At 44.2% G+C, this 144,179-nt stretch overlaps 2 protein-coding genes across 3 annotated transcripts; one reads left to right on the forward strand and one right to left on the reverse strand.

Annotated features, from left to right (window-relative positions):
- Positions 1-43,300: 43,300 nt before the first annotated feature.
- Positions 43,301-92,950, reverse strand: LOC147891986 (uncharacterized). 2 transcript variants are annotated; one of them, XR_015542412.1, is made up of 5 exons: positions 91,742-92,950; positions 90,420-91,533; positions 88,187-90,317; positions 44,226-44,441; positions 43,301-44,142 (listed from the first exon to the last, which is right to left on the reverse strand). XR_015542412.1 is itself a non-coding variant. In XM_087387926.1 (5 exons), exons 2-5 carry the CDS (start codon positions 92,418-92,420, stop codon positions 44,412-44,414), a joined length of 3,954 nt encoding a protein of 1,317 aa, XP_087244052.1. In that variant the 5' UTR covers positions 92,421-92,606; positions 92,825-92,950; the 3' UTR covers positions 43,301-44,411. The 2 variants fall into 2 exon arrangements, 1 of the variants encoding a protein (XP_087244052.1); XM_087387926.1 differs by having other exon boundaries at positions 43,301-44,441; positions 91,742-92,606; positions 92,825-92,950.
- A 44,165-nt stretch (positions 92,951-137,115) lies between these two features.
- On the forward strand, positions 137,116-141,716 carry LOC147891987 (pentatricopeptide repeat-containing protein At5g27110-like). Its single transcript, XM_087388952.1, has 2 exons — positions 137,116-141,390; positions 141,422-141,716. The coding sequence occupies exon 1, from the start codon at positions 137,650-137,652 to the stop codon at positions 141,181-141,183; it is 3,534 nt and encodes a 1,177-aa protein (XP_087245078.1). The 5' UTR covers positions 137,116-137,649; the 3' UTR covers positions 141,184-141,390; positions 141,422-141,716.
- Positions 141,717-144,179: the final 2,463 nt, after the last annotated feature.

Here is a 144,179-nt window from a genome sequence, read left to right on the forward strand (position 1 = left end):
AACTCTAGGAGGAACTCTAGGCTCTCAACCACCAGTCTAATCCTCAGGACCCTGTCGTCTACTACGACTAATGCTTCCGAATCTGACAGGGACTCCAACACAGTGCCAAACGCTCGACCAATGGAGGGGAGGATGGCTCTGTATTCCTGTGGAAGCCCCGAAAAGCGGAGCGTAACTGAGAATCGGGGAACATGGTGTGTCATGTCCATGTCCTCCACTGTAAAGCCGTGGCACCAAGGGAAGAGATACACCAAATGCACGCCAAGGAGGATGGGGCTCTGCCCCACAAGTGTCAAGGCGGCGGTAGCGGGGGAGCTCAACTGGATGTGGAAGACGCCTCTTCCGTAGATGGTGACCTCCTGAATGTGGTCGCCCTCTAGTGCCAAGCTTGCCTAGACCATTCCCTCACATGTCTCCTTTTGGGTGTGAGGCCCACAATTCTACCCACGATCGCCTTGTCCTAGAGGGACTTAACTGCCTGCTGCACCTATTGTTTGCCAAAGAAATACCTTAACGGCTATGGGGGTTGCCATAGAGCCCCTCTGGCTAGACCAAGGGTCACCACCAAGATTTTATTTCTTCGAACAACCACAAAAACTCCCGCTGCAAAGAAGGGAAAGGAAAAAAGGAGCCACCTAGAAGGTTGGCAGGGAATGAGGCGAAGAGGGCGCGAGGTGAGGTGGAGAGAGGCGGAGGAGGAGGCCGAGATGAGGCAGGGAGGGAGGCGGGAGAGGGCAGGCTGAAGGAAGGAGAGAAAAGGCGGCGGGGAGGGGAGGCGGGGGAGATGGTGGGGGAGGAGGCGGAGAAGAAGGAGATGGCTGGGGAGAAGAAAGAGATGGCAAGGGAGGAGATGGTGGGGGGGAAGGAGGAGATGGTGGGGGAGGAGCAGAGTAGGGCTGAAGAAAGGAGGAGATGGCGGGGGACAGCAGCAGGAGCAGCAGCTCTTTTGTTAAATGATCTCAACAATTGCTACTGTATTTCTAGAAATAGATTTCAGCATGTGTTTATGGCTACTCAAGGAAACATAATAACACATCCCGAAATTGCCGACTCCCACGTCTCATCCTGCCTGAGGGGTTCTATCAAAAGTGTTTGAGAGTAATGTGGAAATGAATGTCCATCGCACCTACCAAGTACATATGGCATCCCATTCCAATAAGCCACCTCCAAGGAACAGCCTTTTAGCAAGACCAAAATAGATGACCAGTCATGAAAGGCAAGATAATATCATATTTTTTGTCGAAGCCCTAGATCATAACCTTAATAGGGCATGATGAACTATAGTCCAATATCCCTAACCAACTCCTATCCAGAGTCTACTAGCAAATCTATCAAAATCCCAGACTCAAGTTCTAGCCTGAGCGCTAGCAAAAAACATAACAAACTCTCATTGGAATGAAATCAGGGAAATTCTCCCTTGAGGCACCCATGAGTCATCCCTCACCTGCCAATGTGCTTTCAAGTTAATTGCTACTCCAAGCAGGAGTGATTCTAATTCCTCATCACCTAACATGATTTCTGGTTCTAAAGTTTAGTAATTAACCAAAAAATAACTTGATCCTGTTTTATGTACACTTCTTTTAATGGTATAATTTACAATGCCTTCCATTTCACGTTCATCAAAAGCTTGCCTTCATTATTAAATGTGAATGAAAGTTGTAAGCAAACCCTAAGAGAGTTTCCATCAAGATCGCTTACAGAATGATATCCATCTCGTTTTGGAAAATCTGATAACCATGAACAGCGCTACAAAATGTCCAGTGAGCTGCACATCATAATTACTGATGGTCTTTCGTTGATGGGAGGCTTGAAGACCCTAGACAACTTCAAAAATACAGGCAGACAGTCACACTTTTGGAACTAGGAGAGGAGGAAGTTCTTGTACATGATGTTGATCCACATGGTGGTTCTCTACAAATGCCAAGTCTCGTCACCTGGACTCTCTAGAGGCAATGCTGCAAATTAGGGATGATCACTATGGAAGGGGAGTTTAAGAACATTCACTACCTTAAAACAATGGCTAAGATGAATGCAAATAGACTCTCACACAGGCTCTCACAAGACCTACGGATCCAATAAAAGAAAATGGCTGGCACAAAAATGGAATTAATTGGCTAGAGTCTTGGGGAAGGAGGGAGAAATTAAAGAATTGCTAACAAAAAATGTTCAAATCTAAATCCCTAAAGAAGGCGGGGGCCATTGAGCAGGTGTAGTAGAGCCAACCGAAGCAGGGAGGGCGGGGGCGGTGCTGACCAAGAACCTTAACACTGCCCCAACTTGAACAAGATCCAGCGAGGGCGAGGAGCAGGGTGCAACGGGGGTGAGGACCTTGATGCAGGGGACGAGGCATTACAAAGACCTGACTCGACAAACTCAACCTCAGGTGGACTGTCGCATAACATCTCCTCTCTCTATTTCGCTTAGGGAGAAAGACCACTAGAGTGATGCTAGCGCTTGTCAGACAACGAGATACCTCTCGGAGATCATAGAGGAGAGAGTACACACACACACACCAAATCCAGAGCCACTGACAGCTGAGATCATCTCGTCTATCCTCAGCAGACCAGTAGAGTTGGTCCCACAGATGGTAACTTTGTCTCATAGGCCCGTGAGGCCTCCTGATACGTTAATACAGCTTTCAACTCTCTCTCTCTCCCCCCCCCCCTCCTCTCTCTCTCTCTCTTTCTCTCTCTCTCTCTCTCTCTCTCTCTCTCTCTCTCACACTTTTTTTTTTGGGGGGGGGGGAGGGGGGGGGGGGGGGGGGGGGGGGGGGGGCGGGGGGGCGGTAATCCAGTAGCATTATATTACATGAAAAGAAGATACATCTCTCTCTCTCTCTCTCTCTCACACACACACACACACAAACACACAATCACAAATGGAATACATACGTGGAAAGAAGAATTCTCGACGGCTTGAAAGCTTAAAATGAGAAAGTCTCTATACACTATGCTTCAGCAAAGAGTGATCCTTTAGGGGTGCCCAGCCTAGGCAACCCGGCTCTCTAGACCTACTGGAAAAGAATAGAGACTTTACATAAACGTTTTCTCATAGGCGAGCTTGGGGTTAAGGCAACTGGCTCAGACAAGTATGCTACCTCTCGAACGGGAGGCATTATGTCAGTTCATGGTCTACCTCAGCCAAGTTGAGAAGATGGATGCCAGTCAGATACCACATAAGGAAATAGAAGGCACACAAATTACTGGATGGCACGGAGAGGGGATGAAATGGATGGAATAATGGGGTATAACAGCTACTGGAATACCAGAAGATGCATTTGAAATCAGGGAATTTGGAATTAGCGACCCAAGGGCGAAAATGCAGTTCTACAATGCAATGGAAATCCATGGAATGCAAAAATACCTCGGGGAAGACATATCAATGTTTAAAAGGCTTGTAATCTGCAAAATGAGAATCAGCTCACATGATCTAGAGTTGGAGACAAGCAGGTGGGTAAGATCCAGGCTCCCAAGAGAGGAAAAATCTGCAAAAATCTGCCCCACACTAGAGGTCAAAAATTAGCCGCATGTACTCCTCCCCCCTCTCGAAAAAATGCAGAAGGCTTTCTTACGCCGCCACTTAGGTGTAAAGGCAACTACTCCATACTCGGTGCTACTATTAGAAACAGGCAGGAGACCTATCGAGTTCCATGCTTTGGTTAGAGTACTGCAATACTTAGTGGAGGTACAACAAATGCAAACAGATAGATTACCTCACAGGGCATGGATGGCCAGCATGAAACTTCAAAAGAACCATAAGAGCAAGATCATTTGCACAGGATGGGGGACAGATATAAGGAAGTGGTTCAGCAGATGGAATGTAGACTCATACCTGACTATGCCACCCGCAAGAATTGATATCCAAGAGTTTCAGATGTCCCTACTGAGCACTCTACAGACTCAATGGCTAACAACAAAGAAGAGGGTGAAGCTGGAGTATTACCAAGATCACATCAACCCCACATGTTGGTCCACATATATGACAAAAGAGGCCCCTGCTCAGGCATACATCAGCACTTCCATCCCCTTGCTCTATCGCAGAAATATTGCTAGATTCCGGACTAGATCTCACATGCTTGCAATTGAGAAGGGAGCGTGGTTGAATCTTCCGCGATATGCCAGAATATGCAGATTTTGTGACTCTCAAACAGTGGAGACAGAGGCACATATAGCTCTGCAGTGTCCCAGTTATGCACACATTAGGGAGGACTACCAGAAGTTACTGGGAGACTCCACACAGTTAACATCAGTCCTTTCCACTGCCTCGCTGGCAGCATTAGGATCTTTTGTTACCCGCCTCTTTTTGTACCGTCAAGAACTTGAAAATTCTTGACCCCTCCATACCGGAGGAGACTTTTCTTGTACACCGTTAGGGTCCCATGGGTCGTTTTTCGGCCCCCTGTGGACGATAATAATTTCTACTTCTACTTCTACTTCTCTCCCGTCCTCTCTCCCAGCCCCCTCCCTCCCTCTCGCCAGCCCCTTGGCGCTGCTTCTTGGCAGTGTGGGACTCTCCCCCCGCCACTGCTGGGAGGCATCTTGCACCTCACACAGCTCCTAGGAGCTGGCGCGACTGAGGCACCTGCCCCCCTAATGAGCTGCTGCTGCCTGGCGACCCCCTCCCACTACCTCTGCTACCCCCCCCGCTACCTCTGCTAACCCCCCCTGCTACCCCCCGCTACCCCCTCCGCCAACCCCTCCGCTACCTACCCCCCCGGTACCTCGCTACCCCCCCCCCCCCCCGCGGGCTACCCCTCTCCCTACCCCCTGCTACCCCTCTCACTACCCCCTTCGCTACCCCTCTCTACCCCCCGCTACCCCCACCCCCTCCGCTACCCCTCTCTACCCCCCGCTACCCCCCCCCTTTTTTTTTTCAACAAAAAAAAAACCCACTCTTAGCTCCGACTTTTTTATTTAAATAAACAGCAGCTTCGACCTCCTGCAGTCTCTTCTTTGCCCACTGCTGCCTCCCCCATAATGAAGGGAACAGGGGGATGAGGACAGGAGACTAGGCGGGAGACCCCTCGATCCAAATCTGCATACGCGTGGAGATGGGGAAGGGGAACGGTGACAAGGTGAAAACACAAAAGCAACTCAATCTGGAGGACTTCAACAAACGCAGCAATCGGAGCGGTTTGACAGTGGACAGCACCGCAGCCCAGAAGAAAGGGGCCCACCCAAAGCCCATGCCGCTCACCACATCCTCGACCTCTATGGTTACCACCACTATTTCACCACCATCATCCGCCTCATCATCTATGCCACCTCTCTCCTCCCCCTCTCCTGCATCATCATCACAAGTCTCCTCTCCAGTAGCCTCACCACTGGCCCCACCAGCCTCGGCCCCACAGTACTTTCCCCTCGTATCACCTCTACCTCTCAGTCAGCCACCCTTCATCACCTCGTCCGGCCTCGCTACTCTACATATCACTCCCCCGCCCACATCATGCTGTCCCCACCCTCAGTACAACCTCAGCAGCCTACCTTCATTCCAACCCCTCTCGAGATCCAGTTCCCACCTGGACCAGGACATCTTAGGCCCCCGCCAGATGCTTGGAACTCCTCATTGGCTGAGATACACAGCATCCGGGCCCATCAGGCAGAGCTGACACATTACACCCAGGAGCAGGCCCGATACACCCATGAGCAGGCCCGCATTATACACGAGCAGGGCACCCTTATCCAGGGACTCAAACATGACATCACACAGCTTCAAGAGGAGCTCGGGACCCTCAGAGCAGCGCCTGGAGGGACCCCAGTCACAGAGATGGAGGCACAAGTAGCCACGATACAGTCGGCTATAGCAGAGACGACTAGATGGGTGGACGTGGCGAAACGGGAGCCCGCAAAGGCAACCGTTTCAGCCGCCATACAGGAGCAACAGCAGAGGGCTTCGAAGGCCCTCAACATCCGGATACGAGGGATCACGCGAGACACCACCTGCACCACTACGACGCCCATGGAGGAGGCGATCACCTTTGTGACCACCACCATGGGGGTCCCCGACCATGGCATAGAGGGAGCATGGCGTGTTGGGAGAGATCCCAACCGAGAGCAGCCCCTAGTCATTCGCTTCAAAGATTCACATGCTCGACTAGCGACACTCCGACGCCGAGCCTCTCTACGAGAGCATCCCACCCTGTCCATGGACAAGGATTTGACACCACTACAAATTGAGGAGCGACGAGTTCTTCCGCAACAGCGGGATGTTGCCCGCAATGAGGGAAAATGGGCCATGGTCCGAGATGGTAGGTTGTTGACCAGCACCCGTCGGGCTCCCACCCGTACCTCCTAGGGGGACGGGGCCTATGAGACTCAGGTTTCCGAGACCCTAGACTGCACCATTTGGAACTGTAATGGTACCTTATGGTCAGACCCAGGGAACTTCTCGGAGTCTTATACAGGACGAGACATAGTCTTTTACACGGAGACACACTAGAGCCCAGAGCGTCCACTACCGATAGTCAATGGCTACACATGGGAGTCAGCCTTTAGGGATGAGACGAGGGATACAGGAGGAGTCCGAGGATCAGGCGGGGTCGCAGTATTGTACAGGTCTTCCCTCGCTGGAGCGATCTCCATTGAGAGGAAGGACGCACACTCCCGATTCATGTGGATCCGGATCCGACGTACAGACACCCGTGACCTTTTCATAGCAATATGCTACTTCCCGGCGCCCACCAAACACATCCCACTTTGCCAGAGTGGCACGAGAGGAGGGTGAGACATCGCCATATGCACCCTTACATCAGGATATCCCAGACCTTTCATCCTGCGGGGAAGTTCTCCTTGTTGGGGACTTCAATGCCAGGACGAGTACGTGACAGGCACCACTCCTGGACTTCCGAGACGACTCTATCATGCTACCAGACATGGACCTAGACGGAGCAGGTATGACCAAGACCTCATCGGACCGACACGGGCCTGCTACACCATATGGACATGCGCTCCTTGATTTGGGTAGTATGCATGATCTCATCATGTACAACGGGCTCGACCTATGGCCCTCCTCAGGTGGTTTTACTTGCTTCCCACACGGGGGGTCACTAGTGTAGTGGATTACATCATGGGATCCCCTACCTTCACTTCATGTATCACCGACTTCACCGTAGCACCACTCCCTCCAGGAGCTGATCACACATACCTATTCTTCACTATCGCCACCCCACGCTTAGCCACACCACACACACCACATAGAAAGCATGACACCTACCATGACATACACTTTGATCACAGCCTCTCACCGGCCTACTCTGGACGCCTAAACAGACTCCTAACCTACATCGATCACATACCACTCATAGAGGACCGTGCTGCCCTGATTAGTCGCACACTCCACGAGGCTGCCCTCCAAATCTTTCCCCACACCACACGGTCCACTAGACCACCACCTCTTGGTTCTGTACCTTGCAACAATTGGTACGATGCGGAGTGCAAGGCTTATCGCCGACAGCTCCGACTTGAAACCAGATGTCACCTCCCGAACACACCAGACACGGTACGCAAGTACCAACGTCTCATACGTCGGAAGTAGCAGGCATTTCTTCGTCAAAATGAGGAGCTGCTGCACATCTTGTACAGCAGCAACTCTAAGGATTTTTTGCGGAGATTCCTTGAGCGTAGGTCCCCATCACCCCTCACGGACACGAGAGTCTGGCACACGTATGCACACCATCTTTATGATGTCCCACACCAGCCCACTCCAGATCTCATACACACACCTCGCCCCACCACTTGCACCTTGCTCACTAGAGGGGGAGTCAAGGACGCGACATTGAAACTGCACAATGACCGAGCTAAGGATCACAAGGGGCTATGCACTGAGTTTATCGCATATGGGATCGACACATTAGCCCCGATCCTAGCAAAGCTATTCAATGACGCTGTTTGCCTTGGCTTCACCTGCACTTGGACACTCAACACCATCACCCCCATCCACAAGGTAGGGGATCCCATGGACCCGAGTAGCTACAAGACTATCATGATTGGACATGTGATGTCCAAGATCTATGCAGTTGTATTGGATGCATCGGTCAGCCTGTTTGCAGAGGGTCAGGCCAGTTTCAGGCGAGACCATGAGACTATGGATCACATACTCACACTCAAGAGTGAGGAGGCCAGATCACAGAATGAGAGGGTATATTGTTGCTTTGTGGATTTCCGCAAAGCCTTTGACACAGTACCTCGAGCTCGTCTTATCACACGCCTACAGACACTGGGATTTGATCAGGAGATCATCTGGGTAGTCATGGCACTGTATGAGAGAGTCTCAGGCCGAGTTCGTACAGGCGCAGATTGGATAGATGAGATCCTGAGTACCATAGGGGTCAAACAGGGTTGTCCCTTATCACCGACCATGTTTGGCCTCTACATCGATGAGCTTGAGACTTTCATGGGGACGTTCGGAGCGACCGGTTGCTCACTTGCCGGGATCATCATCAAGATTCTTCTTTATGCAGATGACGTGGCACTCTTGTCGTCCACACCCGAGGGGCTTCAGCGACACCTCGATGCACTGCCGGCTTTTTGTTTATCCCATGATTTGGAGGTCAACCTTGGCAAGACCAAGGTCATGATCTTTAACATCTCTCGAGCAAACATGCAACGGAAGCAATTTACTTTTACTTTCGGTGGGTCACCAGTTGAGATCGTATCCTCATACACTTACTTGGGGGTCATCTTCTCCGGCCCGATCTTCACGATGAGACCAGCGATGCAGGCCAGACTGAGCAGGGGATACGCCTCACTGGCTCGGCTAGACAGACAGTGTTTTCACTCCCACTTCCAGGACCCTCGAACCAAGGCTCTTCTCTTCGACTCCTTGGTCCGACCAGCCGATATGTATGGCAGCCCTTGTTGGGGGCCTGACATGTCAGAGATCGAGTGGACACCGGTGGAGCGCTTGCAGATCCTCATGCCCTCACGGATGATCCGGGGGAAACCATCTGTACCACATCACATCATTCGGGCTGAGTTTGGTGCTTCTCCACTCCATTTAGATGCAGCCTTTCAGACCATCACATATCTACACCGGGACTGCACATCAAGGAGACAGAGGTTGCCATGGTTGGCTCTCGATTCCTCCATGAGGTTGGCAGCAGATGGAGACGAGCGATGCTGGTATGCACGGACTCACAGATGATTTGTGAGACTAGGGTTCCACATCGATAGGATACCTCCTTTTCAGTACAGTTTAGATGCCCCTCCGGCACTCCCACCCACCATCCCGATTGGGCCACATACCAACCAGGTCATTCGAGAGGATCTCCTGCAGCTACACACCTTTAGGACCTGGTTGGAGCCGAGGGAGCTTCCAGTGAAGCTGAGTTTCTACAGAGATTATTGTCTTCGCATTTCAAAGGAGGGATTCATCACACCACCGGGGTACAATGAGCTTCATATGCCTCACTCACTACGGATCTCCATCGGACAGTTTTGGGTATCATCACACCGCCTCCGCATAGAGAGCGGCAAAGCAGAGGGAATTCCTAGGGAGCATCGCTTATGCATATTGTGCGACTGTCAAGAGGTTGAGTCGGAGGAGCATTTTATTTTCAGGTGCCCAGTGTACTACGAGATCCGAGGTCACTACCACTGCCTCTTCAGAGACAGCTCCGAGCTCCTTTCCAGATTCCTCGCCTACCCAGATCAGAGATGCCTCGCGGCCTTCATTCACGAGGGAGTCCAACACAAAGAGTACTTACTCAGGCGATGGGGCTTGGCTACATCATCACACACTCTCAGAGTAGGATCACGGAGTTCTTCCCATCGAGTGACATTGATCGTCCAGTCTCTAGCCGCAAACGTGATAGAGACCCCGACCTGACGATCGCAGCACGACACACAATACATCGAGGGGACACACAGATCACTCTGGGGGACCTCCCCTTATTGTTTAGACCCGGGATACGTCCCACAAGAGTCACGGTGGCTCTGGTCTTGCGTCGAGCCTCGTCTAGGAGACCGAGACGCACGGCACCCCTTGACGGGCACCAACGTCCCATCACCGGCTATGCACCAGCCAGGGCGACATGACATACGGAGAATTCCACTCCGCTCCAGTCCTTTTCTTTTCATTGTTACATCCAGATGTATTTGATTATGTATGATCAGACTTAGGATTCAGCACGGGTGATGATGCTCGTTTCAGTAGCTCCACCCTTACTGTGATTTGTATCAGGTTTTCTTTCCGTCTCATAGACCCATCGGTCTTCCGAAGACTCTAATAAAATTTCCTTTCCAAAGAGCCATCATGGCACCTCGCTATGTGTTTTGACTTTGAGATTGAGTACTAGTTTTGAGTTTCAAATTTTGAGTCACTATCTACTGATAGTGATCGACAGTCCCATACATCTTGAAGGGTCTCATGTGGACTTTAATACAATCATCATCATCTCCCTCCCTCCCTCCCCCATCTTGAGTTTGTTGCCTACGGCATCAAAACTCTAGCCCCCATCCTGGCAACGCTGTTCAATGAAGCTGTCTGTCACGGGTTCCCCAGAGCCTGGACCCTGAACAGTATCACACCCATCCACAAAGCAGGAGATCCCATGGATCCAGGGAATTACAGGACCATCATGGTTGGACATGTTATGTCCAAGATCTATGCATCAGTGTTAGATGGCGATGTCAGTGCTCGCGCAGAGATACAGGGGCTCAGGGCATCCGGACAGGCCGGCTTCAGGATGGATCACTCGACTTACGATCACATTTTTACACTTAGAGGGATCATTGAGGAGGCCAGACACAGGAGACAGAGAGTATATTGTTGCTTTGTGGATTTCCGCAAGGCATTCGACACCGTTCCCCGCGCCCGACTCATCAGACGTCTGCAGGAGTTAGGCTACGACTCGGCGATTATCTGGGCAGTAGTAGCTCTCTATGAGCGGGTGACGAGGCAGGTCAGGATTGGCACCAGATGGACCCCAGAGATCACGAGCACTATCGGAGTCAAACAAGGATGTCCCTTGTCACCGACTCTATTTGGCCTCTACATCGACGAGCTCGAGATCACCATCAGGACACTCGGAGGTGCAGGTTGCTCTCTTGCGGGGACTGCCATCCAGATTCTCCTATACGCAGACGATGTAGTACTACTATCCTCTTCTACTACTGGTCTTCAGCGACACTTGGATGGACTTCAGGCCTTCTGTGATACACATGACTTGAAGGTCAACCTTGGGAAAACCAAGGTGATGATCTTCAACACTTCCAGACCCGCTATGCACCGAGAGCAGTTCCTCTTCGCCGACGACCCTGTTGAGATAGTTGACTCCTACACATACTTGGGCGTTGTCTTCTCAGGCCTGATATTCACGATGCGCCCAGCCATGCAGGCCAGGATCAGCCGGGGATACGCCGCTCTTGCCAGGCTGGAGCAACAGTGCTACCACTCCCACTTCCAGGACCCGCGGACCAAGTCTCTCCTTTTTTATTCTTTGGTCCGCCCAGCAGGCATGTATGGTAGCCCTTGGTGGGGAGTCGCCCTTTCAGACACAGAGTGGGCTCGAGTTGAGCGCCTGCAGATACTGATGTTTGCTCGGATGATCCGTAGCAAACCATCGGTACCACACCAGATCATTCTAGCAGAGTTCGGCGCCTCACCCCTACAGCTTGATGCAGCTTTTCAGGCTATCACCTACCTCCACAGAGTCAGGGATTTTGGCTCCTCCGCTGACGGTCGCCTCCGCCTACCTTGGTTAGCCCTATCCTCCTCTATGGCCTTATCCGTTGATGGGGACCAGCGATGCTGGTATAGTCGTCTTTCCAGTTGGTTCACCCGACTGGGCCTCGACTTAGACCGGTTGCCTCCTTTTCAGCACAGCCTCGATGCTCCACCATCTCCTCTCTCCCCCACTGACCAGGAGGTCAACCGACTCATTCGGGCGGATCTGCTCCAGCTCCACACCTGGCGGACATGGTTTCTTCACTCCGAGCTTCCTGTGAAGCTCGACTTCTACCGCCGACACTGCCTCCAGATCTCACAGGAGGGCTTCATCACACCTCCGAGTTACACACAACTTCATCTACCACATGCGCTCCGGATCTCCCTCGGTCAGTTTAGGGTCTCGTCACACCAATTACGGATCGAGAGTGGACGCGCAGAGGGTATCCCACGAGAGGACCGCCTTTGCCCACTTTGCGACTTACAGGAGATCGAGTCGGAGGAGCATTTTGCTTTCAGATGTCCTATCTATTATGCCATTCGAGGCCGATACCACTGCCTCTTCCGCAACGGATTCGGCTCCCTCTCATACATGCTACAATTCTCGGATCAGCGGTGCCTTGCCGCTTTCTTACATGAGATGACCCGCCACCGAGATACTTCTCTCCGAGCATGGCGACACGAGCAGCACACACAGCGTGAGGATATCCAACGGCCTATCACTGACTTCTTTCAGCCACAGGATACCTCTTCTCAGTCTAGCCGACGACGCGGACGTGAGCGAGAGCCAGAGTCACGACAGCTGTGTCAGCGGACAGATTCACACATCCAGGTCCATGACATCTCGTCTCTGCTCTCGGCCCGCCCCACTGGGGTTACAGTTGCCCTCATCCACAGGGCCACCCGCCGCCCCCGACGACCGAGCTCGACTAGGCCGCGTGACGTCAGAGGCCAATCATCTATCGCAGGGTTTTTTCCGACTTCCCATTTGACGGCCCCTCTATGATTGGTCTCTGACGATCACCACCTGCACATGTATACTGTATCTCCCCCCTCTGCCCCACTTTTTTTTGCCCCCCCCTTCTTCTTCTTTGTATCACCTGGAGGTAGACACATATTTTTTGTATCAGGACTAGACACATAGTCCTTCATAACCTCTTTTTTTGTAGAAACGGTTGGTTGGCCCGTTTTGAGACCACCACCGTTATGCTCATTGTATCAGTTATCTTTAGTCTCATAGACCTTCACGGTCTCCCGAAGACTTTAATAAACTTTCTTTCTCTCTCTCTCTCTCTCTCTCTCTCTCTCTCTCTCTCTCTCTCTCTATATATATATATATATACATATATATATATATATATATATATATATATATCAAACCGTATGGATCACACAGTCCCGGACGGAGTCTGAGACTTGCCATACTCAATAGCAAACGGACATGCAGATTACACTTAGCGACCTCCCATCCCTGTTCAGACCTCTGGAGCAAGGCCCACAGGAGTTACAATAGCTCTGGTTAGGAGCAGGGTCATCGCCATGAGATCGAGATGGACTGCGCTCATGGACAGCCGCCAGTGCTCCATCACTGGCTATACATCCGCAGACCTTGCCCTCCCCCCGAGCTCCCCTTGACACCCACACCATTATGAGTCTGCATTGTACTAATGAGCATGATGATGATGCCACTATATGACTATGTATCTTTTTAGGACTTAGCACTCAGCATGGGTGACGATGCTCGCTTAGTAGCTCCACCCTTCTACTTGTTGTATTAGGTTTTATACCAGTCTCATAGACCCATCGGTCTTTCGTAGACTTTAATAAACTTTCTCACTTTCTTTCTTTCTTTCTTTCTTTTTGTCTCTCTCTCTCTCCTTTTTCAGTTCAGTTCATGTGTGGTTCTCTCCGTCGTCCATACCACAGCGCCGCACCACAACCCGTCGTCCGTACCACCACATGTCACCTGTCACCCGTGCCACAACACGCCACATGTTGCTTGTCATCCGTACATCGTACCGTACCACAGCTTGTCACCTGTCACCCGTACCACAGCACGTCACTTGTCGCCTGTCATCCGTACATCGTACGTCTCTCTCTCTCTCTCTCTCTCTCTCTCTCTCTCTCTCTCTTGTGATATTGTATTGCTCAGGTCCCATAGGCCGGTTTTGGTCTTCAGAGGACGATAATATATTCTTCTTCTTCTTCTTCTTCTCTCTCTCTCTCCCCCCCCCCTCCCGCCATACAACTCCGTACAGCACCCATCCGCACAGTCCGTCGTACATTCTCCATACAGCCCGCCATACAGCTCCATACAGTCCCCCGTACAGCCCATCCTTTCCCGCAGCAAGCTCCTAGGGTCGCTAACCCTGAGTGGCCTACCCTCTCCTCCAAATCCCCCTCAACTCCATCAACCTCAACTATTAGGACTCGGTACTCTACAGTTGCAGCCATGACACCCTCTCCGTATGCACACAATTACCAGCAAGAAGGGTCCAAATGACCTATGAACAGATTTATTATTTGCAGCAAGCATTAAGAGAGTTAAGGCTTGAGCTGGCAGAAGTAAAAGCAGGACTTCAAGTTCTAAAGGGACCTGGCAAGCAGGCAATAATTGCTGAGATTGTGAACTCGTATAAGAATTCTCCTCCTACTCGTCAACTAGTCTCTAAGGTCAAAGATATGGTTCATACTGAAGTACAATCAATCGAGAAAGAAGTGATTGAGTTCGACACAAAGGCAAACAAGATTGATATCCAGGAAGAGATAAAAGAACACGAAGCCAGACGTGATAATGCATTGAAGATTAGAGTGGGGGGGCTCCCTGAAGGAGGGTTCAAAGATGATGACTCTTTCAATGAGACTTTAGCACATGTCAAAGCAGCCATGCCTAATAGGTTGATGATGATGATGATGGGGCAACTAATATCCAGCACTCCAAAGGACATGCTATTCTTACACTTAAGTCGCGAGATTTACGAATCAAGCTTCTTCGACAATCTTAGAAGTTGAAAGGGACCAAGATATGGATAGCTGAGGAACTTTTTTTTCCAGAGAAAGCCATCGGGTATCTGTTAGGGATCGCAAGATAGTTCCACGGTCCTAGCTGCTAGAACTCTCTAGGCAGAGGCTATCCTGGATGACGCTTGGGACCTTGAAGCTGCGAAAACGGACCGCCTGAGCTTTGCTACATGGAGGAGGACGCACCAAAACTAGGCTACGCCTGGGAAGAGGGACCCGGGGCCTACTGCAAGGGAGAGAACTCTGGCACCCCCTTGCTTGAAGGCAAGGGTCTAGAAAGAGAAGGGGGACGAGTAACGGAAGGGGCGGAGGGGGCTGCATTCCTGAAGGCAGGGAGAAGGGGGGGGGGAGAGGGGGGAGGAGAAGGGGGTACGGGTGACTACAGGTTCAGAGGGAGGGAGCAGGGGGAGGGGGGATTGAGGGGGAGGGGGGGACAGAGGCAGGGAGGGGGATCAAGAGGGGACCGATGGAGGGTCCACCGAAACCTGCTCAGCAATGGCTCCAGGCTCTTGCTGCAAAGGGACCTGGGCACTCTGCTTTATTGGCACCTGCGGCTCAGTCGGGAGATCGAAGAAGGTCTCCTCCTGCTCCATAGGGGCAACCTCTGCTAGCTTCTCTTGAGGCTGGGGGATCGCCGATCGGGCTCTCTCACACTCTTTGACCCTAGACCGATACTTGCGACGCTTCAAGGCTGCCTTGCTAGGCTTCTTGTGTTCAACCTTGTCCAAGGCCACTTAGAGGGCTCAACCCAAGGTGTGTGCGAGTGCTGCTGACGATCTGACTGCTTGGCCCGATGTTGGGGAGCCCTCTTCCCCTGCCTGGGCTGAGGGGGAGCCCCCTGCTCTTGCCTAGGCTGAGGAGGATCCCTACCCTGGCCTCTCAAGCAAGTCTCGAGCTAAGTATCCCATCTGTCTGCATCGGAGACACTGGCCTGGAAGCCCAGAGACCTCAACTCTCTGACGTAGTTCGCCTCCATCCAAGGTCTCCAGAAGGATCTCCTCAGGAAGCGTCTCGAGGGTGTCCACAATCACTCTGAGCCTAGGGACCCCATCATCTAAGACCGCTGTGGCTGCCGAGGGAGGAGGAGACTCCAACACCGTACCAAAACATCCTCCCATAGACTAGAGAATCGATCGATACTCCTTCGGGAGCCCCAAGAAGCGAGGTACGTGGTGACTCGTGTCCATGTCCTCCACTGTGAAGCCATGGTACCAAGGGAAGAGGAAGACTAGATGAGGACCAAGAAAGATAGGGCTCTGCTCCACAAGTGACTAGGTGGTCTCTAGAGAGCTCAGCTGGAGAAGGAAGACCCCTCTCCCATACATGGTGACCTCCTGGATGTGGTCATCCCCTAGGGCTAAACTCGCCTGAAGCCAATCCCAAATCTGTCGCCTCGAGGGGGTAAGCCCAACAATCCGGCCTACCAAGGCCTTGTCCTAAAGAGCCTTCACTGGACTCTGAACCTGTTGCTTATCCTCCAGAGAGAGCAAAACCTTAACAGTATTGGGAGTCGAAGGTGCTGCCATTTGAGCCCCTCTTGCCAAACCAAGGGTCACTATAAAGGTTGATCTTCAGAAAAAAGCAATTAACCCGACTTCGAGCTGCCGTCGAAAGCGCTGAGCACTTGTACACAGGTTCTTGTGCAAGAAAAGTATCTCGGGAGGCGGGCTGGTCTGCGAACTGATGCGAGCGGCAGGGCTGCTGCTTGGTACCATACGGGCTGGAGAAAGGCACACAAAGAGATCCTTTGTCCTTCTACGAGCTGGAGCGAGCAGGGCGAGAGCTGTTCCTTGGAACCATATGAGCTGGAGGAGCTTGGTGAAGCACCCGGAAATGTGCGAACTGCAAAAACAAGGGCTGAAGGTCGGCCCTCAGCCCGCTAAGCTGCGACAGCTACAGATGCCCAACAGCAAGGATTATGGCGAGGCTTAAGACGGGGCAAGGAGAGCTTAGGACGGGGAGGGGACAGCAGCTCTCCCTCGCTCGACGCTGGCCGTCATTTAAGCTGAGAGAGAGCATCACCAGCTCTTCTCCCTCTCTGTCTTTGTGTTTGTGTCTGGCATTCACTCCTGACAGATCCTCTGTGGCGTCATCATCCTCTTTAGCAATTCAGGTTTGCATTTCCCGAATGAATTCAGCTCGAAAACATCCCACCTTCCTTGCAATTCCAGCCTTTTTTGTTATCAATCGCAATCTGGGTCGTTTTGCATCCTGGGTCGCTTCCTGTTAATCAGTCTCTTCCGCCATGGCAGCTCTCCAGCACCTCTCCTGCTCTTTAGCTGCGTCTTATGACTCCTCAGCTCAGCTGTCTCCTTGCGCTCCTGCTCAGCTGTCTCTCCGTAAGACCCAGCTTCTCAGACAGCCTCTTTCCGGCAAGCTGTCCCCTCGCTATGATTTTCATTCAAATGGACGACGACTTGGCAGTGTCGCCCGTTGCAGCGTCATTACAACAGAGGAGCTCACTCAAGTTTGATTTCACGAGATGGGATCGATTCCAATCTTGTGAAAGCTGTTTTCTATGGTTGGAACTGCAAGAGGCAGTGATACCTTGGCATGAAGATCAGTATGGTGGGTGCTGTCTCTGTGTTGCTGCTCGTCAGAGCTCGTGGGCCTGTAGAGTCAACTGACCCCGCAGAGGTCACCTTTCGTGGAGGTCACCTTTTTGGGGAGCTGACTCCTTGGGTGCAGTGGGGTGCAATCGTGCTGCTGCTGGAGCTGAAGCTACTGATCGAGTGAATGAGAGGAAAGGCCTCCTTTTATAGCTGAGGAGCTTACACGAGCTCAAGGATGGAAAATGGGCAGTTTATCGTGAAGGCATAGCACTAATTAAAGAGTTTAAATCCAAACCAAAAGACTCTCAGTCTTAAACTGATGTATGGCTGATTACTCTTTCAGACTATTATGTAGGTACTCTAAAGCTTTTGCACTCCCTGGGAGCTGCCATGTGCCCTCCCTAAAGCAATTGTACTAGATGGTTTCTTGCTGTCCCATAGACCTGTTGGTCTCTCGTGGACATTAATAGACTTTCTTTCTTTCTTTCTCTCTCCCAAAGGAGAGCCACCATGGCACCTGGCTATGTGTGTTGACATTGTGAGAGTACTAGTTTTGAGTTTAGGCTAGCATAGTACTTAGCAAAGGGTCTTAGAAAGCCCTCTGCTTCAGCCCACAGCGGCTTGTATGAGCTACGCTTGGATTGTACTTTGCCTCGTAACAAGTTCTGCATTCTCTGGGACACTGATACACCCACCCCTCCTTCTATTGCAGTGGAAGTTGAGGGAGTGCAATTGGGAAAAAAGTATTTTGAATTGAAGTGGGGCGTGTTTGCAGGAGCTTGTTTTGCCTGCCACAAGTTTGGGCATCTAGCCTCTAAATGCCCAATGCTTCTGCGTCAGTCCCCTCCCAATGCCTTGCCGCCCCAGACACGGGAAAAGAATGAGAATTTGCAAGCTAAGACAGCAAATAGAAATGGAGCAAAGAATGCCAAACCAATCAATCAGGTGCAGTCACTTGCTGGAAAAGGAAAAGATAAAGGAAAAGAGAAGATGAAGGAATCTTCGGGGATTGATCAGGATGGTTTTCAACAACCTAAGAAGGTGGTTGTATTGAAGCAACGCCCCCTTCAATCTCGTCAATGGGATGCTTCTTCTCCCTCACCAGGACAGGCTTCTACTTCAGCTCCTGTCCTTCAAAATTGGGTGGGGGTATTGAAGAAGGGAATCCCCATATGTGATTCAGAAGAAGGGGAGAATGCTATGTCTTTCATGGGTCATGAAGGAATGCAGCCCATGCAGGCAGAGGCTTTGCCTCTCTTATGTCTTGTTTTATTCTGAGACTTTGCTGTATATACCTCTTTCATGCCTCAAACACTTAAGTGCTTTACATACAATGTACAGAGCCTCTGCAATGTCTCAAAGTGGAGGCTTTTATGGAATTATGTACATAAAATGCAGCCAGATATTGTTTGTTTGCAAGAGCATAATCAACACTCCATGGTTGGTCATCATGGTTATTTTGGCGGTTATGATATATATTATGCTGGTACCACTACCTACTCAGGTGTATGCATACTGGTTAGACATGAGCTGGAGCCTCAGTTAGCCTTCAATGACAACAGTGGCAGATGGATGGTCATACAATGTAATGTCAATGGTGATTTTCTTGAGTTTGCATCAGTCTATGCTTTCTAGACCTCTACCATGAGGGCTTCATTATGGGATTCTTTATGCAGATATCCATGGAGATCCAATGCATTCATCTGTGAAGATTTTAATAATTCCCCTCTGCCAAGAGATAACACCACTTCAAGATCTCATATGCTATCATTGGAAAGGCAGAAATGGGATAGCATGCTTCTTTCTGTGCAAGCTGAAGATTTATGGCTGCTTCTCCAAGGGTCAGTGCCTGGATATACTTTTCATCATAATGCACTTACTACATACTGGGCAAGGCTTGACAGATGGTATTTGTTTTACCCACAACAATTTGCAGACTTTAGCCCTCATCTGCTTTCTCATTGGGCTTGTCAAATCATGCCCCATTGTGGATGAATTTGCAGCTTGGCATGCCTCTGGATGATTTGCCACCCCTTTCCAGTAGATTATTGCATGTTAATCAGGCTTATTTCCGACATCACTATTTCCAGCAAATGATCAGACTTGCAATTCATCCCTTGCCTTTGCATGCCTAGGAGGACATGAATTATGCTTGGGACAGTTTTGTATCTCGTATGCAAAATGTCATTAGGGAGTATGGCAACTGGCATATGACTGAATGGAGGAATGAGGTTAAATGGGCAAAAAGGACAGCACAACAATTGACTGAATTTTCTCAGTTAAGGCCTCTCTCTGATTTAGAAAAGGATTCCCTTTCACATGCTCAGTTTAAATTGACTGTTAATGATCAGAGGAAATTGCACAAATGGCAGATTAGGGCAAGAATGAAGCCCCTCATGGATAAGGGCTGCTCATCAAAAGCCTTTTTCCAAGGCTTGCATGCTACTTGAAAGAAAAACTCATGTCTAAGGGTAAGGAAGCTAGATGGCTCTTGGACGCACTCTTTCTCTGATCTCCAAGATGAATGCCAAAATTATTTCCAGAAATTGTTCTCCGCTCCTGGTTCCCCACCAAATCAAATGACTGATGCTAGGACTGAATTTCTCCAATATGTTTCTGGAATAGTGGAAATGGATGATGCTCTTACCTTGGAGAGACCTTTTACTGACACAGAACTTGATAATGCATTGTTCCACCTCAGCAAATACAAGTCCCCTGGCTGGGATGGCCTTACGGTGGAATTTTATATTTCTTTTTGGGATAATTGGAAAGAAGTCCTCTTGCAAATGATCAATGTTGCCTGGCAAGAAAATCAGTTGCCGCACTCTTGGAAGCATGGCATAGTCAAACTTATGCCCAAAAACCATCTGTGTGACCATATGTCAGATTGGAGGCCTATTACTTTGATGCCTGTAGTTTACAAACTCATTGCCAAAATGATTGTGCATAGGCTTCACAGGATACTGGATGCGGGACTTCATCCTCATCATTATGGGTTTGTGCCGCGAAGACAAATCCATGACAATATATCCAATGCCTTGACTGCAATTGAATATGCTAAGTATTCGCATCAAGATGTGCTTATATTGCAGGTGGATATTGCTAAGGCATTTGACACTGATCAATGGGATTTTATCTCTCAAATCATGACAAAGGTGGGCTTTGGTCCCAAGATGGCAAATGCAGTTTACTAGCTTTATTCTGGCTCTACTTCTCAGTGCATTCTTGGGGGTCATCTGTCTCGGTCATGGACATTGGGTCGATCAGTTAGACAGGGCTGCCCTCTTAGTGCTCTCTTCTATGCCATTGCGACCCATCCCCTTTTAATGTATCTTGATCATCTTACAAACACAGGACAGATGATTGGTCTTAAAATCCCTGGGGCTGCATCTTTTTTGGCACAAGCATATGCTGATGATTCCTTCTTTATGCCACAGAATTCTCCCCGGGAAGTTCACATGCTTATGACCACTCTTTCATTGTATGGTTTGGCAGCGGGATTGCATGTCAATTTCGACAAATCTAAATTACTTCCCCTGAAACAATGTGACTGGCATTCTATTCTTTGGCCAGGTCAGGTGGTGCATTCCAAAGATGTAGTCAGGCATTTCGGATATCCCATAGGATGGCATATCACCAAGAAGCAGCAGCTAAAATGGATCTTCCAAAGACTTCAACATAAACTGGAATACTGGAAGATTTCTACTTGGCCTCTTCATGTCAGGCTCAGAATAGTACAGTCCATTGTAATGTCCTATGTCCAGTTCTATTTGCCTTTGCTGCATTGGTCCTCCAGGGATATTTCAGCCTTTATGTCTCAAGCTATGGAGATGTTATGGAGGACAAAAACTGCTGTGAAAGCATTGAGACTGATGAAGATGGAAATGGTGTGCTCTCCTAGGATGCATGGTGGACTTAATGTCCTCAATATAAGATATCATGTACTTGCAAGGAAGGCGACTACGCTGCATACTTTTTTCCGCCAACAACAGCCATGGACTTGTATGCTAGCATCCATGTGTGTCAACATGAGGACTTGTGCTTATGGTCATTGGATTACTGATCATTGGGAGGTTGTCATTGGGAGATTTGTAGGGAAGATACCTGGCTGTCCTTTCTCTACTGCTCTGATACTTGACTGGAAACAAGTACTTTCTAAGGTCAAATGGGCTCCTGATAATTGCTCAGGGACAAACTCAATGAGGAAAGAAAGTATTCATTGGAGTGCCATCTTTGACATTCCACTCGCTTTACAGGAACTTGTTCGGGCATACAATCTCATGAAATTGGGAATTAGATACATACATGATGTGGTAGATGATCAGGGCTATGTCTTATCTTTTCCTCAGGCCACTGCTTCCTATGCATTGGGAATGCATCATAGGTCTATATGGAAGAAAACTGCTGATTTATTACATCCTTTTCTACCTATTCCTCCTGTGGCTGACACAGACAGGCTTACGGATTGGCAATTGCAACCCTCTGCTACATGCACTCATCCTGTTCCTCTTCCTGCCTTAATCTCCATCAAAGCCTACAGGCTTCTTCAGCCTGCTCCATGGATTCAGCAATATGCTAATTCTCTGTGGCATATAAGGAAGCCCCTCTCATGGTGGCGGAAGAATCTCGAGATGTTATGGAAGTGTAAAACGCCATTAAAACAAAGACTTTTTCTTTGGAGATGTATGACAAGCACATTGTCAGTGGGGGTCACACTTGCTAAACGTCGCATTGCACCATCCACATGTTTAAGATGTCAGGCTCCTTCAAAGACTGTTCTTCATTTGCTTTGGCACTGCCCGTGTTCTACGATCCTCCTCAGGAGAATTTTCGATTATCTTCAGCTCTGTTTCCCAAGTCACAGATTTGGGAAACATTTCTGGCTCTTTGGCAGATTTATGAGGTCTTTGTCTCAATACTCACTATTTCTCTCTTGGGTGAGATATTGGGCTCTTTGGACGACCTGGAGTGAGCATAATTTGGCATACTTGGGTCGGCAGATTCACAAGTCATATGAATCTTTCCGAGCCTCATTGCGGCAATCCTTATATGATGCCTGCCATGAGGGTGATATGGATGCTTCTTGCATAGAGCTTTTCTTTTTATGTTTCTGATCTTTGGGATACTCTCCATTTCGGAGACCTCCCATCATGTAAATTTATGAGCATATAAATATACTGCACTGGATATTCCCAAAAAAAAAAAAAAAGTATATGTGTGTGCGCGCGCGTGCACATATCTTGGTCTCCCCCTCAGCCCACCCGCCGCCTCTCCCTCAGCCCTCCCCTGCCTTCCCCTTAGCCCACTGTAGGCCATCCTCTGGTGGTTCTAGTGATGCCCTATAGGCCATGGTATGTGCCTTGTAGGCATAAATAAAGACACTTATAGTGTTAGTGTCTTTTAGGCCACATAGACACTTAGTCCTAGGTCTAGGTACTTGTACCTTGTACTCCTTTGTTTTTTATTATCCTAGTTTGACGTGACGGCGTTTCTCATCGACCTTTGTACCTTGTACATGCTCCTTTCAGTCTCACTAACCCTTCAATGGTATCAGAGCCCAGCTTTGCTTCATGTGCCTCTCGTCCGTACTGTCCGTACAACAGTACGAACGTCCGTACAGTCTGTACCTACGTTGTCGTAACTGAGTCTGTACAGTCTGTAACTGCATCGTCCGTACATCTGTCGTAACTGAGTCTGTACTTGCATCGTCGTATAAATCTGTACCTGCATGGTATGTCCATATTTGCACTCCCTACAAATCTGTACCTGCACTACGTCCGTACCTACACTCAATACTGCGCCGTACTGTACTTCATTGCAATGTATTCCGTACATGTCCCGTACCTACCTCCGTACAGGTATCGTACAGCTCCCATACCTACACTCTGTACAAGCATCGTACATGTTTCCGTACTGTGTATCCGTATAGTTGTACTTGATCTGAAATTTGGTCAACAAAAATTTGGGGCTTTTGCGTTGGAAGCTTAATTTCAACTGAGCAGTAACTCATACTTTTGAAATGGACGGTAACTCATACTTTTGCATTTTCAATGCCTTGAGGCTATACATTTGGGTCAATATTGCAGGACATTGAGTCAAATCTTCATACATTGGGTCACATTAGCAAAAATTTCAGCAAAATTTGCGGCTTTTCTGTATCACTCTTTTTGGCCTATTTGCCCTCAATAAATTTGGGGCTTTTGCCAGATTTGCTGTTTTTGCAGTCAACATTGTCTGCCACAGTCACATTTGGGTCATATCTGCATTTGCCCTTTGATTTGGGTCAGAAATTTGCAGATATTTGCTGTCATTTTTGGACAGCCAGCTTTTTGCAGTGATAGCCTTGAGGCTTTTGGGTTTTCAGGTCTTTTTCAGGGTATCACATTTGCTATGGCTGGGAACAATCAAGATTTATTTGGAGTTCTACGTGAAGATGATAAGTTGGATGGCACTAACTATCCGATGTGGTCTTATCTCATGAAACATATTCTTGTTGCAAAGCATTTGTGGAATATTGTTTCTGGGGCTGATCTGAGGCCAGCCAATGCTACAGTGGTTGCCTCTACTGCTGGTCCCTCTGCAGGGGGTACTACTCCTGATGCCTCTTCCTCTAGCACTCATGTTGCTGCTCTTCCAACTCAAGAACAGTCAACATGGAATGCAAGAGATGCAAATGCACATTCATGCATTGCTTTATCATGCAAGAGAATTATTATTCCACACATCCGGTCTTGCAGGACAGCAAAGGATGCTTGGGATAAATTGGCTTCTCTCTATCAGATTTGCAATGAAGCTCATGTTGCATATTTGAGAAGGCAATTACAGGAAGTTAGTATGAATGAAGGTGACTCTATGGATGCATACCTGACAAAGGTCTAGGACCTCATGGAATAGCTTGCCAACATTGATGAGGTGGTGCCAAATTCACAGCTTGTCAGTACCACATTGAATGGATTGCCAGATACATATCAAGGGTTTGCTACAACCCTTCGATTAGTGGCCATGGGTAATCCATACCACTATTCTTTTGATCAGCTAGTTACTTTGCTTTTGCAGGAAGAGCAAAGTAGAGCTAATAGACAAGCCATTATTCCTGAGCCGACAGTTGTTTCATTCTTTAGCTGATGCACCTCGAGGGGGGACTATCACATGTGCTAATAATGCTTCATATGCTGTAAAAGGAATTGGAGATGTGCAACTCACATCCATTTCAAGCCATCCTGTCACTCTAACAAATGTTCTTTTTGTGCCTGGAATTGAAGTCAACTTGATTTCAATTTCAGCAATTGCCACTTCAGGTTTCAGAGTGATTTTTGACGGCTACATATGCCTAGTTTATGATCTTCGTGATGACAATGTCATAGTTCTCACTGGCACTTTGCAAAAGGGGCTTTATCACCTTGATCATCACTCGGCTGCACTTTCTCTTGAAGCATTTGCTATTTCAGATTCACAGCTTGTTGAAACTCATCTTTGGCATGAGAGAATGGGCCATCTCAATTATAGAGCTCTTGCAAAGCTACATTCAAAGCAGATGGCAAACGATGTACCTCAAACTCACACAGTTTCCAAACATGTGTGAGGGTTGTCTTTTGGGTAAGATGCATCGATTTCCTTTTCAAAAGAATTGTCCAAAACTCTCACAAAGGAAATGGCAGCTAGTGCACAGTGATGTCTGTGGCCCAATGAGGACAAATGCCATTGGGGAGTACAAATATTTCATGACTCTCATTGATGATTTCACAAGATATTGCTGGATATATCCTTTAAAAGCCAAATCTGAAGTTTTCTTATGCTTTCAGACGTGGCTGAATATGGTTGAGAATGAATCAGGAAGCAAGCTTGTCACCCTCAACACAGATAGGGGGGGAGAGTATATGGCAAAGGAGTTTGATGCATTTCTGTCTTCACGGGGCATTATTCACTCATGCACTACTCCTTACACTCCTCACCAAAACCCTGTTTCTGAAAGGAAAAACAGGTCCACAATGGAGATGGCCAGATGCATGCTTAAGGCCAAGTCTTTGCCCAATAAATTTTGGCTTGATGCAGTTATGTGTGCCATCTATGTGCTGAATAGATCACCTACACGGGCATTGAAGACTGTTACACCCTATGAAGCATGGAAAGGCAGGAAGCCTTCACTTTCACACATGAGAGTTTTTGGGTCTCTTGCATATGTTCATGTACCATCTCAGCTGAGACATAAGCTTGATGACAAGGCAATCAAATGCATATTTATTGGTTACAGCCAGGAGAGCAGAGGGTATCGGTTATATCAACCAAATACTGGGAAGATTATTGTCAGTACAGATGTAATCTTTGCTCAACATTCAGCTTCTCCTCTTGTGGACTGCAAAGCTAAGCCAGATGTTGACATGTTTGATGCCTTTGAATCTTGGTTACCTCTGCCATCCTCAGAAGAGGACTTTGACCAGCAACATGAGCCTCCTGCAGGTCCTCCACCAAGCAATAATCAGCCACTACCTCATGCTGATTTGCAGGTTTCTCTTCCGGCACAAAATGATCCCACTATTCATGATGCAGTTATTGAAGAAAGAACTGTCAATAGACAGCAAAGGCAAGTTCCCAGATGGCTTCTTGATACATTGAGGGACAGCAAACAAGATCAGCCTTTTGCTGCCTGGACAAGATCAGGGAATAGACAGCATGGTCACTTTCCTGAGTTTGCACTCCTTGCTATAGCTTGCAATGAAGAGCCTCTATGCCATAAAGATGCTTTTGACACCAAAGAGTGGATGGATGCAATGAGAGCTGAGTTTACATTCCATTGCTAAAAATGACACATGGGAATTAGTAGATCTCCCTCCAGGCAGGTATGCCATTGGAACCCCGTGGGTCTACAAATTAAAAAGGAAATCTGATGGCAGCATAGATCGATACAGAGCCCGTCTTGTTGCAAAAGGTTATGCCCAACAACAAGGCATTGACTTTGAGGAGACATTTGCTCCCACATCCAGGATTACTACCATTAGATGTGTCCTTGCCATTGCAGCCCATCATCATTGGCAAGTGCACCAGCTTGACATCAGAACTGCTTTTCTTCATGGGGATCTGCAGGAAGAAGTCTATGTCACACAACCTCCTTGCTTTGAGGTTGTTAATTCTGAAAATAAGGTATGCCGGCTTAGAAAAGCCCTTTATGGTTTGAAGCAGGCACCCAGGGCATGGTATGCCAAAATTCATGCACACTTACTATCCCTTGGTTTTCAGAATAGTCCCACAGAACCCACTCTTTATGTCCGTGGGAGTGGATCTGATTTTTTAGTGCTGATTTTATATGTGGATGATATGCTCATCACGGGCCCAAATACTCAGCAAATTGCAGCTTTCAAGGCTGATTTGCAGCTGATTTTTGACATGTCAGACATGGGATAGCTTCATTATTATTTAGGCATTCAGTTTGCTCATGTTGAGGGGGGTATCATGATGTCTCGGGTCCAAGTATATTGGACAGCTCCTTGAAGCCAATCTCTACTCCAATGGACCCTGACTTCAAATTCTCAGCTCATGATGGGAGCCCACCATGTGATATCACTCTCTATCAGCAGGCTGTTGGATGCCTTATTTATCTATGTCACACCAGACCTGACTTGCAGTATGCAGTATCTCAGCTCAGCAGATTCATGCACATGCCCAGTTCACAGCATTGGCAGGCAGTGAAAAGAGTCTTCAGATATCTCAGAGGCACTCAGGATTTAGCCCTCTTCTATGGTGATCAGGGTTCACTTACCATGCATGCTTACACGGATAGTGACTGGGCAGGATGTTCCGACACCAGAGTGTCACATAATGGCAATTGTTTTTTGCTTGGCAATTCATGTATCTCTTGGCTCAGGAAGAAGCAACCAACAATTGTCACGTCTAGCTGTGAGGCTGAGTACAGGGCAGCTTTAACCGCTACAGTAGAGTGTGTTTAGATTCGACAATTACTTACAGATCTTGGTATACGCCAGACATCCTCCACTATTGTCTACACTAACAGCCAGAGTGCTTTGGCCATTGCGCGTAACCTAGTGTTTCAGGCGCGTACCAAGCATATTGAAGTTCACTATCATTATGTTCGGGAGCGGTTGTCAGCAGGAGACATAGAGTTGTCCTATCTTCCCACAGAGGACAACATAGCAGATATGTTTACAAAGGCACTTCCTCGTCCCAAGTTCGAAGTCTTTCGATAGGCTTTACACTTGGTTCCCTTTGTTACATGATCTGACATCCCTTGTACATTCATAGGTGGCTATATCCTTTTGGATGAACATGTGCCACCATGACTAGAAAATACCAGGTATTCTGAGACGTTTCCAAAGTACTTCAGCCCATCCCATGGAGGGGGGTTTGTAGGCCATCCTCTAGCGGTTCTAGTGATGCCCTATAGGCCATGGTATGTGCCTTGTAGGCATAAATAAAGACACTTATAGTGTTAGTGTCTTTTAGGCCACCTAGGACACTTAGTCCTATGTGACACCTAGGACACTTAGTCCTAGGTCTAGGTACTTGTACCTTGTACTCCTTTGTTTTTTATTATCCTAGTTTGACGTGACAGCGTTTCTCATCGACCTTTGTACCTTGTACGTGCTCCTTTCAGTCTCACTGACCCTTCACCCACCCCCCGACTACTCTCAACCCACCATTCCCGCGTCTGCCCCTGCTTCGATCACGCCATTGAAAGCTTCAAATCTCACTCTAGAACCCCGTCCCTTGTATGCACCACATTCCTGCTCCAGACCTTGATCAAGATCAAGACCAAGAACCTGCTACAGCACCATTTCCAGCTTAGGGACCTGCTCCAGTATTTTGCCTGCTTCACAGATACCAACATCTGCTCCAAGCTTGCAATGGCGACAGGTCCAAATCAAGCCAGTACTCGTACCATTATCTGATTCAACATTGCATTCAGGCTATCTTTGGACCGTTTGGACTGTTTGGTTGCTTCTTTGGTTGTCCTTGGACCAGTTCTTCGCTACTGTTGGCAGGAGCCCCCTTAAGTCCACCACATTTAGTGGTCACAGCCCACCATTGCCAGCGCCCTACCTGCCACTTGCCCCTCTCTTTATTTCTTTCTTGAATACAGCAGCTGCTCCACAGCCCTGCACTGCGGGCCACTTCTATGAATAAATGCAGCAACCACTGGTCTGAAGACTATAGCACTGCTGTACAGAAAGCAGCCATCACAGCCTCTGCCCAGCAAGACCCTACACGATTATCATCACCAACATCACTACACCATCTTTGGATGTGACAGCACCATCATCAGCAATAGCAGCATCACCATCATTGTTTTGGCATATCCTTCTAGACCGTAACACACAATGCCTCCCCAAAGTACACCTCTTTCATGTCACCTTTACCCTCAGTCAGCTACCTTCCCCCTCTACCTCTAGACTTGCCCCATCTACTTTCCAAATGCCTCCTCACTACTCTCGGCCTCATGACACTATCCCCCCCCACCCCCTTTTCCTTATCACTCAGCCCCCGTTCATGCCCTACCCATGGCCCATCACTCCAGGCACACACAATCCCACCCGAGGCCTAGGAGCATCTCATCATGGAGGTCCACCGCCTCCGTGCACAAGAGCTGGACCATGATCACCTCATCCATCAGGAGATAATATAAGGAGATGGCAGCCTGGCGACAGCCCCAAGCAGTGGGCCAGGGGTAGAAGCACAGAAGGCCACCATGCAGTCGGCTATTGCAAAGACTTCCAGATGGGTGCATGTTCTGAAATGGGAGCCACCATCCTGAAGCAGCAGCAGAGAGCCAATAAGGCTCTCCACATGAAATCCAGGAGATCCCCGCACAGCCTTGAGATGCGACTAGCTTGGTGGTCTCCGCCCTTGGAGTCCCAAGCACGGGATTGAGGGAGCTTGGTGTGCACAATTAGAACCAAGCAAGATCCCTCATCATCCACTTTAGGGATACGCAGACAATCAGTATTACGGGATCACAGTGAGATCTACCTGGATGAGAACCTCACACCTCTGCAGGTAGAAGGGAGGCGCATCCTACTACAGCAGCAGGACATTGCCCACAAGGAGGCAAAGTGGGCAGTGGTTCAAGATGGGTGGCTCCTGATAGGCCTCAACAGGCATCTGGTGGCTCTCCTATATTGTGGAGCACAGTCTATCAGATTTAGAGCCCTGAGACCCAAACCTTCACTGTTTGGAACTGTAATGGTATGGTCAAATCCAAGAAATTTCTCGGAGTCTTACACAGGACGAGATATAGCCTTTTATACAAACACATCAGAGCCAAAAAATCCCTTTGCCCGTTGTCAGTGGGTACACATCGGAGACAATGTCAGTGGGTACACATGGGAGACACTCATGCAACAAATGGATCAAGAGGAGTGGCAATACTGCAATGCAATGGGAGAGGTTTTCTGAAAGGGCATCGGATCCGAATCCACAAAAATCTAGCATGTATATCGCGCCTCTCGACGAAGATCATCCCAAATGATCTATAAAGGTTACTTCCCTCCCGAGACCTCACACTATGCTCGAGACTTTCACCAAACACAACCTTCCATGAATTTCTCAATCCGCGGGGAGGTTCTCCTCGTTGAGGACTTCAACACATGGACAAGCACACGTCAAACATCGCTTTTGGATTTTCATGATGACCCATCTTATTACTACTATCTAGATGTTGATCTCGATAATGAGGCTAGGATGTCAAGTCTCTGCAGACAAACGAGCCCCAATCACATCCTATATTACTTGCACATTGTATATGTATGGAACATGAAACCGGACAAGAAAGCAGCATCATGTATAGCAAGGGTCAAAGCTCTTCTCTAAGAGCATGGGTCTACAAGGAGGAAAATGTAAAGCTATCCAAACGCACACAACTCTTAGGAAAAGTAGGAAATCTTCCAAATAAAGTGTCCATGGGGGGCTCAAAGACAAGAAGGTTTTCATCCAATCATGGAAAAAATCGATTAAATATGCATTGCAATTATTGGAAAAATTTATGTGACTACACCACTAATTTGGAAGCTAATCATCATGTGAGAACCCTTAGAGTACGTGTTTGTCAAGAGCTCACCTCATCTGATGTTTGCAAGAGCTAGGCTATGATTGGGAGATCATCTGGGCAGTCATGGCAGAGTCTCATGCAAGGGTTCAAATAGATGCAAGGTGAACAAGGGAGATTATGAGCACTAGTGGGTCAAAAAAGGTTGTCCATTATCATTGACCTTGTTTCGCCTCTATGTACATGAGCTCGAGACTTTCATTGGACCCTAGGGGGGACTGATTGCTCTCTCGCCGGATCCTTGATCCAAATCCTCCCATACGCAAATGATCTAGTCTTACTCTCATCGTCAGCAAAAGGGCCTTGAGCGACACTTGGATGCACTTCATACTTTCTGTGAGACACGACTTGAAGGTCAACCTTGGTAAAATCAAGGTCATGATCTTCAATACATCCTGGGCAGCCGTGCACAAAAAGTAATTCACACTGGCGGAGGTTGTCACATCCTATACATACTTATGTATTCATTTCTCTGGCTCGATTTCCATGATGCGACCGACGATGCAGGCCCGGCTGAGCAAAAGTTGCTAGACTTCAGCGGCAGTGCTTTCATTCTCATTTCCACAAACCCCGAGCCAAGTCTCTTCTCTTTGACTCTCCGATCTGCCCAACAGGTATGTATGACAGCTCTTATTGGAGGCCATACCTATCAGAAAAAAATTGATGATATACAGCCATAAGCCTTCAATCCTATATCAGATAGTCCTGGCTGAGTTCGGAGCATCCCCACTACAGCTTGACCCAACATTCCAAGTTCTCACTTATATTTATTGAGTCAAACTCTTGCACTATAGGCCAATGTAGGTTACCATGGCTTTGGCAACTAGGGACAATCAGATGTGTTGGTTTGAGAGTTTGGCGCTCCACATAGACAAATCACCCCCTTTTCAATATGGCATTGAGGCCCCTTACAGTTATCCGGGAGGATCTCTTATAACTACATACATTCAGGACCTCGTTGGCACCCCATGAGCTTATGTGAAGCTCATCTTTACGAGGACCATTGCTTGCAAGAGGGCTTCATTGATCCACCAGGATATATACACGGATCTACCTTCCCCTCTCATTGAGTGTAACTTGTCACTTATAAACTACTGCAAAAACACTCTCATAAGCGCTCTCTCTCCCTCTCTCTACAGACACACTAGGGCCCAAGACAATCGTCGGGCTGGACCCCCCCGAAGGTATTTTATTACTTGAGAGAAAACTGAATACACAGTTCAACGTAGAGCTGTTCCTACAAAAATCCAAATGTGAATAAATATTACATGAGCTCTCAGACTCCCCTTCTTGGCAACAAGCCACTTGTCAATTTCTACATTACTTTCCTAATTACATGCCACTAAGGACAACTCTGGAGTCTTCGAAGCACTTGGTCACGCGAACCGCCTCCTAGACTCTTGTTAGGCTCCCGTAGCGCTTAGGAAAATAACTCTTCCTGGTACATGCAACAATTAATTAAAGCGCACCACCATGGTACCCATTAATTGTTAGCGCTTTACATGCAAATAACACACTGTGGACTAATTCTAGTCACGGTGGGCGTCCCCACTGAACACATGTGCACACATAACAAATATAAATATATATATTTATTCTTTGGTTGACCGAAGTCAACACTCTTGATTATAATTAAGGGGCTTTGACCAAGGGTCGAGGCACCTTAATTATAGTCAAGTCTCTCCAACCGAAGTTGGTACATCTTGGTTAACCGTAGTTAACCCTCTTGGCGCATGCCAAGTCTCGTTAACCGAAGTCAACACTCTCTGACCGTAGTCAGCTCTGTGATTCTCTAATTAACCGTAGTTAACCCTCTTGGTAATAAACCAAGTCTCCCCGACCAAAGTCAAGTTTACTTGACCAGAGTCAAGTATCTTTGACCGTAGTCAACTCTTTGACCATAATTAACACAGATGGAAAACTCTTTAATTATGATCTAATAAATGGTCAACTGTACTTTGACTTAGGATATTTACATTGTGGTGACATCCCCTCGGCTTCTATTCAGTTGACCTCAACTGAAAAGCTTCCTTGTAAACATCCAAAAGCTGTGGATGATCAGACAACATGTCTGCATCCATCCACTTGGCATCTAATGCCATATAATTCTTGAATTTTACAAGATACCTGTAAAACTCCTTGCCTTGAGGGCCTTTACGTACAGTATGATACACAATCTGCTCTGCTGAAGGACCTCCTCCAGCTCATCCACTTCTGGTAGATCCTCTGATACTAGCTCTGTATTATTATCAAATAAAGCTCTCCAGAATAGACTGGTCATTCTCGGATCTCGATCACTGACAATGGACTTAGGCATACCATGATGCTTAAAGATCTGTGCCATGAAAAGCTTAGCCATATGATCTGCCTTTATGGTTTTGCAAACCGAAATGAAATGAGCTTGCTTGCTGAATCTATCAATGATAGTCCAAATCCCATCATTCCTTGACTTTGATCTTGGCAAATCAAAAATAAAGTCCATTGTAATACTTTCCCACAGTGCCTGAGGCACAGGAAGAGGCATAAGTAGGCCAGGTGCCTTCCGTCTATCATACTTCACTTTCTGACACGTAAGGCATTCAGTAACAAACTGATGTATATCTTTCCGCATTCCTGGCCAAAAGAAATACCTCTCTAGTGCTAGAGTTGTTGCTGTAATTCCTCTATGTCCAGCATAGGGAGGTGCATGGCATTCCTCCAAAATCTTTTTCCTCATCTCCTGGGTGATGCATAGGCAATCATCTTTCATTAGATACCCATCTTTCAGGGAATAGTGACTGGTGGACTGCCCCTCTTGCATTTGCTGTAAAATCTCGCCAAAGTCTGCATCATTAGCATATTGCTCCCTCATGCCTTCCAAGTCCTGATGATAAGCAATAGTCACATTGTTGACCTGGGGTCTTCGGGACAAGGCATATGCCACTCTGTTCCGAATTCCTGGGGTATGGACAATCTGAAAATGATACATTGACAACATATTTGCCCATTTCATATGCTTTTCGGAAAGTTTTGTCTGAGTTAGAAAATATCTCAGACTTTGGTGATCTGTTTTAACAATAAAATCTGCACCCAAAAGATAGTGCTTCCATGTGTTCACAGCATGAACTACAGCCAACAATTCTTTTTCATAGATTCCCAGATATCTTTCAGCATCACGCAATCTTCAGCTCTCGTATGCTACTACATGTCCATTCTGATGTAATGCAGCCCCGACACACTCTCCACAAGCATCGCAATCAACATCAAAAGGTTGATAAAGATCCGGGACTACAAGAATAGGCTCTGTAGTCAACTTCTCCTTGAGTGTATTGAATGCTTTCGTCTGTGATATTCCCCATGCGAAGGCTGCATTTCTCTTAGTAAGGTCATGTAATGGAGCTGCAATATCAACAAAATACCTGATGAATCTCCTATAGTAGGAGCAAAGTCCCAAAAAACTACGGACTTCATGCACAGTTTTCAACTCGGGCCATTCTTCGATGGCTCAAATCTTGACAGGATCCATCTGTATCCCATTCTTGGATATTATATGCCCCAGATAATGGATCGGGACTACAAGAATAGGCTCTGTAGTCAACTTCTCCTTGAGTGTATTGAATGCTTTCTTCTGTGATATTCCCCATGTGAAAAATACATTTTTCTTAGTAAGGTCATGTAATGGAGCTGCAATATCAGCAAAATGCCTGATGAATCTCCTATAGTAGGAGCAAAGTCCCAAAAAACTACGGACTTCATGCACAGTTTTCAACTCAGGCCATTCTTGGATGGCTCGGCAGGATCCATATGTATCCCATTCTTGGATATTATATGCCCCAGTTAATGGATCTCTTCCAAAAAGAATTCACTTTTCTTGCTATTAGCAAAAAGCTGATGATTTCGAAGTTCTTGAAATACCAATGCAAGATGTTTCATGTGCTCTTCTTCTGTCTTTGAAAAGACTAGGATATCATTAAAGAAGGTACCCATGAAATGCCTGTACTTTCGAAAGATGCGATCCATCATTCTATTGAATGTGGCTGGAGCATTTGTCAATCCAAAAGGCATCACTAAATATTCATACAACCCGAATGTAGTGCAAAAAGCTGTCTTATGCACATCTTGTGGTTGTTTCCTGACTTGATGATAGCCACTCTTCAAGTCTATCCTGCTGAAAACTGTTGCTCCTTTGAGCTGGTCAAGCACATCATCTATGCGTGGTATTCGAAATCTATTTTTGATGGTCATCTTATTCAATGCACGATAATCAATGCACATTCGAAAAGAGCCATCTTTCTTCTGTACTAGAAGTACTAGTGAGCAAAAAGGAGACGAGCTGGGCTGAATCAACCCTTTGGATAGTAAGTCCTGCACCTAAGCCATAATCTCCTCTCTCTGAGTCGCACTGACTCTACAAGGTGGTCTATCTAGTGGCTCACTACCATGCATTAACTCTGTCTGATGATCCTCTGGTCTCTCTGGGGGTAACTCCCTTGGCAAAGCATCGGAAAAGCAATCTTTAAAGTTTGCAAGAAACTGAAATTTATCTTTGTCTGCATCATTCATTTCAGCATGCATATCATGATGGGATATCTCAAGGTGTATGCCCCAGGCACACCTTGATTTCTATGTGTGTGTGCTAGAGGCACAGTTAGGTGCCCATAAGCACTGTTAGGTGGTGGTAGAAGCCACATAGGATGATTGAGTCAATCTAGGAGCACATTGAGGAGATGATTGTGGAGCTCAAAGGTCATCAGTGATGTCAGTGATCATGTAAGAGGTGCCTACTTAAGGACCTCACCTTTCTTCATTCTATAAGCAAGAATTCTCAGTTTGTGTTCACTCCATGCTTTTCTTTCAGTTCACCAACATGGTATCAGAGCCCTTTGATCCTCCTTGAGCCCATTTGTGCCACATCATCTTCTTCTTCTCCATCTTCTTCTTCTTCATCTTCACCATTTCTTCCCTTTCTTCCCAAATCTTGCTAGAGCTTGTTCTCCCTCGTTTCTCCGCCATTCTCCAAGCCCTTCCTGCTGGAGATACCCCTCGAATGGGCGAGCCTTCACCTGCAAGGAATTGAAGAATCAACGTCGTTGCTGGTCACCATTCCACGAAAATCGTCAAATCTCTGTTCTGCGTTTTCTCTGTGTCTGCTCCACCCTTCTCTAATTCCTTTCAGGGGAAGCTTCTCCATACCTTGGGCTATCTTGTGTTGAAATCTGAGCAGCAATGGCTGCATATTCAAGGAGAAAACAAGCAAAAACCAGTCAATTTTGACGACGCTCCAGCCAGCAACATCGCGCAAAATTCTGTCTAACCTCTGCACCAGAAATTCGCCTATATGTGAGCTTTCTTTTGCTTCAGAAAGCCCCTTTTTCTTTGCTTTGGAGAGTGAGATACAAGCCCTCCAAGTTCAGGCCTCTGTTTTGGACAGTTTTGACAAGGTTGTGAGTGTGATGCTACATTAGATGCTACTTTAGCATTTCTAATGTTTTAAAGTGTTAAATAGCATCAGTACAACTGTGGCTACAGCTTTGCTTTAAGCTGCTACACTTGGATTTTCTTGGAAAGCTTTCATTTAGCCACCTCTGTGAAGCATGCTAGTGAAAGCATCATTGATTTATAGTATGAAATTTGGTCACAAGTCTTTGCTACATTAAATGCTTATACTTTGAAGCTTTTCAGTTGTTTTTCTAGCCTTATAAGAGAGAAGACACTGCCCAATTCTTGGGTTAGACCCTATCATGGCTACCATCTTGAATATGGATAAGTTCAATGGTAAGGGCTTTCACACATGGCAGATGAAGGTTAAGTTTGCATTGATGAGGGAAAACCTCTGGGGGCTTGTCAAACCGGCTTCAACTTCTTCTTCAACAGCCTCCAATGCTGGAGAATCCTCAGCTCCGACACGCCCGGCAAGAGATCCTGCTAGAGAGGAGAAAGCATATGGCATCATTGCTCTTGCCTTAAGAGATGACTATATTCATCACATCTCTGATTTGGAGTCTCCTTCTGAAGCTTGGCAGAAGCTTGATATTATTTTTGGTGCTAGCTCTCACATCTCAAAATTGTCACTTAAGATTGCTTTCTTTGAATTAAAGATGGCTAGTGGCACTCCTTTGGCTGCCCATGTCAATCATATGCGGAGTCTCATGACTCAACTTGCTTCTATCAACTCTCCAATCACTACAGATGATGCAATGGCAGTGTTGCTCAAGAGTATGCCTGAAGATTATGATCATGTTGTTACCACTTTGAAAAATCTTCCTAATCCTAATCTTGAAGGTCTTATTTCTGCTCTTCAAGAAGAAGAAAGGCACATGGAACTCCGAAGAGGCAATGACAAAGCCTATGCCATAAAAATCCAGAAGGGCAAGTTTTCACCTTGCAAACATTGTGGGAAGACTAATCACCTCTCAAAAGACTGCTTCAATATCAATCCATGCGGACACTGTGGCAAAAACAATCACCATGAAAAGCTTTGTAGAGCCAAAAAGAAAGCAACTACAAAGTCAGAAACTGCCAATCTACTTTCAGTTGATGTGCCTCCACAAGATGAGGCATCCTATGAAGATTATGCCTTTTGAATCATCTCCATATATGCTCCAGATCTCTCTTTTTTATGTTGAGTCAAGGTACTCCGCCTAGATAGTCCTCCAAAATGAATGAAATAAACTATTGTGTTTTGTAAACACCTCTGGTAACCAGATCTCTCTTTTTTATGTTGAGTCAAGGTACTCCGCCTAGATAGTCCTCCAAAATGAATGAAATAAACTATTGTGTTTTGTAAACACCTCTGGTAACCATATGATGTAGGCCATGTGTATGTGTTTTGCTCCATGGTACCTCCTACAGACATTGTGTGCATGTACATGCAGGGGAGTTAACCATTGGAACGTCTTTTGTATCCCTTTTGTTTACTTCACACCCTTGGGAACCCCTTGCTAGTATGAGAACCTAGCCATAGATTTATCCTTGACCACCATGAGATGGATGAGAAACTATGAGACTAGATGTATCCTTGACATAGCTTGAAGCATTCCCTTGAGGGGGGGTATGATGGGATATCTCAAGGTGTATGCCCCAGGCACACCTTGATTTCTATGTGTGTGTGCTAGAGGCACAGTTAGGTGCCCATAAGCACTGTTAGGTGGTGGTAGAAGCCACATAGGATGATTGAGAGAATCTAGGAGCAGATTGAGGAGATGATTGTGGAGCTCAGAGGTCATCAGTGATGTCAGTGATCATGTAAGGGGTGCCTACTTAAGGACCTCACCTTTCTTCATTCTATAAGCAAGAATTCTCAGTTTGTGTTCACTCCATGCTTTCCTTTCAGTTCACCAACATATCATTCTCTTTTTCTTTTACAAAAACCATGTACGCGGAAATTGCAGACTTTATTGCTTTACCACATGTAACATCAAATACAATGGGGATAGTCTCCCCTTTATTCCTGGCAACTAAACGCTGGTTTTTTCTCCTATGGATAAAACTCAGCACCCTCTCAAGGTATTCTATTGTTACTTCCTTTCGATGGAACCATGGTGTACCAAGTACAACATCATGCTACTTGAGAAAAAAAGAAACCTCCCATCAGCGCTCAACATAGTCGGCCCAACTAATCTCTGTGATGAACCTTCCGTCGAGCCACGGACTTGCACCATGTATGCCCGCATGAAAGCCTCACCAATCATTGCGCAGATGTATGACGGGACCACCCACACAATCCAGAAAAAGGGTGCCCCGTTTGCTCTTACGCCGCTTGAGAACCCCCTGTTTGACGCACGATTCAGTCGAGCTATCCTCCAACGCTCCGTCCACATCACCGGGCCAACAGATCACCATCACGCCTACTCACGCCCATTGCACGAGAAAGCCTTCCCAATCTTACAAGTCCTATGCTATGCTACAATACGAGCATACCCCCGTTGGCTCTCCGTCTTGCCTGTCAGCCCGCTTCACGGACAATTGAAGACAACTCAAGCCTTCCGATTAGTAGACTTTGTCTTGGATCGTCAGCCTCTTGAAAAAGGGTCTGATCCTGAGCTCTGATACCAATGTAACTTGTCGCTTATAAACTACTGCAAAAACACTCTCATAAGCACTCTCTCTCTCCCTCTCTCTACAGACACACTAGGGCCCAAGACAATCGTCGGGCTGGACCCCCCCCCAAGGTATTTTATTACTTGAGAGAAAACTGAATACACAGTTCAGTGTAGAGCTATTCCTACAAAAATCCAAACGTGAATAAATATTACATGAGCTCTCAGACTCCCCTTCTTGGCAACAAGCCACTTGTCAATTTCTACATTACTTTCCTAATTACATGACTAAGGGCAACTCTGGAGTCTTCGAAGCACTTGGTCACACGAACCGCCTCCTAGAGTCTTGTTAGGCTCCCGTAGCGCTTAGGAAAATGACTCTTCCTAGTACCTGCAACAATTAATTAAAGCGTACCACCATGGTACCCATTAATTGTTAGCGTTTTGCATTCAAATAACACACTGTGGACTAATTCTAGTCACGGTGGGCGTCCCCACTGAACACATGCACACACAACAAATATAAATATATATATTTATTCTCTGGTTGACCGAAGTCAACGCTCTTGATCATAATTAAGGGGCTTTGACCAAGGGTCGAGGCGCCTTAATTATAGTCAAGTCTCTCCAATCGAAGTTGGCACATCTTGGTTAACCGTAGTTAATCCTCTTGGCGCATGCCAAGTCTCGTTGACCGAAGTCAACACTCTCTGACCGTAGTCAGCTCTGTGATTCTCTGGTTAACTGTAGTTAACCCTCTTGGTAATAAACCAAGTCTCCTCGACCGAAGTCAGGTTTACTTGACCAGAGTCAAGTATCTTTGACCGTAGTCAATTCTTTGACCATTAAAAGAACTCTTTGACCATAATTAACACAGATGGAAAACTCTTTAATTACGATCAAATAAATGGTCAACTGTACTTTGACTTAGGATATTTACATTGTGGTGACATTGAGGATATCGATTGGGCAATTCCATGTCTCATCACACTAATCTCGTTTTGAGGGGACAAGCTAACAGCATACCTAGACAAGGTCACATATGTATTTTATGTAATCAGCAGAAGATCAAGTCAAAGCAGCACTTCGCTTTTAGATGCCTAGTATACTGTGAGATCCAAGGTTGCTATCATTGTCTCTTCAAGAATGGTTTCGGACTCCTATCTAATTTCTTGTCCTACCCATATCAGAGATGCCTAGTGACTTTCATTCATGAGGCCGTCCGACACAAGGAGCATTTGCCTAGGACACGTACACCACTCAAAGCATGGTCACTGAGGTTTTCCACTCAGACAGCACAAACCAACAAGCCCTAAGGAGACAGCGGATCCGAGCACTAGAGCGAGAGGCACGGCAGACTCCCTAGCGGGTTAAGCACAGATCAAACTTGGCGGATTCCCCCCGTGCTCACCAAATCGGAGGCACGGCTGACAGGAGTGACAGTGACACTTTTTCAACACAAGTCCATAGCTGCGAGACCACAATGGACCACACATACCAAGCGTCACCAACGCTCTATCACAAGCTTCATGCCGCCAAAGCCTCATATACAACCGGGATCCCTCTTGCGCTTGACCCGTCCACCAGTTTCCAAATGATCACAGTGTTGCCACATCACAGCCTTCATCCTCTTCATGGGCTCAAAGATTTCTTTTTACGTATTGATGTTTCTATGACTATGGCTGTGTTGTATCATCTTGGGTGTTGATGCTCGCTTGCAGGCTCCACCCTTTCAGTTCATTGTATCTAGAGGACAGACAGCTCTCACACGCACTCAGGATTGCCATCAGACAAATGCAGGTCTCCCCCATCAGCTGAGGATCGAGGCAGGAAGAGCCACAGGCACACCTAGAGAGCAGCGGATATGCAGGTTACGCACATTGACAGAGTTGGAGACAGAGCACTTCCTATATACTTACCCCGCCTACTATGACATACAAGGACAATAACATTGTCTCCTTCAGAAAGGACACGGGTCCGGCCAATGTTCTCGACTGATCCACTTCCATGACCAAGTCCGTGTTGGCCTCTATTTGATGGTGCTACAAAGACATAGAGAGACCTTACTGTAGCAAATCAGACAACAAGAGGTGACAATGACACGAGACAAATCGAGCGCAACGACACGTCACCGATTTCTATGCCTTTGAGTCAGCCCCAAGACACAGTGGGGAGGAGGAGGAGATAGGGCTATCATTGAGGAGGCGAGGTCTAGACACCAGAAAGTCTACACATGCTTTGTAGACTTTCAGAAGACCTTTGACACTGTCCCACGATCCCGCATGATCAAGAGACTACAGGAGCTACAGATTCCAAAGACATTGATATGGGGTGTGATGAGCTTATATGAGTCAGTCAGAGGTAGAATTCATGCCCCAAGTGGTTTATCAAACTGGGTCGAGAGCACGATCGGGGTGAAGCAGGGCTGCCCACTTTCACCGACCCTCTTCGGACTCTACATCAATGAGATCACATCCTTCATAGACCGCCTATGGGGGAAGGGATCACTACTGGCCGACCTCATGATACAAATACTGCTCTACACTAATGACATACTCCTCATATCATCTTCAGCTAAGAGGCTGCAGAGACATCTGGAGGCCCCAGATGTGTTCTGCAGAGACAGAGACTTAACAGTCAACCTTGGAAAGAACAAGGTTATGGTCTTCAACACGTCGCGCAATGCTCCGCCGACTCAGCTTCACTTACTGTGGTGAGCTAGTGGAGATAGTGCAGTCCTACACATATTTGGGAGCAACCTTCGCAGGACCCCCTTTTCACCTCACGCACAGTGCTCCACTGACTCAGCTTCATTACCGTGATGAGCCAGTGGAGATAGTGCAGTCCTACACCTATTTGGAAGCAACCTTCGCAGGACCCCTTTTCAATGACCCATGCGGAGCAACCTTTGCAAGACCCCTTTTCACAATGACCCATGCAGCCCAAGCACGACTCATGGGGGCGCAATGCATTGACTCGGCTAGAGAGACAGTGATTCCCAGCACACTTCCAAGACCCACCAACGAAGGGCTGGCTTTTCAATACACTAGTGCGACCAACAGCCATGTATGCAGCGCTCTTCTAGGGGAGTGATCTTCCGATGACAGAGTGGGGGCAATTTGAGTGGCTACAAGGCACTATGGGGTCCTAGATGATTCTAAGGAAGCCGTGAATTCCACATGAGATAGTACAGGCAGAGTTCGCCATGACACCTCTACAAGTTGTTGCCATCTTTCAAACAATGACATTTATCCATAGGGTCTGGGACTTATCTCGATGGAGACTACCGAGGCTCAACAAGGGCCCTGGCGTGCCTTTTACCAAAGCCCATTGAGGCTTGTATGAGTTTTTCCCTTTTGGTGTACTTTGTTATTTGTCCCATAGGCCCACAAGGCCTCCCGCGGATTCTCCACGATCAAAGGAAAAATTGCAAAAGTTTCCTGCTCATGTTCCTGCTCCAAACCTGAGGGTTTTTGCTGCTACATGGAGCCCTGGATAAAGCACCAGTTGATACTAGTTTTTGTGCCACTTATTGCTACTGGAGTCTGCGCCAATTACTGCTGCTAATGCACACTGTTGCTACGCTATTCCTGTCTTCTTGGACCTGCAACAAGAAAGCACCACAATCTCTATACAATGGACAGCTCACCAGACCAGAAAACAAGAGGGGAAAAGGATCGGAAATATAGTGTCATTTGGACACAAATGCCAAAGCATGCATATCAACAGTCAAGAAGGTATGTAAAATGCAAGATGTTGAGATTGAATGCGTACAAAAGAAGCTATGAAGAAACTAGAAAAGATGAGCTCTCAAACCTACGTGCCCAAGTGCAAGACGATATGAAGAAATGGCAAGGGGAGATGCAAAAAAAATAAACAATTGAAGGCCTTCCGGGAGTCTACAAAGCAAGCATAGACTTTCTGGTGTCTCCTCAATGATAGCCCTTAGGGTGAAGATGTGGTCTAGGGTGGAGTGCTGTCTCCGAATACATGTCTGTCCTAAAGCCCTCTGTCCATGGGCCTCTCTCTGTGTGACCGTTGATCTCTCTCTCTAGTACCGAACCATAAATCTTGGCCAAAGTGTGGCCAATCATAAGAGTACGGTAGTTCCAAATGTCCATGGGATCACCTACTTTGTGTATCGGTACAATGGTGGTAGTGCTCCAAGCACCCGCATGATCAGGAAGCTACAGGAGATGCAGATTCAAGATATCTTGATTTGGGGCGTATGGCATTTTTAAAGACAGCCAAGATCATAAAAGATCCACATAAGCAATATATATATATATATATATATATATCCAGGAACATTCCCAAGCTCATCCTCTAAAAACACAACATAGTGCAGTTTCAAATCTCACAATAGTCACTCATAAATTGAAAACCATAAACTCCATCACGCACAGCAGGGACTAGCTACTATGACATACTCACTGACGTCATCAACGCCCAACAATGGGTGTAGAACATAGTATAAAAATATGCTCTCACACATACAGAGCCGGTATATGCATAGCCCAAACAGACAGCATTGGTGTGTTGGTAAATGTGTTTTCAGATACTTGCAGGGTACTCTGTCGTTTGGTATGTCCTATGCGAGGGAGGCTGACTCTGCCTTGCATGCTTTCAATGATTCAGATTGGGATGGGGATTATGATCTCAGACTTTCCACAAGTGTAAATTGTTTGTTTATTGGCAATTTATGCATTTCTTGGTTGAGCAAGAAAAAATCCACTGTGGCAACATCATCTTATGAAGCTAAGTACACGGCAACCTTCACAACTATACTTGGATGTGTGTGGTTGATGGCAGATATTCCTAATGGTTTGCAATCAATCTACTCCCATACTCAATGACCTTCAGAGTGCCATTACAGTGGCACGGAATCTTGTGTTTCATGCACACACAAAATGTTATGCCAGTTTGAACTTTATCCTACTGTCCTGCACATCAAAATGTTGCACATAATTTCAACAATTGAGAAAAGTTTGAAGCTTTCCACAAAGCTCTGGGCTTACTTTCATTTGGTGATTGTGATCAATTCTTGTACACCAGGACATTGTCATTGCAGGGGGTGTTTATGGCAGTGGCCAATGTATCAATTAGTTAGGAGGGTTAGAGCACCTTTTCCTTCTAAGGTTTTTCTCCCTAACCACAGTTAGTGGTTCAGTTTCGGTTTGTCTGAATTTTAACCCTAGTGTGGGTCAACCTAGGGCTTTATTTCCTGGAAAAAAAACTAGGGCTTTAGGGTTTTCTCATGTTGACAGCCCTTGCAGTCTATTTTTTGTGACTTCTCTTCAACAGAGCTCCACGTTTTTGCTCCGTCCAGCATCTGCATCTCTCACACAAAATTATATGCTACAACCCACATTATAGACAAGTTCTTAGAGCTGCAAAAGAGCACAACCAATTTTTATGATACAGGTTTGACCATATCTTCAAGAAGTAAACCTCTACTGTCAAAACCACACACCAATGAAATGCAAGCAAATATGCCGAGTGTTGAGCTTCCCCCTTCCCCCACCAGAAGTCCCAGCAAGTCAGCCAATGGATCTCATAAATTGAAAGACCACATACAATTAAACCTGAGCACAGACCTTAATCAAGCAAAATTATTAACACCACCAGCCATTTGTCAGAAGAGGTATAAGTAGAAATGTCCAATGTGGTTTCAGGCCAAAACTTATGCAAATACTGGCACAAAATTTTATCGCAGCACTTTTTCCTCAATACATACCACACATTCTTCTAAAATAGACACAGGTTGATGGTAGAAGCAACAAAATTCCTGCAGCTCACTACTCCTCTTTGGACGAAGCACAAGACCACCTAGCTTGGAATGTCAGAACCGTAAAAATAGATATTTATATTCACTATTAATATGAAGAAAGGCAGCACAAACTATACAGAGACAACCCCAGTTTTTCTTACCTCATATGCAGTTCTATGGCTCCATAGAACGCATACGCTTGCCTTACTGCAAAACAGAGGCTAATTTTCCAAGTCCTAAGATGATACGCCATTCCAGTATCCCAATCGTTCATGCAATTGCAGATATAAACTACAAAGGACATGATATGAAAGCACACATTGTCCTTCCAATTATGCCTTCAGATACTTATCAACATAGCCCTGTAAGCAAGTACGAAAACATCAAAATGATTGAGGAATTCAAACACAATGGCACCTTTCATCTAAGATAAGGCTAAATGCACTCTTGATGTTACAAAGAAGTTGAATTATCAAGTCATCACAGAAATATAAAGCATCAAGCAGCTGGAACCTTTTTTAAAGGCTAAAATTTAAGCCAATGCTCTTCTATGTGCTTGGCCACATATATATTTCAACATTTTAATTTTCACAGCTTGGTTGTGACGTCATGTAGCGTCAAATACAAAGCATGTCTATGCAAGGTCCTCCCATTCCCTCAAATCAAAATGTTATTACTTCAAGTGAATCAATTGCATAGACGACCTGTTCTGGCCTCAATTGAGCATGATTCCTAACATTCTTTAACATCCACGGTGTCTAATGCAGCCTGTTTCCATGGATGCCTTCTCCTTCAAACATATATTCTGATTTATAATGCATCAACCACCCCACTGTATGCAAAAGTCATGACCTACACTCCTAATCTGGCCATTGGCTGCAATTTTCTTGAATTGCAAGAAACTTTCCCCTCTCTCAGGCATCAATCCCATCCAATATTCTCTCAGCATATGCCGTGAATTTCTACTGATGCCACAAGAATGCATTCCAATATTTGGGTGAATGAACAATCCAATGCGAGGCCAGCACAAAAAAAACAGATTTAGGACTGGTAGTGAAACCAGCCTTCAATAAATCAAAGGGCAGCAGAACTAACAAAATAACCAGCCAACACTGTTACAATAACAATTCAGCAAATATACAACTAGCAGACTCGGAGCTAGAGTGCCGCTGCTCAAAAACAAAGACACAGATTGGCCCCAAACCTTGGCACCCCTTTCGGTATTTCTTTAATTAAGTGAGAGGCCCTGAATTCCAGGCTACATAAAGGACAAAATCTTTCTTACATCCGGGGCCAATTGTCAATATCCTAAGTCAGAGTGCAGTTGACCATTTATTTGATCATAATTAAAGAGTTTTCCATCTAGGTTAATTATGGTCAAAAGAGTTCTTTTAATGGTCAAAGAATTGACTACGGTCAAAGATACTTGACTCTGGTCAAGTAAGCCTGATTTCGGTCGGGGAGACTTGGTTTATTACCAAGAGGGTTAACTACAGTTAACGAGAGAACCATAGAGCTGACTACGGTCAGAGAGTGTTGACTTCGATCACCGAGACTTGGCTCACGCCAAGAGGGTTAACCTCGTTAACCAAGGTGCGCCGACTTCGGTTGGAGAGACTTGGCCATAATTAAGGCGCTCGGACTGATGGTCAAGCCCCTTAATTACGACCAAGAGGGTTGACTTTGGTTGACCAAGAATTGTGTTCTATGTTTTGTTCACATGTTTGTTCAGTGGGGACGCCCACCCTGACTAGGATTAGTTCACAGTTTATTATTTGCATGCAAAGCGCTAACAATTAATTAATTGTTGCAGGTACTAAGAAGGGTTGATTTCCCAAGCGCTAAGGAGCTTAGCAAGCGACCAGAAGATGTTCGTGTGACCAAGGAACATCGAAGACCCTAGAGATTGCCCTTTGTGGCATGTACTAAATTTTGGTTAGTTATTTTGACACTTGGCATGTTGCCAAAGTAATGAGCTTGAAGCTCTTGTAAAATGGATTCACGTTTGAAAATTTGTGAAACAGCTTCCACACTGAACTATTGTACTGAGATTCTCTCTTCATGAATAAAGCCTTCGGGGGGGTCCAGCCCAACGATTGTCTTGGGCCCTAGTATGTTTGTAGAGAGAGAGAGAGAGAGAGCAAAGGAAAAAGTGTTTGCAGTAGATTGTAGATTTATCATGGAGATTGCACCAATCCACATCCCATTGGGCATCCACATACCTTGCGTAGCCTTTATTGTTCACTGCTCTCCCCACTCCTGGCAGTAGGTCTTCATAATACAGGAAGCTTGCACACAGCCCGGAACTGTCACTAGTAACCACACTCGGCCACATAGTTCCCAATAGTTGTTGCTAGTGCCCAATTAGCCACCTATCTGCTCAAAGCAGAGAAAGAAAGCATACAGAGCTGGCAAACCAGTGTTCCATTGGTTTTTGTGGGTTAGAGCATTAATGAGGGGCCACGTGGCAGCCCCTCATGCACACCTACCCCCTTCCTCTCCTTTCAAGGCTACATGATGTTTTCTCTTGGCTGGCTTCCTTCACGCATTTCGAGATCACCTTTCCCCCCCACGTTACTTGCTGTTGCACGATTTTTTAAGGCTGCTCCCTTGCACGCATCCCAAGGTGCTTTGATCATTGGCTGTACGGACCCCTATGCACGCTGTACGGACGTTATTTCGCTGCTGTACAGACGCTAATTTGCTGCTGTGAGGGATTCCACTGCTGGCTGTACGGACGCCATTAATGCTGCTGCTGTACGGGCGTCTATTCACTGTTGTACTGCCCTTTTCCCCTGCTGTACGGCCTGCTCACCTTCTCTCTCCTGCCCGTGATCCTCTTGCGCTCTTCTATCTCTGATTCCAGCCCGTTATCCCTCTCTTCCTTTCCCTCTCCTAGCTGCCAGTTCTTCCTACTAGTCTCCATACTAGATCTGTTGCTTTTGGAGGTGTTTTGGAGCTGGATTGAGTTCTCTTGTCGCTATCCCTTTCATGTTGATTGCATTTGGTGATTTTGGAAGCTTGTTGTTGCTTCATTTGTTGTTGGAAGCTCCTCTTGGCCATTCAGGCAGTGATTGGGCACCCGGTCACAGAGGGTGTAACCAAAGGGGCACTTCCTGTATTGTGGTCACTTGTTCAGTCTGAGATCTGTGTTGAAGCTTGGTCACCCTAAGAGGCTGGTCAGTGGATTGTGGGATTGCCAGTCTTGGTTGAGCAAGTTGGATGCTTTGTGGAATGCTTGGACACCTTTACAGTTGGTCATGAACAATGGTGAATGCCTTAGCCTTGCCTTGGCACTTGGGTACAAGTGTGTGCACTAGGATAGAATGCAGGTTGTAGCCAAAGTTTGTCTTGGACAGTGGAAATAGCCCGTGGGGCAGAGCTCAAGGGTGAGCCCTTGTTGTATGTACCAATTTCATTCCTAAAGAAATAAATAAATACCAGAGGGGCGCCAAGTGTTTGGGGCCAGTGTGGTGTCTTGTACTTGGTTTCATTGAGCAGGGGCACTCTAGCCTCCATCTAGTTATTTCTCAAATTGTTTCTAAGTGGTATTATTTAAAGTTAAGTGGTTGGAAATGATGCAATGTGGCTGTGAATAATGAATATGCAATGCAAGTTGTGGTCTACTGCACTTTAGGAAAATGAAGGCCGGTTACAGTGGTCAAGTCTTCAAGGTCATTCACTGTCTCACGGGTAGCTGTCCGGGAGCGGTGTGTTTGTAGGGCACGGGAACGAGGCCCACCTAAGCTCATCAAGAGCACGCAGGCCAAGTGTTTTGACAGTGCCACGGAGGTAGGAGAATAACTATCGGTTCACATCTAGGTAGCACTCTACTACTAGAGTGCCAAACACCTACCATACATTTTGTATTGTGTCCACTGGACAAAAATATGATTTTGTCAGTTCTACATCTCTCATGTGCATCTGCTCATTTACTCACTGCACGTATGTTTAGTACACATCAGTAAAGAAGTTTGGATTCCACATATTGCAAACACTTCTATGTGAATTCTTGGGCACTCTATCAGTCTTCAGCTGCGTATACCCTCTGTCTTCAGCTGCGTATGATAGGACTAAAACATAACTTAAATACAGACTGAGAGCTAAGGCTCAAAAATCAAAGCCCGGCACCGTGGTCACTGGTGGCTCTCCACCGAGCTGCGAGGTTGTCTCGGATCCGCGTCCATCGAGCTGTCTCGCGCTGTGGTGAAGGGCATGGCTCCTTGATCTCTGGATCCGATAGACTATGTCGAGAGTGCCACCTCGTCTCTCGTGGTCTCCTTTGAGGAGGGCTGAGATAGGCCAGACCTCGATCGTATGTGCTCTGGTCCCTCTCCATGTCAGGTGTGGTCTCTGTGCCCCTCGTTTGGGATTGTCGTGTCGGCTCTCTCTACTGATCCATGCTGCCCTCATATCAGCTAGCTCCTCCTCCTCTACCCCAGTGTGTCCTAGAGCTCACTCGAATGCATAGTAATCTGTGACATGTCTCTGCGCTCGGTCTGCCTCAGTGGCCTGTGGTGCTGTGCTCTCAAATCTGTCGCAATAGTGTCTCTGTGTCGTAGCATCTCAAGCAGATAGAGCCCAATGCGAATCTGTTCATGGAGGTGGATTAGACGTGAAAGTGGACGAAAGACATGCCCCTCCTGAAAGAAGCACTAGTATCGTCCCCGGATCTCATAGTAGGTTGGGAAAATACATAGAAAATGCTCATCTGTCTCGACCTCATCCAACGTGCATAATATGCAAATCCGCTGCTCTCTAGGTATATCTGCATCTCTCTATGTCTCAATCCTCAACTGATGGGACGAGATCCGCATCTGTCCAATGGCAATCCTCAAGGCATTGGACACTTCTCTGTCCTCGAGGTACTGGGGTCTGATGATGAGTCCATCCTCTGATACTCTCAAGACGTGGTCGCGATAGAATTGGATCTTAGTACCCCCCAAGTACAAGATGGGCGACTCTTCACAAGCCCTTGTCGGGCACAGGGTTCCTCTCTCGCATAGGGAGGCGGGGTCTATGGGACTCAGATATCCGAGACCCTATCCTGCATCATTTGGAACTGTAATGGTACCTTATGGTCGGAACTAGGGAACTTCTCGGAATCCTATATAGGTCGTGACGTAGTCTTCTATGCGGAGACACATCAGAGTCCAGAGCGTCCTCTACACGTGGTTAGTGGCTACACTTGGGAGACGGCTTACAAAGATGAGACGAGGGATACTAGAGGAGTATGAGGGTTTGGTGGAGTAGCAATTCTCTACAAGTTCTCTCTTGGGGGCCATTTCAGTAGAGAAGACAGACTCACACTCTAGGTTTGTTTAGATCCAGATTTGACACACAGACAGCCTAGATTTGTTCATAGCAGTATGCTATTTTCTCCCCGAGATCTCACGTTTTGCCAGAAATGCCCGAGAGGAGACTGAGACGCAAATCTTTATCAAGTTATCGTTGACTTCTCGGGTCATGGGGAAGTCCTCTTGGTTGGGGACTTCAATGCGAGGCCATGAGCACATCAGGTATCACTCCTTGACTTCAAAGATGACTCTATGATGTTATCAGATATTGACCTAGAGGATGCAGGTTTGCTACAAGTCTGAGCGGACAGGCGAGCTCCTATCACATTTTATGGTCATGCATTGCTTGATTGCAACAAGATGCATGATCTGAGTATTTATAATGGTCTTGACAGATGGCCATCCTCGAGTGATTTTACTTGCTTCCCTCATAGTCTTGACTACATCATGGGATCCCCTACCTTTGCCTCCCACATCACGGACTTTTTTGTCGCACCACTACCTCCTAGGACTGACCATACCTATGTCTTCTTCCGTATGTCCACACCCCACCTCGCTATATTCTTCACTCCCCTGATCACCCACAACACTTATCAAGACATACATTTCGTCGATCGTAGTCTTTCACCTAGGTACTCAGCACGCCTTTATACTCTCCTCACATATATTGACTTCATTCCCCTTCTGGAGGATCACATTGCCTTGATCACCGTTCACAACTTGAGGCTGCACTTCATGCCTTCCCTCACACTAACGATGATGAGTGTAAGGCTTGCGCCACCAACTCAAATTCGAGACTAAACATAATCTTCCGACCGAACTTGACACAATACGCAAGTACTGTCAATTGGTTTGCAGGGAGCAACATGAGTTTATCCGCTAAAACAAGGACGACTTACTGAACATTTTGTTTAGAAATAACTCCAAAGACTTTTGGCAAAGATTTCTAGAGAGACGATCCCCTTCCTCTCATCGCCACCATAGTTTGGTATGACTGTGCACCCACAGTATTTGACATCCCGGATCAGTCCGTCACCTATTCACAAGGCAGGGGATCCCATGAACCTGGGGAACTACAAGACCGTTATGATTGGGCATGTCATGTCCAAGATTTATGCATCAGTGCTTGATTCAGAGGTCAGTCGATTCGCAGAGATGCGTGGGCTTAGAGCATGTGCATAGACTCCACATTGAGAGTGGCCGCGGGCAGAGGGTCTACCCAAGGGGGAGGCGCAATATTACTCTGCAGCTTATAGGAGGTGGAGTCGAAGGAACGTTTCATCTTTCGATGCTCTGTTTACTATGAGATCAGAGGACGATTTTATCGTCAATTGAGAGATAGCTCTGGGCTGTTATCCCCATTTCTCTCTTTTCCAAATCAAAGATGTCTGGCTGCATTCATTCATGAGGCAATTAGGCATCGTGAGGGCCTACTCCGATCTCAGAGACAGGAGGAGCGTATCCAGGTGGACTCTTCTCAGATTGAGTTCTTCCAACCGGATCGCATGGACCTCCCTGGGAGCGAGATCGACAAATGTGATTGTCGCCCTCGTTAGGCATAGAGTCATGACCAGGAGACAGCATAGGATTGCATCCACAAGGGACCGGCAACAATCCCTCTTTGATTTCATGATGTCGCTCCCTCGCACTTGATGAGGGGAAGGGACCACATTGATCTTGGAGCACATTTCAATTTGTATTATGGCAGCAGTTGAGGATGGTGATGATGTAGATGACTACTGTTTTGATATTACTATGTAGGACACAATTTTTTTATGCTTTTGTATGGGTGTGGATGCTTGGTTAGTAGCTCCACCCCTCTAGCTGGATTTGTATCAGGTTTTTTCATAGTCTCATAGACCCATCAGTCTTCCGAAGACTTTAATAAACTTTCTTTCTCTCTCTCTCTCTCTCTCTCTCTCTCAAAAGATGCACCACACGTGATAAAGTATGGACGACATCTATTAGAGATGGTGCAGTCCATGATTTGATTATATATAATGGTCTCCAAAGATGTCCATCATCTGGTGGGCTCACTTGCTTTCCACATGGTGGGGAGAATAGTACAGTGGACTACCTACTAGGCCCCCTATCCTTTGCCTCATACACGACTTTACTGTGGCTTCTCACCCACTGGGCGCTGACCATTCATATCTTGCCTTTCGGTTTTCTTCTACTATCCCAGTCACAAGGAGGGCCCCTCCCATGCCCCCTCGGGTTCAGATCCACTCTGACTACTCCCTTGATCCAGTTTATGTGAGAGCCACCTCACACATCCTTGTCTTAAGGGTACATGACGTTACCACTAGATATTTCCCCACGACTCGATCCGCACATGTCTCAACTGGAAAAATGCCTCAAAACTCTTGGTTCGATGATGAGTGCAGAGAGATGAGAGCCCACCTCACACGTGAGTAAGCTTTAGGTCATCTCACGTTAGCTGAGGCATGGTGGATCTCACGACGACTAACAAACTGTAAAGTGAAACCGGCCTTTAATCACTCAAAGGGCAGTGGAACTAAACCTTTAATCACTTCAGCACTTATTTACAGCTCACAAAGCATATATCACAACCATTATAACCATTGCATGATCACCATTTGGCATTTACCCATTTGTTCACAAACAAAACCACTGAAAAAGGGATGGAGGCTAGAATGCCCCTGCTGAACAAACATAGACAAGTGCACCCGATTGGCCCCAAACACCGTGGCGTCCCTTTCGGTATCTCTTTATATTTCACAGTGAAATGATTACAAGTGCCTGCAACTAAGCACGCAGCCCCAATTCACTGAGCCTTTGCAAGGCTTTCAAGCATAGAGCACCATCACATAAGTGCACTTAACCCATAGGCTCAATCCAAAGGCATTCTCTTTTTCGAGTGCAATTCCATTGGCTGTCCACATGCAATCACACTACACCCCAGCTGCACTCTCTTTGAGTGGTTTCCAGATGGCATTCACAAAGCTTTTCAAAGCTCCAAAATAAAATCAGCAAAGTACCCAACCAAAGAATGACTCATGTAGCACACGAGGCCAACCAATAGCTTATGGCAAAAAGAAATTACAGCAGCAAAATCACAACTCACCAAGCCCTGAAAACTCGAACCAAGTCCTCAATCGCCAAGAGGACATAGTAGCCAATGTCCAATTGCATTCTCAGCCAAAGAGGAGTGCAAAGGCATGAAGAAAGAGCATTTACAAGGGCCAACCAGCAAGAATTCCACTGAAAAATGCGAAAAGAAGCACTTCTGTCGCGAAGAAGTGCGAGTTCTTGAGCTCAAAAGAAGCGTGCTTCAGAGAGGAATGCATTGAGAAGGTTTTGGAGAAGTCTCATCGTCGGAAATTCCTCCAAAACTGAGAAAAACCAGTCAACCAGCGCATGGGACCACTCGAAATTCAACAAAAAGCTGTAGCTTTGCAAGAGGAGAGGCCAAGGAGGCTGTAGAAGCAAAAAGGTCCATAAAAAAGCCACTTTTGCAAATTCGACCATCAAAAGAAGTGCTCAGCTTTGCCCATTCTACCAAACGCACGGAGGGAAAAGCATATCACTGCGAAGGGGAGGCAAAGGGGAAACCATCGGGCCAAACGGAACTCAAGGAATCCAAATAGGTGAGGAGTTATGAAGAAAAACGGAATTCAGCTGAAGGAGGATGAAAAACCAGTCCAAAATCTCAACAAAGGGAGAAGATGAGAGAGAAAACCACACATGTGAAGTTTAGAAGGCCTAGGAAGGTCCAGGAATGGCAAAGGAGCATGTAGAAGGCACTAGAGCCACCGGGAACTCTAGGAGGGGCCACTGAAGGTACATGGCCCTCTAGGGGGGCCATTAAAAATGCCACGTCATCATTTTCCAACAACCACTCTTTTAATTCCTTGGAATGCCTTTGGGCCTAGGGATTAATTACACTTATGTGCTAGGCACCATGCCGCGTTTAATTACACATTATTAAGCCCACGCTTGGACTTTTAAAACCAAAGTTGTCACAGTCTTGTAGTACATTAAAGTACTTAGAATTTCACGCCCCCGGGACATACCCCTCTCTTGAAACAGCAAACCACAGTTTGCTGCCCCAAAACACAGGAGCAAGCATGAAATATACCATGAAAGAGTATACAAGAAAGCCGCAGCTATAGTATACAGAGATAGTGAAAATATTGCTAGGAGAGGCATGCATCCATCCATATACACTGCTCAAAATCTATGTGATCCTAGGCGATCATAGTCAAGATGCATCAATATCATGAAGTCTCACAGCAGAAATACTGTCAGCTCAGTATCTCGGATGAAACATACAGTGTCATCAAGCGACCTTATGAAATCACGGTGAGCCTGTCTGTACTGAGGGAGTGGAGGTGCTACCCCCCTCTCAAATACCAAGTAATGCTCCGGACGCTCGCTCTGCTGAACTACCTGTAGGAGCCTAGACCGCAGTCGGCTCTAACTGGAAAGCATCAAAGTAAAGCTGTAATATCTCAGGTGAATCTGCCAGTTCACCTTCCTCTATTCATTTCGCATCGAGTGATGGGTAATTTTGAAATTTTACCAAGTAGCGACGGATAACTTTACGCTTGAGCTTTCTATCTCTGTGTACCAAAATCTGCTCTAGGACCAGAAGTTCATCTTGTTCTTCCACTTCAGGTTGTACCTCATCAGATAAACCCTCGGGAACATCTCCATGATATTGCTTTAACAAGCTCACATGAAAGGCATTATGTATCTTCCAATGCGGAGGCAACTTCAGCCTGTAAGTTACCTCGTTTATCTTTTCAGAAACCTGGAAAGGACCATAATAACGCATGTTCAACTTTGTGTACAACCTTTCCTTGCCTTTCTTATTTTTCAGTCTTGCCTTCTGAAAACGCAGCAAAACCCAATCACCTTCTGTGAATACCAATTCCCTGCGGTGCTTATCTGCTACTCTTTTCTGCTTCTCCTAACTTCTTTGCAAGGCATATTTGATCTTCTTGTAAGCCCCTTCAAGGCTTTCCACAAAACGATCAGCTTCGAAGATTCTCTTTTGTATGCAAAATGGGAGGTATCTTCCTGGCACCTTCCACTATTTCAAAAGGTGCTTTACCTGTGGATGTGTGCACCGTATTATTGTAAGCATATTCCAGCAAAGGCAAATAATGCTCCCATTTGCTTTTGTAGTCTGAGACATAGCATTTAAACATATCCAGGATGGTAGAGTTTTCCTACTCCGATTGTCCATCAGACTAAGGGTGGAAAGATGACGAAAAATTCAGCGTAGTGCCCATATTTTCAAACTCCCTCTCCAAAAGAGGCTGGTCATCCTCAGATCTCTATCACTGATTATGGATTCAGGCATCCCATGATACTTGAAGACATGCTGCAGAAACAATTTGGCCATTTGATCTACTGTAATTTTCTTTCTTACTGGCACAAAGTGGGCTTGTTTGCTAAACCTACAAATTATTGTCCACAATCCATCATGTCCAGTAGGAGTACATGGAAGATCAAACACAAAATCCATAGCTATGCTTTGCCATGGTCTATCCGGAATTGGCAAAGGGTGTAACAACCCAGGTGCCTTCTACCTGCCAAACTTTGCTTTCTGGCAAACCATGCATGTTCTTACATATTCTTCCACATCTTTCCTCAAAGATGGCTAATAAAAGTATTGCTCCACTGTTGTAATTGTTGCTGTAATTCACCTATGTCCTGCATATGGAGGAGCATGACTTTCCATTATGACTTTATGTCGTATGTAATCAGTGACACAGAGTTGTCCATGCATCAAAATGAAACCCTCTTTCAACATATAGTGATCATGCCTTTGACCATCTGAAAGCTGATCATAAATAGTTGAAAAATCAGCATCATTAACATACTGATCTTTCATCACATCTAACACATTGTTGTAAGCAATGCTCACTGCTGAAGCACTAGGTTTCTTGGAGACTGCTTCAGGCTGTGGTTTCCTGGAAAGTGCATCAGCCATGACATTTTTGTTACCCGGCACATGTACAATTTGAAAATGAAACATTGAGAGGAAGTTAGCCCATTTCAAGTGCTTTTCAGATAATTTTCTCTGCGTGAGAAAATATCTAAGTGACTGATGATCTGTCTGCACATAAAAATCAACTTCAAGAAGATAATGTTTCCATGTGGTCAAAGCATGTATCACTGCCAACATTTCCTTCTCGTATGTCTACAAGTACAATTCAGCATCTTTGAGAACTCTACTCTCATATACAACCACTCTGCCATCCTGCATCAAAGTGCCTCCTATGCTGTTCCCACATGCATCACAAGTTACAGCAAAGGGTTTTGCAAGATCTGGCAAGATAATAACGGGTTCATAACACAACTTTTGCTTCAGCTCTTCAAAAGCTGCATTTTCCTTTGGTCCCCACCGAAACGGTACAGCTTTCTTCTGTAAAGCATGCAAGGGAGAAGCAATTTCTGCAAAGTACTTTATAAACCTCCGATAGTATGAACACAACCCAAGAAAGCTTCTGACTTCATGCAGATTTTTCAGAATTGGCCAACTCCTTATGGCCTCAACTTTTGCAGGATCCATCTTGACTCCATCCTTTAACACTATATGACCGAGAAAATGAATCTCATGCATAAAGAACTCACTTTTCTTGGTGTTTATTAACAGCTTGTGTCTTTTCAACTCTTGAAACACAATAGTGAGGTGTTTCCTGTGCTCCTGCTCATTTTTAGAGAACACAATGATGTCATCGAAGAAAGTGCCCACAAACTTTCTGTGTGCTCTAAAAATTATGTCCATCATTCTATTGAAAGTGGCAGGTGCATAAGTCAAACCAAAAGGCATCACAAGGAACTCATATAAGCCAAATGAAGTGCGGAAGGTAGTCTTGTAGACATCTTCAGGCCGTATCCTTATCTGATGGTATCCACTTTAAGGTCAATACGACTGAACATTGAGGAACCTTCCAACCGATCCAATATATCATCAATGCGTGGAATTGGAAAATGGTTCTTAATTGTGACTTTATTCAAAGCCCTATAATCAATACACATTCTCCAACTGCCACCCTTCTTTTGCACAAGCAACACAGGGGAACAGTAAGGAGAATTACTTGGCTGTATTAATTCCTTTTCCAAGAGTTCCTTCACTTGTGACATTATCTCTTCCTGTTGTGCCTTACTAACACCATAGGGAGGTATATTAGGCAGTGAGCTTCCTGGAATTATATCAATTTGATGATCCTCGGGCCTCTTGGGAGGTAATTCTTGAGGAAGTGCATCTGAGAAACAATCCTGAAAATCTGAAATAAAAGCAGTCCTTTCTCTATCTAAAGCAGAAAGAGTAGAGCCTTCCTGAACTGGTTGGCTGTCCTCTTTGACAAAAATCAAGTACGCTGAAATATGACGCTTTATTACATTGGAAATACAAGAAGCTGAAACTACAGGGATGGACTCCCCTTTCAACTTTACATCAAGTACATGATTTTTGCCTCTATGAGTTAAAGAAATCTTCTTGTTTCTCATCTACACATCAGCCCCCACCCTGTACATCCAAGGCATCCCAAGCAAAGCATCACACTCTGGCAAAGGCATAATGTAAAAGTCCTCTGCATCCTGATATCCCTGGATATGCATCCTCAACTTGCCAATGATAGGAGTGACAGGTGTGTTGAGTTCAAGGTTGGCCATATCACACATGCCGGATGGCCCCATTTCTTCAGGCTTGATGCCAAGCCTTCTTGCCATATCAGGAGTTATGAAATTCGCCTTTGCCCCAGAATCAAAGAAAAACAAACAATTCTGATTTCTGAATTTTCCCCATGCTCTACACATCTCAGTCTTTTTCGTTTCCTCTTCATCATGTGCATGTGGAAAACTCCCAATCACATCTGGAAGAAGTCCTGCAGAAGGTTTAGGCCTTTTGCCCTTCCGATCAACCTGTTTATCATCATTCTTATCATCATCTCACCTGTCTCTTTTCTTGGATGGGCAATCATAAGAGCGGTGTCCCTCTCCTTTGCATATAAAACATTTCTTTTGCTACATGAGTGACTTTTTCTCTTCATCACATAACTTGGTACGAGGCTGTTTATTAGGCTGTCCGCGCCTTTGACCAGCTTTGAATTTGGCTTTTCCTCCCTTTTGAAACAGTCGTTTGCCATAATTTTTATTTTCAGATTTGATGTCCTTATCCTGGTGTTTGGCAGCCCGTTTGTTGTCTTCTTTCTTGCTGTCCATACAGACCAAATTCTTCTCCTACATCCATGCATATGCTGTCCTTGCATTCTCAATTAATTGAGTCATAGAACCCACCTTGGTTTTGATGCAATAATCACGTAGCTCACTAGGCAATCCACTACAGTACCTCTCTATTTGCTCTTTCAACGAAACATGCCTGTAAGAGCTCAATGTCAGCAAAACATCCCAAAACCTCTGGGTGTAATCATCAAGATTCTTGCAAAGTTTGTATGACAAGTCATGCCACTGTGAAAGTACTTCAACTTCAAAAGTTGGAGTAAGCCAAGTAGAAGAGAACACTTGCTTAAATTCCAGCCAAGTAGCAGGTGCATCTCCGTGAAGCATAAGGTTGGTGTACCACTTAAGTGCATTGCCTTTCAAAAGTGTGGCAACCTTCCTCATCTTGGATGCTTCTGTAAACAAACCCCCAAGAAATGCAGCATCAAACTGTTGAAGGAATGTGAGGGCTTTGTACATGTCCTATACTCCATTATGTCTCAAACTTGACATGAGAACCACCATCCTTAAATTCTTTATATACATTTGATGTTGGCTGTCCCAAAGATGGCTGTATTTTTGCAGCATTCCCTTCACTAGGGAGAGCCATGCTTAGCTGAACATTAGACATGGGAGCATGTGCTGTGGCTTGCATGCCTAGCTGCATTCCGACATTGTCATACATGGCTTGCTTTCTATGCCAGTTGGCGGTGAAATCAACATAGCATCAAAGATAGAATCTGTATCAAAATATTCAGGTTGCTGCCTCAAATATGGCTGAGGTGACTGAGCCACATTTATGGACTGCACATTATTATTTTGAGGAGTAGAAGTACCCAAACCAAGGCCTGGTGCTGGCTGCTCATACTGTTGCACTGGCTGTACTTGTTGTACCTCTTTCTCAAGTGCTCTTTTGGGGGATTCCTCTCCCTTGGAAGTCACTTTCTGAGTCATTTTTTATGGCTGTCCCTCATGGGAAACTGATGCATGAGTGTGCTGTCCGCCATGAGAAGCTGATGCATGTGTGTACTCACTCCTTCCGTGCTTGTGCTTTCTTGATTTCTTCTTCTTCTTGGCATTTGTTTGCATAATCTGAGCCAAGTTTTGAGTCAGCTGAGTCAAAGCAATCACTGCAATTGCAAGCTGTGCATTCAACATAGTAGCATCATCTGACTCACTGCTAGAACTGGTATCACTCTCAATGCATTCCTCTCTGAAGCACGCTTCTTTTGAGCCCAACAACTCCCACTTCTTCGCGACAGAAGTGCTTCTTTGCATGTTTTTAAGTGGAATTCTTGCTGGTCGGCGCTTGTAAATGCTCTTTCTTCATGCCTTTGCACTCCTCTTTGGCTGAGAATGCAATTGGGCATTGGCTACTATGTCCTCTTGGCAATTGAGGACTTGGTTTGAGTTTTTAGGACTTGGTGAGTTGTGATTTTGCTTTTGCAATTTCTTTTTGCCATAAGCTATTGGTTGGCCTCGTGTGCCGCCTCTTTCTTGGTTCACAGGTGCAGTCATTCTTTGGTTGGGTACTTTGCTGATTTTATTTTGGAGCTTTGAAAAGCTTTGTGAAGTCCGATGATCTGATAGACCGTTTGGCCGGAGCAAAGTATTTCATCAAGATTGATTTGCGTACGGGTTATCACCAAATCCGTATCTATGCTAAACACATAGATAGAACCGCATTCCGAACTAGGTATGGCCACTACGAGTTTCTTGTATTACCTTTTGGTTTGACCAATGCTCCTGCCATCTTCCAGCAAATGATGAACGATTTGTTCCGAGATTTTCTGGGCAAATTCGTTGTAGTGTTCTTAGATGACATCTTGGTATATAGCCGAACGCTTGAGGATCACATAGGACACCTCCGGATTGTCTTAGTTATTCTAAGACAGCATAAGCTCTATGCCAAGATGAGTAAATGTGCCTTCTCTATGAAGGAGATCATTTACTTAGGACACAAGATTTCTTCTGAAGGTATTAGCATTGATCTGGATCGTATCCAGAAGGTTTTAGAATGGCCTATCCCTCAGACTGTGAAACAACTTCGTTCTTTCCTAGGATTTACGGTATTTCTACGGAAGTCTGTGCGTGATTATTCACATATCACGGCACCCCTGACAAATATATTGAAAGGTCGTGGACGCAAGTCTAGGACTAATCCTAGTCACGGTGGGCGTCCCCACTGAACACATGTGCACATCTAAACAAATATATATATATATATAAATGAATATATATATATTTTCTTTGGTTGACCGGGGTCAACACTCTTGATTATAATTAAAGAGCTTTGACCAAGGGTCAAGGCGCTTTAAATATAGCCAAGTCTCTCCAACCGAAGTTGGCACATCTTGGTTAACCGGGGCTAACCCTCTTGGCGCCCGCCAAGTCTCGTTGACCGAAGTCAACACTCTCTGACCGCAGTCAGGTTTACTTGACTGGAGTCAAGTATCTTTGACCGTAGTCAATCCTTTAACCATTAAAATAACTCTTTGACCGTAATTAACACATATAAAACTCTTTAATTATGATCAAATAAATGGTCAACTGTACTTTGACTTAGGATATTTACATTGTGGTGACATCCCCTCGGCTTCTATTCAGTTGACCTCAACTGAAAAGCTTCCTTGTAAACATCCAAAAGCTGTGGATGATCGGATAACATGTCTTCGTCCATCCACTTGGCATCTAATGCCGTATAATTCTTGAATTTTACAAGATACCTGTAAAATTCCTTACCCTGAGGGCCTTTACGTACAATATGGTACACAATTTGCTCTGGCTGAAGGACTTCCTCCAGCTCATCCACTTCTGGTGGATCTTCTGATACTGGTTCTGTAGGCTCTGGTCCCTGGAATTTCTTTAGAAGACTCACATGGAATGCATTGTGAATCCTCCAATGCTCTGGCAATGCTAATCTGTATGCAACCTCATTTATTCTTTCTGTAACCCTGAAAGGGCCATAGTATCTGGGAGATAACTTTGCATACACTTTCTGTTTGCCTTTAAACTTACGGAGCCTAGCTTTTTCAAACCTCAGAAGTACCCAGTCCCCTTCCTTGAGATCTAACTGTCTCCTATGCTTATCTGCAGCTCTTTTATGTTTCTCTTGAGACCTTTCAATTGCTGTCCGGACTTGGCTGTAAGCTGTCTGGAGGTCTCTAACAAACTGATCAGCTGCAAATATTTCATCTTTAGTCCTTAATATAGGTGGCAAAATTACCTTCCCATATATGACTTCAAAAGGGGCTTTCCCTGTAGAGCTATGTACTGTATTATTGTAAGCAAACTCTACTAACGGTAGGTACTTTTCCCAGTCTGAACTTTGGTCACCCACGTAGCATTTCAGCATATCCAAAATGGTAGAATTTGCTACTTCACTTTGACCATCTGTCTGGGGATGGAAAGAAGAAGAAAAATTCAGATTCGTCCCCATGTTATCAAATAAAGCTCTCCAGAATAGACTGGTCATTCTGGGATCTCGATCACTAACAATGGACTTAGGCATACCATGATGTTTAAAGATCTGTGCCATGAACAGCTTAGCCATATGATCTGCCTTTATGGTTTTGCGAACCGGAATGAAATGAGCTTGCTTGCTGAATCTGTCTATGATAGTCCAAATCCCATCATTCCCTGACTTTGATCTCGGCAAATCAAAAATAAAGTCCATTGTAATACTTTCCCATGGTGCCTGAGGGACGGGAAGAGGCATAAGTAGGCCAGGTGCCTTCCGTCTATCGTACTTTATTTTCTGACACGTAAGGCATTCAGTAACAAACTGATGTATATCTTTCCGCATTCCTGGCCAAAAGAAATACCTCTCTAGGGCTAGAGTTGTTGCTGTAATTCCTCTATGTCCAGCATAGGGAGGTGCTGTAATTCCTCTATGTCCAGCATAGGGAGGTGCATGGCATTCCCCCAAAATCTTTTTCCTCATCTCCTGGGTGATGCATAGGCAATCATCTTTCATTAAATACCCATCTTTCAGGGAATAGTGACTGGTGGATTGCCCTTCTTGCATCTGCTGTAAAATTTCACCAAAATCTGAATCATGAGCATATTGTTCCCTCATGCCTTCCAGGTCCTGATGATAAGCAATAGTTACATTATTGACCTGGGGTCTTCGGGACAAGGCATCTGCCACTCTGTTCCGACGAATTCCTGGGGTATGGACAATCTGAAAATGATACATTGACAGCATGTTTGCCCATTTCATATGCTTCTCTGAAAGCTTGGTCTGAGTCAAAAAGTATTTCAGACTTTGGTGATCTGTTTTGACAGTAAAATCTGCACCCAAAAGATAGTGTTTCCATGTATGGATGGCATGAATTACAGCCAATAACTCTTTCTCATAGATTCCTAAATATCTTTCCGCATCCCGAAGTCGCCTGCTTTCATAGGCTACTACATGACCATTCTGATGCAATGCAGCCCCAACACATTCTCCACAAGCATCACAATCAACATCAAAAGACTGATAAAGATCCGGGACTACCAGAATAGGCTCTGTAGTCAACTTCTCCTTGAGTGTATTGAATGCTTTCTTCTGTGATAATCCCCAGGTGAAGGCTGCATTTTTCTTAGTAAGGTCATGTAATGGAGCTGCGATATCAGCAAAATGTCTGATAAACCTTCTGTAGTAAGAACACAAGCCTAAAAAGCTTCGAACTTCATGCACAGTTTTCAGCTCTGGCCATTCCTGAATGGCACAGATCTTCGCTGGATCCATTTGTATCCCATTCTTGGATATTATATGCCCCAGATAGTGGATTTCTTCCAAGAAGAACTCACTTTTCTTGCTGTTTGCATAGAGCTGATGATTTCTCAGCTCTTGAAACACTATAGCAAGATGTTCTCTGTGGTCTTCCTCTGTCTTAGAAAAAACTAAGATATCATCAAAGAAAGTACCCGTAAAATGCCTGTACTTCCGGAAGATGCGATCCATCATTCTATTGAATGTGGCTGGAGCATTTGTCAACCCAAAAGGCATCACTAAGTATTCATACAACCCGAATGTTGTGCGGAATGCTGTCTTATGCACATCCTGAGGCTGTATCCTCACTTGGTGGTAGCCACTCTTTAAGTCTATCCTGATGAAAACTGAAGCTCCATTTAACTGATCCAAGACATCATCAATACGCGGAATAGGGAATCTATTCTTGATGGTCATTTTGTTCAGTGCGCGATAATCGACGCACATACGGAATGAACCATCTTTCTTCTGTACTAACAGTACAGGGGAACAAAAAGGAGACGAGCTGGGCTGAATCAACCCTTTGGACAACAAGTCCTGTACCTGAGCCATAATCTCCTCTCTCTGAGTCGCACTGACTCTATAAGGAGGTCTATTTGGTGGCTCACCACCAGGCATTAACTCTATCTGATGATCTTCAGGTCTCTCTGGGGGTAACTCCCCTGGCAAAACGTCAGAAAAACAATCTTTAAAGTTTACCAGAAACTGAAACTTATCTTTGTCTGCATCATTCATTTCAGCATGCATATCATTCTCTTTTTCTTTTACAAAAACCATGTACGCAGAAATTGCAGACTTTATTGCTTTACCGCATGAAACATCAGATACAATGGGGATAGTGTCCCCTTTATTCCTGGCAATTAAACGCTGATTTTTCCCCCTATGCACAAATTCCAGCACTCTTTCAGGAAGAGTCAACTTCACTGCCTTGCGGTAAAACCAAGGCATCCCCAAAACTACATCATAATGTTTCAGTGGAGAAATGAAGAAGTCTTCCTGATCCACATAACTTTGAACATGAAGACGGAGCTTCCCTATCAAGGGAGTAACTGGCACAAGATTCCCACAAAACATTTGATCGGCATCCAAAGCCCTGCCTAACTCTTCCGTCTTTATTCCCAGCCTCAGGGCTAGATCCTCTGATATGAAATTATCAGTAGCCCCTGGATCAAATAAAATTAGCGCTTGCTGGTCTCTAATTTTGCCCCATGATAGCAGCAATTCTCGTTCTTCTGGGTTCAAAGCATGACCCAGTATATCAGGAATTCCCCCCGCCATTGGCTTTTGCGGTCCTTGTGGCTTCTCTGCCTCTTTTCCCTTCGATGATGAAGGCTTTTCTGGGCACTGGGCAGCCACATGCCCCTCTTTACCGCACCTGAAGCATTTCGCATCTCTACGGAATTCCGCTATCTGTTCAGGGGTGAATAGAGATTTGCCCTTATAAGTCTTTGAAAACTGAGTACCCCTCGGCTTCTGAGACTGAAACCCTTTCTTTTCAGCCTTGGGGAACTCTTTCTTTTCTGATTTTGTAAAATCAGTTTTCTTTTTATCAGCACGTCCTGCATGCAAGGATGGCACTGTAGATGGATCTTGTAGCGGCACAAGACTCGCTACTGAGGCTGAATGCATAAGATCTTGAATATTCTTTGCCCCCAAAGCATTCACTACTGCCTGAATTCTTGGAGTGAGACCTGCTCTGTACTTCCTCATCTGGGTGCCTTTGGAGATCTTTTTGAACGGTGCAACCTGCAAATAAGCATCCCAGAACTTTTGGTTGTACCCGTCCACTGTATCTCCTGCATCCATGTGCAAGCTGTCCCAATCTTGAAGAACATGGTCTCTAAACTGTTTAGGCATGAACTGCTGGTAGAAGGCTTTCTTGAAGCCCTTCCACTTCCTTGGGGCTGACCCATCTGTGGTCAGTGCACTCCACCATGCACTAGCCGTTGCTGTCAAGTGTAAACTGACCATTCTTAATTTGGAGGATTCTGAAAATTTTTATGTACCGAATGCAGCATCAAACTGTCTGATAAACTGCAATGCTTTGTCTGTATGACCATACTGTCCATTGTAGGTCATAAACTTGACAGATTTTCCTCCCTCTTTAAATTCCCTGGTCGCTTTGGAAGACTTTCTCTTCCCAGACTTCTCGTGTTTCCTTCTTTTCCTGGATGGTTTATCTGATAAGGAAGAAGAAGACACAGAAGTCGAACTCGAGGTAGACGGTGATGGACTAGGAGATCGGTGATGACGCCTCGATCTCTTTTTACTATGGGACCGTCTCCTATGAGATCTATGAAATCTCTCTCTCTCAGACTGTACACGAGAGTGTGCCTCCGGCATTGGCACGTCATATACTGGATTAGGCATAGCTTCTGCTTGAAACAAATGCTGAGCCCTGGGATTTTTCCAGCTCTTGTATACGAGTGCGTACCATTTGTTCAAATTCTTGTTGAGTTTGCGGCACATTTCTCTGTCCTGGATGTACATCCCTATCTTGTGAATCCCACTGGATAGGTGATTGATCCATATTCTGAGATCTGCAGATTTCTCACATAGTGCGGGTAACTGATGCACACTACCTTTGCTTTTCCAACAGAAAAGGTACCTCAACAAGAGGTGTTTTGCATTTACAATCTATGCCAGTACTGGCTGTCAGTTCAAGGCATGTACCCACACAATTGCCAAAGCATCAACAATTTATATTCCCCTTTTCTGGCTGCTGCAGATGGCTTCAAAAGGCATCTGTTTTCCCCTTCTCTGTGCACAAAGGTATGCATCTCTTTTATTTCTGCAAAACTCTGATTTTCTCTGTTTTCTGCTGATTTTCTGACAGTAAAATGCTTACCAGATAGGTGGGCATTGATGGCAAAACTGTCTCTGCAACTCTTTTTTTTTTTTTTTTTTTTTGGGAAACAGTGACCAGATGGGAAACTACTGGTTACATTAACCAGATCAGTCCTGTTCTGGTCTGGTTAGATGTCTGTAACTTGGCCACTAACTGAACCAAACTGGTTAACTGCACCAGTCCAGTCTGGTTAGGCTGTCCTCTGACCAGATCCCTAACCAGGGTCGGCTAACTGCAGTTAATTTGAACAAGGTCACACTAACCACAGGTCTGCCAGCCTGGCTGCCACGTGTCAGTGTGCCACGTCAGCTCTGAGCTGGATGCCACGTGTACTGCCACGTCATCAGCCTGCATATGCTGCCACGTCAGCATCCACACGTGTCTGCCACGTCAGCTCTGTGCATGCCACGTGTCTGCCTAGGTGGCACCCTGGCCACGTCAGCAACAGCCAAAGGTTTCAAACCTTGGCTATGCAGGAGTCGTCACGCGTCGCGCCTGCATCCTGATCACCTTTGCAGCACCTACGCCCGTGCAGGGGATCGACGAAAGAAAAACCTACAAATCCCGTCAGAAAGAAGCTCACGCCTTCCGGTTTAACATTTGTATCTCTGTGAAAACAGATGGGCGGCGCAGGCATCCCCGTGAAGGCATCTCTTCCGTAAGATTTCGTCAAGCTCGTTCCACGTCAATTCCCTTCTGTCGCAGCTAACAGGCAGCGCTCCACCGACCTACCAACTAGCACCTCTCGGTTCCACACCTTCGTCTGCCATCATCGGACCCATGGTAGTGGAGTTCATTTGCGCTATCGATAGTCACTTCGTCGTCTGCTCACTACTTGTATCGACGTCCAGACCGATAGCTTTATTGGCAGCTCTTCTTGCGCTATGCCATCACTTATTCTGCGTCACAGACCTGCACTCTTCAACCTTACTTGAATCGTCACAGTTTAAAGAAACTGTGAAACCACGCTCTGATACCAATACAACCAGACAGGTAAAACAGTTATGGCTTCATAAAAGCAGACGGAATTTTACTCTCCAAAGCTCTTCCTCACTCCCTCTCTCTGAAGATACACTAGGGCCCAGGACAAATTGTCGGGCTGGACCCCCCCGAAGGTCTTTATTAATTGCAGAAATTCTGTTACAGAAGTTCAGCTTAGAGCTGTCTCGTGAGTCTCCTCTTTTCAAAAACGTGAAAAATCCACTTTTACAAGAGCTTCAAGCTCCATTCAAATTGGCAACATGCCACTTGTCTAAAATCCTATTACAAGCCTCTAAGGGCCATTCTGGAGTCTTCAAAGCTCTCGGTCACACGAACCGCCTCCTAGATGCTTGTCAGGCTCCCATTTCGCTTAGGAAAAATAGTCCTTCCTAGTACCTGCAACAATTAATTAAAGCGCACCACCATGGTACCCATTAATTGTTAGCACTTTGCATGCAAATAACACACTGTGGACTAATCCTAGTCACGGTGGGCGTCCCCACTGAACACATGTGCACATCTAAACAAATATATATATATATAAATATATATATATATATTTTCTCTGGTTGACCGGGGTCAACACTCTTGATTATAATTAAAGAGCTTTGACCAAAAGTCAAGGCGCTTTAAATATAGCCAAGTCTCTCCAACCGAAGTTGGCACATCTTGGTTAACCGAGGTTAACTCTCTTGGCGCCCGCCAAGTCTCGTTGACCGAAGTCAACACTCTCTGACCGCAGTCAGGTTTACTTGACTGGAGTCAAGTATCTTTGACCGTAGTCAATCCTTTGACCATTAAAATAACTCTTTGACCGTAATTAACACATATAAAACTCTTTAATTATGATCAAATAAATGGTCAACTGTACTTTGACTTAGGATATTTACATTGTGGTGACACTCGTATACTGTGTACCTCTATGAGTAAAGCCTCCCATATGTCTAGTGGATCAGCAAGTCCCTACTCTAGCTGAAACTAAAAGAGCTGAGATACAAATAGGAGGGTGGGGTAGGATGGTAGGCGGTGACCCAGCGAGCTGGGTAAGAAAAGCAGATGGCTGAGATATGAATGAAAGGAGCCTAGTGGAGTATGGGAGAGATGAGGGAGACATGGATGAGATAATCCCAATGGGATGTGAGAGAGATGGCTTACTGAGAGGGAGATGTGGAAGGAAAGTCGAGTAATGTGGGCCTGTGTGTATCACCTCTGGTGAAGGTGACCTGAGTGATGAGTCGGATAAAGAATCTGTGACGAAAGAGGTCGATGACAAACCACCTGTCATAAAAGTATATGTAACTGCAACTATAGGTGTAACTATAGATGTACAGTAGCTTAAGTAGAACCCGATGATGTGGCTGTAGTGTTAGAATTATTGTTATAATTTAGCAGTGACCAATGTAATGTAATAAGTAGGTTAGGGCCCAGGGGCACTTTTCCCTCATTTTAGAGGTTTTTCCCCCTAACCACAGTTAGTTCACTAACTACGGTTAGTGAAGGATAAGGTTTTGTCACTTAGACAAAACCTATCCCACTCTTCATTTGTATCACACTCTTCTATTGCAACTATTGCTTTCAGCTCTCACTCTCCTACTCTCTTGCTCTCTTGCTCACAGACTCTGCTCTCTCTCCCTTAGTACTCACATTTGGTATCAGAGCAGCAAGATCCTGCTCTTAGCTTCCTTGCCCGCAAGCTTACTGCCCAGCTACCCTGCTCCCTACTCAATTCGCTCGTCGTCCGTACAATCTGTACGGACTCAGCTCCTACACCGTCGTACCAGCTCCTGCGCCGTACCAGCTCCTGCACCGTACCAGCTCCTGCACCGTACAGCTCTTGCCGTCAAGTCCGTACAAGCTCACAGAGCTCCAGCATTCCATACATCTGCGCCAGCCCGTCGCCGTACTGTCGCACAGTTTCGCTGTACACCTGCTATCCGTACCATCTGCGCCAGCCCGTACAGCTCGTCGTCATCAGTACCTGCTCTTTGCGCTGCTGTCTGTACAACTCGTACGGACTGTTTCGTACAGTTGTACCTGTTTCGTACAACCGACGTACACTCGTCGTACCTGTTTTCGTACAACCGCCGTACAGATCTGTGTCGACTGTTCCGTACAAGAATTCGTACATCCGTACAAAGAGCTCCGTACAAGTCCGTACATTGTACGGATTTCGTACTATCAGTTCCGTACAATCTGAGGAGACCATACTTTCTGCATATTTTTTCTTTGCAGGTGGACTCTGGAAGGTGTTTCCTGATAGGCACTTGCGCAGACAGCCATTGTTTGGCTAAGATCTTGCAAGAATTTGGGGCATTCCGTATTTGGGGACAGACTTTGCATTTGTTGCAGAGAATTGCAAAAATTTGGGGCTTTTGCAATCACACTGCAATTGTGCAATAAGATTTGGGACTTTTGCAGGCAGAGTGCAATTTGTGCAACATTTGGGGCTTTTAGACCATTTGCCCCTTTCTGGTTGCAATTTCAAGCCACAAATTGGGGCTTTTGCATTTGGGTAGCAATTTTGCAGGTTTCAGTTCACACTGCCTTTCTGTAAGTGTTTTGAAGCACTTTTGGCAAGTTTTGGGAGAGATTGGATGCTCTGGCAGATTTCTGACAGAGACATTACAGAGATTTGAGTTGCATTTTCAGCCAGTGTTTGGCTGTATTTTTTTTGGGAATTGTGCACTCCATTCCCAGCAAGGGAATTCAGATTTGCATTTGCTGTATTTTCTTTCTCAGACATGCCCCAGCAAAATCAAAATGATTTCCAGTTCAGTGGTCTCTCACAAGAGGATAAGCTGGATGGTACCAACTACTCCCTCTGGAGTTTTATGGTACGCAACATTCTGATTTCCCGTAATTTGTGGGACTATGTAAATGGGGATGAGATCCGGCCAGCAAATGTGGCACCTAATACCCCTCCCCAGCAAGGAGGAGGCAGAGGTCGTGCACAGGGTACAGCTGCAGGACAAGTTATTGGTGCAACTATAGCTACTACTCCAGAGCAAAAGAGATGGGATTCACGTGATGCTTTAGCTTTGTCATGTATTTCTCTTTCAGTGAAAAGATTCATCATTCCGCATATCCGGTCATGTAAGACCTCAAAGGCAGCATGGGATATTTTGGAGAGCATGTATGCAGCTCGGAATGATGCCAGGGTGTCTTTTTTGAAAAGAGAATTGTCTCATACACATATGGAAGAGGGTGACTCCATGTCAGTGCACCTCACAAAGCTACAGGATTTACGAGAGCAATTGCTGAATATTGATGAGATCATTCCTGATTCAGAGATGATTACCACTACTCTGAATTCTCTTCCTGAGTCTTATCTCAGCTTTCATACCTCGCTAAATTTGTCATTGAGGGGGGGTGCAAATCCTCTCAATTTTCACGAGTTGATAGGACTTCTGTTGCAGGAAGAGCAGACCAGGAAAAACATGGCTTCACGAGCAGGTGAACATGCCATGCTTTCAAAATTCAAGCCTAAAGGAAAGGGACAAGCAAAGACATCAGCAAATCAGCCTTCCAGTGGTTCTCAAAAGGCTAAGGGTGATGCAAGTAAGCCCAAGAAGAAGGGTATATGTCATTACTGCAAAAAGCCAGGTCATTACATTAGAGAATGCAAGAAGAGGCTTGCAAAAGAAAAGAAAAACAGCTCCGGTATGGCTGTTTCAGATTCAGCTCCTCATGCATCTGACAATGAGGAAGCTACAGCCAACTTTGTGGAACACGACTATGCCTTCTTGTCTTGCATTTCAGACTCTCAGTTGGCTGCTCCGGATATTACAGCCACTTGTAATGATGACTCTGTTGGGGTAAAGGCACATTGCCACCCCTTTATTAAAGATAGGACACCTATGACTGTCTTAAGACAGTCATAGGGCAAAACCTAATCCTAATAAAACTAATGAGTTTGTGGTGTGGCTCATCACTTCACACCCGCACACTTGAGTCTTCTCTCACTCTCTCCCTCTTGCTCTTCTTCCCCCTTCAGGCCCTTTCAACTGGTATTAGAGCCACTTCTCCCTCTACCCTTGCCTACCCACCCCCCCTCGACCTCTACCTAGCCTCTTCACGGGCCAACGGGCCAGCAGGTGACAGCGCCATACGGACGTACGTCGTCCGTACATCCATACGGACGGGCGCAGGCAGCACCGGCGGCAAGCGGAGCACAGCGGCGCGGGCGCGGGCACAGATCAAGGCGCGGGCGCGGTCGCGGGCGTAGAGCAGGGCACGACGCGGGCGCGGGCGCGGGCGTAGAGCAGGGCAGCAGCTGCTAGCTGCTAGCCTGCGCAGGGGCAGCCTGTGCACAGCACCAGGCTGCGCGGAACCAGAGTGCGCAGCGCGCGCTCAGGTACGGACATCCGTACCTACTGTACGGACTCCGTACAGGAGCCGTACATCCGTACAGATCTACACTCCGCAGGTACAGGGAGCTGCATCAGGGAGACCGTCGAATTATTTTTTTTTGCTTCTCTCTTCTGGGATTCTGCACACGTGCGCAGGTACATCAAGTACAGCAGGCAGAATTTTTTTTTGGGAAGAAAGAGAAGGAGAAAGAGCACTCTGCTCTTCATTCCTCTTCATTCAGGATCATCTTTCAGTTCTCAAAACTGTGTTTTTCTTGAAAGTACAGCAAGTACCTTCATTTCCCTCGTGCTTGAGGTGACCAGAACCACAGTGTGTGGTTGATTGCACAGTTATTTTGTTCTGGGAAGGTAATGCCTTGATTTTGCAAGAGGACATATGCTTTTACTGGGTTTGAATCTCAGTTTACGGGTGAGCAGATCATAGGGCTTTTGCCCGGCAGGTGATGCTTTGTATGCCTTGAGGCAGTGTGGTGCCAGAGAGCACACATTTATCTCGATTTCCGCAGTGTCGAGGTGACATTTTCTTGCAGGTCACATTTCTTGTGCAACACTCAGAGAACCTCAGTTGAGCCACGCTTGGCCAGGGCGCATCGAGTTTACTCGGTCCCTAACTGTCCATCGTTGACAGTGCTCAAAAGGTTCCTCATTGAGTGTTTGTACGTTGGGATCTGTGTATGCCATTTCTACACAGGGCAGTATTTGCATTACACTGTTAGTTGATTTTGTCAGAGAGATTTACATTTTGCATGCTACCTCACTGTTGAGGTTGTTTTCACTTGGTACAAGTGTCAGATCAAAGGGCTTTTGCTCAGATTTTGCTTGAGAGCACTTGGGTTACTGTCAGAGATCTTCAGATGCCTTTTATCCCCTTGGCAGAAGGGTGATTGCATGGGATTTATCCCATTTTCTGTTGCAGGTTTTGTGACAGGCTGAAGTGTCTGGACCTCTTTTTTTTTCAGTCAAGTGTATGCCAAGTGGTTTATGCATATTAAATCAGTGCAATACCTCATCTGAGGTGGGAGAAGTGATCAGGACAGCTGTGTTTGCTGTGTTTGCTGTGTTTTGTGCGGACAGCTGTGTTTTGTGTTTTGTCAGCTGATTATGCACTGTTAAAGCACTTGTGGAGCAACTGCAGCATTCTGAACTTACTGTTTTTTCTGAGAAATCAGAATTTTTTATGCCTATTTGAGCACTGTACAGTTTGTCAGAAGGTACAGTGATTGCAGGGACATTTACTGTTTTGCTGCAGATTCTTTTGACAGTAAAAAACAGCACTATTGTGAGTGCTTCTGGCTCTTGATAGAGCAGGTTTTTTCTGAGAAATCAGAATTTTTATTCAGTCTTTTTACTTCCAGGGAGTCAGATACTTTCCTTATCTGATATGGCATCAGGGGGAAGTGATTCTTCAATTCTGAACATAAAGAAACTGGAAGGAGCACACAATTATGCATTATGGGCAGAACAGTGCTTGAATGTACTTCTGTTAAAGAAGATTTCTAAGCCCATAAGGGTGAAGGGTGTCAAGCCATCTGACATGGCAGCTGATGACTGGGAAGAGCTTGATTTGTCCGCAAGGGCAGCCATCATGCTCACTATTTCTGATACTCTTGTGTTCAATGTTCAGGCTGAAAAGACCTCTTATGGCCTATGGCAGAGGCTAGAAGAGTTGTATGCCCAAAAGAGCTCAGCCAGTAAGGTTTATTGGTTGAAGAAGCTGGTTGATCTTCGCATGAAGGAAGGTACAGCTATGACCTCACACTTGAGTGAGTTCAATGCCATCTTTACACAGCTGATTGCACAGGGATTGAACCTTGATGAGGAGTTCAAGGCTACTTTCTTGTTGTGTACCCTCCCTGAGAGTTGGGACACTTTCAAGACCACCCTGTCAAATTCGAATGTCACTCTTATGTATGCTGATGTAGAGAGCTCTCTCCTTATGGAGGAAATGAGCAGGAAGAATAATGCGAGCAGCAAGTCTTCAAATGCCTTGCAGGTACAGGATAGAGGCAGGACTCAGCAGAAGGGGAGATCTGCTAGTAAGTCCAAATCCCGCAGTCAATCCCGTGGTAAAAAGGATATTGAATGCTTTTATTGTGGCAAGAAGGGACATGTGAAGTCTAAGTGCTTCAAGTTCATACGGGATCAGAAAGCCAAGAAGGCTGAAACAAAGGATGCAGGCAATGGAAGCAAAGGCAAAGCCAAAGCCAAAGCAGATGACTTGGATGCAGTGAATGTTGCAGCAGAGGACAGTGACAGTGACATACATGATGTTTTATGCTCTTCTGCTGTAATAGCACATGCTTTGGTTATTGATGGCCATGACATGCACACCTGGCTCTTAGATTCAGGTGCTTCTTTTCATGTTACTCCTCATAGGGAGTGGTTTACTTCCTACACAGGTACTCATGGAGTTGTTCATCTTGGGAACAACTATGCATGTCAGATTGCAGGGATTGGCAGTATACAGATAGCGTTCCCTGATGGACGCACATTTATGCTTGATGGTGTCCGCCATGTGCCGCAAATCAAGAAAAATCTGATTAGCACTGGCTTGTTGGATGACAGTGGTTACCACACCACATTTGGGGATTCCAAATGGGTGATTACTGATGGCCAGGTTGTAGTGGCTGAGGGTTATAAGTGTGATACCTTGTACCCTCTTTATGTTTCCAGTGTGGGTAATCATGTTGTTGCCATAACCGAGCTGCCAAAGGTTTCATTGTGGCATAGCCGGTTGGGACACATGTCTGTTAAAGGAATGCAAGAACTGTCACATTTGGGTTATCTGCCGTCTCTTTCTTTTTCAGATTTGCCTACTTGTGATCATTGCATATTTGGCAAGCATTCTGTGACTCCTCATAAGAGGAGAATTCCCCAGAATAGAGCACCGCTTGATCTAGTGCACACTGATTTGTGTGAGATGCCACAGTTATCACTAGGGGGTGCAAAATATTTTATTACTTTCATTGATGATGCCACACGCAAAGTGTGGGTCTATTTCTTGAAGCATAAGGGCGATGCCTTAGATGCTTTCAAGAAGTTTGTCGCTCAGGTTGAGAATCGGACAGGTCGTAGGCTGAAATGCCTCAGATCCGATAATGGGGGTGAGTATGTGTCACATGCTTTTGTGCAGTTTTACCAAGCTAAGGGCATCAAACAGGAACTCACAGCCCCTCATAATGCATCTCAAAATGGTGCAAGTGAGCGGATGAATCGAACTATTCAGGAGAAGGTTCGATGTATGTTGTCTTATGCTGCATTACCCCATGGCTTTTGGGCAGAAGCCGTGCAAACAGCAGTTCACATTATTAACAGGTCGCCAAACAAGGCTTTGGAGTTGAAAGTGCCAGAGGAGGTGTGGTCTGGCAAGCCACCTTCATATAAGCACTTACGTGTATTTGGCTGCGAGTGCTTTGCTCATGTACGCAAAGAACTGCGCACCAAACTGGAGCCAAAAGTCTCTCAGATGCATCTTTATGGGTTATGGTGACGAAGGTGAAATGGGGTACAGGTTATGGGATCCCGTTAAACGGAAGATTATACGCAGCAATGATGTCATCTTTAAAGAGGATAGTGTACACAAGGAACCCGTGCAACCTGTGGAATACAGGAGGGTTATTTATGATGATGTTGGACAGCAAAGAATGCCCATTTATATGCAGCAGCAGGCTGCTGCAGATAACCCTGTTCAAGAGGGTATACAGGCTGAAAATCAGCCAGATAATTTTGCCAATGATGCACCACTGGATATGCCAGCAGATGAGGCTGTAGAACAGCCAGATATGGTGGTACAGCCACCCGTCATGCATGACGAACAGGCTGGACAGCAGCCTAATCCGGAACTTTTTGTTAGGAGGAGCACCCGTGTACAACGGCCTCCTGCCAGGTTTGTTCCAGGAGCCAATAATGTGGCTGATTTTATCATGCTGACAGATTGTGGTGAGCCTTCCAGCTTCAAGGAAGCTATGGGAAGAACAGAGAAAAAGAAGTGGGAGAAAGCCATGCAGTCAGAAATGGACTCCCTACTTCAAAATGATACATGGGACTTGGTGCAGCTACCTGCAGGCAGAAAGGTTTTGCCATGCAAGTGGGTTTACAAAGTCAAAGTGGATTCAAATGCTTTACCGAGGTATAAGGCCAGATTGGTTGCCAAGGGATTTAAGCAGGAGAAGGGCATTGACTTTGATGAGATTTTTTCCCCTGTAGTCAAGATGACTACTTTGAGAGCAGTGTTAGCTCTTGTTGCTCATGACGACATGGATTTATGTCAGATGGATGTGAAGACAGCTTTTCTTCACGGAGATCTCCATGATGAGATCTATATGAGTCAGCCAGAGGGATATGCTGTTAAAGGGAAAGAACATCTTGTGTGTAAGCTCAAAAGGAGCTTGTATGGACTCAAGCAGGCACCAAGAGAATGGTACAAGAAGTTTGATGCCTTCATGCAGTCCCAAGGGTATCATAGGTGTGAGACCGATCATTGCTTGTACACCAAACGGGCAAAGGATGGCAGTTTGATGCTACTCATTCTATATGTGGATGACATGCTTATTGCCAGTAAATCTCAGCATGAGATTAGTGCTTTGAAGAAACAACTGCATAAGTCTTTTGACATGAAAGACTTGGGTGATGCAAATCATATTCTTGGCATGCGGATTACTCGTGACAGGTCCAAGGGACTTTTGTTTCTGTCACAGAAGGAGTACATTGACAAAGTACTGCAGCGGTTTAAAATGGAGGGGGGGAAGTCCATTAGTACCCCGTTGCCTCCACATTTAAAACTCGGCAGTAAGGACAGCCCCAGATCAGATGATGATAAGGCTGAAATGGCCAAGGTTCCGTATGCATCTGCAGTTGGTTCTTTGATGTATGCCATGGTTGCCACTCGTCCGGATATTGCCTTTGCGGTGGGAGTCATCAGCAGGTATATGGCAAATCCAGGCAAGAGGCACTGGGAAGCAGTGAAAGGTGTCTTGAGGTATCTCAAGGGTACCAAAGACTTGTGCATATGCTATGGTAGGCAGGATGCATTGGTGCATGGTTTTACAGATTCAGACTATGCAGGGAATGCAGATAACCGGAAGTCTACTACCGGTTATATTTTCACATTTGCAGGAGGTGCTATATCATGGGTGTCTCGGTTGCAGAAATGCGTTGCACTGTCAACTACTGAAGCTGAATATGTTGCAGCCACTGAGGCTTGCAAGGAAGCAATATGGCTTACTCGGCTAGTGGGAGATTTGGGCATTACAGGAGATATGCCAGTTTTGCATTGTGATAGTCAGAGTGCTATCATGTTGGCAAAGAATCCGGTCTTTCATCAAAAGACCAAGCACATTGATGTGAAATATCATTTCATCAGGGAGGTACTGGAAGACAAGCAACTTGAGCTTGTGAAAGTGCACACTGATGATAATCCTGCAGATTTGCTCACTAAGAGCTTGCCTACAGAGCGGTTTGCACATTGCCGCCACATCATGGGATTAGGATAAGACCATTCTTATTTTATGGTCTTGTATACAGTAACTGTATATTGCTGTAATTTTTATTCTTTTCTCCCCTTTTGGCACATTGGCCTTTAGGTGGGAGGTTGTTGGGGTAAAGGCACATTGCCACCCCTTTATTAAAGATAGGACACCTATGACTGTCTTAAGACAATCATAGGGCAAAACCTAATCCTAATAAAACTAATGAGTTTGTGGTGTGGCTCATCACTTCACACCCGCACACTTGAGTCTTCTCTCACTCTCTCCCTCTTGCTCTTCTTCCCCCTTCAGGCCCTTTCAGACTCTTATGCTTTTCTGACATGCAGTTATGATTCTTCCAAGGATGCATCAGCTTTCAGTGTCAATGAGACACTAAATACATGGTATTTTGATAGCGGTGCCTCAAAGAATATCACTTCCAAGAAGTGTCTTTTCACATCTCTGCATCCACCCGTTGGTAAAAAGGTCACATGTGCCAACAACTCCTCCTATTCAGTTCGTGGTACAGGAGAAGTTGAACTTACAGCCATTGATGGCTCAACATTCAAAATTCCTGATGTCTTGTATGTGCCTGGTATCACAAAAAATCTACTTTCAGTGTCCACTCTTAACAGAGCTGGATTTCAGGTCATTTTTGAAGATGACAAGTGTGCAGTCCATGACAGAGAGAATGATTATGCCTTGAGATTGTCTGGCACTTTGTTATGTGGTCTTTTTCAGCTTGACATGTATGAGAAAAGACCAGCACATGCTCTTGCAGTTTCCACTCCTACTGCTGCTATGCAGAATGCGGAGTTATGGCATGCCAGATATGGACACATGCATTATGGCAGCTTGATGACACTTCAAAAACATGCTATAGTTGATGCATTGCCTCCTCTTGAAACACCTCCTCCACATGCCTGTGAAGGGTGCATTCTTGGTAAAATGCACAGATTTCCTTTCAAGAAGGATGGATCAGTAAAAGCTGTTCGAAAATTACAGCTTATTCATAGTGATGTCTGTGGTCCCATGAGGACTCCATCATTGGGTGGTCATCTTTACTTTGTCACTTTTATAGATGACTCCTCCAACTACACTTGGGTTTATGGGTTGAAACGCAAATCAGAAGTGTTTATGGTTTTCAAACACTTTGCAGCCATGGTTGAGAATGAATCAGGACTCAAGATACAAACATTACGCACAGATAGAGGAGGGGAGTATTTGTCTACAGATTTTGATGCATTTTTGAAAGACAAGGGCATTGCACATCAGCTTACAGTGAGGCTAACCCCTCAGCAAAATGGCAAAGCTGAGAGGAAAAATCGTACTCTTATGGAGATGGATAGATGCATGCTAAAAAGCAAAAAATTGCCTCACAAATTTTGGCTTGAAGGTCTCATGTGTGCCAATTATGTTTTGAATCGGGCTCCCACAAAAGCTTTGAAGACCAAGACTCCCTATGAAGTTTGGAAAGGGAGAAAGCCTTCAATGGATAATTTTCGTGTTTGGATGCATTGCATATGCTCATGTGCCCGTTGAGTTTTGGCATAAGTTGTCTGATAAGGCAATCAAATGCATTTTTGTTGGGTACAGTGCAGAGCAAGGGCTACCATCTCTACAATCTTGTCACACGCAAGATTATTGTCAGTAGAGATGTTATATTTTCAGAAAATTCAGCTCACACTCAAGTTGAATTTGATTTGCCTACTTCTTCCGATGATGTCTTTGAGGGATTACTACCCATTGCCTTGGGTTCCCCTGCTGATATATCTTATGCAAATCACAATTTACAGATACCTCCACATGCTCCGATTCAGCCACAGGATGTCTTACCACCTCCACAAGCAGTGGAAGAGGTTGTTCAGCAAGAAATTGCTGATATACATACAGCAAAAACAGTTCCAAATTGGCTGTTACAAACTCTCAGGGAGAGTAAAATTAATGCTCCATTACCTGGTAGAACTCGTAGTGCAGTAAGGCATGGGGGGGGAGCTCTTTCAGTTGAATCAGCTTATGCAGGTACTCTTCTTGATGAGGAGGAGCCTGAGACATCTGAAGAAGCACAGGATAATGTGCATTGGATGAATGCCATCCACGATGAATTGCAGTCCATTCAGAAAAATCAGACATGGGAAGTTGTGGATTTGCCACCAGGTAAACATGCCATAGGTACACGGTGGGTTTTCAAAGTGAAAAGAAAGCCAGATGGGTCCATTGATCGGTACAAGGCAAGGCTGATTGCAAAAGGATATGCTCAGAAAAAGGCCATAGACTATGAGGAGACTTTTGCTCCTACATCCATAATGACAACCATCCGGTTAGTTATAGCCATGGCTGCAAATTTTGAATGGAATGTTCATCAGTTGGACATTAAAACAGCTTTCCTTAATGGAGACTTGTTGGAAGAGGTTTATGTCAAACAACCTCCGGGCTTTAAAATTTCAGGAAATGCACTTCAGGTATGCAAGCTGAACAAAGCTTTGTATGGGCTGAAACAAGCCCCACGTGCATGGTATGCCAAAATTCATGCCTTTCTGACCAGCAAGGGGCTGCACAATAGTCCAACTGAGAGCACCCTCTACATCAAGAAGGATGGGGGGGATATTTTAGTCATCATTCTTTATGTAGATGACTTACTGCTCACAGGGTCAAATGAGGATAATATTGCAGATTTTAAAGCTGAATTGCAGACCACTTTTGACATGTCAGATTTGGGGCTACTACACTTTTATTTGGGGATCCAATTCACTCAAGAGAAAAGTGGCATCGTTATGTCTCAATCCAAGTATGTGTAGAAACTCTTGGACAGATTCAACATGCAGGATTGTAAGCCCATAGTTACTCCCATGGAGCCGGGGCTGAAGCTTACAATGCATGATGCAGGTGAATCAATTGATGTCACACTCTATAGTCAGGCTGTTGGATGCCTCATTTATCTCTGCAATACACAACCTGATATTCAGTTTGCAGTTTCTCAAGTGAGCAGGTATATGCACAGCCCAAAGACTATGCATTGGCAGGCTGTAAAACGCATCTTCTGTTACTTGCAAGGTACAAAGTCTTTTGGCTTGATGTTTCCCAGGGGGGGTGACTTGCAGATGCATGCCTACAGTGACTCAGATTGGGCTGGAGACTATGACACTAGGCAGTCCACAAGTGGCAATTGTTTCTTTTTGGGCAAAGCTTGTATTTCTTGGTTGAGCAAGAAACAATCTACAGTGGCTACCTCCTCATGTGAAGCTGAGGACAGGGCAGCTTTCACAGCGACAATTGAATGTGTTTGGCTGCGTCGTTTATTTGCTGATCTTCATCTTTCATTGGAGGGTCCTTCTCCAATTCTCACTGATAGTCAGAGTGCTATTGCAGTGGCAAAGAATCCCGTGTTTCATGCTCGCACGAAGCACATTGAGGTTCACTATCACTACGTCAGAGAGAAGTTGCATGCAGGAGAGATCAGTATGATCTATGTGTCAACACATGACAATGTTGCAGACATTTTCACCAAAGCACTTCCACGTGAAAAGTTTGAGGCATTTCGCAGTGCCCTGAACTTATCTCCTTTTGGTGATTGATCATTTCCTTGTACATGACATTGGCACTACAGGGGGGTGTTAGAATTATTGTTATAATTTAGCAGTGACCAATGTAATGTAATAAGTAGGTTAGGGGCACTTTTCCCTCATTTTAGAGGTTTTTTCCCCTAACCACAGTTAGTTCACTAACTACGGTTAGTGAAGGACAAGGTTTTGTCACTTAGACAAAACCTATCCCACTCTTCAGTTGTATCACACTCTTCTATTGCAACTATTGCTTTCAGTGACTTACAGTATGCAGTATCCCAGCTCAGCAGGTTCATGCACATGCCCAGTTCACAGCATTGGCAGGCAGTGAAAAGAGTCTTCAGATATCTCAGAGGCACTCAGGATTTGGCCCTCTTCTATGGTGATCAAGGTTCACTTATCATGCATGCTTACACGGATAGTGACTTGGGCAGGTTGGTCTGACACCAGAGTGTCACATACCGGCAACTGTTTTTTGCTTAGCAGTTCATGTATCGCTTGGCTCAACAAGAAGCAACCAACAGTTGCCACATCCAGCTGTGAGGCTGAGTATAGGGCAGCCTTCACCGCTACAGTAGAGTGTGTCTGGCTTCGACAATTACTTACAAATCTTGGTATTCGCCAAACATCCTCCCCTATGGTCTACACTGACGGCTAGCCAGAGTGCTTTGGCCATTGCGCGTAATCCAGTGTTTCATGCACGTACCAAGCACATTGAAGTTCACTATCATTATGTTCGAGAGCGGTTGTCAACAGGAGACATAGAGTTGTCCTACCTTCCCACAGAGGACAACATAGCAGATATGTTTACAAAGGCACTTCCTCGTCCCAAGTTCGAAGTCTTTCGACAGGGTTTACACTTGGTTCCCTTTGTTACATGATCTAGCATACCTTGTACATTCATAGGTGGCTATATCCTTTTGAATGAACATGTGCCACCATGACCAGAAAATACCAGGTATTCTATGACGTTTCCAGGATACTTCAGCCCATACCATGGAGGGGGTTTGTAGCCATCTTCTCCCGGTCGTATTGATGCCCTCTGGGCCCTGGTATGTGCCATGTAGCTTTAGTTATTGGCACTTAGGTCACCTAGTACTTTTAGTATCTTATAACACCTAGTACTAGTGGTACCACTAGGACACTAGGTCCTAGGGTTCTCTTTTATAGTACTTTGTACTTTCATTTTCATTCTTCTAGTTGATGTAACAGCTTCCACTTCTTGCTCCACTCTTGTGCATCCTTTTGCTTCCGTGAGCCTACACGCATTGCCAAAGCCCAGGAGACCTACCAAACGCAAACCAACAAGCACAGGCGTGACGTGAGTTACAAGGAAGGGCAGTGGGTCCGTCTTCAAATCATGAAGAAGCGCCTTAAGATTGGGAGGAAGTGCCCGAAGCTCTCTCATCGAAGCTTTGGCCCCTTTCCAATAATCAAAGTAGTGAATGATGTAGCGATGAAGTTGCAGTTACATTCGACATGGACCATGCATCCAATTTTTCATGTGTCATGGCTCAAACCATATGTGGGTCCGACACTTAAACAATACCCGATGTGGGGCAGCCTGAAATTGTTGATGAGGCCGAGATCATTGAACCGGAGCAGATTTTACTTCATCGGTTCAAAAGAGGGACAAGTAACCGACAACGCTTGTATGCAGTCAAGTTCAAGAACAGAGGTTCCCACAACGCACCATGGGTGGAAGATGACTTTCTCATAGATTATCCAAACCTCCTTGCAGCGTACAAGGCGGCTTTTTCCCTACCCTTGTTCGAGTTTCAGCAGTAGGCAATGTCACGGGCATCCACAAGCCCATGGACATGCTCGACTACCACGCAGCCAGCCAACGTAACAGCCGCCACGCAGGCAATAGTAGCCATGTCAGCATGATGATGTCAGCACAAGTGCAAATGACATCAGCAAGTCGCGGCACCACATCAGTAGCCATGTGGCAAGCAGGTCGGGGCAAGATAGCAAGTCGGTGCAGGAACTATAGCAGTTGGCCATTTTCCAAGCCCAAGGGGGCCTATAAAAGGCAGCCCCTTGGTCCCTCATTTCTCATCCTACTCTTGGGTCTTCAGTGGCTCAGTTCAGCAGCCAAGACTTCCGGCAACAGACCAGCACGAGAGCCTGGACCTACAGGATCATCTCATTAAGGATTCACCTGCTCTCCATAGTTCTAGTTTCTATTACAGTTTTGTAATGAGAGTTTCATCCCTTCATATAGTTGTATTCAATCCTTTGGGCATTCATACATTCAGTTATATATTTCCTCTTCGGAGGCCCGCTATCCGCAACATCACTTGTGTATTGAGTGCATCATTCTCACAGTTCAGCCGCTCGGTAGTGAGCAACAGAGAGAGTGAGTTAGTCCATCTCCTGCTACAACGCCTGCACTGACTGCCTCCACTTGCTTGTGCCTGCTCTGCCTGTCTATAGATGGCATCAGCAGGTTGTAAAGTCCGTACGCCGGCCACACCTGTCTAGGGGCTACAGTGTGCTGCAGATCTGCCAACAAAGGTTGTTATGACTCCAAGGTCATAGCATGAGCTAGCCTTGATAATGGGGTCCGGGGTCCGGGCCCCGGCCCAAGCGTTGGACTCTTTTCAAGGGTCAGTTCGTATACCCAATGTGTGGGTGAGCTGTGGAATCATCAATGGGGATCCCTTGAGACAGTGGGACCTTGAGCAGGCCTGTGGCTAGTCTGTCCAAACGTCTTGACTAGTGGATTCTGGTATGGGACACGAGGGTTGTGTTAATGGATGTGGCGCAATGTTGGGCTAACCGCAAGCCCGTAGGGTGATCCTTTAGACTGGATCTATGGCTGGGAGGTGAGCGTGCTAGCCCCCCCTATCTGGTCTTCCTAATCTATGGTTGTTTTTAGATCTTGGCAACAAAGTAAGAACCTAGAAAGGCTTCGGTCTAGCTGACCCTCCCCTTGGATGCCAGTGGAATCGCATTCAAGCTTTGGCCTAGCTAAACCTCACCTTGCATGCCCGTTTCAAAGGCAACCATGCCATGGGCTGCACATGCCCACGACATCCCCTTCTGCTGAATTGGAACAGTTGATAAAGCTAAAGACCCCTATCCAAGAGCTATCTCTAGTCATGGCTGGTGCCGTGACATTGACAAACCAACTATTAGCTTCTTGTGGCACCATTTAAAGCACCTCGGCCTTCCAGTCTATATCCTGCATTGCAATGGTGTGGTGCCGCCATCTGATTACTAGTTGGTGGTCAGAAAGCCATGGTGCACATAAGATGATGCCTATTGGACATAACTGAGTGACAATAATGGTTCATTTCTCCGCCATCCCACTGATGCGGAGCTCGACATCTTGAGTAATCGCTTTGCTAAGAACCGTATGGTGGGCACTCCCAAATGCACTGTGAAGTTGAAACACTACTATGGATTGCGCTTTAGAAAGGCAGAGCTTAATGGCAATGCACTTGTCCAACAAATCCTTAAAACTGCCACATTGAAAAGAATAGTGACCTTTATACTTGCTACATGTCCATAGCACATGAGAACCTCTTGAACAGGTTCTTGTAGAGGATCTCCATACTACTAAGTTGTTGCCACCTGTGAGACTGCTGAAACTGCTCTCGGAGCTGTGGCAGGTCCTGATGAAAGGGAAGCTATAATGAATGCACTATCTAGTGCATGCAAATGGGGACAATGATGATTATCGTGGCCGTGATACATGGCGATGATAACCAAGATGCTCCTTGTCATGCCTCTGGTCACCTCCACATTGATAAATCCCCCATACTTACTGTCACCTACCGGCTTGCTATCTAAGGTACTGCTGATTTTGGAACCCACTTGCCCTAAGGCCTCGTGATACAAGGTCTTTGGGTCCACAACCCTTGCTTGTGAGTTCAAAGTTTCGGAAAGCTCATAGTGTTGTCATACGCCCACCATTGGCGTGAAGCTACAAACATACCACTGCATTTCAGACCAAAACCATAAAGAAACTTACTTATCCTGTCACGAGGACGTGAAATTATGGGACTTTTGATTTGCGACTCCCGTAATTTGCGCGTGACTGCCTTGAGTCACTCGGGCACGAGAGTCCAGCCATGGGGCGGGAATTGGGAAATTAAAATTCCCTAGTGGGCCCTTGGAAATAGTGAATGTACGCCCAATTACTAGGCAATTAATTCTTAGGGCCAAAGTGTGCAACAGGGGGGCCGAAAGAGTGGTGCAATTAAAAATTGCTAATTTTAGCACAGGACTCCAAAAAGAGCCCAGAGCCCTTCTTTTGGATTCAAAAGGCCAAATCAGTTCCAGAAGGAGCCAAATCACCAGTTGTGAGCTGCCAAAGCCTGCCAGGTGCTGCTAGAGCAAAATCGCCTTTTACCAAAATATCCTATCATAGGAACTATTTGCACTTTGTCGATGAAGCCAGTTATCACCTTGCACCCAAGTGCAAGGGTGCATGTGACAAAGTATGTAGCATTACTGCTTGGAACATTTGGGTCGCTTGGTGCAGTTGGGTGATGGGAGGCCAGCTGGTCTCCCCGGCGGCTACCTTAGTTGCCATTTGGCAGGACATCATCTTTACTTTGCGTGCGACTCGACCCCGCGTGCTCCACCTCGAGCGTAAGTAGACTTTCTGTCCAGAATGGTTCTCTCTACCTTACTGCCTGTAGATCAGCCTAGGTAGGCAGCACTTACTAGCTCAGTCTGCAGCCCTCTTTAGGTCTCCTTCACCTTCTGGGAAAAGACCCAAGGAAGCCCTATCTGCTGCTCCTGTCTGCTGTAAATCTGCTGCTCCAGAGAATGAGATATTAGGGCACAAAGGCCCTCCAGAACCAAACGACCAACCAGCCCTAATTGGGCCAGCTGGCTGGTCTGTAGCAGCCCTAACCAACCGACCAGATGGTTGGCTGGTTGGCTGCCTATCCAACCCCTTTTCCAGCCCTTTGTTCCATGCAGGGCCCAGCCCCTTTGGACTGCTTACCCCGCCACCTGCCAGCCCTGTTTGCAGGCCATAGACCTGCCCAATACCTGCTGCAACAGTGCAACTCCATGCTGCTACTGATCCGCCTCTGCTCAGCCCTTGTCCGGACCCTGGCGCACCTGCACACCTTCCGTACACTGCCCTGCAGCAGCCCGTACTGATCCGTACAGTGGATGTCCCCTTTCTCTGGGCATACCTTGCCCTAGGTCTCCCTCCCCCATGCTCTCCTCATTTGGGGGCTTACAGATGGGGAGGTGACCTTTCCAACAGGGTTTTCCAGCCACGGTGACCTTTCTTCTGTGGATACTGGGCAGATGTGTGTGATTGAGCATCCTTTGTGTCCACTCCTCGGTCAACATGGTGAACACAAAGATCTCCCTGAAAAATAAATCCAAGGAAGTAACCCTGGCAAATAAGAAGCCCATCTCCACAAAGCCACGCAAACCATCAAGGCAAAAGAGACCTCCAAAGAAAACTAGACCACAAGATTCAAAGCTCACATAGGCCGAGCAAAAAGCAGATCCACCTATCCACATTGAATGGAGAGACAACAAGATAGAGGATTGACACCAAATGGATGATTCTCTACAAAATCAGTAGAAGGCCTTATCAAATGTTCTACAAAAACTAAATATGGATTAAATGAAAGGGAACCTTTAGAACAAAGTAGAATCATGACAATCATACTTCTAGAAATTAAACATGGAAGGAGGTACATAGACTAAGTCCTATGGGTTTCATAGGAATTGAAAGATAATGATAATGAAGCTCTTAAAGAACCAGTGATTTGGATTGAGAGTTATACCCAACAAGACTTCCTAAAAGCATCATAATTCGAGGTCACTAGTGACGTCTAATTTAGAGTATGGAAAGTGACCTTATAAACCAAAGAAAAAGATCAAGCTCCATAAGAAGCACGTGCAGATGATTAAGTATAATGGAGAATCAAAAGTTGTGGTGTTACTTGGATGGATCAGAAGCTTAGATGCATATTTTGCTCTTGAAGACACTTAAAAACGTGCCAAGCTAAACTTTGCTACATTACTTCTCAATGGATCAGCTACTCTTTGTGCACCAGACTCAAGAGGTATAAGGGATGATGGGTAAGACAAGGGAAGACCTCAAGGCTTAGTTGAAGGAACAATTTCTCTCTCCAGATTTCGATCCAGAGATTCTTTTTGAATGGGATAATTGGGAACAGAAAGGAGGTGAAACTATTTAAGATTACACCGACATATTTTGGAGTCTCCTTTTGAAGGTGCAAACAATAAAAAAGAAAACATGAAGAAAAAATACATTACTATTTGAGTGGTTTACACTAAAACTTCATGAAGAGAAATTAAGTGTCATGATCCTAAAACTTTGAGGCTTGTCTTTCCCTGCTTTTTCCGTTCCCTGATTGGTTGCTGGCTAGTCATTGCGTTTGTGTTTCTTCCCTCGCAAAGAAAGGTTGATTTATGCTGTTGGACAGTGGCGGGAGAGGCTATAGATTCAGGCAACCCGTTTGGAAGTGCTTTGTTGATTGATTGCACCAAAGTTTAGCTGTTGAGGGCTTTGTCTTGCAGTTGTTCAGCCGTGTTTGGCTAGTTGGGCACTTGGTTGTTCGATTGCAGGTGTGGCTCAGACAGTGGATGCTATTGGGGTCTCTGTTGCATGCTTTGGTTGGCTGAGGATACAGGATTGTCTAATGATTGGATGCCATTCACCGTTTGAAGTTGAGCAAGGAATTACAGGGTGGGCTGGACAGGGAGTCTGTGGGCGTTGGTTTTCCTGTGGTGCAGCTTCCCAGGGACCTTTGTAATCAGCCGCTTGGCTTCAAATGAATGTTAAATAAATACCGCAAGAGGCGCCAACGTTTGGGGCCAATCGGTGTCCTTGTTTCTGAGTAGGAGCGCTCTCGCTCCCCTGTGATTTGTTCTATGGTGCATATTTACTTGTCAATTGACTGTGTATGATGTCATTAAGTGGAACCTACCACCCTTTACGTTGTTGAGGCTGGTTTCAGTGGTTCCATTGCCAGGATCCACCTTTCTTCTTCAAGAGGGGAGCCTGTGGTTGGCTTGGTGCAAGTCCAGTAGACTAGGTGAAGAAGACAGCATACTATTCAGTAAATATGTCACATAGGGGCTGAAACTTACTATGTATGATGGAGGTGAACTGGTCGATGCCACACTTTACAACCAGGCTGTTGGAAATGCCTCATTTATCTATGCAATACTCGGCTTGATATTCAGTTTGCAGTTTCACAAGTGAGCAGATATATGCACATCCCAAAGACTATGCATTGGCACGCTGTAAAACGCATTTTCCATTACTTGCAAGGCACTAAGTCTTATGGCTTGATGTTTCCCGGGGGGGTGACTTGTAGATGCATGCTTACAATGACTCTGATTGGCTGGAGATTATGACACAAGGCAATCCACTAGTAGTAATTGTTTCTTTTTGGGTGATGCTTGCATTTCTTGGTTGAGCAAGAAATAATCTACAATGGCTACCTCCTCATGTGAAGCTGAGTACAGGGCAGCTTTCACAGCAACAGTTGAGTGTGTTTGGCTACGTCGTTTAGTAGCTGATCTTCATCTAGCATTGGAGAGTCCTCCTCCGATTCTCACTGATAGTCAGAGTGCTATTGCAGTTGCCAAGAATCCAATGTTTCATGCTCGCACGAAGCACATTGAGGTTCATTATCATTATGTCAGAGAGAAGTTGCATGCAGGGGAGATCAATATGATCTATGTCTCCACACATGACAATGTTGTAGACATCTTTACCGAAGCACTTCCACATGAGAAGTTTGAGGCATTCCACAATGCCCTCAACTTATCTCCTTTTGGATTATCTTTTCCTTGTACATCATTACATTGGCACTGCAGGGGGGTGTTGGAATTATCGACATAATTCATGGCAGTGACCAATGTATGACTAAGAAGTGGGTTAGGAGCACTTTTCCCTCATTAGAGGTTTTTCCCCCTAACCACAATTCCCAACTACAATTAGTAGTTAGTGATTGGGTTAGTTAGGGTTTTGTCACTTTGACAAAACCCCAAGTTTTGTATGTTGTTTCTATCTATTGCAATACAACTTACGTTGCTCTTCTTCCTAATCACCCTCTTGCTCACCTTGCTCATACCCTTTGCTCACAAATACCACCAAGGCCTAATACTTGCTCTTATTATAAATTCTGTCATGCACATGATAGGTAACCCTTGCTATTAGCAGTCCAGCTATTAAGAATACAGGACAATTGTTGACATTACAGCACTCAAACAAAATGCAAAAGTATCTAGTCCACAACTGGCATCACAGTAAGACATTAATCTTCTGAAGGCACATATGGATTTCCATTAATTGATTCTCGCATCCTTAATTGATGTACTAAAGAAATGTCTCAATACTTATTGCATTATCTACTTTGTTGACATTGAAAACTTTCCCTCTACCTCCATTACTTTGTTTAAATTAGATGTGCATATTAGCATACATAAGAAGCTCAAACAAATTGCCAGATCTCTGAACATTACAATCTCAATATGGCAGAAATCTACTGAAGGGGCATCTCACCCAAGTTTAAGCTACTACTATAAGCCACTAACAGACTCAGATCTGATTATCAAAAATCCATAAATTTCACCGTCGTGTAACTGAAAGGAAGCACAAACCTGCACAAGCTTAGCAATCTTTGAGCGAGATGATGCCATGAATTGGTCAACCTTTTCCTGCGATTTTGGGATATGGTGACTTGGCACAGTCCCACTGACCTTATCCACTGTCTTCTTGGCAATTGTCTTGAATGCCTCTTTACTCATGTGGCCTTCTCTCCAAGTTGGCTTGAGAACCTCTTTCACATAGTCAGCAACTGCCGACCTAAGCAACTTAAGCCCACGGTTGTTCTTCTTGGTGTTAGACTGGGTCAGGTCTTGCCCAGTCTCTGCACCCTCCGCTGGCTGCCCTGGACTCCAATTCCTATTATCATCCGGAGGACTCACATTTTCAACTATGCCAACTCCTGGATCTGCAGCCTCATTTATATTTGCAATTTCTGCTTCAAAGGTATCTGGTTTACGACCAGGATCAAGACTATCTGACAGAGGATCATACTGATCGCCTGAAGGGGACAAAGTAGACATCCCAGGAAGTTTGATTAAGTTTGAAAGAGGAGGTATAGTTGTGAGAGAATATGAATATGCTGAAGATTGCCTCGTCACTGGTGGCAGTGATGACACTGGTGGAGCCAATGCTGACCCTGGTAAAGCCAATGCTGACACTGATGGAGGCACTGTCGACACCGGTGGAGGTATTGCTGACACTGATGGAGTCGAGGAATCAAAAGATCCAGGCAGCACCCATGGCACAGCATTCTGAATTGATTGTGCAGATTGCGTGACCAATGGTCTGGAATAGGCATTTTGCAGACCATCATTCACCAGACTTGGGAAAGTGAATTGCTTTGATGCATCACCTATAAATGGGCGTGGGAAAAGTGTCTGTGGAGATGGCAGGGAGAAATTAGAACTAAGTACATGTGGACCAGCTGTGATGGTGTTTGGAATGCTTTGCTGTTGCAACATAGGAGGATTTGAAGGAAAGCTCAAAGGCTGATTTGAAGGGAAGCTAAATGGCTGACTTTGAGGAGGAAAAACTGACTGGTGAGTTAATATTGAATTTTGACCAAAATTAGGCTGAGCAGAAAAAGAAGCCCCATAACCATGCTGACTGGGAGGCCCGTGATTTTGAGAGAATGGCAACATTTCATGCATGGAGACCCCAGGGACGAATCCTTGCTGACTTACACCTGAATTGCCCATGGGATAAGGCTGACGAGGCCCAGGGTTTCCACTGATTACACTTGCTTGTTGACCTAAAAATTGATTTCCCATAGGGAAAAGCTGCAGTGAGTTGAGACTCCCTGTTGGGAAGCTATGACCTGTGTTAGTATTGGTTATGTTCACAGGCTGTCTAAGAGAGTTTGGTTGGCCATAAGGAAGTAAATTTCCAGAGGGTAGGGGATGATGCAAGGATATGGTTTGCTGAAGGCCAAAACCCAAGTCCCCAGGGGGATATGGCTGACCAGCAGATGTGTATGATTGACCTGGTTTCTGAGTCCCCTCCACAGACACAATCGATTTTGTGATAGCTTCAAATTCCTCAATAGAAGCCATCTTTGTACTTTCCTTTGGTTCCTCAGTCCTCCCCAGGTCTGAGCGAGATTCTAACTTCACATCCACATCCACACCCACTTCTGTACTCGTTTCTGGCTTCTCAACCACCTCTAGTTCCCCACCATCTTGTGGTTCCTCCTCAGTATCATCTTGTGGTTCCTCCTCAGTATCATCTTGTGTGCAGACGTCCGCCTTCTCAACTGCAATTACTTCTCTATCGAGTACTGTTTCTTCAATCTCGTCCTCTTCTTCATTCTGCTTTGCAATGTCTGGATTCTGGACTGCCTCCACCTCTAACTTCTCTGTTGTGTATACTTCCCTGCAAGCTTCTACTTCTTCGATCTTAACTTCTGCCTTAGGTCTTTCTTCTTCGACATCATGCATCCAAGCATCCTGCTCTTGCAACATGGCTTTCCTATCCTGATGCAGAAACCTGCATGAATTACCCCTAAAACACCTGCCTCTCACATAATTGAAGCAAATGTTAGGTTCGGTTCCTCGTCCTCCCCTTTTTCCTCTTTCCTGGAAATCACCGTCACCTCTCCAATCTCGCTCACCTCTGCCCAGGCCTCGCCGCCTCAAATCTCTTGGTGGTGTCCTGCTACGGCTCATCTGCCGCCGTGGAGACCGACTGCACAAAAACATTAGACAAATGGCTCAAAAACAACATACAAACTCAACAAACAGAAGGGTGGGTTGAATTTATTCATACTTAAGCTCAGCATTTGCTGACCTTCGGGATCTGCTCCTGATTCCCCTTCTACGTGGAGAACGGCTAAAGCCTTGTCTTCTCCGTCTTGAATTTTCAGGTGACGGGCTTCTACTTCTATTGTAGCTTCTTCTTCTACTCAGTAGGTGGCGACCTTCATAAGATTCACTTTCTGAGGTCCCTTCCCGAACTAGTCTTCCGAACTCATCAACAGTCACACCTTCTTGATCTCTGTCTGGATGTACATCGGCACCATATCTGTCATTCTCTAAACCTCTGTCACCTGTTCTGTCTGTGCTCACTGGCCTTTCCCAGCCCTTCGAAGAATCACTGGCATCACTGAAGCTCTTCTCAGAACTTGGAATAACATATTCTTCTCTTCTTCCTCTACCACCAGTTTGAAAACGTTCGTTGATATTTAGCTTGTTTGAATTGTCAAAATTTTGGATTTCTTCCAAGGGCTGAAGCCGCTGTGTGCCCCGTGGGCTTCCCTGTCGAGATATTTTTGTCACAGGACGCTCCTCAGGCAAAGGAATCCCCTCTTTTACTGGTGAATCGGGAGCAGGAGACCTTGAAACAAAATCGTCTCCATCATGGGAGAATACCTTCAATGGTAGCACCTTATCTACTTGACCCACTGCATCATGAGAGATTGCCTTTATTGAGAGCAAATTATCTTCTTGATACAAATTTGCAGTCTCCTGCTCTCCATGTTTATCTTGGTCTATCATAGATCTACCACAGTCAGACTGTCCATTTCCAGCCTTGTCCACACTCTCTTGTTCACAATCCCCAGAAGCATCACTGGTATCACTAAAGCTATAATCCATTAGAATCAAGCCGGTACGAGCATGTCTTTGCCCACCTTGAATTAATTCGCTCATGCTCAAAGGGTATACCTTCTCCTCGTCTTCTCTTTTCTCTTCAGCAAAAGGTCTCTTTACAAACCCACCAGCAGCTGGATCTTGCTTTGGTGGCGGATCAGAAAACGTATCAACTCTTGAATACCCTGCCTTTCCTCCTATAGAAGTTGTAGCGCTCATGGAAGATAGCTGTTCTGCTTTTACAGTAGTCCCTGCCTTGGCATCTGGCAGCTGTCCTGCTGGCACTCTCTTTGGAGAAGGCACTTCAAAGTCATCTATTGAAGACAATATACAGCATTAGATATCAATCCTCTCACATGTTGGATAGTTGGCAGCAAATTAAGGAGCACTATTACCATGATAAGATCATCCAGACAAAGGAGAGTAGTGTTGCAATAACAATCCATGGGACTAGAACACCGTGTTCATATTGGCCCTAAAGTGAATCTTTTCGCAATTTAGAGATTTGCATTTACTGCATACCTTCCATGTCCATGTCAGACATTGTCGGTGATCCTGGAACCTCGTCAGACAGCAACGGTCGCCCCTGCATGCGACTTGCCTGTTGCACACGTCCAGCAAACTTTCCTTGATCCAACTGCTTATTGACTTTGTTCTCAGCCTCCAGGCGTAGTTGCAGTTCAAGACTCTGCTTCTTCCATTTGTAAAATTCATGACCAATGACAGCCTCAGGACCCACGTCACTTTCAAATAAGAAAGCGAAATTTGGATCCCCTGCCTGTTTCGCTCGTGCCATGCTCTCAAATTGGGGACCATTTTTTACCACAAAGGCTGCCAGAACTTCAATATTCTTAAGCATTTCTGAGTCGCTGGGCTTTGGAGGTTCTGGAGGAAGAGACTCGATTGCAGCTGATTCTTCTAAGGGGGGAGGGGGTGGGGATGGAGGGGGGGCGGTTGGAGGAGGAGGAGGGACCTCCGCTGGGGGGCTAGGTGGTAACGGGGGAACAAAGGGCGGGGCCAAGGCAGGTGGAGGGGGGTATCCAGGAGAGAATTGAGGCATCATGAAAGGCCTTCCAGGCATTGGGGATGAGGCAAAAGGAGGCCCCATATTCATCATCCCTGCTGCAGCAGGAGGGGCTGGGGCTGCAGGCAGAACTCCGCCCGGCCTAAACTGAGAATAATCTGTAACTGGTCTATACATCTTCACGTGCAAAAGATGGAACAAAGACACAAGTAGACAAGCATCGATTTCACTGTGGGGTGTTCACAAACTGCGAATTCCATTCGCAATCCATAGATCATAAGCTCCAAAAACACGTCCCTCTAGCAACAACCAAAACAAGCCTCACAAAGAACAAGTTTGGTGTGGAAAGAAAGCGGCTGCAGCCTGCTATAAACTCAGGATATAAAGCTCAAGAACTCTGTGTCTTCTCTTTCCTTGAACACAACCGTCCCATGTATGCAATACGATGCAAAGATCAAACCCTAATTTTGAAAAAAGGATGTGCCTACGGAGCAGAAGGCGATACGTCCAAAAAGCTGATCATTCGAATTGTCGTCGAAAAAGGAAGGTAAAGAAAGGAAGAGGGAGATGAATGGGTGTACCGTGCAGGAACGATTTCAGTATAGCCATCTGCCGAGTTCAGCACAGCAGCTCAGTAGAAGAAGACCAAGTATTGAGGCCGATGAAAGACATACAGCACAAGTATTGAGGTTGTGTGTTCACATCACTCCCGGCCATCCTCGAAAAGGTGGTGTGAAGAGCTCCTGTCCTAGTTGACCATCCTCCAAAAGGTGGTGTGAAGAGCTCCTCTCCTAGTTGACCAAGACGCACCCAACACTGGCACCTCCAACCGCAACCACGCGTAAATTAGCAGCGTGATGACCATCTGCGGCGGGTGTAAACCAATTCAAGGGTGCTCCCACTTCAAGGGTGGGATCAGACCATATAGAATTAGAGGATGGCCATCAGTTGTGGTCATCTAAGCGTCATTTATCATTTCAAACAAGAGTGCACAAGTGCACGTACTCACCGCCTCCTAGTATAGTGGTAAAACAAGTGCTTTTGGATGTAAAAAAAGAAAGCAAACAATTTTTTGGCCTGCCATACATGGAGGCCTAAGTAAAGCCGATGGCATTTGAGAAAGCTCATTTTTTTGAGGGATTGGTGCCACGTGGAGCCACATCAACCCTTCAAATCCTCTCTCTCTCTCTTTCTCCCTCTCATTGCTAATTTCTTCGGATTCTTTCCTTCAAATCCTCTCTCTCTCTCTTTCTCCCTCTCTTTCCTTCAAATCCTCTCTCTCTCTCTTTCTCCCTCTCTCCCTCTCTCCCTCTCTTTCTGCCCCCTTTTCCATGCTGCACATTCAATTCATCTTCTTTTTCGATCTCGGGCAGGCCTTATGAATGATATTCATCTTTTAAAGGGTGTTGGGCTATTAAAAGGTAATTCAATTTTTTAAAGGGTATTGGGCTATTAAAAGGTAATTAGAACAAGTGCTTTTGGATGTAAACAAGATGAATTGCATTCAACTGGCCTGCCTCTTTCAAGCAACAGGAATTGTCGTGTATACGAGTGAATGGTCCTACCAGTAGATGTAGTTTGTTTCTACTGTGCACTTGTAGGCAAAGGTTTCTTGCATCCAGATATGGTCAATCGTCGAAGCATTAATTATGGAGGGCTCATTGATCATTTGCACCATGTTATAATGTCCCATGATGTTTTGTAGCTTGCGCAGCGAAGGACTTTCTTCTCTGTAGCAAATATTGAAGTCGCCTGCAATGAAGTGCGAGACACCTAGCATGATTGAGTGTGTGATCTTGTCAAGGATGTCTACTACAGTTTATGTTTTCACTCTAGGCGATTTGTAGACATTTGTAATTGCAATTGTCCCAATATGTGTTGAACGCAATATTGTGTGAAGGCATTCGACTCCCCTTTCATAGTAGAATTCTTTGTGAATAATTGTGGAGGTACTTTTGTAATATGTGGCCACACCTAACCCTTCAAATCCATGGACATGTTGAAAGCCTTGAATGCTCTGGTCCTCAGACAAGTCATAGTGTAGCTCTTGCAGGCAAAGGAATTCGATGGACAAAATGCTCTTACATGCGACAATATGAGCTCTATGAGCTTGAAACGATCTTGTGTTAAGGGATTGGAGTGCATTCCCTAACAAGAACAAAGAAAGGGGAGAGCTATTGCCCAAGCGTTTCTTTAACAGTATATCCTCGATCAAAACGTGTTGCTCTGTTGAGCATACGTAGCGTACGATGATATTCTTCGTTGGGCATGAGTCATTATGTGAAATGTTATGTCTGATGGACGTATGAAACTTTGGAGGAGGAATGAAGCTCACGCTGCAAGTCAAACATAGTATCCTTGTCTTTGCGATGGATGCTTGTCCCGGATGATAGCGTGGTCGATGTAGTTGTAGTCCATTGTCGCTACATTTCAATCACATGTTTGGTGAGCTTTGATTTGTTGGTTTCAATGAGATCATGGTTTGTAGTGTACATGTCGTGCCATTTTGGTTCTCGTCATCTAGTGTGTGCTCTTTCTCTACAAACGGCAAGTAAAGCAAACAAAGCTCATGATAATGTTCCTCTACATGCTTCTGCTTGCTATAATTGTTATAGCGAATAATTCTGGTGCACTTGCATTTCTTTAGCATGTGACCATTTCCCGAGTACTCGCTTGCGTATTCTACGAGGCAAAGGTGTGAAAAGCTACCGTTTCTGTGTGCATACTTTGTGATTATGTCGTCAAAGAAAAAGTCACAACTTCTAGGGTCCATTTTTCCAAGTTGGGAACATCGAGGGAACATCGCTTTAAGAGCATGGTCTGATTTTCAGTTGCATTGGTGATTATGTAGCTAAATTCTCTTGTGTTGCTAGTCAAAGGGAGTGAGAGGGATAAGTATACTCGTTGTTGCACGCTCAGGTGTTGCATGTTCAATATTGAATTACCGACTTGCCAAACACGCTCATTTGCAGGGGCGTTTGATTGCATACATGCTTGTTTCACTTGTTGCCTTGTCCACCTTTGTCATGTATGATGTACAGTTGCTGCAGCTCCATGTGGGTTCAAGACGAACTGGTTGTCTATATTAGCTCCCCAGAGCTTGGACACTGTTGGGTTGAAGTTGTTCGTTGAAGATGTCTTTAGGATGTCTTTTGATGAAGAGGGTGGGTTGGACAATGTTGCTTCGCAAGGCCTCAATGTAATGTTCCTCAAACAACGACAATGTGTCAAGGAACGACTCCAAGTCGTTGAATTGTGTGGTACCATTTTCCAAAGCCAACGGAATTTTTTTGAAGTTGTTTATTGCTACTCTTGTAACTTCGTTGCTTGGCAATGGAAACATCACCTTTGTGCTACACATGGGTGGCCTGGGAAAATGAAAACGGCAATTGTCGCCTCTTTTTCTACAAGTGTTTATGTGCTTGTGTTATTGGATGTCTTTGGGCTCACAAGAAAACTTAGAGATGTCTATGGTTATAAACTTGTCACTGAAATTATATATCTCTCCATTTGTGGCTTCCCCATACACTGGCACATCCTGATTCCACAACAAGCCGTGGTCACGCTGGCTGTCGCGATTTTGAAACTCTGTGACAAAGAAGAAATCCACAACTTTGCCGAGGATTGTTGGGTCTCGCTTGAGGAGACATTTCATAGCTTGGAACCTATGGACATAGTATCTCGCCGTTGCTAATTTTATTAAAGCTTCGTGCCTCGTTGTTTGTGGGACGGAAAAGTTTGTGTAAACATGCAACGAGGGGCTCCCATGTTTTCTCAGCAGTTGAAACTCTGATGAAAAAAGTCGAGGGACTGAGTTGGCGCAGCATTGCAAAAAAGTTGTTCTTGAGCTTGTGCTTGTAGCCTACTGATGTGCCCATGCAGTTGAACTCGCAAAACCCAATGTTTGATTGGAGCAATCGCTCGATGTTGGTGTCTTGCACCACATCTTTAGCTAGAATAGATTGGCCGTGGAGCTTGCCTTTTCGCATGCAAACCCATGTTGAAGACAACATTTATGCAACCAAGATTTTCAATGTTTTGAAGAAAATGTTCTTTATGGAGCACGCAAATAGATGGTCCTTATTGATCAATTCCCAATGCGCTATGTCCTAGTGAGACGTGCAATGTGTACTGCCTTTGGTGTCCATAAAATATTATAGGGAAAGCAAGCTCCTCAATTTTTTATCTTTGAAAAATACTCAGAGGGCTGAAGCCTTCCAATGGAGCGACTGTTATAGTTTTGTTGTCATAATCCATGACCTGCTACGCTGTGTAAATCCCATGCACAAGTGTATCGGTCGCAAGGTCATATGCTTCCTTGTTGACACCAACATCGATGGGTGGGTGTTTGCAATAATCTCTGTGCGCATTGGATGTGTTCAACCCACATTGGATTCAAGCTCACTTTGTGCTCACGATAGAGCGAGGTCTAAAGAAGCTCGTGTAAAGCTTTCATGGTGAGTGTGGGATGCACAAGACCACTCAGATAGTTGTGCACATAAGACAGCTTGCGCTTCATCACAACCATCACTGTTGCACTATCGCTCAAAAAACGTGGGAGCACATGCTATGCTCTGTGCACATCAGTGAAAACATTCACAATTGCACCTCTAAAGTTGAACTGCCCGTCGTAGGTTCACTTGCATATTTGTGCTTGCAAAGGGTATTCGTATTGCAATGAGATGTATCTCAACTACATTCAACATACTTGTGTGGCGGGCTATGGGAGCCAAGGACATGTTTCGTAAAGAAAATCTTGGGACCAAACCTTTGCATGCTTGTCCATTACATGAAGAACAGATGAGCTTTCCCTCGCCTGTGTGTTTACAAGCTCTTGTCTCTCCAAAAAAAACTTGTACTTGTGACGAAAGACCTTTGAGTTTAGACCTAAAGCACAACGACCCACAACAAATGCAAGGAAAGGATGGTGTGTCGCTGATGCTTGTGAGGTATCGAAGAACTAAGGGACTAGCGTTCTGTTTGCTTATGCGGGTTGCTAGTTTGCGAGTTGTTTTTTGTTGCTTGTTGGGATGTTGTAGAGGCAAACTTGTGTGTGGGTTTGCTACCAATGCCCTTCTTGTGCAATAGACCCTTTTCAAGATGTTTTCCATGCAATACGCTTGATTTCCAAAGTGTTCATATAATAGCATGGAGACATTGTAAAGGAGTCAAACTTGCATTGGAAAGAAAAGCAAAATGATCAAACTTACACTGGAAAGGAATTTGCGAACTCAAATACATCTAGGCATTCGCCTCATATGCAGCTAGATATCTAGCACTATTAATTGTGAAACTGCCACTAGGCCTAATGCTAGAGAGTAAGGACCTCACATGGAGACCGTCCTCACTATACAAATCCAAGAAGGGGAGTAGTTAAATCCAAGCAGGTTGTCAACCTGAGAACCACGAGTCTACACCATGGCATTTGTCCCATCGCCTAAGAAGATACGCCCTTTCAACAATGGAGCTTTAGTTGCATGGTGAGGTGCCTTGCAACTATAGCAGAACCGTTTGAATGGGCCACGGCTAATGCGCACACCACCACCACATACACTGCACAAGTTGCACATTCAAATTTGTGAAGCGCAAGACTTCAGAGACCTGCACATCAATGGGGAAGGTTTAGTCAAGCTGTCACAAAAGAAAAACCATTGGAAAAGATAGAATCTTTTTACCTTTTGCCCATAGCCAAGTTTGGACACTTGACTCATGAATGCCTCTTGCAACTCGTCACGATGCTCTCCATCCGGCAACTCTACAAGAATAGTGAAGTCGTAGAAACCTAGGGTGTTCTTCGCTGTCATGTAGGAACAATTCATCATGGTGTACGTGACAATGCCATAGTCATTTGGTGTACATGACAATGCCATAGTCATTGTACTCTTGAACCAAGCGAGTGAGGACTTTACATTCACCTACAAACAATAACTACATGAAGGAGCTTGTAAGAAAGGCTTCAAATGAAAAAAGAAAAACATAGCTAGTCAATCACAATGGCACGATCTTCATTGTGTGGTCCATCGGCTATGACTATTTGGTTTGATCCACCATTAGGGTTGACTTTGATGTTGACAAAGCTTATGGTGCCTACTACAGTGGAGATGGTGTCTCTCTTCATACTAAACAACTCTATTGCTGAAGGGACAAACAAGCATATGGATTTTTCCCTCCACCACCAAGCCTTTCTAATTCTGGGACCAAGGCCTTTTGCTATGAGGCTTCAAGAAGATGCTGTTGCAAGCTAACCTCATGCTCGTCGAATGTGTTGTCATGCCCATGAAATGAACCTTGCTTGTCAGAAGAAACCTTGCTTGTGTTGCAAGCAAAGAGTTGCATTTTTCATTTTAGGACATTAGGGGATGGTGGGAATGTACAACTACACTCTATCTGAAGACCCTCTACTGAATTGCGTAACAATTGTGTACCAACTTTGTATTAAGCATTCTTTGTTTTAAGTGTGACTACTTTCCATGGTTTCATGTCCAAATTGATGGTAAGACATTCAATATGTTTGGTGGAAATAAATTGATCTTTTTTATACATAATTAGAGAGTTGTTTGAAACTCGGTTGCTCAAAGTGCACACTTTTCTTGCTGCAAGAACCACTTCCAAGTTTGTTAAAAAGAGTTGTATGCCAGGGTCACAATTAAAAAACTTTTCATGTTTTTCATGAATCCAAAAGTAAACAGGGCGACAAAGACCCGGTTTTGGGTGGGGAGTTTCCTCTTCAATGATCAAGGCTCTCATTGCCAATGCATGGCAATGTGTATGCACCCCTCGTGCGCCAAGGGCCTTATTATTCAGGCTTGGGCAGGCGGGGCTTTGGTGTGCTAACACCCTTAGTAAAAGGGGTGACCCCCTTCTTTCTTCAAGCTTTTAAGCCAGAACACAACTATATAGTTTTCGAACTTACTTTTGAAATCCTTTTGGAAAAAACTACATAATCCAAGAAAGCTGACACAAGCAACTTGTTTCTGAACTTAAATTTGAGTTTCTCTCCATAACTCATTTACGAAGTTAATTTTGAATTAGAATGAATTTGATAGATGTGCCTGATAGATGTGTGAGAAATAGACACAATTTTTAAAGAGGAGTTGTCTCTGCAAGAACGGATCTCAAGGCTAGCGTCCCCAAAAGTTGAAGCTACAATGGCATCCATTCTTGCATTCCAAGAGGAGTTGTCTCTGCAAGAGGAATATGGATCTCAAGGCTAGAGTCCCCAAAAGTTGAAGCTACAATGGCATCCATTCTTGCATTCCCATGGGGAATTGCCCCTATGGAATTTCACATTCATTGATTTTCCTTTTCTACCAATTTGCCTCATCTTTTCTCCTTTGTAAGAAAGAAACATCCTAAATTATATTCAAAAGCAAAGCTTTGGCAACTATCTCAGTTGTTGCTGCAAATCTTATCATTCAAGTTTTACAGCCAAGTGTCCCAACAAACGACCAAACTATAAACAAGAGAGGTCAAATTCCACATGAGCACCCAAATCAATGCATGCTTGATTCAAGAGAGAAACTCAGCAGGATTCAAAACATACACAAAGAAGCGTTAAAAGTCAAGCTTAATAATATCTTGGATTATGCCACAATAATCATCCATGGTTCCATTGGCTCCCTCAAAGCTAGCAATGATGTTGCAATCTTGTGTGTTTCTCTTATCATCAATCTGTTGTGTCCGAAAATGCTTGCCCTCATACCATATAGCATTAAACATAGTACACTACACCAAGACAAAATCAATTGAATAAGCAATCTAAATTGTTAAAAGCTCCTAACTTATGCAAAATATTCTCAAATTACAAAAATTTTGAACTCAAAAAGGGGCCCTTTGGAGAATTACTAAAATATTAGAGGCTTGGATAAGGGAATATGGTGTCCATGAAGGAGATTATGCCATGTGGACTTCTCTGTAACAGAGGCTCCCCAAATCTAGGGGAAATTTCAAATTTTTTTCAAAATACCCCAAAAAACATCATTGGTGGTTCGCAATAAAAATTATCTTTGGTAGGCCTGCCCTAACCATGTTAGGCCTCCTTGTTTTCCTCCCATGGCAAACTATCCCCTAGCTAGAACTATGCTCACGTTTTCCATTTGGTTCAACCATTTGGCCCAAACTTTGACTTCCTAACCAGCTCTCTCCCTATTCTCTCTCTTCCAAACATTTCAAACATTCATTCCCGCCACTTTCTAGCAGCTCGTTTCAAAATATATTCTTTCCACTCTTGCTTAGTCATTCTCTCTCCTCTTTGCTCACGTTTTTCTTCCACATTCGAAAATCTCTCAGAGAAACTTCTGTCCAAGCTCTGTTCATCCCTCTTCTCTTCCATTCATTCTCTACTTCTTTCACTCTCTCTTAGAAACCAAAGTTGTGACCTAAATCTGCTTGGAAGGAGTGATAAAAATGGGTGTTCTCTCATTTTCGATTCTTTCCTCTCCCTTTTGGAGTATAGAGAGTCAACTCCTGAAGTTGCAACCTAAATCTGCTCGGAAGGAGTGAGAAAAACGGGTGTTCTATCATTTTCGGCTCTTTCTCTACCTTTTTGGAGTATATAGAGTCAACTTCAAAAGAACGAACACATACTTTCCAAGTAATGAAGTGATTTCGCCTTGAAAGTTTTGTTTGTATTGTAAGAAAATAATACAACGTCTATGCTCAACAGATAATAGGATCTTGTATGCAAGAGAGAAAACCAGATAGTATGGAGAATAAAAAATTTGATTACTGTAGAACCGATACAATAGATGGCGCTGCCTCCCAGCCGTGTGCTCCTGTGAAAGAAGCTTCGATGGTGATCTAGAAACAGTAGAGGATGGAGGCTGGATGCTAAGGAATCAGGGTTGCTGTAGCCAGTGATGATGATATGGGCTTCACGGGCTCGCTCTTATATAGCCACCAGTCATAGTCGGTTGGACCCAATATGGTGACCGACCCAGTCTGCCCAAAACAGTCGACTGGGGGTCGGTCCTGAAATAGGCCACCGACCACACAATAGAACCGGTGCGCAAAATAGAGCAACAAACCTACGGTTACTGTTCGGCCCACAACCATCCGGGATCATCTGGACCTCCAAACGGGCCCCGCAACCCGAGAGTGGGCTGCCCCGGGAAAAGCTCTGTCTACCCTCAGTGCGGTCAGTCATGGGATGCCTTCCCGCACTTGCATGTAGCCTTGTTGGCAGTGTGCCAACTCCGTCCAGCCATCAGGCCACACATGGCCCCCATATGGTGTAAACAAGGACCTACCGGATAACCGAGCTACTCAAATGCCTTCTCCTCATATGGGGGGCTTACAAGTAGAGTTAGCTGGTTCCCGCGTAGTTACACGAGAGTGGAGCATTGATATCTAACATGTATTAAGTAGATGCGTTTTTGTATCACACTTTGTCTATATGTTTGTTACAAGAGACAGGGAAGAGAGAGAGATTGAGGTAGATGATATTTAAAACTACAAGACGATTTTTGACATTTTTTTCTTCACTGGTATAGGAGGGATAGATAGAGGAAGAGAGAGAGAAAGAGAGAGAGAGAGAGAGAGAGAGAGAGAGAGAGAGAGAGAGAGAGAGAGATTATTTCAAACTACTATGTTGTTTTCTATTTGAGGGGATGAGTGAGGGAGAGAGACATAAAATAGTCTTTTTTTTCTTCATTAGTATAGGAGGGATAGATAGAGGAAGGGGGAGAGAGAGAGAGAGAGAGAGAGAGAGAGAGAGATTATATTTGAAACTGTTATGTTTTTTTATCTGTTTTAGGAGATAAGTGAGGGAGAGAGATAGAAAATAGTCATTTTTTTCTTTGCTAGTATAGGAGGGGTAGATAGAGGAAGGGAAAAGAGAGAGAGAGATTATATTTTGAACTGCTATGTTTTCTTCTGTTGAGGGGATGATTGAGGGAGAGAGACAGAGATTATATTTCAAACTGCTAGGTTTTAGAAGTATTTGAGAACGAAGGAAGAAAAAGAGATCCTAATCAAAGAGTTTTGGGAGGGAGAGAGAGAGTGATTTGATATTGATAATGTTTTCTTTGTTTGTGGAGAAATAGAGCAAGAAGAGAGCATATCATAAACTAAGTATTTCAACAAAATTGATGTTTGTTTATGTGAGGGGTACCTTGGAAGACAGACTAAGAGAGAGAGAGAAGTATTCTATGTTTTCTGTAATAATATTTTGTTTGTTTTTGTGAGAGGTTTAGTTAATGGAGAGAGAGAGAGAGAGAGAGAGAGAGAGAGAGAGACTTGCAAAGAAAGAGAAAGAAAGGGATAGAGAAAGAGAGCATAGAAGATATAAATTTGGAGAAAGAGCTATTTTAATCATATGGTACAGGGGCAGAAACTATGGAAGTAGAAAATGATAGATATAGAAGTAGTTTACAGTCTGTTGTATTGAAGAATGTTAAGGTTGAGCATGGGGAATGGATTCCTCAGCTCTACAGGAAATATTATTGGATCACAATGCAACCCACTAATCGTGGGTGCTACAAAGTGGGTCGGAAGGATGCAATGGACATCTCCAAGCATTGGAAGGGAAGGATCTTAGATTTTGAAAATTCTCCTAGCAACATTAACACAGTGACATAGGTATATATTCAGCACATTGTCTTTACCCATGTAAACATATACGTGCATCCGAATGCAGGACTTCCATATCGTAGGCCCAATTGTAAGTTTTTCAAAGTGTACTAGTACTTCATTTGCTTTTTCAAGTATTTGCATTTATTTGGGGACTTTGACACAACTGTCTTATGCCTTGTATTTGTTTTACAGACTTATATCCATCTACTTACAAAGAGTGGGAGCCTGCAGCATGTGTAACTGGGGTGTTGCATGTCCTTCATGTTGAGATCGAGAGTCTTCAGTATGAAGGTGGCACACCATCACTATGACTGAATGTTCATTGTGCCATATGAAGAAGGATAGTATGGTAGATTAGAATCTCTTCCCTTGCCCTCTTTTGATAGTCCAGGGATGGAGATAAGTGAATCATATAGAAATAGAATGTTTAATGATGTGAGAAATGCTATGAAGCCAACTATTGGTGGAAGAAATGCTCAGTTGAGCTAGTTTCTTCCATTTCCATGTTTTTTTAATTTCTTTGTAAGTTGTAGGCAATTAAGGAAAACAAAGATTACTTACACTTGCAAGAGCTTAGAAATGGACTGGCTGTTTGAGCTATTTGACAATGATGGACCACAAGAACATGTCATGTTGAAGATTTAGTACAATGCCGATTGAACACTTCAGATATGACATTTCGGTGAGAAAATCTTACAATTCTTGTTTGTATAAAAAATGATCTAGAAAACAATAATCTTTACAACACCCACATTCCTTGCACTTGGACTCCAATACACAGCATCGCAAGATAATTTCAAATAGGAAAGAACAAGTTAAACACCGTGACAAAACACCAATTTCCTATACAACCTACGGTGGCAAGAACAATTCATCGTTCCCAAGGACTCTCCATGGAGACACTTTCTTTTGACCCATCTTTTATCAAAACACATGGCTTGACCTACACAGCTCTCTCATGTATTCAAAATCCACAAAACCTTTACATTGTTAACAAATTAGAAAGTAAACATATCAAAGTCGATAAAAATGTACTCAAAGAGATAGAGTGACTTTGAACGGAATGACAATGGACACTTAATCAAAAGGATTTCACAAGCTGTGATTCAAACAATGACACTTTGCAATCACTAAACACAAGGTCACTGAAAGCCCATATTGAAGACATTATTGCAGACAAGAGCATCCAAAGCACCACAATTATGTGCCTTCAAGGACTACACAACGACACATCTGCAACTATTCCCTTGCCAGGATTCATTGTATTGGAGAGAAAGACAGGCATAAGCATAGCTACTTGCTACAAAAACATTGTTGAGCTAATCCATGAGAAATACATTTTTAATAGAGGTTGCTAATGCCTTCTCACAAAATTCACAACAACATCCAACAAAATATTTATAGATGTTAAGAAACTATCTAATGTGTTGTATGTTCCATAAATCAAGATAAATTTTCTATCAGTTGCTTCCATAACTGACCTTGACCATGAGGTGAGGTTCAACAAGATAGAAGCAAAAATTCTGGATAGTGCTGGCAATCTTGTTGGCACAGGAGTAAGGAGGAACAACCTGTATGAGCTAAGTGCCCTTATAGCCACTGCTGGAGTGGGCATAAGTAGACTTTGGCACGAAAGATTCAGCCACATCGGATTTGCAGTGCTGAAGGAGATGCAGAAGCAACGTATGCTTGCTCACTTACCTGCAGTAGTAGAAATCAAAGAACTGTGTGAAGCTTGCATGATGGGCAAGCAACAGAGAAAGGCATTCCCACAAGAAAGCAAGAATAGAGCAAACGCTCCTCTAGAGTTGGTGCATGTTAATTTGTGCGGTAAGATGCCTACATAGGCCTTGGGGGGATCTTCCTATTTTTTATTAATCGTCGACGACTATAGTAGGAAGATGTGGGTGTACTTTCTTCGCGAAAAGGCTTAAGCTTTTGGTAAATTGAAAGAATGGCTACAACTTGTTGAAAATGAAACAGTGTGAGAAAAGTGAAGAAAATCAGATCGGATGGTGGTGGTGAGTTTGTTTCTACAGAGTTTGGAGATTTTTGCAAGAGCAAAGGGATCAAGCGACAAACGCCGACATCACATAGGCCTCAACAAAATTATGTTGTTGAACACCGAATGTGGACCACCGTGGAGATGGGGAGGTGTATGTTGAAAGGTGTTGCACTGCCAAACCACTTTTGGGCTGAGGCTGTCAATACTGCGATCTACATCCTTAATCACAGCTATACAAAGGCACTCAAAGGTAAAACACCACATGAGGCTTATAGTGGTAAGAAGCCATTTGTCTCCCACTTCAGAACGTTTGGGTGTGAATGCTATGCGCATGTACCAGACAAAGAGAGAAACAAGCTATAACAAAAAAGCACCAAATGTATCTTCTTAGGCTACATGCAGTGGAGGCAGAGAAGAGATCTTCTACTTTATCATCAAGCGAAGAGGTAATTCACTATGGACTTGTCCCAAGAGCTATAAAGGAGGAGGAAATATCAGATGATCAAGGTATAAGTCACCAACCTGTTGTTACACCACCAGAATAGTCATTTTCGTGATGGGTAAGGCAGCTCTATGACCATGATAACCAGATGCCTATGTCTGTTGAGCAGCTTGCAGATGGACCAAGCCAATCTTAGAGAATCAAGGAGCAAAGGAGGGCTGATGGCTAAGATTATTGCAGAAGTAAAGGAGCATGTGAGTTTGGAGAAAGCACTTGTAGACCGAGATTGGAAAAATGCTATGCAAGTAGAATATGACAACATCATGAAGAATGAAACTTGGGAGCTGGTAGATCAACCACCTAACAGAGGGGTTATTGGCACCAAGTGGGTTTGGAAGGTAAAGTACAAGGTCAATGGGACTTTGGAAAAGTACAAAGCCAGATTGGTTACACAAGGATTTTTGCAAGTTGAAGGGTTTGATTTTCAGGAATCTTTCGCTCCGACTGCCAGAATGACCACTATTCACATAGTACTATCACTGGCTGCTCATAAGAAATGGCCAGTTTATCAAATGGATGTTAAATCAGAATTCTTGAATGGTGACCTCAAGGAGGAGGTGTACATGGCTCGGCCACCAAGGTTTGAGGCCCCCATTCTAAGAACAAGGTATGCAAGCTGAAAAAGGCTTTGTACGGGCTGAAACAGGCCCCAAGAGCATGGTACCAATGGATAGACAAATTCTTTCATAAATTAAACTTCAAAAGATGTGCCTCAGATGCTAACTTGTATGTGTACAGGAAAGGTGGAAAATCTGCTATTATTGTTCTATATGTGGATGATCTCCTTATTACAGGTGACTATGAAGACATGATCCAGCAGACTAGAAAGGCGTTGAGCATAGAGTTTGAGATGACAAACTTAGGCTTGATGCACTACTGTTTGGGGATTGAAGTCTAGCAAGAGCCAAGCAAGATCTTCATCTCTCAACAGAAATATGCAAGGGAGATCTTGAAGGCGTTTGGTATGTCCGAGTGCAAGGAGATAGCTACACCTATGGAGGTAAATGCGAGGCTGTCTATGGAGGATGCCTCACCACCAACAGACATCGAGAGGTACATGAAGTTGGTCAATAGTCTCATCTATCTGTGCAACACCAAACCGGACATTAGTTTTGCTATGGGTGTTTTGAGCAAGTTCTCCAATAAGCCCCGGGAGAATCATTGGAATGCAGGGATGCAGGTGCTCAGGTATATGAAGGGCACTATTGATTATGGCATCAGTTATGGTACGTGAAGTTGCTTGGCTGGTCATAATGACTTAGATTGGTGGGCTGGAGATTTTGATTCCAGGAAATCAGTTTCTGGATATTTTTTCTCTTCAGGTTCAGGTATCTTCTCTTGGATCAGTAAGAAACAACCAACAATGGCATTATCCTCTATCGAGGCTGAGTACAAGGTAGCATGTTTTACTGCATGTGAAGCAGTGTGGCTGAGGAGGATCTTATGGCACATGGGAGTGCAAGAGGATGAGGCAACTGTGCTGAGGTGCGACAATCAAAGTTGCATGGCCATTGCTAAAAATCCAGTGTTTCATGTGCGCACAAAACATATAGAGATTCAATATCACTATGTGCGTGATTTGATCGAGGACGGGATAGTGGAATTGGTCTACTGTCCAACAGAGCAAGATGGAGCAAATATCTTCACCAAGGCACTTGGGAAGGATCAGCTTCAGTGTCATCTTCAGAGACTCGCCATTGGGCCGAGAAGGTAGTTCACCTATGGGTGGACATTGAGGGGAGGTGTTAGATATGCTCAATGCCCCACCCTCCTGGTAACCACCAGTGGTCCAAGGTGCTCAAGTTGTAAGGCCCCCATATGAGGAGAAGCCATGTGTGAGCTCGGGACACTAGATGGCTGACTTGCATGTCAGATGAGGTCTATCAATGAGACCATTGATGGTAGAAAGGTGACCTATGTGAGTCTAGCCTATGGGCTAGGCAGGGTCGGTAAGCTGGTAGCACAACGAGGCACATTGTCTTGATTGTGTGGGAGCCCCTTGCTCTCATGAAGGTATAGGAAATATTCTCTAAATATTCCATGGACGACTAGTCGATTCCATTGACTAGGTTGACTAGTCGGCTCCACTGACTACGTTGATCCACCGACTACCGCCCTCATAGCTATAAAGAGGCGACCTTCCCAGTCCATTGCATCAGATCAGATCAGATCTTCTAGCTAGTAGCTCTTCACCTAGTATCTATCTAGATCGCCATCTAAGCTCCACTGTTGGAGTGCACGGGTGGACGGAGCCATCATCTGTACTACACTGACCAAGTTGACTAGTCGGCTCCACAGACTACGTTGATCCGACTACCGCCCTCATAGTTATAAAGAGGCACCTTCCCAGTCCATTGTATCAGATTAGATCTTCTAGCTAGTAGCTCTTCACCTAGTATCTGTCTAGATTGCCATCTAAGCTCCACTGTGGGAGCGCACGGGTGGACGGAGCCATCATCTGTACTACATCAGTATTGAAGGAAAATTTTTTTCATCTCCAGTTTGCTATGTACTCTCTATTCTTTATTCAGTTTTTGTTCCGCTGCGCCGTGTAATTTAACAGATTATATATGCGGGATGTAGAGATATATATGTGGGAGTTAAGGCAGATATATGAGTACGAAAGGTGGCAAAGAAATAATCAATAGCTCCACCCTTATGTCCAAATAGAGTACTAGGGAACGGCAAAGAAATTAATGGGAACAGCAAGGGGGTCACTGAGGTGATCTCGTCCAAATTGCTGGATTAGAGAAGAAGACGGCCGAACAATGGCTAGATTTAATTGGGAGCAAGTACTGGCAGGCATGGATGAAAGAAACGACAGCTCCTCGAGACCCAAAAATCTAAGAATTCAAGGGAGTCTCCTTGTTAAGAGATGTGACGAACTAAAACACTCTACCCAAGACACTGAATAGGAGGAAGAAGCATGATTGCATAGCGTGCAGATTCTGAGAAGACCTCCTGGTGAACTCGAGTGAAACGTTGGGCTCGCACAACGAGAGGAGGAGCAGGAAGGTACTCCAAGCAGAGAAAGGACAATGGACCTCCCTCAGGTAAGCTAATACTGATATCACGTGGGCAAACGAACCAAGCCGTATATTTTTCCCCGCACGAAAACATCGAGGTATTATAGGCAAGGGGAGACTGAGTGTCGGTGCCTTCTTCATGCTCGATCGCGCTCGGAGCTAATGATGTAACTAGAGTTGGTGAATGTGGGTTCACTGAAGATCTACAGGGTCTTAGAGGTTTTCCAAAGCAGGAGCAGGGAGAGTGTTAATATTGTGTAGGAAACTCCATGTATAGAGCACCCCGCTTGCAAGGTAGAGAACCACGATGGTTCTCGGCTCTGATATGCTGTCCCTATCCCTATATACATGAAAGAGGAAGGATGTACTGTGCTGTTAGCTTACTGAGTATCATTATCGGGTGAATACTACATGCATAATGATTTCTCTTTGTTTTAACGCTATAGTACTCCAACTGATACTATGTATATAACTCCTCCTCCATTCTTTAACGTCATATTTCTCTATGATGTTCGAGGACGACACTAGCCCGAGGAGGACTTGGAGTAGAAATGATTGTCTATGCTGAGGCAGTATTGGGGAGCTTAGAGCTAGATTTAAGACGCCAAGTAGACAACGCCAAGTAGACACGACTACTCCTTCCATGGTAGGCTAGGCTCATCTAAATGAAGCAGATACCGTGCCCCCATTATTTCGAACAAAGTATTGTTTTTCCAGTCGTTTGGTTTACATATACAATGTATGAAGTACTGAATGGAAAAGCTAGGAGAGAACATGGATAATCGGATGCTTAGGGAGGAGGGCATATCATTGGCCCCAGGATACCCCAGAACCCATGGGACCCTTCCTACCTTGTCAGGAATACCTGTGCAAGATTTTAGGGAAGTATACAAGAGAATATGACCCCTTGCGAATTAACATGGATAGTGAATAATGATCCCTTCCTCTTATTGTGGCCATACACTAGTCTAACATAGTATATGGTGAGGTTGCCACTAAGAGAGCCCTTCAGTTTTACTTAGATTCAAGTATATTGGTATGAGAAATAGATAAATACATCAATTACATTTAGTTGATAGTCAAATTATTTATATAGCAGCCATCTCCTCGAAAGAATAATGTGGAATAAGCTTGGAATAAAATGGTTCTATTAGTGAATATAGACTGGCAGATTTGGTACACTGGAAAATACAGGAACCACTTTTACTTCTAGCTTGTATTAGCAAGAATATTTATGTCCATTTAAGGATAATGGTTACTGCTAGTTATCGATTGTATTTAGATATTCAAATGTCACAATATGATTATGCAGAAATCATTGTTGTTTCTTATCTTGATCACCAAGAGTTTGTAATACCACTTGCTAAAGATTGTCATTGTCATTTATAGAATATCTTTGCTAACATTCAATGTATATTTGTTTTAACATTTACTAAGTACTTTTGGAATTTATGTGCCATGATGAGAATAAATGCAAGTTGAGTTGAGTGACATGGATAGCAACTGTGTCAGCATGGAGGCTTGCAGTCCCACATTAAAAGGTCCTAGTTCTAACTTGCCCTTTTTGTGGATGGATGTAGGTGAGTTGACATGCTTCTCAACCAGGTTTGCAGATGAATGGATTTGATTATCACACTTGCACACTAACTACCACTGGCGGATTGGAGGACCACATCCAAAATCTACTTTGGTATTAGTGGTTCTTCTTCTTCTTTTTTGTGAAAATTTGTGAATAGCACTAAGATTTTGAATATAAGACACTACTGCATATGGGTATACCATATCCATATCAATTTTGATATAACTCAGTAATCCCCAATTGTAACTAATTTTAGGCAGATTTTTAGAAGACATGTATATCCTTTTGCCCTAATGCTCAGCCCAAAAATTGAGTGCTTGGGGGTTTTTGAATATGATAGAGGAAGTTAACAAAATTGGAGTAGCTTACACTTCATTGCCAATCGATATATGGATGCTTACCCCACTAGTACTTTATATGGATGCTTATTCCACTAGTACTTTGAATTCTACAAAGATAAGATTGCTGTATTTTTTAAATATACACTTGGGTTTGTCAATATTGGGATGGATAGTGAATTTATGATACTAATTTTAGGTAGAAAGCTACATAAAATGAAGGGATGACCATTGGAGATATGATGGGTGGACAAAGAATAATTAAATAACTTGGCATGATGAAATATTTGAGGGCACATAGAGTATGATAAAGGATGGATTCTAAAATTTGTCAAATCAAAATATATGGGAATGATAAGAATAGTATTAGCAATATAGGTTGAACACACACTAGCCTAACCATTGTGAGATAAGAAAAATTCTCATGGGGGGAAGGGCTGGGGAAGAGGGGGGGGTGGGGAAGAGGGGGGGGGAAGGGAGAAGAGTAGGGAGCAGGAGGGGAGGGGAGGGGAGGGGGGGGAGGGGTCGAGGGGGGGGGCAGAGGGGGGGAGGGGTTCTGGCGGCGGAGGGAGGGGAGGGGAGGGGAGGAGGGGAGGGGAGGGCGGGGTTGAGGGGGGGAGGGGAGCGGAAGGAGAGAGATGAGAGAGAGAGAGAGAGAGAGAGAGAGAGAGAGAGAGAGAGAGGGAGAGGAGAGGAGGGAGCCGAAGGAGAGAGAGGGGAGAGGAGGGAGGGGAGTGAGAGAGAAAGTGAGGGGAGGGAGAGAGAAAGAGAGACTTACTAGAAGAAAGTATCAAGAAGAATGTTGAACACAAATTTGAATTCTTACAACTAAGAGTAGAACTATCATGAGCGAGATTTGTCGGAGATGTTGTGGATCAACATGGTTATGTGCTTTCATTTCCACAAGCTTGCAGGACATTCCCCTTGGGTCTGCATCATAGGCCCATTTGGAGAATACTTACAACTATGTTGCAGCCATTTGTTCCTGTTCCTCCACTATTTGTACAGGACAGATTACTGGACTGGAATCTGACTTCCTTATCTCTTGCTACCTGTCCACTTTCAATGCATAATCTGGCCTCCTCGATGGTTTACAGATTTCTTCTTCCACCACCATGGATTGATAAGCATGCCAACACTCTTTGGAATTTGGATAGGCCTTTATCTTGGTGGCAATCACAACTCAAGAAAATTTGGAAAGCTAAATTACCATTGAAACAGAGGCTTTTCTTTTGGAGATGTATAGTGGGAGCTTTTTCCATTGGGGCGAAATTGGCAGCACATCGCATTGCTTCCCCTTCCTGCCCCCGTTGCTCTCATCACTGAGAGACAGTTCCCCATTTGTTATGGTCTTGCCCGCACTCTCGGATATTGATCACTCATGTCTCTCATTTGCTGCGGCTTCCGTTTCCCTCTATCAGATTTGGGAAACTCTTCTGGACGTTTGGATGCTTCTCATCTCAGATGTCTCCATTCCTCCTTTTCTTTCACTGGGCTCGTTTTTGGGTTCTATGGACTATTTGGACACAGAGATTGCACTCTAGGATGGGACAACAGTTTCCTCAGGCATATACTTTCTTCAGAATGTCCCTCAAGCAATCTTTATATGACAGTTATGCTACGAGGGACTTGGATGCTACTAGCCTTGAAGTGTTTTCTGACTGTTTTTGAGTTCTTCCATTAGGCTCTCTTTTGGAGTCTAATGTCATGTACATTGATTTCATGTTAATAATAACGTTACTGGTTTCATAAAAAAAAAGTGTGTGTGGGTTTGCCTCAACCTTGGGTTTCAGAGAGAGGTGATTCTGTTTGGCGAATGCATCGCCCAGCCAAGTGGTGGAGGAAAAGATTATAGCAACTTTGGGCCAATAAAGTACCACTTCGGCAACAGGTTTTCTTTTGGCGAGTTCTTTTGGGAGTGTTTCCATCTGGACAGCTATTAGCTCATCGACACATTGCTCCTGCACTTTGCCATAGATGTTCTGCTTCTTCGGAGACTATGCCTCACTTGTTTTGGCATTGTCCGTGCTCTCGTGAGTTTTTTGATCTGCTTCGACAGCACCTGCGAGCGAGATTCCCATCTGTTCCGTTTGGGAAGTTCTTCTGGCTATTTGGGTTTCATCCATCCAGACTGGAGTTTCATCTTTTCTTCGTTTGGGTTCACTACTAGGCACTATGGACTTTATGGACATATAGGAATTGTAAAGTCTTTGGTGATCCTACTTTCTCTCTATTTGGCTATTTTAGGCGTTCTCTACAGCAATCTTTCTTTGATTGCTTGCAGAACCGCTGCATAGATCATGAGGTCTTTTTGGCATATACTGAAATTTTCAGTTGATGTAATTGTAGCACCTTTTTTTGAGGTTGCTACTCATATAATCTAATCAATCAAAGATTTCACCAAAAAAAAAAAAAAAGTGTGTGATCTCTGGAAGGAATTGCAGCCCATGCTTATGGGCTATATCTTTCAACATAATACTCAATCTTCATATCAGGCACGCTTGGACAGATGGTATCGGGTTGATCCGCAGCATTCTGATGCCTTCACTTGTAATCTTTGGATTGACCATGCTTTCACATATTCTGATCATGCTCCTCTTTGGCTGAGGCTCTCTTTGCATGACTTTCCAGATGATAGATTGGCTTGCAAACGCCTTTTGCTGATAAATAATGGCTACCTTGACCATGTTGATTGTAAAGCCATGGTTTCTGATGCCATTCAACCTCTTTCTCATTAGATACACATTGATCTGGATTATGCATGGTAGGCTTTTGTTGCAAGAATGCAAGTAGTTATTCGGTCAGAATCGGGATTATGGTAAATCCTACACGCAGGCCACACAAGAGACTGTGAAGCATGCCAAATACACTTGCCAGAGTTTGACTGAGCTCGGTCATCTTCAGCCTTTGTCCTCAAAAGAAAGCATGCTATTATGTCAAACTAAATTTTGTCTCCAATCGAATGATCAAAGAAAGCTTGCTAAATGGGAGACCCGATCTCGGCAAAGGGCAAAGGTTGCTCTTCCAAGCAATTCTTTAAAAGTTTGCATCACAAAAGACAGGCTGCTAATATTTGTCAGATCGGATGTCTCATGGTTCTTGGTCCTCATCTCGCTTAGAGCTTGCTGCTTTTTGTGTGCAGTACTTTTCATCTCATTTTGGGCATGTGGGCATTCTTTCTCCTCAGGTTGTGACTACCCACCAACTTCTTTTGCAGCATGTCCATCCCATTCTTCTCTTTGATGCTCAGGCTTTGGAATTGGAAATTCCTTTACATACTTTTCCAAAAGTGAAATGAATACGTGCTCAAAATGCATGGTAGGCGTTTAAGCCCTCTACCATCTACAAAATCCTTTGAGAACTATTACAAAATTAAGGCATATAGCCTTGTATACAAAGCTAGAGAAATATTTCCATGATCTTCTTCATTCGCATTCGTCCACGTCTCCACCTGTACTCAGGTAACCAATAACATTAGATGTCACAATTAAATGCATCTCACATTAATCAATTCTAATGTTATTGTTTATAATCAAACATCAATAAACACATAAACATGGCATCACACCATTGTATGGTCAAATAAGCATACACGAGGATTACCAAAAAGCGAGCGACAAAAAGCGAGCAAGCCAAAAAAAGCGAGCGATAAAAAACAATAAAAGACTTATAAATCCCCCATTTTAGTAGTAAAAAATAATAACTTATTCAAAAGTGCATATGTTCCCTCAATGCCAGAAGGTTAAACATGCATATAACTTTAAAGCCATTAACACTAATTTCACATCATCCATGAGACAGTTTGTATGTTTAACTTTCAAGTCATTGTTTGTATCAAAGACAAACCCTACTACAATCAAATTCTCTCTTTCCACTAGAGTAATTGAGATCATCTTTCCAAGGACTCCTTGCATGGATTAGTCTAGATTCCATGCATATGTAAATGCTTAGGTTTTTTAACTCTGTTCACTCTTGGAACAAAACCCATGTTTCTTTGTTATTGCAAAAATATCCTTCCCTAATGATTTATTCTTACCTCCCACTAATCTTACCAATGCAGCAAATTGGCCACAAATTCATTTTTTGGTGCATTAAATTTTACTAGATGGTGCACAAAGACATGATAATCGTCTAAAGTACACCTTGCCATTTGATTTGATATGTAACAGGACCCCGTTTGGACTTGTAAATCAAATGATACAGGGATGTGAAAATGTCCTCTTTTAGGACAAAACAGGGAGCGCGTTAACGCGCTCCCTGTTTTGGCCTAAAAGAGGACATTTTACGCGCTCCCTATTTTGGCCTAAAAGAGGACATTTTCACATCCCTATATTTTGGCAAGATGTCAACATTTGATTGTTTTGGCCCAAAAGATGAGTTTTTAACATCCCTGCATCTTTTGATTATCAAATATAAATGGCATAATGTTACATATCAAATCAAATGACAAGGCATGATTTAGATGAATATCATGCCTTTTTGCACCATCTAAAAAACTTGTGTGCATCAGAATATAAATTTTGTGACACATAACTATCTTTTTGAATACTTTGTACTTCAAGCAATTATTTTATAAAAAACTTAGATTCTTTCTTTGCTTGCTTGATTTTCCAACCACCTCAACTAATTGTCGCTCATTTTTTTGGGCTCGCTCGCTCTATTGACTACCTCCTTTTCTGCCACGGCCTCCAAATCGGCCTGCTCTACCTCTGCCTCTACCTCTTCCAGCATTTGAGTAGAAGACAGCTTCTTTTGAAGTTCCTCCTAAAGAAGATGCACCACCATTTCTCCGCTCTTTAGAAATTAGAAGAGCAATCAACTCCTCAAAATTAGGAAAATTCTCACGGACGGCAATGGATGTCCGGAATTGTGCATAATCCTTTCCTAGACCATTCAAGTTCACAGAAACTAAATCATCATCTTCCACTGGTGACCCAATAGAAGCAAGTGCATCTACAATCATCTTCACCTTCATGTGCTAATCATTGATGCTCATATTTTCTCTCTGCACATTATGCAACTCCTGCTTGAGCTGCATTTTGCTGGCTTGTGTATTTGTGCTATACATTTTTGTCAAAGTATCCCACACCTCCTTCGGCGTGCTTGCATCCTGAATATGCACAATCATAGAATCTGAAATATTGATAGGCAGCTAGTACATAACTTTTATGGCTCCCTCATGCAAACCTTTAAATGTCTGCAACTCCTGTTGATTGGGAACATTAGGAATAACTGGTTCTTGTTCAGCTCTAGTAATGAACTCCCAATAGCCTTTTCCCTTAAGGAAATTCGTCATTCTAAACTTCCATGCTTGGAAGTCGTTCTTGTCAAGCTTTTCACTGACAATCTATGAAAGGGCATCAGGCGCCATTATAGAACATTGCAAAATATTCTGTCACTGTAAAAAACACAACTTCTGCCTGACAAGGGCGAATCTGCAAAACTGACGAGAGTGGTATTTGACTATACAGTCACTTCCTAGTGATGATTATGCATCAACAAGCAATAAGAATGATTCTGTTACTCCCAATATCTCTGTGCACAGGCATACGATATAATTTCTACAACAACTTTTCACCGACCTGTAGAATAGTGGTCGCATAGCAAAAATAGGGCACTTTTCTGAGTGCCTGCGGAAAACTTCCGCCACCAAAACGGGCCCCGAAATGACCTCTCGCCACACCGCACCACACCTCTCGCCACACCGCACCACATCGCGAAGGGCGTCCCAATCTGACGATTATGCATCAACAAGCAATAAGAATGATTTTGTCACTCCCAATATCTCTGTGCATAGGCATACGATATAATTTCTGCAACAACTTTTCACCGACCTACAGAACAGTGGTCGCACAACAAAAATAGGGCACTTTTCTGAGTGCCTGGGGAAAACTTCTGCCACCAAAACGGGCCCCAAAATGACCTCTCGCCACACCGCACCACACCTCTCACCACACTGCACCACACCGCGAAGGGCGTCCCAATCTGAGACAGTGCACTCTTGCACTTTTCGGTTGTGCTACCTGCAAAGATTTGCTCCCAAACTCGAAAAAAAGGAAAGCAACATTGATCCTCTTACTAGGACACTGCGAACTTGGTTTGCTTTCTTGAGCTCCTTACTACGAACCGAGCTCTGATACCATGTAAAGAGAGTGGGAGAGAAGGAAGGAGTCTCACTTGTAGCTTTCTCACATACACAATGGGGGAATATACACAAGGGTGGAGGCTGAAAACAGTTTTCCTCTTCTTACTTGTGAAGGCCAAAAGAACTCTAAGTATAAAAGAATAGGTGAACCCTATATGTGGGTCTCAAACCAAACTCAGCTAACTAAGGTGGCATACTAACTGAGCCACTAACTAGAGTACATAAAGATAGCTATCATCCAGCTATTATTCATGAGCGGTGTACCAACCGCATCTGTAGCTAACAAGTCGGTGACATAAATGCACAATGGTCACCCTAGCATATCACGAGTGGAGCTGGATATCTCAACAAAGGTGTCTTCTTTAGGTTGCCTTTCCATTGTGTTACTAAACCAGTGCACTCATTGTAAGCACAATCCACATTATAATACCTCAAATAACCTCCACATCTACTAAATCTCACACCACCTCTAAAAAACTCTTGTGTGCTTGTCATATACTCTGTCCAAATATGCCCATCACACCTCTGATCCATTTCTCTCATAGGAGAGCTTGAACTTATTGGTGGTAGCTCAAACAAAACATATCCATCATATCTCGTTGGAAGTTCTTGCATGACATGCATCGATTATGCACTTGAAAAGGTGACATGCAAAGAGCTAGACAATGGAAGCCTTTGCAAATTGTAAGTACACTCACCTCTTCAAGAGAAGTTGATGATGCATTTGACACTATGTTTCTTATGACCACCATGAAATGTTGATGGGTTCGGCCATCCAATCTGAAGCCTTTCTCTCCCCCTTCCAAATCCACCAACGATTGACAGATAGCAACATCTTCAATTCCAATGTGTTGATGTACTTGAATCTCTTGATCTCCAATGGCAAAATGGTCCTTAATTTCTGTTAACGCAACCTCAAAAAACTCAGTATCATATCTAATAACAAGTGTTTGAGATTACAAATATTGTAGTAGAATAGTTTGAGGTGACATTTTATTGTCTCAGATAGAAGGACATAAGTGCAAAGCTAGTAGAAGGTGAGAAGAAGGGGAGGCCTTGGAGAATTGCAAAGCTACTAGTAGAAGGTGATAAGAAATGGAGAGCTTTGAGAATTGCAAAGCTACTAGTAGAAGGTGATAAGAAGTGGAGAACACTCACCATAGGTAGAAAGGTGACAAGAATGAATACATGTATTAATCTACAATTTTAAATTGATATTATTATTGTATTGCAAAGGTTTCAATGTGATAAAATCTACCAATTACCATTGGTGGATACGAATTGATTCTGTTAACTTGTACATGATGCGTTATTTTTATTAGCAGGAGAACAGTCCAAAACAACGGACCAGTAGATGGTGCACATTGTCAGATACGTATTCATTGTGTGAATCTCTGCCCATCACTTTGGAGGTAGCCCACCACTCCTTTTCTTCATGCCACTTTGGAGGAAACCTACCACTTTTCTTCATGGCACTTTGGAGGAAACCAAGTGATGATGTCGACTATGAAGCCTGAGAGTGTGAATAGCTACATAGTGAGTTGATTGCTCTTCTTGCTAACTTCATGCTAACTATCCAAGTTCTTGTTAACTTCTAACATCATGCTAAATTCGAAGTTCATTTTTACTTGTAACTATCCTTGTGACTATCCATCAACAGAACTATGATCTTCTAACTTCATGCTAAGGATCTAACTATCCATCATGCTAACTTCTAACGATCATGCTAATAATCTTCTAAATATTTGTAGCTGAACGATTCATTAGTAGTGTTCTGCCAAACTGAGCGTTCTGCCTAACTGGAAAAAAATTACTGAGCGTTCTGCCTAAGTGAGCGGCTGCCAAAAATCTGATGCTCCATCATGCTCCAAAGCGGCTGCCATCTTCACTATAAAACTGACGCCCCATCACACTGAAAAATGGATGCTGAAAATTTGTCAGTTGCTCCTTCATTGTTTCATCTTCTCTCCATTGTTCCATCTTCCCCATCTTTGCTTCAAGCTTTGCTTCTGTGAGGGTCGAGGATTTAAGAGGCAAAGTTTGCTCTCAAGCTTCCCCATCTTTGCTTCAAGCTTTGCTTCAAACATCCTACACATCTTTGATTCAAGCTTCCTTTGCTCCATCTTTGCTCCTCTAGACTCCAGCATCTTTGCTCCTGATGCCAAGACTCAATCCTGATGCCAAGACTCCTGCCTTGTGAGCTCACTAGCAGCACCAGCCACTCCTTCTCCTCCGCATTCTTCTCCTTCTCATCAGGTACCTTCTCGTCATGATGTACAGGCAAAGGAGGAGGGGCTGCAAACAAATTAGCATAGTAATCCATAGATCGTTCAAGCATAGCACCTCATGCAACGAGTGCATTTGCCAGGGAACGAGGCGATGCAAATGATAAATGGTAGAGGGGACTCCTCACCATCTCGCATAATGGGCACTCTTGAACCTCAAATCAGCATTCACGAGCATGATATAAATCACTGTTGATGGTGCATGCTCTGGTTGGCGAGGAAGCTCAAAAACTGACTAGCAATTCTCGGTTGCTATTTGTATGTCTCCCTGTTGATGTTGCATGATGGGGGAGGCTCAAGAATTGACTCGCAATTGTCTGTCTGCGAGTGTGTCTATCTATTGCATCGTGTGAGGGATGTGGGCAGAGAGTCTGTGCTCTACGGTGGGTGTTGATGAGTTGAGTAGTTGGGTCCCAAAGGTGTGAGCTATGGTGCGGGATGCAAGGCAAAGGGGATTCAAAGAAAAGGGGAGTTTGAGGAGGAGGAAGATGACGACAAAGAGAGGAAGAAAGGTTTTTGCGTGTTCTGCTGGAGTGACCGATGAGAGGAAATGTAGTGTTGCTTGATTTGGGTACTTGTTGTTGATGGTCTTCTTCATCTTTCTCACACAGCCTATGATCTTCTCCTCACATCACCATAGCTTCCCCTCACATCTCCATCGCCATAGCTTCCCCTCCATCCTCCCCATCCATTCTTTTACTTGCTTGGCATTGCTTGCCCGTGCTCCTCACGCTCCATCGTCAGCCATTGTCATCCAACAGATTCCGTCACCTCCTCCTCACACACTTGAAAAAAGCTTTGGAAGAGCAACTCGTTTTCCTTGATGAATGAGGTTTTTGGAGGCATTATATTGCTTTCTTATAGTGGTCGTCTTGCTTGACCGTGGTGCTAGTCTTCTTGATACGTATCATCACTACTTCCTTTAAATCGTCTTCCCCAGTTATCAAGCATCGAAGCTTGAGAACCGCTTTTCCAATCATTTTGGCTCAGTTGTTTCTTGCTGCTGCTTGCTTGCCGAACATGAAATCGTCGCTCCAATTTCATGAGGAGCGATGCCCCTTGCTTTGGGCCAAGCTCCCCTTCACTGTGGGAGGCATCCCCCTCTCCTCGGGCATCGCCTTGGGCAATGGCCAAGACCTCGCTATCCATGTTGGGACTTTCTTTCCTGCCAGCCCTTCCTTCAAATTCACATCCAAGCCCAACGATCCTGTTAGCCCTTTCTCTGATTTTGAAGACAGGGCTTGGCCTCTGGGGCTCTCAGAATGGCTCCGCTCTTGCCTTGGCCGCTTGTGACTCCTGCCTGCTCGCTCGCTCCTGCGCATCCATCCACACTCCAGCCTCCAGCCAAAAAAGCCTCTAGACTCTAGCCTCAAGGGATGAAACTCCAAGCCCTTTCATGGCTTGAGCACCGCGTATTAATACGCAGTGCTAAACTGGTCTCATGTAAGCTGAAATGACTGCCTTCTCTACAAGCGCTCTTCGCCCTTTCATGGCTTGAGCACCGCATATTAATACGTGGTGCTAAACTGGTCTCATGTACGTTGAAATGGCTGCCTTCTCTACAAGCTCTCTTCGCCCTTTCATGGGTTGAGCACCGCGTATTAATACGCGGTGCCAAATTGGTATTATAGTAAGCTGAAATGACTGCCTCTACTTGAATCATTGTTTGAATTCTCACTTCCTCTTAGTTTGAATTACCACTTTATCTTTAATTAAATCACTCTTTGAATAACCACTTCTTCACAGATCACAATGCTTGTCGTTCAAATTGTCATCTCCTACTCGACTAGAGCCGTGGAGATAAAATCTAGTACCATAGCAAGTTTGGAATGAAGGGCTTGCAGGCAAGCTTTGAATGCATTATTTTCATTGGTAGAGAATGCGTATTAATACGCAATGGGAAACCTTTAAATCTTGCATTTTTTCAAATATTATATCATTGTCTCATGCTACAAATATTTTATAGTTTGCCTTTTTTAGTTCTCCATTGAGGTGATTTATTGGCAAGAATGATGTGTTTTAGGCAATGATTTGTTGGCTAAGGAACAATGTATTAATACACGGTTCCAAACATTGTGACAATTCCATATTTGTGCTTGAGGAAGGCAAGATTTCAGAGGTCATTAAACAAGGCAATTTGCAGGTTGTAGCACAGCGTATTAATACGCTGTGCAAAAGGTTGTACCTCGTGTAAATTTAGGAGGGCATATTAGTGTTGTGCTCTTGCTTACTCTTGGAGCCATTTATTGGGGCTCAAGCAAAAAGGTGATTTTTGACCTACCTTGATATAGCAAATCCTTGAAAAGTAACGGATTGATTGTTTTTTCATCATGGATTGCTTTTTGTTGTTGGTGGATTTCAGTCTTGGAATCATGGTAAAGAAGAGGGCTTTGAAACTTTGTGAAAACAAAAAGCCTCCTCTTACCACTCGTGCAAGGGAACAAAGGAGGAAAAGAGAGTGCCCCTCGAGTAAGGGATCTGTGCATGACAATGTTGGGAATGAAAGAGAGGTTCTTAAAGTGGATATTGTTGCAATTTAGGGTATGGATGAAGACATTAAGCGGTCACTTCCACAAGAGGATGAAGAGATAGATGTGGATCTTGCAGAAATGGAGGTGGAGATGGCAAGAGGAGGTGATGTCATTGGCAGATGCAAAGTCCTTAGCTCTGATGAGTGTCCACGAATACCATTGTGTAGGATGATTCCATATGCTCGTGTACGTGGTCTAAGGTCTGATGTGGCAATACTTAAAAGTGCTTTTCAATATGAAGGTTACTTACCTGAAAAAAGGGCTTTCATTGTTTCTCTTTGCACTTCAAATGGGGAGGAAACAAAAGTCACAAATGAAGTTAGAGAAACATGGACACCATTGTGGAGGGAAGTTGAAGGTGAATTTAAAAAGGAGCTTACAAGTAAGAAAGAGTGGCAATTTATGTGTAAGAAGATGTTTTATGTATGGGAGGGCAATCATCGTACCATAGCATGGATGCAATTGATTTTTGAGGCCTACATGACTAAGGCAAGACACACTAGGGTGATGTGCACAGTGATAGACCCTCGCCGTACTCCAGAGATTGCATTGCTTGCTGGATTGCAACGAATGAATTCGTAAGTACATTAGAGTGTTTTCTTTGATGCCATGCACAATTTGATATGGAAACTAATAACTAGAATGCTATTTGAACCTTGTCTATTCGTGCAGATTGAATGAGTGTGCTATCATTAAACCTAGTGTATGGGACACTCTTGTTAACACAAACAATATATGTGAGTGTAATGCCACCTTGTTTCTTAGTACTTTGACTAGTGAACAATGTGTAATCATTGAGAAAGCAAGGATAAGAGATTCAAAAGGGGAAAAACAATGGTACCCTTTGACAAGAGGATATCTTGCATGTTTGGTGTTTCAGGTGTGATCATTTTTATTGTATTCACATTTCTCATTGTATTCATTGTTTCCATTTAGCAAGATTAGCATGTTTAATTGTATCCATTCACTATTTCTCAAGGGTCTTGATTTCATAGGTTGAATACATTGGAGACCTTACGCAAGCAATAGAACATGTGAGAAAGATAGTTTCTAAAGAGAGGAGGGCGGAGGCTGAGTGCAAAGAGTGTACAAGATTTCACAAAAAGTACTCAGATAAAATGGGAATGGTATGTGAGGATCTTTTTCTTGAATGCTATTGATGGCTTTTAATGTGAAGTATCTTATCTTTTTGCTTATGTTGAACCATCCTAGGTGCTCAACATCCTTGATCCTAAACTTGGTGATGTGTGGAAGAAAAAGGTTTTTTCATTGCGCTTTGAAAGTCATGATTCTATTATTACCTTATCCAAGCTAAAGTATCTTGCTAATGCGGAGTTGAGAAATGAGAAGAGACTCATGTTTTTATCACTTCTAGATGCTAACAAGAGGATGAGGGAGATGTATTTTATGCCTGTAGGAGATAATGAGTATAGAGGGTAAGTGTTTCATGCATGTCCTATATTTTCTCATGATGGTATGTGCTTCGTTGGATTTCTTTCTTTGATGTGCTTGTTGATTTCTTTCCAAGTAGGTGGTTAACAAAGGAGACATTCCTTGAGAAAGTGGAGATCCAATCATCAATGGCTTTGGAGGATTTATGTGCACTTTGCCACTTGATTTGCTGGAAGTTTATACACTACAACAATATGTAGAGGACATTAAGTTGGAGGGCCAAAAGCATATGTTTGCTTCCTTGAGATCCAAGGATGGCAAGGCTGAGCTCAAGAGTGGGAGAAGAGGAGATGGAGGAGCATAGAGGAAGGCAACATAGCTTGATCAAGCAGCACAACGTGTGGTCTTTAGGTATAGTTTTGAGCTATTTTGTTATGTTGCATTATCTTTGTGAGCAGTTTGACACAACATTAAATTGTATGTCATACAATCTTTAAGGTATCTCTCCCACTAGGTGCAAGAAGGAAAATTGAAAGATCTCCCTAGGCAGTGCAAAGGGTGGTTTATGTTGCATTATCTTTCTGAGAACTTTGACACAACATTAAACTGTATGTCTTTAAGGTATCTCTCCCACTTGGTGCAAGAAGGAAAATTGAATGATTTGCTTAGACAGTAAAAAGGGTGGTTGGAGATTGGGAACCCATTAAGTTGCATGTACCCAGGAACCATGCATGCATTGTCTCAATGGGAACTGCCCTTGGTGGATTGACCTCACCGATGGTCAAGTTTTGACAAGAGAGAGAGATCTCTTCACACAATATTCTAGAAGCAAGAAAAGTGAAGATAAGGTCACAAGCAAGAAAGACAAGGGGAGTCAAAAGGCTACAACTTATGTGCCACCACCGAAGGAGGTTCCACCCCAGGATGAAGAAGGTTTTATTAAATCATTTTAATAAATTTGTTCAATTGTTAAGAACGTCAGGCATTGGCCAAGACCAAGGTATGATCATTTCTCCTTTCATGAGATGATTGCTCTGTATACAATAAATTATTGTTATATCATTTTCATTACTACAAGAAAAGGTTATATTGTTATATTTGTGATATTGTATATCACAGGAAGTAGGATGGTTGTGAAAGAGATGATCACTTATGTCTTTCATTGTACATCACCTATGGATCCCACCGTGTGTCGAGGAGACACATTGCTTTGCAATCGTTCCATCAAAGATTATATTGCCATGGGCTTGGACTTTGTTGATGGGAAGAAGAATGGTGTTTACATGCAGGCTCATGAGTTTTTCTTAGCAGTGGCTCAAAAAGACACACACTATAGGAGATTTGGCAAGAAGGTGAAGTGGGCTGCAAACTTTATGTTGCTTGACTTTCTGACTGGTTTTGAGATTTGTGGAGATGTTGGCATCCCGTCATGGAACAGACTCACAGAGGATCACTTGAAGTATGGCATAGCTGGAGCTACAGCAATGTTGGATGATGATGGGTGGTTGGTCCTCATCTGTCCATTGGTAGGTAAGCTTCTATTTACTTCCATTTACTTCCTTCTTTTGCTTTACTTCCATTTAAGACTTAGAGCATGGATGCTCTTTGACAAAATTTATATTTTGTATGATATGTATATGAAGGACCATGTATTACATGGATGGAATGATATGTTCGCGCACAAGGATTGGAGGTGGACCGTCATGTATTTGTGCTAGAAAAGCCTCCATACGGTCACATAAATGTACATGAAGGAGAAGATATGTTGGTGAGTTGGGTTCATGAAGTTTCTTCTTATCATTGTATGGTGTGAGAGATAAAATGTCAATGACATATGTTCCTTCATCTTGCAGATGCGATCCTTCATGCTTGTGTTTGTGAGGTGTGCGGGCCATAAACCACCAACATTCCATGTAGAGAGTAAACCTCTTTTTGACAAGTTGAATGTTTGCCAAATGAGTGACCACTGGACTCATTATCTCCGTGACATACAAAAGACAGCTCGGGGAGCATCAGAGAAATCTGCTAGTTTCATTGAGTGTCTGTTGATCCTTTTGTGTCCTCCTGGTGGCTTGTGCATGGAGATAGGATGTGGTGTTGCACCTCTCATGAGAGCATTCTTGGCAAATCGGCATACATGATTCTCTTTTGATAATGATGCTTTCATTGTGAGTAGTGTTGTGGAGCCACTTGTGTAGACCGCCAATGCAAAGAGAGCTCGATTGGAACTTCTTGATCAAGACATTGAGGGTGATGAGAATGCTATTGAGCCTCTCAAAAACCCTTATGACTCATAGTGAGCTACTTTTATCTTGACTTTTTTGTGCTTGTTTTGGTGATATTTAGTGACATTTTAGAGTTATGTGATTAACATGGTCAGGGGTAATGACCGTTTATGGTGATTAGTGTTTTTAATACTTTTGATTGAAGGAAGACACATGAATTCTAGCACTCATCTAAATATTATCTTATGCCACACTTAATTAAAGACTCACTCCATGTGATCTTATGTGATATGTGACAAACTATGAAGTGCAAATGATAAGTAATTTCTTTTAGAAAGTCAAATGCAATGCTTTAGGATGAGTACGTCTTGTCATACATGTTGTTTGAAGGTAGGAATGGAGCATGGTGTGCTTGGGTGTAGAGCTCATTGCTTGCATTCTTAAATGTGATATGTCGCAAAAATACTTCAATAATGTTCAATAGTCAAATAGTCACATAGACTTTAGTGCTATTTGTACATTCATATATATTTACGGTGTATATTGTGTGTGTAGTGAACTACCATGCTATGCAAAAGCAATGGCAAGGGAAATGGTAAAAACAGATAAGACTCTTCAAAGGATCAAAGAGATGAAACAAGTTCATTGCGTCTTTATTGATTATGAATGCTCAACAAGTTCAACCTGAGCTTTAGTTTGTTGTTGAATTATAAGTCAATTTATTGCTTCAACTTGATCTTCAATTATTGAAAGGAAACTAAGAAAGACTATTGGTGATGGATTATCATGTACCATAAGATATTCTAGTGCTTCTATGATCATGTTTTTTGGCTTTTTTTGTTTCTAGTTGTCAGATACTAAGTCAATTGTCATATCTATAATATACTAAGCACACCAATTGGATAGGATCATTCAGAGAATGTGGGACCTTGGATTTAATGTGATGAATGTAAACCATTAGATCAATTCAGTTAGAGTGGTATCAATTGGTATCATGGGGTGCGCCTGACTCTTGCATTGGGTTTTTGAATCCTCGAACCACCTACAGGCCTCGAGATCACATGGATAGAATAGTTCGTGATCAATATTTCTAGGTTTTTTCTTATCTTAAATTTGTTTCATGGAGTTCCATCACCATGCTTGAAGGACATATGTCAACATCCAAATAATGTTCTATAATGCATCCTTTTTTCCTCTTGTATAAATTGGATAGAAAATTTTTGAAGGATGAATGGATCTAGTTGTAAATACTATATGGCCACTATGAATGCAAAAATGATGGGTGGAACGAAATGGATATACTAGCCTATTTCAACTTTAAACCTTTGTTTCATAGAGGTCCAATAAGATCGCAGTTGTGCAAAAATTTTGGGTGGAATTTTTGACTTCCTAAATAGTTTTAAGATGGAGGGGAATGTTGGGATCCCTCCATGGAACAAAGTTATAAAGGAACACTTGGGCTACAATATAGCCATATGGGGCTATTGTTGGTTTGGTGATGATGGGACTATTATTTTCCCATTTGCAAGAAGGCAAATGCTTGCTTTATTTTATTATTTTTGCCTTTTTGCATGACTTCACATACAACATCACTATTTATCTTAATGTCCTTCTAGTCAAAAAATTAATGTTTAATTTGTTAATGGACCATGTATTTCTTAGATGGACCATGTTCAATGTGTTACTTGATAGGATAGGCATGCAACATCATGTTTTCAATTGCATGTTGGAATCATGACTTTAACTATATAAAGTGTACTTTGTTGGTTTTCACTACTCGCTTTTCTTACCTCGCTCGGTTTTCATCGCTCGCTTTATCGCCTATCTCAGCATACACCATTAATTTTAGTATTTACAAATGGAATCACCCAAAATACTAAATGGCAAAAATGTTCATGTCTAGTTAGGCATCCCCAACTAAACACACAAAGCATAGATAGAACCCTCACCATGTCTGGTGCGCTTCTTCCTAATACTTTGCTTACACACAGTCACTCACTGTCTACTTGTAGTCTCTCACTGACTACTTATAATCCTAGCAAGTAGGGTGAAAAATAAATACACGTAATAGTCCCTCTTGCTTAGGGTGTAACTGACCTCAGTTAAGTTTGATTATAAGAGTGGATCAAATCAAGAAAAGCTTAAAAATACTGTTATGGAAACCATTGTGCATCATCTTTTGAATGATTTTTAAACTTCAACAGATAAGAGTTATAGGTCTTTCCTCTATGCATAGTCCTTTGTTGATGGTCAAGAATGCAATCTAGCTCCAATATTTTTTCCTCATCAATGATCAAGGGTGGTTCTTCAAAAGTAGGATGGGCAGGTACTTCTCCCTTAAAAGGTTTCAATAAATGGATGTGGAAAGCATTATGGATCTTCTAATGATTTGGCAATTCCAGTCTATAAGACACATCATTTATCACTTGAATGATTTTGAATGGCCCATAAAATCGTGGTGCCATTTTAACTACAGGCCATTTCTCTACACTTTCATCAATCAACCGGTGGCAAGTGGAGAACTCCCACAGACACTCCTACATGGAAGCATATTGTTACCTTATTTATATACCATATGTTTCCATTTCTTGTTGGCTTGTTTAGTATATTTCTCTTGAGCTCTCTTGATTGACATCAAGACTTCTTTCATGATGTTATCATATTTGTGCACAAAATCATCTGTAGCTTCTACTTTTTGACGAATTCTTGTAATAGGTATTGTTAGAAGCTTTCCATAAACTATCTCAAATGGTGCTCATCCAGTAGCAGAGTGGGGAGTATTGTTATAAGCAAATTGTAGCAAATGTAAATATTGATCCCAGCTCTTCGGTTGACTATCCACATATGCTCTAATCATGTCTAATATCATGCTATTAGTGACCTCAGTCTAACCATTGGCTTCTGGATGAAAAGTAGATGTGAAATCAAGTTTAGTTCCAAGGTTCTCAAATAAAGCTTTCCAAAAAGCACTATAGAACTTGGAATCTCGATCAGAAACAATAATCCTAGGTAGTCCATGGTGCACAAAAATGTGTTTTATGAATAAATGTGCTGCTTGCTGTGCAGTCAAGGTTTTCTTGCATGGGATAAAATATGCTTGTTTACTGAATCGGTCTACAATGGTCCAAATCATGTCATTATGATTACCAATAAGTGGAAATCCAGTAATAAAATCCATTGAGATTTGTTCCCAAGATTGTGTAGGTATTGGTAATGGCATCAATAATCCTGGTGTTTTTCCTTTGTAGCTCTTAACCTTTTGGCATGCCATACACTCGTGACTTAGCTATACGAACTTCGCTACATGTCCAATATCTTTACCACAAAATTTTCCTTTCATTTTCAACAATGAACTTGAAGCATACTTACCTGGAAATCTTGGGGATGAGTTACCCTCTTGCCTAGCATCATCGTCATCGATCATGTTGAGTTTTAGTAATGGAGCTTTCTTCTTTTCAGGGAAATTGTTGGTGTAGTGTCCTCCTTATGGCATCGGCAGCAAGTAACAGCCTTCTTAATTGAGCCTTTTTCCCCATTTGACTGGTTGTGACCATCCCGTACCTTGTTGACATTTGTAGGAGCAAAGCTAGAGTATGGCTTACCTTTGAACTTCTTGTCCTTCTTTAGAAATGGTACAAATGGCCGTCGTTGAGTCTCACCTTCTTTAGGAACACCATTTTTCCATTCACAATGCATTGCGAGTGATATTGCAGAACTCAATGAATGTGGGTTGAACATATTGATTTCTGCCTTGAGTTTAGATCAAAGGTCTAATACAAACTTCCTCTTTTGTTCCCTTTTTAAAATCTTATCAAATGACTGAAGATGAATAAGTATTTGCCAAAACCTTTCAGTATAAATAGATATAGTCTCTCTCTCAAATTGGTTGAAATTATCCCATTGTTGTCTAACTTTAGCCCTAAATTGAGTACGGAAAAATTCCTTCTTGCTAAGCTTTTTAAGCTCTTTCCATGTTTTAGGACACTTCCTGCCATTCTTTACCACATTCCACGAAGAGCCGCATTATTGATTAAGTGATTCACTGCACACTTTATTTTGTCCTTTTTTGAAGATTTCTCTCTGTGGAAATAATCATCATGTTGGCTAATCCAAGACAATACACTGCGTGCATCCTTTTTCTCGTTGAAATTTTGGAAAGAAAAACTTTTGCCACTAATCTTGGTGTCCTTTCTTGCCTTTTTCTCCCTTAGTGTGGCCTTTATCGTATGACGAAGCCTCTCATCCTCAGAATTTGATTCCGATGTGCTTTTCTCTCGTGAGTGTCTTTTTCTCTTTTTCTTTGTGCGCTCAATTTCTCTTTCTAAATTCTCTCGGTGCTCCCTCTCTTGTATTAATTGATCTTGCAGTGCGTGGAACTTGATCTTGAATTGACGGTGATTGTGGGAAGTGTTGTGCCATAGTAACTCAAAAAGAAATGAAATATACTCAATAAAATATCCACTTATCATGCTTGTGATTTTTGTTGAAAATTTTCTCCCAGAGTGGCGATCGACCCGAATGTCGGTTGTCTTCAACAGATTTCCACGATCTCAATTCAATGATGCTATATGATAATGAAAATTTTCCACCACGTTTCAATAGTTACGAGAATTTTGGCAAACTCCCTTGGAAGAGCGTAGAAAACTTTGTTAACATGTTGCGGTCGAAAAGCTTGTCAAAAGTTGCTTAAGAATGTCTCTTCTTTTGTCCTTCAAGGCGAGGCTTTTGTGGGAAAGAAGGAGGAAGAATTGAGGACTTTTTGAATTTTAGAGAGGGTGAAAAGAGTTGGTGGAGGAGTGATAAGACAAAGTAGAAGAATGATAGCTTATTGGGATAGATTTGAGCACTTATCTTGAAGGTCAATGCACTTATCTCCTTCTTCTTCAAACTATGACGTTTTTCTCTTGATAAGCGATGATCGGACCCGCTAATCTGCTTGATGATAGCTCAAACGGAATGGGGAATTGGATTCAGAGGCCGTGAAAATGCTACAGCTAGCTCGGGAAGGCAATTGGTCGTTGGATGACTTGAGCTTATCACCCTCTTCCTTGACCCGAGGGGCTGGTTTTTCTGTTTGCTTGAGCAGGCTGAAACAAAATTTCAGTCCTTTGGCTGAGGAAGAAGCTCCAGGAAGAGGCCTAGGGACCTTTGTATCGATTCTGGGGCAGCCCGGGTGAGACCAGAGTAAGCAAGTAGTGATGGCGTGGCTTGATTTCGTCGTCCCCCTATTGCAAAATTTGTCTTCTTTCTTGGTTTTGAACAACCTTAGCTCATAAAGTTTCTCAAACTCCCCTTTTTGCCCACTCTCTTTACCTCCCTTGGGTTTTGAGATGTTGACTCCTTCCAGGCTCTCTTCCCAATCCACCTCAACCCAAGGACTCCACAATCCTCAACTCAAGGACTCCACAATCCTCTCCCTCAAAGAGCGTACCAAAGCTCTTACACCACTGTTACGGAAGGGAAATTTAACATTACCAAATAATAGCATCAAATACAAGGGACACGGAAATCTATGAGCAAGAAGAAGACAAGGGACAAGCATTGGGTACAATGTCCCCCCCTAGGTGTGTGGCTCTTGCTTCCACACCTAGAGTATTTATAGATATTTCATTAAGCTTAGAGCCATGAATACAAAAGATACGTAGTGTCTTCTTGATCTCTCCCTTTCATACTTTTCCCTCTCATCCATCCTTTTCCACACTTCACCTTTCTCCCATCCTTTTCCATACTTTTCATCTTATTCACCCTTTTACATACTTTTCCAAAAGTGAAGTGGATACATGCTCAAAAGGCATGGTAGGCATTTAAGCCCTCTACCATCTACAAAATCCTTTGAACACTATTACAAAATTAAGGCATATAGCCTTGTATACAAAGCTAGAGAAATATTTCCATGAGCTTCTTCATTCCTATTCGTCCACGTGTTCACCTATACTCAGGTAACCAATAACATTAGATGTCACAATTAAATGCATCTCACATTAATCAATTCTAATGTTATTGTTTATAATCAAACATCAATAAACACATAAACATGGCATCACACCATTGTATGGTCAAATAAGCATACACCTTATTTTTAGTATTTACAAATGGAATCACCCATGATACTAAATGGCAAAAATGTTCATGTCTAGTTAGGCGTCCCCAACTAAACACACAAAGCATAGATAGAACCCTGGCCACGTCTGGTGCGCTTCTACCTAATACTTTGCTTACACGTAGTCACTCACTGACCACTCGTAGTCACTCACTGACTACCAATAATCCTAGCAAGTAGGGTGAAAAATAAATACACGTAACAATCTTTTAAGTTCCTTCAAATCATGAGTGGATATTCCAAGACTCACTATAAGATGATCTAGTATATTAATTATACCCATTTTGGTTGCTATATCAAAATATATCTACGACTTTTTCTTTGCCTTTTCTCTGTGCCATAATGGTCGATGGAATACTCTCTCAGTAAGCTAAAATTGTATCAAAGGCAGTTTTAACAGTTAGAGTAGTAGATGGTGCTACTAAAATAATAACACAAAGTATAAAATATTTGGAAATGATAAGTTTTTGAAAGAATCATGTTTTCTCATCAAATAATAATCTTTTTGGAAATGATACGTTTTCTTGTGACTAGATCAAAGAGAAGGTATGCCTTTGATTCTTAACCATTCCCAGTGAAGGAAAACTTGGTGGATCTCATATCCAGCTTTGTTATAAGTTCATTGGGAATGTGTCCAAAACTAAGAGAGTCAAAAACTCTTAAATGATTGATATAAGTCTTTACACATGTGAAACCTTCTTCTGATGTAACATTCTACAAGATGGATATTTAGACTTCTATTCATGAGATAGAGTATAGTTTCACATGATTTGGCTCAATAAGGATGGGGACATTCTTCTTAGCCATCATGCATTCAATTGACTTTGCTATGAATGTGTTCCTCCTTTTTGTAACTCTATTCTAATGAGGAGGATACGTGCATTTTAACTTTCTCTTAATGGATGTTGTCTGCAAAAATGATTGGATTCGTTCGATTCATATTCACCTCCACTATCACACATGGGATCATTATGTACTTGATAATTTTCTTTTGAACCAAAGTTTTGAACTCCTTAATTGCATTGATAGCATCTAATTTCTACTTAAGAAAATAGATTCAAGTCTTTTTGGAGTAATTGTCACTAAAGGTGATGAAATATGAGGCTTTGTTCTATAATTAAATTGAGGCATAACCCCAAATATTTGGACGTATAATCTAGAGAGAGAGAGAGACACACACACACACACACACACACATAGAGAGAGAGAGAGAGAGGAAGAGTGAGAGGACAGAGGAAGAGAGAGAGATAGGAGAGAGGATGAGAGAGAAGGAGGAGAGAAGAGAGATCGAGAGGAGAGAGAGAGAGAGAGAGAGAGAGAGAGAGATGCCACATCATCTATTCCTTCCTCTTGACATGTAGAAGATAAGAATTAACCACGTTAGGTCAACACTAACCCTAGGTTACATCCAACTAATCATAGTTATAGTAACTTAACTAAATGTGGTCTAGGTTAAGCTAGAGCCAACCATCAGTTAGAGTAACCTAACTTGATACTTTGATTAGTTTGCCTAACCCCCTTTAGGTTTACCACTTAAAGTTTAAGGTTTATTTACACCTAAACCACACCTCTAAAAACCTACTTTTCACCTTAACTTTGACAAGCCATAATTTGCTCACTTGAAGCCCAAATTGGACCCTATTGAAGCCCACCTTTCACACATTGAAAGAGCATGTTTTGTAGAAAATTTGCATTAATTTTGGCCTAATTTCTGACATCATTTCCAAGTCCAATCTTTGCTCCATTTTGAGGCACATTTCAACAGAAAAATCGTGATAACTTTGACAAAAGATATCAGATATACTTGCAATCTTCATCGGCAAAATTAGCCATTCCAAGCCAACATTTCAACAAAAATTCTAGAAATTATTGGGTGATTTTGTCAAAGTATTTTTCAAAGGGCTACACTTCATAGACAAATAAACAATGTTCAACAAGGCATCATCAGCTAATGAATATCAACATCAAGACCCAATGAGATCATGGCATCTTCTTCAACACATAGAATAAGCTCATGTGAAGGCTCAATCCAACTAATCTAGTGGCACTAAATATAAGTTTGAGTAACATATGCCGAGCAGTTGACCATATAATACACGTTTCAAGCATTTTGAAGATCCACCTATGAATAAAATGGACAACCTATTCCCTCGGTGGTCACCATTGGGTCAAAGCAAGAATGGTCAAGTAGTATTGAAGTACAAACCTTGTACTTCATCACTCTTCTACAAGCATCCACTTCCCTCCTGGTGTAATAGCTCACAATGGAACCCATATGGAATCAACTGTCAGAGGACTACTTTGAATACATTGACATGTATCCTAATAATACAATGGATTAATTGGAGTCAATCCCACAAGAACTTGACATGCACCATGAGCCACTTGTGTACATGCCTATATTGCCATGCTTCGTTAAAAAAAAAAAAGTTTAAACTTGATCCCACAAGCTCTATTCGGATTGGTACCTCAAAATAAATGTGGAAATACAAAGCTCGTGGCCCTTGCTATGACAATATTTTATGCTACAATTTGCAGTCGTCCTCGCTGATGAAGCAATTCTGGATCTCAATTCGGATGCATCATCCACAAATTTGGGCAATCATGAAAGATTAGATAACAGGATTCAGAAAGTGACATTACACACTATCATAGAGAAACATATGTCACTAACAGAGCACCAATTTTTCAAACGTTTTGTCAAGGGATTGCATGAAGAAAGTAAAGAGCAATTGGATCACTATAGTTTCACAACTATAATGGAGTATATGATGCTACAATTATGATTAAAGAATCAATTGAGATCTTAGAAAGGCAAGTTTCCAAATCAACTAATGACACAAGTGATTAAATCTCATGGTACACATAGGGCAATGCCTATAGAATCATCAAACAAATTAGACAGTAATGAGGGTAATCTAGCAATGGTTTCAAAATAATAACCTATCTAGTATCACTAGCATGTGCACAATGGAAAGTTGACCAACAAGCAAAAAGAAAAAGAAGAAGAAAGGAGCAAAGAAAGCTAATGTGAATATACAATCAGCTGATGACCCCAACCCAAACCTCACAAAAGTAGATTGCACAAAGGGGGAAGAAATATAAAGGATGGCACCAAAAGGTTGTAACACATGTCCACCCCATTATGTAAAACCAGATTGTGGCATTCAAGAACATCTCGATCACTCGAGCTCTTCAAATGCAATACTTCGACATGAGACAGATGTAAAAATCATCCTTTGGTATAAGTCTCAAATATGGATGCCATCCATGGAAGAGAAATTATATGTTGGCCATGCACTAGAAGATTCCCCAAAGACAACTACTAAGGTACAATAGTTGGATCCAATCTCTTATCAAAACCCTCAAAGACCAATTCTTCAAACGTTCAAGAGGGGACAACAAGCCCACCACAAGATCTGCATCAACTCAAGGCTGTTTTCCAAGAGCATGTTCAACTAATGCACAAATTCCTAAATACTTGTCAACAATAGCTAACACATCTCAGGCAACAACTACAAGAGGAACATGATCAAAAGAACAAACTTACTTCATGCCGTGCAGAGCAAAACAATGAGATCCAAGACTTAAAAGGGGAGCTCACTCAACTCAAACAAATGCAAGAAATTGGCATTGGCCCTAACAAATATCTACACAAATTATCAAAATTCAAAAGGAGGAGTCAACAATATCAAGACAATAAGAAGAATCTCATGACAAGGCATATGCTCCACAATAGAGATCAAAGGGGACTCCAAAGAAAATCACACGGTCAGAGTGCAACAAAAGAAAATGTCAACATGGACCCATCAATAGAAAAGGAAAGGGTCTTTAAGCCACAATGAGCATTCCACTCCATATAATTGGGTGCAATGGAAACATCCAAGATCTCTCTGGATACAAAAGAAGGGTATGCACTGCTTTGTACTGAATAAACATCAACACTTGGATAGATAATTAAGATGGGCATGGGTCCCCAAAAGATGCATCAAGAAAGCTAAGAATCCCCCTATTCCAATGAAACTTGCAATTATTGATAGACCATGCAATGAGCTATAGGGACTTTGGGTACCTATACGACAAAGTGTAGAACCTACAGAGAGTTACTTTATGTCCATAAAAACAAGGCACATACTAAGCATGAAGTCATCCAATACAAATTTTTCCTCACAAATAAAAATCCATCCAATCCTATGACAAAATGGAATACTTTCAACACAAAAGAATCAAGCTCAAGGGATCCAAAGCATAAAAGATACAAAGCTACATGCATTAGAGCAGAAAATTAGTAGAGACATGCATAATTGATGGATGGAAGACAATACGAACATCCATCATTCAAAATGATGGAGCTGCATTTTTAGCGTATGCAAATCAACCAATGAACTCAAGTGTCAATTCCCTATACTAGTCTAGCTTGCCAATACTCCTATCGACTCAAGTACAATACTAGGCAAGGCTCAACAAGATCCAAAGACCAACAAGGAAGAAGTTTCTTAGGAAACATGTTCCCGATGATGGTCTTTTGAAGAAAAAAGGACAAGAAAATAAAACTTTGTTTGGGGACCGAACCACAAATAATAACATGGTTTCACACCCATGTCCTCTAGTGAATAGAATTGCAAATTAGATTCTCTTAAATCCTACAACTATCTAAGTCTAAGCACCTAGGCACATAGGTTAGGTCCACAAACACACACACAAGCCTTTTCATTTTAGACACAATTATAGCACAAAATAAAGCCCCATTCCGTAGGGAAGCGCACCAATAAAGTTAAAATCCAAGCACAGTCCTCAAGTTTCCTTAGGTGAATAGGTGATAATATTGAATATCTACTTTAGGCAACACATGACACCCAATAAGCTCCAAGTATGCACATTCACAATACCTAGGTAAAAATAGGAAGATGTTAAGCACTCAACATATAAATCAACACAAGAAGATGGTACACACAACTCAAAGTTATTGACATCGTCAATAACACGAATTCACTTGTGAGCTCCAACCCTTGTGTATGCAAGTCCTAAGCCTCATCATCAACAACCTAATCTTTTTCTCTGATACAAATGTTTCTCTTGTCGAACAAAGAAACACATGCCAAGATCCAACAAGACATACGCAAGTAGAGTATGTCAAGAAGAAGAGTATGCTTTTGTTAACAAACTTTGATGCTACACAAAATTATCAACATGCGTATCGACATACCATATGCATAAAAAAGAAGAGAAATGCCATATTATCAAGTGGAAAAGTTGGAAGTATGTATAGGGAAATGATTGAACCGTAGCTGCTGGGTATGCAACAAACCATTGGATAGCTTGATGTCCATCCTGTCAAGAACTTCTCTAGGGGTTTAGGGTTTAAGCACTCTTGAGTACCAAGGCGATCTTGCAGCAAGGAGAGATCTTTGCAAGTCTAAATGCAAGGTGTTCCAAAGCCCACTCCCAACCACAAAGGGGAAACCAGGAATCACAAACCAAATGGGGCACTCATGGAGGGTGGGTTGAGACGACAAAGGAGCTTGGAAGGAGGAGGGCTGACGTTGTGTCGTGCTCACATAACATGAACAAAGAGCTCCTTGCTGCAACCAGTTTATAAATTTGTAGAACACCATCAATTAATATTAATTGTTGTTGCAGCTCGCCAAAGTCTTGATCGGGGCTTGGACGAGGGAGTAGGCGGGGGGGGAGGGCGCAAGACAACCTTCCATTTTGCCAAACAACCTTTCCTTTCAATAGTTTGCTGCCATTTCACGGAACGCACCTCTGGCAAGTCAGGTGCCCGTCTTTTGTGAACCTAGCCTAAAACTTACATCCATAGTGAATGCAAGGGACACTAAGACCAAAACATGAACGATGCACCAACCAAAGTGTTCCACCCAAGGAATGGAGATCATACGCATTCGTTGGAGATCACACTCCAAGTGCAGGATCTTAGGCAACTTCCTTGTAGTAACAGGTAGGCACCATCTCATGCTGTCAAGGTTGTTGGTCGACTGAGATTAGATTCTAGCCGTCCGATCGCGCCTTCTTAAGAAATCCGACACACTTGCTGTTGTCGTTGCCACGTGGAGCTCTCGCACACGCCTCCCAAGCGCCCGTGACGGCCGGGAATGACCACGTGTTGGCCTTCCGGATTGAATTCTGGCTCCCAGGCGACCAGATCTTTCAATGCAGGTTCATGTCTAGGCCACTTCAACTCAAAGCTTCTTTATTCTGTAGGAGCTTGATGATCAGCTGAAGGGAAACTCAATGGGCATCACCAACGTCCAATTCTACTGCCAAGTTGAAGTAGCTGATTCAGACAGCATGGAGAGGGTCATATCCGACAAAAGAGAGAAATTGGGTGTTGCCAGGAGCGAGCAAGGCTGGCAGGAGGGCAAAAAGAGTCAAACAGTGAATTTGGATGAAGGTGTTGCCAAGCGCGAGCAGAAGGTGCAGAGGTTGAAAGAAAATATCTACACCCTCAGGGCCAAGGTTCCTCTCTCCAACACACACGCAGTGGATTTGAAGGGAGAATTTGAATGCCCAAGTGTTGAATCCAATATGGAGTTAAAGGATGTAACAGTGAAGATAAGGGTTGCACCAAGCCAGGCAGCATATATTATCTTGGGCATCAATGGTGGATGTATACTAGCAACTTTGCCACCTTAGCTCCCAAACTAATTACGCCTCATGCAGAAATGAACCCACGCCGAGGACACGAATGGCACTTTCGAGTGCAAAGGCATATTACTTTGTTGGATATTCCGTGAGGTATTATGTATTTTTGGCTCGAGAAAGGGGTTCGAGTGTTGTCCCAATATCCTTTGTTACATCAAGGGTACCATCGTCTTATAGAACGGTGGGTTATGGTGGAACTTTAGAATCCCTTTGTAAGGAGCAACGAATGGATGAGGCACTCCAGACGGTGCAACATATGCGCGAGCAAGGGATACCTTTGTCAAGGAACGTTATCCATTGTCTTTTGCAAGCATGCACAAAAAAGAAAGACCTGGCAGTTGGCAGGCAAGTGCACTCCCTTATAATCATAAATGGACTTGAATCAATTGCCTTTTTGGGGGACTACCTCGTCCGTCTGTTTGCTATATGTGGGAATTTGCTTGACGCAGACCAGGTATTTTACAATATCTCCAACCCAAGCGTTTACACATGGAATGCAATCATTGGTGCACATGCAAAAGTTGGAGACTCTGAAAGTGCTCTTGAATTTTGTTATAAAATGCAGCAAAAGGGCGTAAAGCCAGATAAATTCACATTTTTGTGCACATTAAAAGCATGTAGCAGTATAAAAGCCCTTTTCGAGGGCAGGCTGATACATGATGCGTCTGTGAAAAGTGGACTTGACTCAGATCTTGTTCTTATGAACACTCTGATTGACATGTATGCAAAATGTGGGAGTCTAGGTGACGCGAGCAAGGTGTTTGCCAAGCTGCAGAATAGAGATGTGGTGTCATGGAGCGCATTGATTGCTGGACATGTGGCTCATGGCGATGGTTTACGTGCTCTTGAGCTTTTTGGTGAAATGCAAGATGAAGGCATAAAGCCACACATAGTTATATTTGTATGTGTTTTGAAAGCATGTGGAATCATAGGAGCCATAGTGCAGGGTCAGTTGATACATGACCAGATTATCAGAATTGGACTTGAATTGGATGCCATTGTTGGGAGCACTCTTGTGGACATGTATGCCAAGTGTGGGGTTTTGACAGTGGCACTTTGTTTGTTTGATGAATTGGTGAAACGAGATGTAGTATCATGGGCTGCAATTATTGCAGGATATACTGTGACTGGGCATGGTCTTACTGCTCTGAAACTGTTTGGAGAAATGCAAAAAGAAGGTGTAGAGCCCGACAATGTCATATTTTCATATATCTTAAAAGCATGTGGCAGCATCAGAGCAATAGAACAAGGCAGGTGGACACATGAAAAGATCATCAGAATTGGACTTGATCTAGATGTTGTTGTTGGGAGCACCCTTGTTGACATGTATGTGAAGTGTGGAAGCTTGGAAGAGGCACGTGAAGTGTTTGACAAGATGCAGAACCGAAATGTGGTGTCATGGGGTGTCATGATTTCTGGATATATTCTAGAAGGGCATGACCTGTATGCTTTAGAAACTTTTGAAGAAATGGAAAAAGCGGGAATAATGCCAGACAAAGTCATATTTGCAGGCATTTTAAAAGTATGTGGGCGTGTTGGAGCCATGAGGCTTGGCAAATTGATACATGACCAGATTATCAGTCATGGATTTGAATTGGATGTGGTCATTGGGAATGCTATCGTTTACATGTATGCTAAATGTGGAGATATAGATGAGGCGCATAGGGTTTTTGACAGATTCCCAAGCAAAGACCTGGAATCTTGGAGTACAATCATTGCGGGCAGTTCCCAGCATGGATATTTTCTCCTTGCTCTGAAGCTTTTTGGAAAAATGCTACAGAACAGTTCAATGCCAGACAAATCTCTGTTTATTTGCACGTTAAAAGCATGTGGCAGGATAGTGGCCATACGGCAGGGCAGGATCATACATGAACGGATTATAAAAAATGGATTAGAACTAAGTACAGTTGTTGGGAGTGCTCTCGTTGACATGTACATTAAATCTGGGAGCCTAGAAGAGGCTCGTGAAGCATTTGACAGTTTATCACATCCAGATGTGGTGACATGGGGTGCAATGATTGCAGGATATGCCCAGCAAGGTTATGCAGTTTTGGCTCTTGAACTTTTTGAAAAAATGCAGCAGGATGGCATAAGGCCAGACAAACTCATTATTTTGTGCATCTTTAGAGCTTGTGGCCAGCTGGGAGCCGAAGAGCAGGGCTACCTTACACATGACCAAATCATCAGGATTGGACAAGAAACAGATTTGGTAACAGGGAACACCCTTGTTGACATGTATGCCAAATGTGGCTGCATAGAGGAGGCATGCAGAGTATTTGAAAGTTTACTAAATAGAGATCTGGTGTCATGGGGGACAATGATGACTGGATATGTTCAGAATGGGCAAGGTCTTCAGGGTCTGGAACTTTTTGGGAGATTGCAACAAGAGGGTATAAAGCCAGACGCTGTCTTATATTCCTGCATTTTAAAAGCATGTGGAAGCATAAAAGCCTTAAGGCAGGGCATGCTGTTACATGATCAAATAATTAAAGATGGACTTGAATCGGATGCAGTAATTGGATGTGCACTTGTTGGGATGTATAACAAATGTGGGAACTGTAAGGAGGCTCACAATTCATTTGACAAATTCCCTAAACAAGACTTGGTGTCATGGGATACGATGATTTCAGGATATGCCATGCAGGGGCATGGCCATCTAGCTCTTGAAATTTTTGGGGAAATGAAACAGGAAGCTGTAAAACCAGGCAAAGCTACATTCATGTGGATCTTGAAGGCCATTGGGAGCATGGGCGCCATTAAACAGGGACGATTGCTCCACAATTATATCGTAGAAAACTCAATGGTATCAGATCCAGTCGTAGGGAATACCCTTGTTGAGATGTATGTTAAGTGTGGGAGCTTAGAGGAGGCATACAAAGTATTCAATGAATTGCCAAGTCAAGATGTTGTGTGTTGGGGTATAATGATTGCAGGATCTGTTCTACATTGTAATTATAGGCTAGCTTGGAAATTGGTGGAGGATATGCAACTTCAAGGTTTGAGACCAGATGAGGCAATATTTACTAGTATCCTTGGTGCTTGCAGTCATGCCGGACTAGTAGAGGAAGGCCTTCTGTACTTCAAATCTATGAAAGAAGAACATGGCATTGCACCAAGTAGTGAGCACTATAGCTGCGTGGTTGACCTCTTGGGCCGTGTAGGATGCTTAAGCATCGCAGAGGATGTAATTCAGACTATGCCAACTCCACACGATATTATTGCGTGGACATCCTTACTCAGCAATTGTAGAACTTATGGTGACATAGAGCTAGGAAGAAGATGCTTTGAGCATGTTCTCAGATTTGATTCAACCAATGCCTCTGGATATGTGCTGATGGAAAATATTTATGCCCATGCTGACATGAGGGAGGATGCTGAAAAAGTAGAAGACTCGAGAAGTTGCAGACATGCATGGAAGAAGGCAGGGAGGGCCTGGATTGAGGTGAACAAAGAGGTCAATGATTTTTTCATAGGAGGCAAAAGCCACCCAGATACTGATCGTATCTTTTCAAAGCTCGATAGAATGTGTGTGTCAATGAAGGAAGAGGGCTATATGCCACAATGTAGCCTAGTGTGAGGGCCAAAGCTACATTGATCTCAGGTTTATGATCATTATGACAGACCGGTCTCAGCTGTTCAGTATCTCAACATATATGCACGAACCACCCTTGGTATAAAAAGATCGCAGCAACTAGAAGCCCTGGTAGGCTGATCAAAATCAAGTCCGGCAGCCTTGCGTCAGGTCGCAGCAGATCTTGGGCCTCTTTGATCAATTTGCAGTAGGGTCTTGGCCTCCTGGAACAATTCACAGCAAGTTGTGGAACACTGGGGGATGCTGGAAACCCTAATCGCAGCACTTGACAACCCTATGGGGTTGGAATACAAATCGCAACAGGTTCGCTCTCTTTGGACAGCTCACACGTGCAAACGGGAGAGGAATCTCATGCTGAAATCAGTTGCACCACAGTGGGAGGGCGTGGAGAAATAGAAAGAATGATTCGCATAAAGAGAAGGCAACTGGGGGAGAGATAAGAAGACAATACATAGCACTAGGGCCCAGAAATAAGGCTGGACCCCTTGAAGGTCTTTATTGCAATAGAAATAAACTTTGTACAAAGCATGAAACTGAGTACAACGCTTGAATAAATCTAGGAGCTTTGAGGCTCTTTTTTTATAGACTTGGCCTAGCTAAATGCTAGTCTTGCTTTTCTAAAGCTAAACTAAGATTTTTTGCTTTTGCCTGCTTTGGGGCAGCTTTTGTGTTCCTTTTAGAACCCCATGGGGCCTTCTGTAATGGTGCCATCTTTCTTGGTGCTTTTTGCCTTGTAGGTCCCACTTTGGGTCACTTGCTCCATCATTCTTTAGCCTTTTAGCGCTCTTCCAAGTCCTACACAGATACCAACACTTTAACCCATCAGAGGTTAGCGAAATGCATGCATTCCTAGTTCTTGGACTAATCCTAGTCCCTCCCCACAGTTCTCTTTTACCAACACAAAGCAAAAGTAAAACAATAAAACTTATTCTTAGCTAGCTAAAGCTAACTTTCTTTGACTGAAGTCAATTCTAATAAAGATTATACTTTTTTTCTTGAGAGAAGTACCAAATAGTGACAATGCCCTAAACACCCCTATGTTCGCCAAGCCGTGAATCATGGGCAACATGTAGCAAATCTGGAAGGAATTGAGAAAGAACACAAAGTTGTCCGTTGTAGGAAAACCAACTATTGTGAATGGCGTAATAGTGGACCCGAGTGTTTAACATCACTTTGAAGTTTGTACCAATGAGTCAAACTCTGGAGTTTTGTGAGACTAGTTCTTAATATCTTGCACAAAGGAAATGAAGGAAACCTTGCCCTTCTTGCTGAGAGCATTGGCAACCAAATCCTTTGAGCCAGGATCATACTGTATCATGCCCTCGAACTGCTGGAAAGTGCGACTCCACTAGACCTAATGTTCAAACCATTGAGTGGTAGGCATTATCTCTAGACATCGCAATGCCTATTGATGATAAATTAGTACTAAAATTTTTTCGCCTAAACAAAAAATGTTTCTAAGTCTTGAGGGCATGAACAATTGCTAGGGAGCTCCTTATCGTACGCTAAATACCTGGTCTCAATTGGTATCAGCTTGCGTCCTTCAAACTATTAGAAACATGGTGTGTGTGTGTGAGAGAGAGAGAGAGAGAGAGAGAGAGAGAGAGAGAGCTAGGGAGTGAAGAAATGGTAGACAAATGTAGAATCCATGAAGGCTTTCATTCATTCATCAAGTATGATAAGTGAAGTACAAGCCTTATATAGGCTACCCACTCACACACTAGCACCTAGTGCATATGGGATAAGTCCCATGATGACACGTGGCACTCACACATGACTCACACACATAGACTAGTACTAGATCACCTAGTACTACACACCAACACTTCACACCAACACACTCTTTGGCTATGATATCTCCAACACCCCCCTTTAGAGCAAAGAGTGTGAGACCCAACACGCAAAGAGTAGACCGATCCCCTCTGCACCGCAATACTGCAAAGAGCAAGTCCAACTATCCAACACCTACCGTGTGATAATGGCTTCTCAGTCAGCTTGCGACTGGCAAGGGAAAACCATCACTCGTCACCCCCCCTTACTCTGAACAAGGTGGTCAATACCATCAAACCAAAGTAAAAGACAATACATTCATTTTTGGGGGACAGCCCAGGGCAGAGTACCTCTTATTGACTGTGAATACATTTACTTTAGTGGGACAACTCAAGGCTGAGAACCTTTATTTGACTCAACACAAACACACATAGCATAGGGGCCTAGAAAGCCCAACCCTGGTCGAAAGGATCCTCGTCCTCAACAGAGAGTCCGTGAACCTCTGCTGTAGCTGCATGTATCTCCTCAGGGGGCTCTTCAGGTTCAGCTTGTTTTTCAGCTAGGAGATTGGCATGAGTTTCATCAATAAGGAGGGTTGTCTTTCCATCAATGGAGGTCTCTTGAGCACTGAAAAAAGCCAAGACCTGATAGGGTATAGATATGTCTTCAAATGTACTAAGAGAAGATAAAACCAGGAAAGGCCTAATTTCTGAAATGTAGGGTTTGCAAAAATTAGGGTTTTCTGCTGCAGGTCAGAAAAGCCAGTATATGCCATGAAAGAACAGCGCAGGACAGCTTCAAATGTCTTCAAAACAGGTTGTATTCCAAAGCAACTTTGGAGCAACTGAACTGAAACCCTAAAATCTGTCATTCTTTGAAATTTGAATAGTCGAACTTATGAAGTGCTCCTGTAGATAGTTGCAGCAGCTGGTCGAAGGTCTGAAGAACTCACAAATGCACACGCAGGTCCGAAATGTGCAAGGCGGTAGCTGTAGGTGCTCCAAATGCGAAAGCAGGTCTCAAAACTTGCAAGGCTGCTCCGAAGTGCTGCAGCAGGTCACCATAGTGAAAAATGGCTGATGTAGATATGCTGGAAGCCTCAAAACAGCTCCAAAAATGGGTCTGTTGAATGTGGTTCTGCAGCAGCAGCTCAAAAACCCTAATTTCAGCGATGAAATACTCCAAATTGTCCTTGGGGAAGCACACGTTCA

This window comes from Dipteris shenzhenensis, chromosome 17 (assembly GCF_047967505.1).
Source record: "Dipteris shenzhenensis isolate YYH24624 ecotype China chromosome 17, Dip_SZ_1.0, whole genome shotgun sequence".
In the NCBI taxonomy this organism is placed as follows: Eukaryota; Viridiplantae; Streptophyta; class Polypodiopsida; order Gleicheniales; family Dipteridaceae; genus Dipteris; species Dipteris shenzhenensis.

What these genes read in the sequence shown, in the direction of transcription:
- LOC147891987 (XM_087388952.1), top strand. Translation starts at nt 137,650, where the DNA reads ATGGCACTTTCGAGTGCAAAGGCATATTACTTTGTTGGATATTCCGTG.
- LOC147891986 (XM_087387926.1), bottom strand. Translation starts at nt 92,420, where the DNA reads ATGTATAGACCAGTTACAGATTATTCTCAGTTTAGGCCGGGCGGAGTT. An exon ending in GTCTGACATGGACATGGAAG is followed by an intron (nt 91,534 to 91,741) that starts GTATGCAGTAAA and finishes TGTCTTCAATAG; the next exon opens with ATGACTTTGAAGTGCCTTCT. An exon ending in ATCAGGAGCAGATCCCGAAG is followed by an intron (nt 90,318 to 90,419) that starts GTCAGCAAATGC and finishes GTTTTTGTGCAG; the next exon opens with TCGGTCTCCACGGCGGCAGA.